This window comes from Phacochoerus africanus, chromosome 4, assembly GCF_016906955.1.
Source record: "Phacochoerus africanus isolate WHEZ1 chromosome 4, ROS_Pafr_v1, whole genome shotgun sequence".
In the NCBI taxonomy this organism is placed as follows: Eukaryota; Metazoa; Chordata; class Mammalia; order Artiodactyla; family Suidae; genus Phacochoerus; species Phacochoerus africanus.
Window position 1 is genome coordinate 29,240,985 of NC_062547.1, and position 144,179 is coordinate 29,385,163.

General features: G+C 39.6%; 2 protein-coding genes across 2 annotated transcripts in view; one reads left to right on the forward strand and one right to left on the reverse strand.

The window, feature by feature from the left end:
• Positions 1-16,075: 16,075 nt before the first annotated feature.
• On the forward strand, positions 16,076-97,760 carry CSTF3 (cleavage stimulation factor subunit 3). The gene is made up of 21 exons (XM_047776044.1): positions 16,076-16,292; positions 37,459-37,560; positions 37,683-37,778; positions 74,367-74,399; positions 74,747-74,844; positions 76,202-76,268; positions 76,354-76,388; positions 76,474-76,600; positions 80,398-80,475; positions 81,263-81,425; positions 83,449-83,558; positions 84,568-84,684; positions 84,939-85,013; positions 86,876-87,019; positions 87,606-87,708; positions 91,104-91,173; positions 92,883-93,078; positions 95,292-95,445; positions 96,296-96,390; positions 96,537-96,597; positions 97,041-97,760. The coding sequence occupies exons 1-21, from the start codon at positions 16,266-16,268 to the stop codon at positions 97,241-97,243; spliced, it is 2,154 nt and encodes a 717-aa protein (XP_047632000.1). The 5' UTR covers positions 16,076-16,265; the 3' UTR covers positions 97,244-97,760.
• A 3,947-nt stretch (positions 97,761-101,707) lies between these two features.
• TCP11L1 (t-complex 11 like 1) overlaps positions 101,708-144,179 on the reverse strand; it is a 48,920-nt gene continuing 6,448 nt past the window's right edge. The window contains exons 3-10 of the mRNA XM_047776045.1: positions 134,676-134,808; positions 133,141-133,261; positions 131,655-131,875; positions 127,751-127,887; positions 124,537-124,733; positions 119,658-119,839; positions 117,704-117,876; positions 101,708-105,674 (exon numbers count right to left, since the gene is read on the reverse strand). Coding sequence (XP_047632001.1) covers positions 105,472-105,674; positions 117,704-117,876; positions 119,658-119,839; positions 124,537-124,733; positions 127,751-127,887; positions 131,655-131,875; positions 133,141-133,261; positions 134,676-134,808 — 1,367 coding nt within the window. The 3' untranslated portion in view covers positions 101,708-105,471. The remainder of the gene's footprint in view (positions 105,675-117,703; positions 117,877-119,657; positions 119,840-124,536; positions 124,734-127,750; positions 127,888-131,654; positions 131,876-133,140; positions 133,262-134,675; positions 134,809-144,179) is intronic.

Consider the following 144,179-nt stretch of genomic DNA (forward strand, 5'->3'; position numbering starts at 1 on the left):
GTATTCATCCGCGGAGTTCCCCTTGTGGCTCAGTGGTTAACGAATCTGACTAGCAACCATGGGGTTGCGGGTTCGATCCCTGGCCTTGCTCAGTGGGTTAAGGATCCAGCATTGCCATGAGCTGTGATGTAGGTTGCAGACAGAGCTCGGATCTGGCGTGCTGTGGCTCTGGTGTAGGCCAGTGGCTACAGCTCCGATTCGACCCCTAGCCTAGGAACGTCCGTATGCGACGGGAGCGGCCCTAGAAAAGGCAAAAAGACAAAAAAAAAAAAAAAGTATTTGTCCGGGAGTTCCCTTCATGGCTTGGCGGTTAACACAACCGAATAGGATCCACGAGGATGTGAGTTCCATCCCTGGCCCCGCTCAGTGGGTTAAGGATGTGGCCTTGCCATGAACTACGGTTTCCTCGCAGAGGCAGCTTGGATCTGGCGTTGCTATGGCTGTGGTGTAGGCCAGGAGCTACAGCTCTGATTCGACCCCTAGCCTGGGAACATCCATATGCCAAGGCCCTAAAAAGACAAAAAAAAAAAAAAAAAGGATTCATCAAGGAGTTCTCATTGTGGCTCAGTGGGTTAAGAAAGCAACATAGTGTCTGTGAGGATGCAGTTTGATCCCTGGCCTCGCTCAGTGGAAGGATCCTGCTTTGCTGTGGTATAGGCCTGCAGCTGCATCTCCAATTCGACCTCTAGCCTGGGAACTTCCATATGCCACAGGTATGGCCATAAAAAGAAAAAAAAAAAAGTTCAGCAAAAGAGCAACAGAGACAAGGAAGATCAAACAAGTTGAAAATTGTCAAAGTTGCCTGGTGAAATTAATTAGCAACTGCTTATTTGGTTTCTGTCTCCATTCGGATAGTTTTTCCTTTTGCAGAATGTCATATGAATGGAATCAACCAGCACAGAGACTTTTGAGTCTGTCAAGAAGACAGACTAAGCTTAATGCATTTTAGATTCACCCATACTATTTCATATATCAATAGTTGTTCCCCTAAATTCTTGAAGAGCACTTCTTTTTTTCACTGCCCTCTCAGCATGCAAAGTTTTCAGGCCAGGGGTCAAACCCGAATCACAGCTGTGACAATGCTGGATCCTCAACCCACTGCACCACAAGAGAACTCCCTGAATATTATTTCTTGACATAGCTCTACCACAGTTCATTATTCAGTACTGAGTCATGGATATTTGGTTTGTTCCCAGTCTCTAGAGATTATGAATAAAGTTTCTATAAACATTCGTATACGATTTTTGTGTGAAAACAATTTTTGTTTATCTTGGGGTAAATACGATTAGAATTGATAGGTCATCCAGTAATTAACATTTATCCTTTTCTTTTTTTTTTTTTTGTCTTTTCTAGGGCAGCACCCGCGGCATATGGAAGTTCCCAAGCTAAGGGTCTAATTGGAGCTGTAGCTGCCAAGCCTATGCCAGAGCCACAGCAATGCGGGATCCGAGCCGGGTCTGCGACCTACACCACAGCTCATGGCCACTGGATTCTTAACCCACTGAGCAAGGCCAGGGATCGAACCCGCAATCTCATGGTTCTTAGTCGGATTTGTTAACCACTGCGCCACGACGGGAACTCCACACATTTATCCTTATTAGAAATTGCCAAACTATTTCAGAAGTGTCTGCACAATTTTGCATTTCCACCACCAGCAGTGTATAAAAGCTCTGGCTGCTTTGCATCAGCAGCACTCAGTGTTGTCAGGTGTTATTGTTTTTCCCTTCTCATAGGTTTGTAGACATATCCTATTATGGTTTCAATTTGCCTTTCCTTAATGACTAATCAAATAGAGCATCTTTTTATGTGCTTATTTGCCATCCATTTATATTCCTTGGTCAAATGGCTGTTTAAATCTTTGGCTGATTTTACAAATTTATTTTTTGCTCATTTTAAAAATTGCATTCTTTCCTTGTTAAGTTTCAAGAGTTCTTTTTTTAAATTTAAAAATTTTTTTAATCTTTTTAGGGCCATACCCACTGGCATATGGAGGTTCCTGGGCTAGGTGTCAAATCGGAGCTGCAGCTGCAGGCCTACAGCACAGCCACAGCAATGAAGGATCTAAGCCACATCTGCAACCTATACCACAGCTCATGGCAACACCGCCCTCGATCATGGCCTTAACCCACTGAGCGAGGCTGTGGATCAAACCCAAGTCTTCATGGATAATAGTTGGATTCATTTACCACTGAGCCATGACGGGAACTCCCTGGATATAACTCTTTTGTCAGATATGTGGTTTGTAAACATTTTCTCCCATTCTTCGGCTTGTCTTTTCATTCTCTTAATAGAGTCTTCCAAAGAACAAAAACTTTTTCTTCTAAGCAAGGCCAGGAATGGAACCTGCCTCCTCATGGATACTAATCAATCAGGTTCTTAACCCACTGAGCCATGACTAGAACTTCCTCCTTTATTTTTTCCTAAAACTTTATAGTTTTACTTAGGTATGTCATCCATTTTGAATTAATTTTTTTTTGTCTTTTTGCCTTTTCTAGGGCCGCACCCAAGGTATATGGAGGTTCCCAGGCTAGGGGTCCAATCAGAGCTATAGCCACCGGCCAGAGCCACAGCAGATCCAAGCCTCGTCTGCGACCTACATCACAGCTCACGGCAATGCCAGATCCTTAACCCACTGAGCAAGGCCAGGGATGGAACCCCCAACCTCATGGTTCGTAGTCAGATTCGTTAGCCACTGAGCCACGATGGGAACTCCAATTTTGAATTAATTTTGTATAAGATATAAGACAGGAGTCAAGATTTAGTTTTTTGCATATGGATGCCCAATTGTTCTAATACCATATACTGAAAAAGCTATCCTTTCTCCATTGGATTACCTTATACTTGGTCATTGTGGCTCAGTGGTAACGAACCCAACTAGTATCCATGAGGACTCAGGTTCCATCCCTGGCCTTGCTCAGTGGGTTAAGGATCCGATGCTGTGGTGAGCTGTGACGCAGGTCACAGATGCAGCTCAGATCTAGTGTTGCTGTGGCTGTGGTGTAGGCCAGCATCTGCAACTCCATTCGACCCCTAAGCCTGGAAACTACCATACGTCACAAGTTCGGCCCTTAAAAAAAAAAAGAAAAGAAGAAGGGGGGGGTGGGTTCCTGCTGTAGCACAGCAAGTTAAGAATCTGGCATTGTCTCTGTGGTATACAGGTTTAATCCCCAGCCCTGCACAGTGGGTTAAGAATCCGGCTTTGCTGCTGTGACTCAGATTCAGTCCCTGCCCTGGGAACCTCCATGTGCTGCCGGTGTGAGGGGAAAAAAAATCAGCCTGCTATACTTGTGTGGGTCTGTTTCTGGATGCTCTATTTTGTTTCATTGGTCTGTGTGTCTATGCTTTTATCAATACCATACTGTCTTAATGAATCTTGATTTCAGGTAGTATAAGGTCTCTAACTTTGTTCTCTTTCCATGCAAATTTTAGAAGCAGCTTATTTCAATATCCTCAAAGAACATTCTTTATTTTGGTTGTAGTTGTTTTGAAACTATAGATCAATCTGGGGACAAGTGATAGCTTCATGTTTAATAAGTCTAACATTGTCAGTGAGCTATTTCATTCCAATGTTTAAATACCTTTATTAAAGTCTGAAGTTTATCTATACTTTTTAAGGGAATATAGTAATTAGGCATTTTAATCTATACTGAGTTTCTGGAAGGCAGAAACTGTATCTACTTATCTTTTCAATGTAGTAAACAGTAGATTCAAAGTACAGAACAGGATCTAAATAAAGGTTCATGGTTTTAAATATGAGACTTTTAAATAATTCTGATATCTTTAGACATATAAGGGATTGAGTATATGTAACATTCATTCAAGAGAAAGAAACGAGTACCTCTCCTTTCTATTTATTTATTTATTTTTTTGCTTTTTAGGGCCACACCTGTGGCTTATGGAAGTTCCCAGGCAAGGGGTCGAATCAGAGCTGCAGCTGTCAGCCTAAGCCGCAGCCACAGCAACACTGGATCCAGTCTGCATCTGCAACCTACACCACAGCTCACAGCAACACCGGATTTTTAATCCACTGAGCAAGGCCTGGGATAGAACCCATATTCTCATGGATACTAGTCAGGCTCTTAACCCTTTGAACCACACAGGAACTCCCTGTCCTTTCTAAAAAGAGCCATAATAACAGTGGTCCCTGATAAAAGTAGAAGGTGAAGATGGTTAAAAGGTACAAACTTCCACCTATAAAATTTAAAAAATAATAAATAGGGAGTTCCCTAGTGGCTCAACTGGTTAAGGATCCAGTGTTGTTACTGCTGTGACTCTGGTTACCACTGTGGTGCTGGTTCCATCCCTAGCCCAGGAACTTCTGCATGCAGTCGGCTCAGAAAATAAATATATAAATAAGCCTCTACCTGTTCATTGATTGGTATACAATGAAACACATTTAGGATATCCCATTTCCATTAAGATGGGTCAGAAATTGTTCACCTAAAATTATTTTGGGGTGTTCCGTCCTGGCGCAGTGGAGACGAATCCGGCAAGGAACCATGAGGTTGCAGGTTCGCTCTCTGGCCTTGCTCAGTGGCCTAAGGATCCGGTGTTGCTGTGAGCTGTGGTGTAGGTCGAAGACGCGGCTTGGATCTGGCGTTGCTGTGGCTGTGGTGTAGGCTGGCAGCTGTAGCTCCGGTTAGACCTCTAGCCTGGGAAGATCTATATGCCGTGGGTGCGGCCCTAAAAAAGACAAAAGACCAAAAAAAAAGAAAATTATTTTGGAATTGTCTAGGTATATATAGGCATCGCCTTTCTGAATAACTGTAATAACTATTGTCTAGATGACAACAATAACTTTATTAATCCACTGTCGATTGGAAAAGCGTTTTAGATTATTTTCCCATTATAGTGGTGGATTTACACCAATTATTTTATTCTCCTTTTGGACACAGTTTGGGTCCAAAAGAGACATTTGTCAAGCAGTTGGCTGGAGCTAGGGATGCACACCATGATTAAGGAAGGTAACAAAGGCATGAGGGCCACATTTACATCAAAATCATGACGTCATTGGAATTCCCATCAAGGCTCAGCAGTAACAAACCCAACTAGTATCCATGAGGGTGTGAGTTTGATTCCTGGCCTCACTCAGTGGGTTAAAGATCCAGCATTGCTGTGGTGTAGGTCACAGAGGTGGCTTGGATCTGGTGTGACTGTGGCTGTGGTGTACACTGGCAGCTGCATCTCCAATTCGACCCCTAGCCTGGGAACTTCCATATGTCTCAGGTGCAGCCCTAAAAAGGCCAAAAAAAAAAAAAAAATTCGTGACCTCATTGACACAGTTCCAACTGACCAGCACAGAGATAATAAATATGAATTTCTTAGAACTTTGTTTTCTCTCTTTTCTCTGTAGTCACTGAAGCATGAAGACATTTTATTCTCTCTAAACTTCCAGCAGAACTCTCCATGCCAGGGATAGCACATTCCATGGTCCTGTGTACTATTATCAGTAACCAATGAAATGACCATCGGAGAGTTTAAGTATTTCTTGCCTCATAAAAGGCATTTAGAAGAGTCTTTGGATGAAAAATAGCCACACAGAGTATAGTGGTAGTATTGTACTACTGTGCAGAATAGGGTATTACACTGAAGATTAGGAAGCATACATATTTCACTGAGAGTCTTCTGTGGGCCAAATTCATTTCCTGAAAATAGACATGGCATTTTAGATAATGTAAATTTATGGATATTGTACATTTTTCTCCTAGAAAATGAATAACATCTTTTATGCCATTTCCAGAATAAAGGATAATGATGAAACCATGGAAGCAAAATGCTAAGATACTCATTTTTATGCAACATCAAGTTGTTTTGGGAGCTGGTAAAATCTGTCCTTTTTTTTGTTTTTTTTTGGTAAAATCTGTTCTTAAAAATTATTTCTATTTCAAATGAATCATTTGGTGACCAAATTCACAGAAAAGGTGAGGGAACAGGAGTTCCCTGGTGGCCTAGTAGTTAAGAATTCAGCATTGTCACAACTGTGACTCAGGTTTGACCCCCTGGTCTGGGAACTCACATGTTGTGAGCATGGCCAAAAAAAAAAAAAAAATGGGAGGGAACAGAAAAATAAGAGGAAAGAGGATACAATTTGTATTTATCCAAATGTGGTTTCATCAAACTTTATGTTGCAAAGAGAAGTTCTGTCTTAAGGACCAAGGAGGTAAAGACATGTATAGTTTAAAATTAAGCCGTTTCAGAGCTCCCATTGTGGCGCAGTGGTTAACGAATCCGACTAGGAACCATGAGGTTGCGGGTTCGATCCCTGCCCTTGCTCAGTGGGTTGACGGTCCTGCGTTGCTGTGCCTCTGGCATAGGCTGGTGGCTACAGCTCCGATTCGACCCCTAGCTCTGGGAACCTCCATATGCCGTGGGAGCTGCCCAAGAAATGCCAAAAAAAAGACAAAAAAATAAAATAAAATAAAATTAAGCCGTTTCATGACCGAGACAACTCTAGGACTGGTGACACCAGTGTCCACATGGTCTTTGTCTCTCTCTCTTCTGGTGTCCCTCTTCTTTTCGCTTCTGCTTTCAAGTACATGGAGTTGAATTGTTTATAATTCATTAGGGTGGAGTCTATCTGGTGGGTAGATTCTGACACAGGTTCCCGTCCCTGACAAAAGCATTTAGCATCTTTTAAGAGGAAATAGGAGACAGTATAAAGTATAAAGTCTGTGTCATAACACTTAGCACAGGCCCCACATTTTATTACTATTATTATTATTATTGTTGTCTTTTTTGTATTTTTAGGGCCACACCCGCAGCATATGGAGGTTTCCAGGCCAGGGCTCCAATAGGAGCTGTTGCTGCCGACCTACGCCACAGCCACAGCAATGCCAGATCTGAGCTATGTCCTCGACCTACACCACAGCTCACGGCAATGCTGGATCCTTAACCCGTCTGAGCAAGGCCAGGGATTGAACCTGCAACCTCATGGTTCCTAGTCAGATTCATTTCCACTGCACCATGAGGGGAACTCCGGTCCCACATTTTGAAAAAACTGAAACACAGGAGTTTCAATTGTAGCGCAGTGGTTAATGAACCCAACTAGTAACCATGAGGTTTCGGGTTCAATCCCTGGCCTCACTCAGTGGGTTAAGGATCCAGTGTTGCCATGAGCTGTGGTGTAGGTTGCAGATGAGGCTAGGATCCCGCGATGCTGTGGCTGCGGTGTAGGCCGGTGGCTACAGCTCTGATTAGACCCCTAGCCTGGGAACCTCCATATGCTGTGGGTGTGGCCCTAAAAAGCAAAAAATTAAAAAATTAAAAATTAAAAAAAAGAAACGTAGCATGCCCCAGAAATAAAACTTGTATAATATATTCAATATTTACTGTAAGGGAAGAAGTTTATACATATTTTTGAATGCAAAAAGGGGCCATGTGAAAATAAAAATTGTTTTTCATAGTTCTCTTGTGGTGCAGCAAGTTAAGGACCTGGCATTTTTGGGGCAGCGGCTTGGGTCACTGCTGTGGCGTGGGTTTGATCACTGGCCTGGGAATTTCTACATGCTGTGGGTGCTGCCAAAAAAATAAAATTAAGTTAAAAACAAAACAAAACATGGAGTTCCTGCTGCGGCTCAGCGGTAACAAACCTGACTAGTATCCATGAGGAAGCAAATAAATACATAAAAACAAAATGAAACTCTTTTTCAAAGTTGTGAGATTATAAATGCCTTTCCCCCCCCTCAGTTTGTGCCAATATTTTTGTTCTAGTGCTTTGACTAATTTAAGAAAGTTTTGTTTTTTGTCTTTTTAGGGCTGCACCCACAGCATATGGAAGTTCTCAAGCTAGGGGTCTAATCCGAGCTGTAGCTACTGGCCTACACCACAGCCATAGCAACGCGGGATCCAGGCCACATCTGCAAACTTCACCACAACTCGTGGCAACACTGGATCCTTAACCCACTGAGTGAGGCCAGGGATTGAACCCACATCCTCATGGATCCTAGTTGGGTTCGTTACTGCTAAGCCATGATGGGAACTCCCTAAAGTTTTAAAAATATTTAGAACAATAAATATAACTTAACAATGTCTAGATTTTTTTTAAACTGATTATCTCTCTTTTTTTACTTTTAAAATCATTTTAAATTCAAGCGGTAGGGTCAGATTAAATCTAGGAAGTGTGTAAAAGGTGCATGTAACATTCTAATTCAAAAGAAGTCGATAGTCATTCTAATCAGTTTCATGATGCACACGAAGAATTCATTACTTGGAAGTGTTATACGTACTTAAAAAAATAAAATCCCAGGAGTTCCCCTGTGGCTCAGAAAGTTAGGGATCCAGCGTTATCACTGCAGTGGCTCAGGTCACTGCTGTGGCACAGGTTTGATCCTTGAGCCAGGAACTTTTGCATGCCACGGGCACAGCTCCCCCCACCCCCAAACAAAAAAAAAATCCCAGATATATTTTTGTCCTTCTCACACAAGCTTTTAAAATATTTGCCCATCCCTCTGCACAGCCTGTTGCCATTAATAGCCTTTTAATAAAATAGATCAAAATATAAAAAGCCAACGGAAATATTTGAGAAACATATCTATGAGGGTGAGGAGCTGGTGTATGCTTAATGGAGTTATAGCCAGTGGGTATATTATGTCAAGTATAACATATGTCCAGCCTTATATGACTGATTTGAACAAATATGAGTTTAAGATTAGAAATACTGTAGAAGTCTCCAAAGAATTACTAAAAATCCAGTCAGCTCGTTAGCAGAACATTTGCTTTATTGTCAATGATGTTCAATTGAGTTTTTCAGATCCCAAAAAAGGGACCAGTATAAGCTTTCATAACCAGTAGATAATTTTTTAAGTGTTTAGGATGATAGATCAGTTGGAATACGTATTTATCAGAGTGCCTGGTTATAATGATCACTCAGGAATTTAACATTTGCCATTAATGCCTCTAATAAATTTTTGTAAAAGTTATGAGAAATTAGTTCCTTAATCACATGGTAGGTGTGCCTGGACTGTAGTCTAGAACGCTGATTAATATTTCTAACTGATTTGTAATAAGGAAGTAATATTCTTACCAAGTATGTTTAATCAAATGGATATTGTATTTGTCTGCCCCCTGGGGGATTCATGGAAACATTGCAAGTGGCAAAATTCATAATAAAATATTACATGTGTGTCATAGTATTATATTTACATAATTGTGGCCAATGAGGTAGTGGCAAAATGAAGAAACTTGTATGCTGAGTGTCAAGAGATGAAAATGTCCAAAAAAGGGGAGTGGTCAGCTTTGTCAAGTATTGCTGATAGACCAAATAAAATGAGTAGGCCTGAAGGCTAACCACTGCATTTGGTAAGTGGAAGGTCATAGGTAACCAGGATGAGAGGTGTTTCTGGATGTTTTATGGTTTTTATTGCTATTATGGATATATATTTTCATTTACAACGTTTTTCTTTCTTTTTCTTTTTTTTCGGTCACCCTACAGCATATGAAAGTTCCTGAACCAGGGATCAGATTCAAGCCACAGCTGAAACCTATGCTATAGCTGCAGCCATGTCAGATCCTTTAACCCACTCTGCCCAGCCAGGGGTTGAACCTGCGTCCTGGAGCTGCTAAGACACCACCGATCCATTTGCGCCACAACAGGAACTCCCTTTATAACATTTTTCTAATCCACTACTGATCGAGTATAGGAAACTATTTTTTTTTTTCAATCTTTTTGGTCAGAGTTGCAGCATGCGGAAGTTCGTGGGCCAAGGATTATTTTTTTTCTTTTTAGGAATGCACCTGTGGCATATGGAAGTTCCCCAGGCTAGGGGTTGGAGGAGCTGCAGCTACAGGCCTATACCACAGCCACGGCAATGCCAGATCCAAGCCGCATCCGCTACCTATGCCTTGCAGCTTGCGGCAACACTGGATCCTTAACCTACCGAGAGAGAGGCCAAGGATTGAATCCACATCCTCATGGATACTAGTCAGGTTCCTAACCCGCTGAGTCACAACAGGAACTCCCCGAACCAGGGATTGAACCCATGCTACAGCAGCAACCCAAGCCACAGCAGTGACAACACTGGATCCTTAACCTGCTGCACAACCTGGGAACTATGAAACTATTAATTTTTATAAATTGATTTTTTTATTGGGCCACCTTACTCAACTTTATTATTATTTCTAATAGTTTATAAATTGTTTTACTTGGTTTTTTTTTAGGTAGAAAATCATCTTGTATGAAAGCATTGACAGATTTGCCTTACTTTCCAACATTTATACTTTATTTGGCATTAAGTGGCAATTATTGTAGATGTAGATTTCTGGGAAATATTCTATATCATAAATGGAAGTTTACTACTAGTTTACTAGAGATTTTCCTTTTCTTAAATCATTAATATGTGTGAAATTTTATCAAATTATTTTAAATAGGAGTTCCTGCTATGGCGCATCAGGATAGGTGGTGTCTTGGAGGCACTGGGACCAGGGTTTGAGAGTTCGATCCCCAACCAGGCACAGTGGGCTAAGGATCCAGTGTTGCTGCAGGTGCCCCTTAGGTTGCAGCTGTGATTCAGATATGATATCTGGCCTGCAAGCTCCATATGTCTCAGGGCAGCCAAAAATGAAAAAACAAAATTATTTTAAACAAATATCAGATGATAGTGATTTTCTGTTTTCAATTGTAAATATGACAATATATTTGTTAATAGATTTGCTAATGCTAATTCATGGTTATGGATAAATCTAGATATCTTGTATTTTACACATTTTCTTTCCCTTTTTCTTTCTTTTTCTTTTTAGGGCCACACCGGTGGCATATGGAGCTTCCCAGGCTAGAGGCTGAATTGCAGCTGTAGCCACTGGCCCAACCACAGCCATAGCAACTTGAAACTGAGCTGGGTCTGCAACCTACACCACAGCTCACAGCAACACCGGATTCTTAACCCACTGAGTGAGGCCAGAGATCTAACCTATGTCCTCATGCATACTAGTCAGATTCATTTCTGCTGAGCCATGACAGGAACCCCCTATTTCATATTTTCTTTTACGCTTGGTGCTGTTGGAGCTCCTGCTGTGGCACAATGGGATTGGAAGTCTTGGGAGCACTGGGACTTGGGTTCAATCCTCAGCCGGGCACAGTGGGCTAAGGATCTGGCATTGCTGCAGCTTCAGCTTGGGTCACGACTACAGCTTGGATCTGATCTCTGGCCTGGGAGCTCCATGTGCTGTGGGGTGGCCAAAAATGATTAAAAAAAAAAAAAAGTTTGGTGCTGTTTTCAATTTGATAATTTTGATTTTAATTTTTCAATTTTCTTGATAAGGAAAATTGGCCTTCCTTAGGATTTTTTTTTCTTTTTTTTGTCTGTTTAGGGCCACACCCTGAGGCATGGGGATGAATCAGACAGGGGTTGAATCAGAGCTGAAGCTGCTGGCCTACACCATAGTCACGGCAAAGCCAGATCCAAGCCGGCATCTCGGGATCCTTAACCCATTGAGTAGGCTTGAGCAAGCGTCCTCATGGATACTACTTGGTTTGTTATATATACTGTTATTACACTACCACGGGAGCTCCAAGAAGAAAATAATAACAGTACAGATGCTGGAATCCAATCATCTCCACCCTAATCCAGTATTAGGTTTCATTTTACTTAAGGAAATCTAATCATGCCATTATAGGAACTTATGACATCATGAGAAAAGGAGAGAAACTCATAAGGCAGAAAACACTCTAAAAGATAACATCTTGTTACCACCTGCCCCCCCAAACCCCATAAGCACAATTAAGAGATAAATGAGAAATAGGGATGAAATATTTGCAACCTATATAATACTCAGTGAGTTAACCCCTATAATATAGAAAGCATTCTTAAAAATCAAGACAATGAGGACCAAAAATACAATAGAAAAATGGGCAAAGGACTTGAATAGGCAGTTCAGAGTAGAAAAAAATGATTCTTATACATATGAAAAGATCATAGCCTCACTTGTAATTAATAGGAATAAGAATAAAATTTTACAGAGATACCACTTCTCACCTATGAAATTGGCAAAAATCCAAGTCTGACAACACATTGTTGAAGGTGCTGTGTTGTGGAAGTTGGGAAAAATGAACACACTGATTTTAGCAGTGCAAAGTGGCACAATTCCCATGGAAGGGAAGATGTCATAAAATTGCTCATCTGTTTACTATTTTATTCAGCAATCCCACTTTTAGGGATGTACCCTGAAAAAATATATATCCATAAATATAAAACAGCATATGTGCAAGATTATTTGCTGAATCCTTGTACAGCCAAGGATTGGAAATAAGACAGATATCCATTCACAGGGTTGGGTAAACTCATGGTACAAAGAGTGGAATCCTATGCAAATGTTTAAAAAAGAATGATGGGAGTTTCCATTGTAACTCAGCAGGTTAAGAACCTGACTAGTATCCATGAGGATTTGGGTTTGATCCATGGCTTGCTCAGTGGGTTAAGGATCTGGTGTTGCTGCATGCTGCAGTGTAGGTTCAAGACATGGATGGGATCCTGCATTGCTGTGGCTGTGGCTATGGCCTAGGCCTGTAGCTACAGCTCTGATTCAACCCCTAGCCTGGGAACTTCTATATGCTGCAGGGGTGGCCCTAAAAAGTATAAACAAATATGTAAACAAACAAATAAAAATGATGAAAAATCTCTATTTTCATCATTTCACTCCCTAGTGGGGAGTGACCTCTATAAGATACTAAGTGAAAAGAGCAAGTGTACTTTTTGTATGAGAAATAAGGTGAAATATATGCATTGCAAACTTTTGCAGAAAGAAATAGTAGAGAAGTTCTCCTGTGGTGCAGAGGGTTAAGGGTCTAGCATTGTCACTGCAGTGGTTTGGGTTGCTGCTATGGTGCAGTTTCGATCCCTGGCCCAGGAACTTCCAACAACAGAGCCTCAGCCAAAAGAAAAAAGAAAAAAAAAAGAAATACTAAAAAGATTAAAGATTAAAAACTAAAATAAAAGTTACCTATAAAAGGTGGGAATGGGATTGGGTGGGTGGAGGGGGTAGAGATTGAAGTGGAACTTCTCTGAGAATAACTCTATAAATTTTGATTCTTGAGCCATGTATTATGCTTTTTTAACATTTTAAAATAAAATTAATCTTTTTTTGGCTGTACCCAGGGCACGTAATACATTGTAGAGATGTCTTGTGATATACAGTGGTTCCCCTGTCCTCTAGCCCCACTTCCCTGTCCACAGTTTTAGTTGCCTGTGATCAATCTCGTTCTGAAAATTAAATGGAAAATTCCAAGAATAAACAATTCATAAAGTTTTTTTGTTTTTTGTTTTGGCTGCATGTGGAAGTTCTTGGGCTGGGGAATCAAACCCACTCCACAGGAGCAACCCAAGCTATTACAGTGACAGTGGCAGATTCCATAACTCCCTTAACCTGCTGCGCCACAAGAGAACTCAAGTTTTAAATTCTGTGTTGATCTGTGTTCTGTGAGATGAAATCTGTTGCCACGTAGCCCTCTTGTTTATTAGATTGACTGTCCAGGTGTCATAGTGCTTGCGTTCAGGTGACCCTTATTTTACTTCATAATGTCCCCCAAAGGCAAAAGTAGTGATGCTAGCAAGTTGAATATGCCAAAGAGAAGCTGTAAAACGCTTTCTTTAAGTGAAAATGTGAAAGTTCTTGCTTTACTAAAAAAAAATCATGTGCAGAGGTTGCTATGATCTGTGGTAAGAACAAATCTTCCAACTATGAAATCGTGAGGGAAAAATAAATTCATGCTGGGAGTTCCCACTGTGGCACAGCAGAACGAACCCGACCAGTAGCCACGAGGATGAGGGTTCCATCCCTGGACTAGAACAGTGGGTTAAGGATCTGGCTTTGCGGTAAGCTCTGCTGTAGGTGGAAGACATGACTTGGATCCTGAGTTGCCATGGCCGCGGTGTAGGCTGGCAGCTGTAGGTCCAATAAGACCCCTAGCCTAGGAACTTCCAACAGGGGTCTGGCCCTAAAAAAGCAAAAAGCAAAAGCAAAATAAAATAAAATAAATTCATGCTACTTTTGCTGTCATGACCTCAAACTGCAAAGGTTATGGCCAGTGTGTGATAAGCGCTTAGTTAAGGTGGAAAAGACACTCAACTTGTACAATGAGATATATATATAGGTATATATAGATATAAATATATCTATATATTTTTTTTTTGGTCTTTTTTGGCCATTTCTTGGGCCGTTCCCACGGCATATGGAGGTTCCCAGGCTAGGGGTCGAATCGGAGCTGTAGCCGCCAGCCTACGCCAGGGCCACAGCAACACGGGATCCGAGATGCGTCTGCAACCTACACCACAGCTCACGGCACTTAACCCACCGAGCAAGGCCAGGGATCGAACCCGCAACCTCATGGTTCCTAGTCGGATTCGTTAACCACTGCGCCATGATGGGAACTCCCTATGAGATATTTTGAGAGAGAGAAAAAGAGCATACACATTCACATAACTTTTCCTCTTTTTTTTAAGGGCCGCTCCCACGCGGAGACTCCTGGAGACTCCCAGGCTAGGGGTCTAATCAGAGCTACAGCTGCCGGCCTATACCACAGCCACAGCAACGCAGGATCGTTAACCCACTGAGGACAGGGATCAAACCCGCAACTTCATGGTTCCTAGTCGGATTTGTTTCAGCTGCCCCACGACGGGAACTCTTTACATTCATGTAACTCTTATAGCAATTTTTTTTTTTTTTTTTTTTTTGCGTTTTAGGGCTGCACCCAAGGCACATGGAGGTTCCCAGGCTAGAGGCTGAATCAGAGCTACATTTGCCGGCCTATGCCACAGGCACAGCAACTCAGGATCTGAGCCATGTCTGTGACATACCACAGCTCACAGCAACACTGGATCTCCCATCCACTAAGTGAGGTGAGGGATCAAACCCTCGTCCTTATGGATACTAGTGGAGATCATTACCAATAAGCCACAGACAGGAATTCCCTACAATCGCTTTTTAATTATTGTTAATCTCTTAGTGTTCAGAATTTATAAATTGCACTTTATCATGGGTATGTATGTACAGGAAAAAACAGTATATATAAGGTTTGATACTATTCCGTTTCAGGCATCCACCAGGAGTCTTGGAACATAGGATAAGGGAACTACAGAGCATGCGGTCAAGGATGGAATTGTCATGTTTATCTAGTCTTCTATTGTTGGATGGTGTAAAAAACATCTCCACTATACATCTTCTGCTCATGTGTCTGATTACTTGGAAGGATAAGAATTTAGGCTGTGAAAAGGGCAGAGGTGGAAATAGGAGCAGAGGCATGAGACACTGAAAAGAGTAGAGTGTAAGGGAAAGGTTTGTTTACTTTGGGCCATAGGCCACTGTAGACAGAGGGTGGAAGAAGTCTTGTGATGATCCTTGATTGGAAAAGAGTTTTGAAACTTAGTTGCACTTGTTTTTGACTATGTCAGGTACTGTGCCAAGTACTTTTCCATGTATAACTTATTTAAACTGCAGGTACTATTGTTATTTCTATTTATAGGCAAAGAATCTGAGGCACAGAGATGTTAAACTGCCCAAGGTTACCCACCTAGAGAGAGATAAGCCAGGATTCAAAAGAATGCAGTCTGGCTCCAGAGCCTGAGTGCTATCATCAAGAACTATGATGGGATGCGGAGCTTAAAACCCATGTCTTACGGACATAAACAAGCCTTAGACACAACAGTAACCAGTGACGGTATAAATATTAATGCTCTCGATCAGTCACTCTCATACTCCCAAAGTGTGAAAAGCATTAGCTGAGACCATAGAAAACTTCATGGATTCCTATTTCCAAAACATAGGAGCCATTTAACACTTAGCTTTGCTCCCTAAAATGGCCAGTTTGCTTGAATTGAATTGATTGGCAATCTTCAAGAGAGGAGAGGCCAGCTCCTCAGCATGATAATTAAATTCCAAAAGGCGCGCGAACTTCCCGGAGAAACAGTTTCCCGCCTCCTAGCCGGTTGCAGCCAGCTCAGCAACAGCCTCTCCAACCCCGGGCCTTGACGTCAGTACACGCATTGGGCCCGCCCCTGGCATCTTCCTGCTTCTGCGCGATTGAGTAACCAGGGAGTTTCGCTCTTAACTCCGCCCACTGCCCCGGAAGTTAATGGGGGAAGCCACACCTCCTTCTTCGGCCGGCAGGGACGCAGCCATTTTAATTCATATCTGAGTGGGCGGTGGCGATTCGTGTTGGCGGTCTGGCTCCGCAGGGCAGGGGGCAACTTTTCTGGCTTGGGGGAGGTTTTTTGTTTAATTTTTCTTTTCTAGCTTGGCATCGCGGGCCAGTTCGCACGTTCTAATCGACTGAGGCCATGTCAGGAGACGGAGCCACGGAGCAGGTGAGGAAGGAGAGTGGTGGGGCCTCGTGGCGACCTCTTCTCTCCACGTCTGTGTTCGTCCGAGTACTCCAGCCATGTTCGCTTGAGGAAGGAATTAGGGGTTTAATGAACCCGCAGGACCGGGTACCGAAGAACGGTGGGAACGGGGAAAGAGCTGAGATTTAAAACTCTTTTGGCTTCTCTGTCTTGGGCGTTAATATGAACAAATATTTGATTCACACAATAGCCGGGCAGCTGCTTCGTCCCGTTTTGGTCCTGGGACTACCCCAGTGAGATTTCTTCTTTTAATACCATTTGGTGTTAAGGGATTAGGGATTGATTATTTTAACGTGTTCTTGCTGTTCTCGAAAAACTTGACAGTGTCTCCTTCACCGCCTTTGTGGTATATCCAGAAGTAAATCGCTATTTTGAGAAATAATTTGAGTTGAAACTCTGGGGAAATAAGATTCTTGGCAGAGCGAATGAAGAAGGAAGTAGTTTAGGGGTAGAGAGCATGGCTGTGTTGAGATTTGGGAATTTTGTGGCTTTCTCCTGCTCCCTTTTCTCTGTTCTATCAACATTTCATTTTGGATTTTCAAACCGCAAAAGTAGTTGTAGAATTTGATAAATCGGAAACGAGAAGTCTGTTTTGGCCACTGTTAAGTAAAAGCATCTGTTTTAGTACTGGGTATGTGACTTTTAAGTATTTTAAGATTCAGGTTTTTAGTTAAATGATTTTTCTTCTTTTGCTCTTTATTCATAGTTTTGTAGGAGAGAATTGCCTTTTTATTTTGAAAGAGGAGACATACTTTATGGAAGATGTCAGTTTATTTTCGATTTAAGTCTGGTATGTTTAGGTAAATAGTTTTAAAATGGAGGGAGGCTAGCTAGCATGCAGAGTCTCAATTTCCTGAAATTTCGCATTGCCATAGCAACAAAATACACTTAAGTTTTCGGTTTTCAAGAGGCCAGCTTATGATGTGGGGGCTGTTTTTGGAGGTTGACAAGATAGCGGCAGAATTGGAGCATTTCTATTCAACATTCTGGATAACTAAATTTTATTATATCGGGAAAGTATGGCTAAACTGAATTTTGTGTTTGCTCGTTGACTAATTTCAGTCCTGAAAATTTCACAGTGTTTACAGTTTACATGCTGTTAGAATTCCCAAGAACACAAGGTCTTAAAAATTATGTCAAATCTTTTTATGTATACTAACCCTTTTTCTGGGTTCATGTTTTGTCATGTGAAAGTCGAGGGGTAATACTGAGGATTTCGTTGTAAGTTACCCGGAATTCATTGTTAATTCTTAAATTTATCTAAAATTGTAAACACTGTGAAATATTGCCATGACTTTTCATTTCAGAACTGTGGTGTTTTAAATGGGAGAGAAAGTAGTAAAAATTTACAGAGAAAAATTTCACCTGTAAGTTTTCTTGTGCAAGGTTTAGGACATAAGGAAAAGTACAGTGAATACCTACAGTGCAGTTTTTCACCTAGGAGTGACAATTGTTGAACGTTTTGCCATTTGCTTTATCTCCTTGTACTTATTTATTTGAAACTAAGTCGACATATATTCAGCCCCTCATTTCAGTATTTTCTTATATAGTATAAGGGTATTAATGCTGTTACGTAACCATTATATGATTTCCCACCTAAGAAGATTAAGTAGCAATACTGTATCATTTCTAAACTTCAGTGGTATTCAGATTTCCCCAGTTGGTCCTAAGAATGTGATTCATAGGTTTTTGTTTTTGTTTTTTAAATTAGACTCTAATCTAGGTTTACATTGTCTCATTTGGTTATGTTTCTTGAATAGTCCCTTCGTTTTTTTTGTCCCTGAAGATTTTTTTTTTTTGTCTTTTTGCCTTTTCCAGCCGCATATGGAGGTTCCCAGGCTAGGGATCAAATCAGAGCTGTACCCCCCGGCCTACACCAGAGCCACAGCAACGCCAGATCCAAGCCGGAGTCTGCAACCTGCACCACAGCTCACGGCAATGCCGGATCCTTAACCCACTGAGCAAGGTCAGGGACTGAACCCAAAACCTCATGGTTCCTAGTCGGATTTGTTAACCACTGCGCCACGACGGGAACTCCTCCCCAAAGATATTTATTTGAAGAATCCAGAACAGTTTTCTTGTAGAGAACTCATTTTTTGAGTTTTTTTGATTTGAGTATGTGTGTGGTGTCATTTAATGTGTCCCCTCATCTTATGTATTTCCTGAAAATTATGGTTATGACTAAACTCAGAGCTTTGTTAGTATTCAGGTTAAATATTTTTGGGTTACAGACTGTATCTCATATTAAGAGGCACTTAATGCTAGGTTGTTCGACTCTTTGTAGTGGTTAAATTTGGTCACTTGGTTAGGGTAGTGACTGCTGTATCTCTTCTTTGTAAAGGATTATTTTTCTCCTTTGCAGTTAGTAATCTGGATTGATAACTGTGTTCCTCAGTAAACGTTTATCTAGTTATTTATCATCAAATGATAGTCCTTGAAAAAGTCAGTTATTTCCTTGGAGGTGGCAAGTGGTGGTTTTAAAAAAAAATCTATTGTGTCTCTACTTAATGGCTCATTTTTCTGCAAAGAAGAAATTCCTTTTTTTTTTTTTTCCCTCCTGTTCTCTTTAAAGATTTGAGTATCTGGATTCATGAGGTGTCTGTCTGTCTCCCTCTCCTTATCGACTCTTAACTTGTCACTCTTAACTTGTCCTGGCCTTTATGATGCCTCCTTTATTTTTTCCATCTGTCTAAAAGACAATACCAAAAAAATAGTCATCTTCATATAAACTTTTAAACTTGTAAAAGATACATTTCAAACATGCAAGAAAAAAGAATAGTATAGGGGTTCCTATGTGGCTCAGTGGGTTAAGTATCCAGCAACATAGATGTGGCCAAAAGAGAAAATAATGTAAGATGTGATGTTCCTGTGTTAGAGTTTCAACTCACAGCTAAATTGTTTTCTCCTTTTTTCTGTACTTTTACTTACTCTTCCCACCCCATTACTTTGAAGCAAATCTCAGATACTATATTATTCATCTTTACTTGAAATGGTAATTAAATAACTTAAACCTTGAAGAGTAACATGATTAAGGAATTCCCATTGTGCCTCAGCTGTTAAGAATCCAGCACTGTCTCTCTAAGGATGCAGGTTCCATCCCTGGCCTTGCTCAGTAGGTTAAGGCCTTGAGTTGCTGAAAGCTGCAGGCATTGGTCACAGAGGAGGCTTAGATGCAGTTTTGCTGTTGCTGTAGCCTGCAGCTGCAGCTCTGATTCAACCCCTAGCTTGTGAACTTCATAGGCCATGGGTGTGGCCTAAAAAAAAGAGTAATGTGATTTAAAAAAAGATAAATCAAGTAGCTTGCTCGATGTATAAGGCAACAGTTAGTGAAACTTTAGAGGAAAAGTGAGTGCTGATGGACGAGGGACAAAAAATTAAACAAAACTGAAGAATAATAAGAAAAAAAATCAGAACTACTCTGAATCATGGATTTGCTTTGGAAAGATGCCAAGGGATGAGACAGACAAAGAATCCTGCAAGATAAGTGTAGATTTCTTTTAGCTGTATACATTTGAAACTCAAAAAAATTTGGTTCGGTAAACCTGATAATATCTTAAATTTGTTATTCAAAAATATAGGTGGTCTTTCTTGGTACTGAATCGCTAGATTTGTGCTTTGTGAAAGAGGGAAATGATTGTAGGCAAGCAAAATCACAGTTAAGATTTATTTATTTATTTAAACTCTTGTCAGAAAGTTCTTGTTTTACTTTGAGAGCACTGTTTAAATTATCTTGCAGTGTTGGTGGGTATTCTTCTGGAACTTGACGTTTACTGTTTTTGCCAGTTTAATGGTGACAAAACTATTTGCATATAGGTTTTCCTCTATAATGAAAGCACATCTGGTTCCTTTGTGTAATCATGGCTATATTTTTATCATGTACATTTTTTACTGCTTGATTCAACTTTTGATCACATTCTTCTGATCCATTTTACCTTGTGCACCACCCCTACAGCATTTAATAGGCTATTGTTTAGTTCCTTCCCGGGGTTTTAAGTTGAATGGGCTACCTTAAAAAACTGAAAAACAGGAGTTCCCTTGTGGGGTAGCGGGTTAAGGATCCAGCATCATTGCAGCGGCCTGGGTTGCCTCTGTGGCACTGGTTGGATGCCTGGGAACTTCCACATGCCTGAGGTGTGACAAAAACAAAACCTAGAAGCACTGTTTTAAATGTGTTCAGTAAATGGATGAATTTTTGCATACAGGCTATATGCTTTATGTTAAAAAATTTTAAGAATTGTATCTCTTAGGAAGGCAGGTACTTAAATGATTAACACAAAGTAAAATACTTTGGGCATAGGAGTGGATATCTCTAAAGTTCTGTTGGTAAGAGAAAGGGAGAGAAATGTATTTGGCTGAGTCAATTCCCATGAACTGTTAAATCCCTAAAATTCTGTTTTTACACTGCTGTCTTTTAGAAAGAAGATTTCAGTTTTCAACAATTAATAGCCCATCCTGAATTAGGAAGGCCTCAAATATAAAAGGAATGATCCTTACTTTGGAAAAATTGCAAGAGTTGAAGGAGCACAAAATAATTGCCAGGAGTTCTTAACAAACGGGAATTCAAGGCGATAAATTCGTGTCTTGCTTTTGGTGAAAAATACAATTAGGAAGACAGAAAATATGAGAAGTGTGTTATGTTATATACTTAACTAATAAGGAAAGACAGATGAAATATTCAATATTGAAACCTGATTTATTTTGTTGGTACTATTAGTATTTAGTAGGGGTTACAAGGGAATAGTGCCTTTCCCCCCACCCCCCACTTTTTAGGGCCGCACCCCAGCATATGGAAGTTCCCAGGGCTAGGGGTCCATTCAGAGCTATAGCTGCTGGCCTATGACACAGCCACACCAGCTCCAAGCTCTGTCTGTGATCCACACCACAGCTCACAGCAATGGAGCTCGGCAACCCGCTGAGCGAGGCTAGGGATCGAACCTGCAACCTCATAGTTCCTAGTCGGATTTGTTTCCACTTCGCCACAACAGGAACTCCTGGATAGCGCCAATTTTAAACCCAAGCGGATGTGTGTGTGTGTATATATTCTCACACCAATACCAAATGTTCAGGGAAAACAAAGACAAATTCACAACATATATATTTATATTAGACAGTGTGTTCTTTGGATTCAGTTATTCTTATCCGTCTTTAACAAAATCTGTTTGTAATAATCTTTCCTATTCCCCCCCCCTTTTTTTTGTCATTTTAGGGCCACACCCGAGGCATGTGGAGGTTCCCAGGCTAGGGGTTAAAATGGAGCGGTAGCTGCTGGCCTATACCACAGCTGCAGCATCGACAGATCCGAGCCATGTCTGCGACCTACACCACAGCTCAAGGCAATGCCACATCCTTAACTCACTGAGTCGAGGCCTGGGACCAAACCCAAAACCTCATGGTTCCTAGTTGGATTCGTTTCCACTGTGTCACAATGGGAACCCCCCCCCTCCCGCCCCGCCATTTTAAGTGCTGTTTAGTATAACAGTTTTGAGCAGGCACATTTGATTTGATCTTTAATATTTCCTGAGAAAACTAACTACACAGAATACTCTTTATGGCAGTGACTGTTCCTAAGATTGATTGATCAGTATTTACAGAAATAGTGGTTTTCCTTAGAGATACAACAGAAAGGTGCTCTTGTTAGAAGAGATTGCATTTCTTCAGCATTAGAAATACAGAAATTTATACCTTAGATCTTTTAGAATGGAAAAATCTATTCAGATGTTTGTACCTATTAAGTAGATGATTGCAGGAAGCAATTCATAGTTTTAAGCTTTTCTGCAATTTTCTGTAAATCTTTATTCCTCATTAGGTAAGACCTAGTTGTGAATTTGTCTTTGTTTTCCCTGAACATTTGGTATTGATGTGAAAATTTGTTTCATTTTATTTTACTTATTTTTTTAGTCCTTTCTTAGGGCTGCACCTGCAGCATATGGACATTCCCAGGCTAGGGGTCAAGTTTGAGCCAGGGCAACTCGGGATCCAAGTCTTGTCTGTGACCTACACCACAGCTCACGGCAACGCTGGATCCCTAATCCACTGAGCAAGGCCAGGGATCGAACCAGCATCCTCATGGATGTTAGTTGGGTTCACTAACTGCTGAGTAATTCTGAACTCCAAGAATTGATTTTAAAAGGGATTTTTTTTGGGGGGGGGCAAAGGTTTAAACTTTATAAATTAATGGATAGTTTATAATAAGCAGTAAATATTGAATAATACCAGAAGGGCAAAACTATGTCCTAATTGTTGTATTTCTCATGTTTCACTTAGTTTATCAAGTGAATTAACTTTTTGGTTACTCTTGGTCTAAAGAAGCTGCATTTTCAAGTTCTAAGAGATTAAGATTTTTATTTGTTTTGTAGCTCTTTCTTTCCTAGGGAATGAATAAAAAACTTAATAAATATAATTATTTGGAGCAATAACTGTTACCCTGTTTTTTTCTCCTTTAAGTTTTTGAAGTGTTTGCATGTTTTTAGATTTTAGTTTTGGAAAGGTTTGAAGAGATTATATATGCAGGATACACATTCAGATTCATTCAGGAAAAGAAAACATCTAGTAGAGTTTCGTTGCACTGGTAGAGGAAACAGGAGTAAGCTGGTGTCTAATATTAATGTCACCTGTCTTTTGCTTTGTTCTATAGGCATATGAATTGGCTCAGTTACTACTTGTAGATGGTCTTGTGGAATGAGACCCCTTTTTTTTTTTTTGCTTTTTAGGGCCGCATCTGTGGCATATGGAGGTTCCCACACTAAGGATCAAATTGGTGCTGCAGCTGCCGGCCTACACCACAGCCACAGCAATGCCAGATCCTAGCCAAATTTGTGACCACAGCTCATGGCAATGCCGGAAGCTTAACCCACTGAGGGGGGCCAGGGATTGAACCCATATCCTCATGGATACGGGTTGGGTTTGTTACTGCTGAGCCACAATGGGAACTCCTACCCTATTCTACTTTTAATTTTGAAAAAAAAGATTGACTACCAAGAGAGACTTAAGACTGTCTCTAGTATTTTCAGTTTTCTTAATGTTTTAACTACAGTAACCAAGGAATGACTTGGGTCAGGTGCCCCCCTGCCCCCTTTTGGAGGAAACATTTGGAAAAAAATTTATTTATAGAACAGATGGATTAGGTTGTGTTTGTCAAAATGGAGTTGATGGTCCATTGCATCATAATCCGTTAGGTGCTTCATAAAAGTAGAGGTGCCTATACCTCAATTTCAGACATGCTGTAACAGATTCTGTAGGTGAGACCGAGTATCTTCATTGGAAATGAGTATCACAGGAGATTTTTATGTAAAAGACATTTTACAAACCACTTAATTAAGTTAGGGATTAAAAATACCTGAACCTTTGAATTTGTTTTTGAATACCTTCTTAATAAAATAGATGGAGAAAAACATTGCAGATCCTTTGAGGATTGTCAGGCCTTTGATAGTATTTTATTGATTTTTCTCCCCCTACTATATTGAGTCATTCATTACCCTTAGTAGTGGAAAATACACATTATAGAACTAGGTTTGAGACTCTTTCCTTGGTTGTTTTGTTGCAAAGATCAGCAAAAATCTTTTTTTTATCTTTAATTTTTTGGCCACACTTGCAGCATATGGAAGTTCCTGGGCCAGGGATTTGCAACACAGGAGTTTAATCACCTATCTCCCTCCATACTTTTAACATTTATCACTTGGTTTAAATTTTCGCTGATATCTGGTATAATTTAATTTCCATATGACCTCCAGCATAACACTTTCTCCATTTACCATAGAAACAGGCTATTTGGAGAAAGAGAACTACATTTGTTTTTTCTATCCAAATTTTACTTCCTTGTGACTTCACCCCCCCCAACAACTCCTTAATATTAATTAGCTATCATATAGAACGTGGCTTGCAGCTTAACTCAGTTAAGCTGAGAGGCTACATGACATCTCCATAGTTAGATGAAAAGCCTATTAAAAATGCTTCTCATGGAGGTCCCGCTGTGGTGCAGTGGGTTAAGGATGCTGTGTAGGTAGTGGCTGAGGCTCAGATTTGATCCCTATCTAAGGAACTTCGATGTGCGACAGGTGTGGCCAAAAAAGAACTTCTCCCTTTTCCAACCACATAACTGTAGTTTTATGGTCTTAAACTTTGATAAACAATATGTTACAGTAGATTATAAGCAAAGCAGATAATGTCTCTATTTAGCCAGACATTAAAGAGCTCACAGAAATGGAAGACAGTGCCATTGTCACTAATTCTTTTTTCTTTTTATGACCACACCTGTAGAATACGGAAGTTACCAGGCTAGGGCTGGAATTAGAGCTGCAGCTGCAACCTATGCTGCAGCTTATGGCAACGCTGAATCCTTAACCCACTGAGCCACAATGGGAATTCCTTCACTATTTTTTGTTTTGTTTTAGAAAATATTTTCTATAAAATTATACGTTTATTTTAAAATGAATTAACAGGAGTTCCCGTCGTGGCGCAGTGGTTAACGAATCCGACTAGGAACCATGAGGTTGCGGGTTGGGTCCCTGCCCTTGCTCAGTGGGTTAACGATCCGGCGTTGCCGTGAGCTGTGGTGTAGGCTGCAGACGCGGCTCGGATCCTTCGTTGCTGTGGCTCTGGCGTAGGTTAGAGACTACAGCTCCGATTCGACCCCTAGCCTGGGAACCTCCATATGCCGCGGGAGCAGCCCAAGAAATAGCAAAAAAAAAAAAAAGTAAATAAATAAAATGAATTAACAAGTTAGAAATTTTACAGTTTAATTCCTAATATGGTAATATTTTTAGATTTAACCCACATTTAAAAAAAAAAATCTCTTTGGTTCCTCAGTTGTATTTCTCTCCTTTTTTTTGGCTGCCCTGTGGCATAAGGAGTTTGGATTTGAGCCACTGCAGTGGTGCCTGGGATCAAACCTGTGTCCCATTGTTGAAAAGACGCCACCAATCCTGATGTGTCACAGTGGGAACCCCTGATTCCTTAGTGTAAGAGTGCAAAGCAGTTTGTTTTTTGTTTGTTTGTTGTTGTTGTTGTTTTTGGCTGTCCCTGTGGCATGGGAAAGTTCCTGGGCCAGGGATTGAACCCATGCAGTAGCAGTGACAGCATTGGATCCTTAACCCATGGCACAACCAGGGAACTCCAATAAAACTGTAGAAAGTTGGAGAACTGTTGAAATAGTGCATGGAGCCTGTGAGGCAGTGTCCATAGTTCTTTTTCTCTGAGTTAGCTCCATATAAGAAAAGGATAAACATAGAAAGTAAAAAACACTGTCAACTGAAGGGGAGAAAATTTTCGTCAATCATATATCCCATAAAGGACTAATATCCATAATAAGTAAAGAACTCTTAACAATTCAGTAACAAAAAGATAACAATTAAAAATGGGCAGGAAGAGAGTTCCCTGGTGGCTCAACTGGTTAAGGATCCAGCATTGTTACTGCTATGGCTCTGGTTGCTGCTGTGGTGTGGGTTCAATCCCTAGCCCAGGAATATTTGCATGCTCTAGGAGTGGCAAAAAAAAAAAAGGAATTTGAAAAGACATTTCTCTAAAGATACACAAATAGCTGCTAAAAACAAGTTGGTGACCTAGTGGAGAAGTTGGAACCCTCATACTGGTGGGACTATAAAATGGTTCAGTCACTTTGGAAAACAGTCTGACAGTTTTTCATTTTAAACATGGAATTGCCTTATGACCTAGCAACTTCTAGGTATATACCTAAGAAAAAGAAAAAACAAAATGAACTCCTCTTAAAAGCTGGAAATAGGAGTTCCTGCTGTGACACAGTTGGTTAGGTATCCGGTGTTGCCATAGCTATGGTAAAGGTCACAGCTGTGGTTGGGATTCTATCCCTAACCAGGGAACTCCCATATGCTGAAGGTGCGGCCAAAAAAAAAAAAATTGTAAATAATCTTTGGAGTTCCTATTGTGGCTCAGCGAGTTAGGGTTAAGATTCTGGCTTGTATCCACGAGTATGCGGGTTCAATCCCTGGCTGCTTCTTCAGTGGGTTAAGGATCTAGTATTTCCGCAAGCTGTGGCATAGGTCACAGATGTGGCTCAGATCTAGTGTTGCTGCGTCTGTTGTGTAGGCAGGCAGCTGTAGCACTAGGCCAGAAACTTCCATGTGCCCCAGGTGTGGCCCTAAAAAGAAAAACAACTAGAAATAATCCAGATGTTCATCAACTGATGAATAAATAAAATGATGAGATATCCATACAATGGAATATTTGGTAATAGAAAACATAATGCTATGTAATAAAACGTGAACTTTGAGAACACGCAAAGTGAAAGTCAGAAACAAAACCAAGTGTATGATATTTCCATGAAATACCCGCATATCTGTGGAAACTAAGTTGGTGGTTGCCTGGGGCTAGAGGAGTTGGGAAATGGGAATGACTTAATCAGTATGGGTTTCTATTTGAGAAGATAAAAAAATTTTTTTAAATCTATTGTTATAATGAACATACTAAATTTAAGCCATTGAATTTTACACTTTAAATAGGTGATTTGTATGGTATGTGATTATGTCTCAGTAAAGCCGTTATTAAAAACAAAAGGTCTGAAGTTCTCTGGAGGTGCAGTCAGTGGGTTTAAGGATCTGACATGGTCATTGCTGTAGCTCAGGTCACTGCTGTGGTATCGGTTTTATCCTTGCCTGAGAACTTCTGCTTGCTGTGGAAGCAGCCAAATTATACAAATACACGTATAATGTATCCTATCTCCATACTTTTAGCCACTTGTACAGAGAGGAAAGTTGTTATTTTAGCTGTGCACTACTATTAGAAAAACAGTTAATAGAGCAGATGCTGGAGATAGTTCCTCAGTAACATTTTCACCTTATTCAAAAATTAGTGGCATCTAGTTCACAATTTCTTTTTTGTCTTTTTAGGACTGCACCTACAGCATATAGAGGTTCCCTGGCTAGGGGTCGAATCGGAGCTGTAGGTGCTGGCCTACACCACAGTGACAGCAATGCCAGATCTGAGCCACGCCTTTGACATACATACACCACAGCTCACAGCAACCCCGGATCCTTAGCCCACTGAGCAAGGCCGGGGATTGAACCTGTGTCCTCATGGATACTCGGGTTTGTTAACCACTGGGCCATGACGGAACTCCCAGTTCACAATTTTTTTCTGATTTTTGAACCCATTCAAAATAGTATATGTTGGTGTATAACTCTATACTCCATGCGGTCGAGTTATTTTTCTGGTTTTTAAAATTGTGCAAATCAAAGAAGTTCCCAATGTCCTACTAATAATAAACGTGCATGCCTTGGGAGCTAGTTCAGCTTTTGTTCTGCTCTTGATTCGGTGCCCATCCTACTCCCCATTAACATCACCATTATCTTCTTCCCGAAGAATGGTAATGGGATTACACTTTATTCTAAAGACAAAAGCTGGATTTTGATAGTTTCTTAGTGTTTGGGGGACATGTAAGGATGACATTGGCTGTTCTTTTGCTGTAACGAAGCAGAGTTCTGACATCATTCCATTACAAGTGGGCACTGGAAACTTGCCGCAAGTTTTCTTCAAGTAGTCTCTTTCTCTGATCTGGCAACAGAGTCAGGAAATAATAATAAAACTCCATTCTGTATGGAAGCTCAGTCTCCTTGTGGATACTAGAATTTTCCTTTGCTCTACAGCAGTTTGGTAACCAGGCCACAAAACAAAAATGAAAACAACAATTTCATGCTTTTGATTACCTAGCTGGTTCATAGCTGTGATGGTGAATGCCTTTTTATCGTGGGAATTAAATGTGACCTTCAACAGAGGATACTCTTGGCCATTTTGGTTTAACCCCCCCCCCCCCATTTTTTTCTCTGCCCTAAGGCATGGAGTTCCCAGGCCAGGGATCAGATCTGAACAGCAATCACAACCTAAGCTGCAGCTGTGGCAACGTTGGATCCCTAACCCACTGTGCTGGGCCGGGGATTGAACCTGCGACCAGCACTCCCGAGATACCACTGATCCCATTGTGCCACGGTGGAAACTTCTACCTTCCTTTTTAATTAATTCAGTTGATTATTATCTATATAGATTGTTTTTGTTTTAAGGCCACACCCTCGGGATATGGAGGTTCTCAGGCTGGGGGTCTAATCAATGCTACAGCTGCTGGCCTACACCACAGCTCACAGCAACACCAGATCCATAACCCACTGAGCGAGGCCAGGGATGGAACCCAAAACCTCATGGATACTAATTGGGTTTGTTAACTGCTGAGCCACTACAAGAACTCCTGTATAGATTGTTTTATGAACATTTAACTATATCCTTGTTGAGAGGAAAACATTTAGGGTAGTAAGACATTCTGAAAAGAGCCAGCTGTGGTTTCTCCTGGATTCTAATTGGACAGTGGGCGGATTTGTGCATTATATTTTTCATTGTGAAGTAGGGTGATCTGTTACTTAACAAGGAATGACACTTAATGAGTAACATAGTAGATGCTCAGATTTGTGTGTGTGTGTGTGTGTGTTTTTTAAGGGTGGCACCTACGACATAGGGAAGTTCCCAGGTGAGGGGTCGAATTGGAGCTGTAGCTGCCAGCCTTCACCACAGCCATGGCAACACGGGATCCAAGCTGTGTCTGACCTGCACCACAGCTTATGGCAACGCCACATCCTTAACCAACTGAGCAAGGCCAGGGATAGAACCCACACCTTCATGGATACTAGTCAGGTTTGTTACTGCTGACCCATGACAGAACAAGCCGCCCCCCCGCGCGCTTTAGCATCTGATCCAGCATCCTTTGCATGGATTCTTTAATTTGTGGTAAACCCCCCAAGTGTCTGTGGATAGAATTTTCGGGGTTCCATGAACTTGGATGGGCAAAAGTATGTTCACTAATCTCTAAGTGAAATTGAGTCTATCCTTCTATTATGAACGTAGGGAAGAAACCACACTAGCAGTATTCAGGAACAACTTTGTTACTAGGACAGAAATATTAATACTGTTGCACTCATCACTAGACTCACCACAAGATTTAGTTATTTCATGTGTTAAATATCTATGACTATATAAAACTTTGTTTAAAATATTTTGATAATTATTTTTCAGTATAATTGATTTCCTTTGAAATCCTGCGTAGTTTGTTTTTTGTATTTAAGAACATTATCCTGAGAAAGGGCCCACAGGCTTCACTAAACTGCAGGAAGATTCAGTGGCACCAAAAGAAAAAAGTTAGGGACTGCTACAGAGCCATAATTTTCAACTTAGGCTGCACGTTAGAACCAGCTGGAGAGTTTTTAAAAATTAGTGACTGGGAGTTACCATTGTGGCTCAGCAGGTTAAGAACCCAACTAAGTATTCATGAGGATGCAGGTTTGATTCCTGGCCTCGCTCAGTGGGTCGAGGATCTGGTGTTGCTGCAGGCTGCGGCGTAGCTGGCAGATGTAGCTGGGATCCTGTGTTGGCTGTGGCTGGGTTGTAAGCCAGCAGCTGCAGCTCTGATTTGACCCCTAGCGCTGGAACATCCTTATGCCATAGGTGTGGCCATTAAAAAAAAATAGTGATGATAAAGCAAGAACTAGTGACAGTCCAGACCTATTCCTAGAGATTCTGATTTAATTGATCCAGAGTGAAGGTAGAGCAACTTTTTAAATTCCCTTTACTGTAGGTGATTCTGTTGTGCTCCAGGGCTGAGAATCGCTAAAGGAATGGCTTATTTATTTCATGAAGAGACATAGTGCAGTTGTCCTGGTCAGATATTAGATGCTATTTTTCGGAGTTTTTCTGTTCTTGTACAGATTATGGTATACTTTATCGAATTTGGTGGGTTAATTGTCAGCAAGTGCATTTGAGTGATTTGGCCTCCCATCAGACTACTGTGAACAGTACTCTTCACTAGCACAAATTCCTAGCATCAATTAACTTAGCTGGTTTTTAGTTCCTGATTTAAAGTTCCTGTATCACATTTCTTTCTTTTTTTATTAACATTTTATAGTTGGTATCTTATGTATCCTAGTTTTTTTTTTGTTTGTTTTGTCAAGAAGTAAACTGTTTCGTAGGTCACAGACGAGGCTCAGATCCCAAGTTGCTGTGGCTATGGCGTAGGCCGGCAGCTACAGCACCGATTTACACCTAGCTTGGGAACCTCCATATGTCTCGGGTGCGGCCTTGAAAAAGAAAAAAAGAAAAGAAAAGAAACCCTAAATATTCTGGAGTTCCCGTAGTGACGCAGAGGTTAACGAATCTGACTAGGAACCGTGAGGTTGCGGGTTTGATCCCTGGCCTTGCTCAGTTGGTTAACGATCCGGCGTTGCTGTGAGCTGTGGTGTAGGTCGGTGGCTACGGCTCTGATTAGACCCCTAGCCTGGGAATCTCCATATGCCAAGGGAGCAGCCCTAGAAAAGGCAAAAAGACAAAAAAAAAAGAGCGAAGTAGTAGTAAACTGTTTGAAGGAAGTCTTTATTTTGTTGTATCCCACATGTCCCTTCAATAATATGTGGCGCGTACTAGGCACTGAACAAGTATTTCTCAGGTGAAGAGTAAAAATTCAAACAGCAGAAGAATGTACATTATAAAAGCACACTTGTGAGAGTTGCTAATGTGGCACAGTGGAAACGAATCCAACTAGTATCCACGAGGATGAGGGTTCAATCCCTGGCCTTGCTCAGTGGGTCAGGGATCCAGCATTGCCGTGAGCTGTGCTGTAGGTCGAATATGCAGCTCACATCTGGAGTTGCTGTGGCTGTGGCGTAGGCTTGCAGCAGTAGTTCCAATTCGATACCTAGACTGGGAACTGCCGTATGCCGCAGTATGGCCCCAAAAAGCAAAAAAGAAAAACGCTTGTATGTAGTTAATACATAGAAGTCTACCCAGCCAGTCTTCCTTTTTTTAATCCAGTATTATGGAAATTGTTCCATGTCGCTGTTTATAGACCTGCCTCACTTTGTTTTCTTTAGTGACTACAAATTTTATAATTTATTTAACTAGTTCTTTTATTTATTTATTTATTTATTTATTTATTTTTGCTATTTTTTGGGCCGCTATTTCTTCAGCAAGCTACGTACAAAGTTCTTCTGTATTAGAACATTATTTATTTGTCTTTTTGCTATTTCTTGGGCTGCTCCCGCGGCATATGGAGGTTCCCAGGCTAGGGGTCGAATCAGAGCTGTAGCCACCGGCCTACGCCAGAGCCACAGCAACGAAGGATCCGAGTCTCGTCTGCAACCTACACCACAGCTCACGGCAACGCCGGATCGTTAACCCACTGAGCAAGGGCAGGGACCGAACCCGCAACCTCATGGTTCCTAGTCGGATTCGTTAACCACTGCGCCATGATGGGAACTCCTAACTAGTTCTTTTATACATGATTATTTAAGTTATTCCTAGTCTTATGCAACAGCAAACAGCTGCATAGCTATTTGTGTGTACCTCTTTGTGTACATGTAGAGTAGGATAAGTTGCCAGAACTGGAATTTAGGATTAGACATTCATATTAAATTTCAGTCAATATTACTGCTTGCTCCTGTCAACAATTTGAGAATGTTTGTTTCTCTGTACCCTTGCCAGTGTAATATGAATTATAAAACACCTTTAATTGCTATCATGGCTTACTACATTTGTATTGCTTTCGAGTGTTTAAAGTTCTTTTTTTTTTTTTTTGCATACGGAGATTCCCAGGCTGGGGGTCTAGTCTGAGGTACAGCTGCCTCCTGTGCTACAGCCACAGCAATGTGTGATTCGAGCTGCGTCTGCCACCTACCCTGCAGCTTGTGGCATCGCCAGATCTTTAACCCACTGAGCAAGGCCAGGGATTGAATCTGCAACCTAATGGTTCCTAGTGGGAACCATTGCTGTGCCACAATGGGAACTCCTATTGTTCTTTTTTTATGAACTATTCAAATACATTGCTTTCTTTTTTTCAGAGTTCTGATCTTTTAGTGACTGGACTTTCTATTAATAAATTTAATACTTTTGTCATATGTGTTGGGATATTTTTGTTTTCACTCTCATTTTGATACTTTTCCCACGCACAAATGTAAACTTGACAAATTGAGTTCATTCTTTTCAAAGGCTTCTAAAGAGCCTTTCCCATGTAAAGATACATTTCAGTGTATTTTCCTCTAGTTCTTGTGTTTTGTTTTGTATTTATTTATTTATTTTGTCTTTTTAGGGCCGCACCTGCAGCACATGGAAGTTCCCAGGCTAGGGGTTGCCAGTCTACACCACAGCCACAGCAACTTGAGATGAGAGCTGTATCTGCGACCTACACCACAGTTCACGGCAACACCGGATTCCCGACCTACTAAGTGAGGCCAGGGATGAAACCCGCATCCTGATGGATACCAGTCAGATTCATTTCTGCTGTGCCACAATGGGAGCTCCCTCTTGTGTTTTGTTTTTAATGTTCAAGTCTGTAATCTATCTGAAATTAATTTGGTAACAAAGGAAAAAAATAGGAATCCAACTTTGATAGTTGACTTTGCAGTTACTCTGACAGATACAGCTATTCTAGCACCATGCATTGAATAACCAACATTATGATTTGTTTGTGGGTTTTTTTGTTGCTGTTGTTGTGTGGTTTTGTTTTTGGCCCACGGCATATGGAAGTTCCAGGGCCAGGGATTGAATCCTAGCCACCGCAGTAACAATAGAATCCTTAACTGCTAGCCAACCAGGGAACTCCCCAACATTCTGATTTGAAATGCCACGTTTATTGGAGTTCCCGTCGTGGTGCAGTGGTTAACGAATCTGACTAGGAACCATGAGGTGTGGGTTCGATCCCTGCCCTTGCTCAGTGGGTTAAGGATCCGGCGTTGCCGTGAGCTGTGGTGTAGGTTGCAGACGCGGCTCGGATCCTTCGTTGCTGTGGCTCTGGCGTAGGCCAGAGACTACAGCTCCGATTCCACCCCTAGCCTGGGAACCTCCATATGCCACGAGAGCGGCCCAAGAAATGGCAAAAGAAAAAAAAAGGAAGAAATGCCACCTTTATTATTTGCTTATTTTCCACATATAGTTATCTTTCTGAACCATCCTGACCCAGGGATTGTTTATCATCATTGCAGAGCTCTTTATTGTGTCATTTGTGTTTTATTGTGTGGGTGGGGCCAGTGGACCCTCTTAAAACTTTTCTAGTTTAAGTTTCTTGAGCAAGCTACGTACAAAGTTCTTCTGTATTAGAACATTATATTTATTTATTTGTCTTTTTGCTATTTCTTGGGCTGCTCCCGCGGCATATGGAGGTTCCCAGGCTAGGGGTCGAATCAGAGCTGTAGCCACCGGCCTACGCCAGGGCCACAGCAACGAAGGATCCGAGCCGAGTCTGCAACCTACACCACAGCTCACGGCAATGCCGGATCCTTAACCCACTGAGCAAGGTCAGGGACTGAACCTGCAACCTCATGGTTCCTAGTCGGATTCATTAACCACTGCGCCACGACGGGAACTCCAGAACATTATAATTTTTTTTTTTTTTTTTAATTTTCCCACTGTACAGCAAGGGGGTCAGGTTATCCTTACATGTATACATTACAATTACATTTTTCCCCCACCCTTTCTTCTGTTGCAACATGAGTATCTAGACAAAGTTCTCAATGCTATTCAGCAGGATCTCCTTGTAAATCTATTCTAAGTTGTGTCTGATAAGCCCAAGCTCCCGATCCCTCCCACTCCTTCCCCCTCCCATCAGGCAGCCACAAGTCTCTTCTCCAAGTCCATGATTTTCTTTTCTAAGGAGATGCAGAACATTATAATTTTGATGAAAATTATATAATAGTCTTTTAGAGCGTGTTTTTCTTTCTAAATAAATGTATACTTATCAGTGGTGGAAAGTGATTTATTGCAAAGAAAGGTATATTTCTCCAAAGTAGTTTTTTTCCCCTGAACAGATGACTTTAAAACTTTTTCCCAATTGGTATTTTGCTAGAATTGCTCAATGAGATTATTAATTGCCACTTAAAAAGTAAGTGAAAGAGGGAAAAGGTTATGGGGCTTCCCTCCCTATCCCGTCTTGAATGTTACTAATGTTTATTGGCATATTATGGATTTCAATAAGTTCTACAAAAAAGGCAAAGCAAAACTTCATACAAATTAATATTTATCTGACTTATTTGAGTGTCATTTTCTTTTTGTGATACACAGTAATATTCCGGACAACTATTTGAGAAGTTATACTTGTATTTATGCCTCAGGTCCTAGATACTTTGTTTTAAGGGATGCACCTGTGGCATATGGAAGTTCCCAGGCTAGGGGTTTAATCACAGCTTCAGCTGCTGGCCTGCACCACAGCCCCAGCAACATGGGATCCCAGCCTCGTCCGAGACTTACACCGCAGCTCATGGCAACACTGGATCCTTAACCCACTGGGCGAGGCCAGGGATCGAACACTCATCCTCATGGATAGTAGTTGGGTTCGTTAACCATTGAGCCACGAAGGGAACTCCCCTAAATACTTTTTTTCTTCTTTTTTGTCTTTTTTTGTTTTTTGTCTTTTTAGGGCTGTACCCACGGCATATGGAGGTTCCCAGGCTAGAGGTCGAATCAGAGCTGATGCTGCTGGCCTATGCCAGAACCACAGCAATGCCAGATCCGAGCTGCATCGCAACCTACACCACAGCTAATGGAACACCAGATCCTTAACCCACTGAGTGAGGCCAGGGATCAAACCCACAACCTCATGGTTCCTAGTTGGATTCGTTTCCACTGCGCCACCATGGGAACTCCTAGATACTTTTTATGTATTTTTTCCCTTTTTTTTTATTGATTTTTTAAGATTTTATTTCTATAGTGAAAATACAACTGCCTTATTAAAGAGTTTAGAAAATATTGAAAGATTGGTATTCCCGTTTTGGCTCACCGAACCCCATTAGTTATCCATGAGGATGCAGGTTTGATCCCTGGCCTCGATCAATGGGTTGAGGATCCAGTGTTGCCATGGGCTGAGGTGTAGGTCGCAGACAGGGCTCAGATCTAGTGTTGCTGTGACTGTGCTGTTCATAAAAAGGAAAGAAAATAAAGCGGGAGGAGTTTGTGCTATGTCACAGTGGGATCTGCAGCGTCTTGGGATTGCTGGGACACAGGTTCCATCTGCGGCCTGGCACAGTGGGTTAAGGATTTGGCATTGCTATATCTGTGGCTCAGGTCCCAACAGTGGCTTGGATCTGATCCCCGGCCCAGAAATTTCATATGCCATGAGGTGGCCAAAAAAGAAGAAAAAAGGAAAAAGTCACCTGTACTTCTGCCACCCTTAATAGTTTGTTTATTGCAAATTTCTTTTAGTTACCACTCTGTTGTATATACGATTTGTAAATCATGCTTTTAAAACGTTTACATCAAAATAGAATGTCATTTCATGCCTTTTCTTTGTGGCTGAGGATGAATTCTCTATAGCAATGTTTCTCAAAAGCTGTTTCAGGGACCCTGGGGGTTCCTAAGACTTTCAGAGGGTCTGTGAGTTGCATACTGTTTTGTAAGACATTATTTGCTTTTTTCAGTGATAATCTCTTATGAGTGTAAGTGGAATCTTTACATGATTTGATATTGCAGTAGGTAGATTGCAGAAGCAGATACGAAAATCCAACTACCTTTTTTTGAGGTTAGTGTTTTCTCTTTTTTCATTTTTTAATTTATTTTTTCCGACCCCATCCATGGCATAGGGACATTCCTGGGCAAGGGATTGAATTTGAGTCACAGCTGCAACAGTGCTGGATACTAAACCCACTGCACCAGCTCAGGGATCAAACCTGTAGCACTGCAGAGAAAATGCCCAGATCCTTAACCTACTGTACCACAGTGGGAACTCCTTTTTAAATTTTTTTAAATTAAAGTTTAGTTGATTTACAGTGTTGTGCCAATTTCTGTTGTATAGCAAAGTGACTCAGTTATACACATATGTACTTTTTTTAATCCCAAGAGATTGGATATAGTTGCCTGTGCTATGCAGTAGGACCTTGTTGTTTATCCATTCTAAATGTAATAGTTTACATCTATTAACCCCAGACTCCGAGTTCGGGCACTCCCTTCTAGGCAACCACAAGTCTGTTCTCTGCGTCTGTGAGTCTGCTTTGTAGCTAGGTTCACTTGTGCTGTATTTTAGATCCACATAAAAGTGATATTTTATGCTATTTGTCTCTCTGACTTCACTTAGTTGATAGGCTCTGGTTGCATTCATGTTGCTGCAAAGGGCATTATTTCTTTTTATGGCTGAGTAGTATTCCATTATATACACATACCACATCTTAATTCAGTCATCTGTCAGTGGACTTGTGGCTGTTTCCATATATTGGCTATTGTGAATATAGTGCTTCTTGAACATAGCGGTACATGTGTCTTTGAATTATAGTTTTGCCCAGGCATGGGATTGTTTAATCATATGGTAATTCTATTTTTTTCTGAGGAACTACATTTTAAAGTCTGACATTAAACAGATTTATTTAAGTGTATGTAATAAGGATATTCTTAGTGAATTTTTAAAGTTATTTTTCATAAAAATGTTATTTGTGTTAACATGTAAATAATTTTATTGTTATTGTACCTGGGTGAATTTTTTTTTTCTCAGTTTTAATATCTAAAGTAGTAAATACTGGAGTTCCTGTTGTGGTGCAGCAGAAATCCGCCTAGGAACTGTGTGGTTGTGGGTTCAATCCCTGGCCTCACTCAGTGGGCTAAGGATCTAGTGTTGCCATGAGCTGTGTGTAGGTTGCAGATGCAGCTCAGATCTGGCGTGGCTGTGGTGTAAGCTGGTAGCTGTAACTTCGATTAGATCCCTAGCCTGGGAACCTCCATATGCTGCAGGTATAGCCCTAAAAAGCAAAAAGAAAAGAAAAGAAAAGAAAAGTGGTAAATACTGAGATAACCCACAATAAACAAAAATTCTTTGGTGTACTCAGTAATTTTTAAAGGTATAAAAGGGATCCTGAGACCACAACGTTTGAGAACTGCTACTTCGTATTATTTTATATAAAAGATGGATTTATTTAAATCTAAAAATGTTTTCTAAAAATATGTTTTCACTTGATTTTGTTATGCAGGGAATTTATAGTAAGATAGTATATGTGTGTGTATATAATAAAAAATGCAGGCCTCTTTTATAAGAGGACATTTTTATGGTTTGTATTAAGATACTACATCTGGAGGTTGAAATGTTGTGCTGGAATTAAATTAGGCATGAAATCTTTAAAACAGTAACTTCAGTTCATTATTTTCTTTTCCCTCCCAGGCAGCTGAGTATGTCCCAGAGAAGGTGAAGAAAGCCGAAAAGAAATTAGAAGAGAATCCCTATGACCTTGACGCTTGGAGCATTCTCATTCGAGAGGCACAGGTTTAGTGATATAGGATTACATTTCCTTCTCTATGGGTCCAATCACACTACTTGGTTCTGCAGTAAATAATATTTTCATAATCCTAACATTGTAAATGCTGTTTATTGGTTTTCAATTTTAGAATCAACCTATAGACAAAGCACGGAAGACTTATGAACGCCTTGTTGCCCAGTTCCCCAGTTCTGGCAGATTCTGGAAACTGTACATTGAAGCAGAGGTTAATATTTTATTTTACTTTTTCTTATATAGTATTTGATGGGAATTGCAGCATACACTATAGTGTTAGAAAACAAATTAGGAACATAGATAGCAAAACTAGGACAAGGAGGATTTAAATGTCTCTTGCCTTTATTTTGTAAAATAGGTATGAAGGAGTAATTAAAATGAATTTTTGAAATATGGGTCTTTACAAGCTGATGATTGTTGCATTTTGGAGTTGCAACAACATTAAAACAGTTTCAATGGTATTGGAGTGCTTTAGCCTTTTATTTACTTGTCATGTGTCAATTTATTGCCTCCTGTGTCATTTATTTAGAACTCATTTTTCTTTTTATTCCTACTTACAAACTAATATGAATGGTATAAGAAAATACAGAAATGTTAACTTAGTTTTATAGGGTATTTTGAGTGTCTCTGGTGAAATGAAACCTTTAGGTGAAAAATTATTTTGGATTTTGTGAAAATGCATGGTTTGTCAACAAATGTAAGCACTTCAATAATTTAAAAGTTTTTCTATAGGATAACATTTACATTATACAGGAATAAGCTAATATGAACTCAAACCTATGTAATCATAATTTACCCAATGATACTTTGATTTTGTTTTTCTAATTTTCTTGAAATTTAAAGTCAGGTATGTTTTATTTTAAAGTGTAAAGGCCCCATTCTTGATTATGATTAGAAGGGAAATGTTTATTTTTGAAGACTGGGATTAGCGATCAATACGGTAATAAACTGTTAATGTGTCAGTAACAGTTGGCACCAAGTAATCATTTTTCAGGTGATGTGTTAATGAGAAGGAAGAGGTGAGATGGGAATAGTTGATATCCACATTAAGCTGAAAATGATATCCATTTCTTTTTTAAAACTTACGAAGTATTATTTTTCGTAATCAGTTTTGTAATATAAATTCTCAACATTATCAAGTACACTGCAGCCTCGTCATAAATTTTCCACAATAGCTGAAATTTGAGTCTGTTTTGGACCTGTCAAAGGGCTTTAGTCTTCAGCAGTACTGAACAGACTTTCACATAACACAGTGTCACCTGTGATGTGTCCTTTAGACTGGACCCAACCAACAGCAGATTTAAATTGAGGCTACAGTGTACTCACTGTATTTGTGCTATAGTTTATATTGTATTACTTTGGAAGGGGGGATTACTGGACAATAGTAGGAACATTGTGTGTGTGAAGTTTTTTTTGTGTGGTTGTGTATGTGGTTTGTGTGTTTGTGTGTTTGTATGTGTGAGAGAGATTGTACCTTCTGTTGAGTCTGGTTGTGATTTTGGACCAAGATCATGTTCTTAAGGTTTCATCACTTATCCTTTGGGACCATTTCTTTCCTTAGTATATTTAATCATCAGAGTAGACATTCATGAAATTCACCAGGTGAGTGCATAGGCCTGTCTAAAGTATGCCGAAGCCAGTGCTGCTTTGTAATACTCTTAAAGCAGGGAACCTGGATCAACTAGGTCTGCATTCCAGTTTGACTTTACCAACATGTTAGCTTATATGCAAACTCGTCAGAAATTGACATAATTGGTACATAATTTTTTGTATAATGAAGTAGTACTTTCTGAGTTTTAGATATTTCTTTCCCTTTCTCAAATACTCAGGCATTATTCATGCATTTTATTCTAACATAAGCTAAATCGAATGAAATTGGCTGTTAGGTACTCTATTCTGTATTGGCGCAGTGAGTCTGTTTTCCCATTTCCTAGCAAAAAATACAAGCTGCGTTCCTAGAAAGAGTTCTAAGACCAGATGCTATTTGAAGGGGATGGAAGTTATCTGAATAACAAGCTCATTCCTCGTAATATTTCAGAGCTATTAGCAGTTGCCCAATTCATTTAGTTGGTAATGTTTGCAGTTTTACACTCATACACACACAAATATGAATGTTTGTGTACAACATCTTTTGATAAAAATGGTAAAGAAGATATATGTGTATTTTATAAAGTTTATATTTCTGGTTTAGGAATTAAGATATTAAATTGAATGCAAATTTCAGAATGCATATCCTGAGCTGTGTTTTTCTCTTTCCTATTTTGCTCTTTATTTTTTATTTTCTCATTTGTACTTTGTTTAGGCTGTGAGGGGCTAAAGTTTTCTTTGGCCGTATCACCCAGTATGGCCTTTACTATTTCTGGAGAAGACACATAACCTATTTATAATAAATTAAAATCTGAAATAATAATGTCTTTACATTAAAGATAATACTAACAGTGTTTACATAACATCCTGTATGCACTCTCAAGAAAATAAAGTTTTCTTAATACATTTGTTGTAACTCAGTACTTCATGATGGAAAATTGTACTGTTTCTTTTGTTTATGTTCAGTTAAACCAGTGTGTGTGAATCCAAATACATTTAATTCTTTTCTAATAGAAGGCACATACATCTTTAAAAATGAGATAATTTGCTTCCCCAGAGAAATTTCTTATAAATCCTACATGAGAACAAAGTGACAGAGGGGGAGGAATGTTTTGGAGGAGGGTTGTTTTTAAACTTGAAACATGAGTTACAAATGGGAGCATATTATAAATAATTTTTAGTACAGAAGTTACTGACACCAGTCTGATTTTAATATTTGCCAGTATATCAGTGTTTCTCAGCAATGAGCATTTAGCAATATTTACCTGCTTGTGTAAACTTGAACTTTAAAATGTCATCCTTAATTCATTACCTATCTGCTTTTATTATTTTTGCTTATTGGAGGTAAAATTCTCTTGCTTTAATGAAAGGACATTTAGGACCAAATCTATGTGTTTATAATATGTGCATAATTTCAAAATTAGGCCAAATTATTTTAGTGTTATATCCTATAGAGATCACATTTTGCCTCAAGTGCATGGAATGAATTGCTTTACTTCTGAATTCCAAAATATTACTTGATTTACCTATATCATAAGAGCAAACAATTGTATGACAATTCTCAAAGTGATATACTTACCAAGTGTAGAATCTAAATTGTTATATGAAAATAGTTTTCCTGCTGCTTGGTTTTAGTAAAGGAAACATTTTCATCTGGCTTTATGGTTTATATTCAGGATGTCTTAAATCTACAGTGCATTGTATTTTTGGGTTTAAGAAATGTTTTTAAATGCTAGGATTAAATGAAATACCTTTAGAACCTAAGTGCTTTTTAAAGAACCACTATTTAGAGTGATTAAAAGGGTCACTAAGTATTAACAAAATTAAGAAAATTTATAGTTTTGCCATATTTTTAAAGTTGTTCTTCCCCCTTGTGGTTTCTGTAGCTTTTCATGTAGCTAGGTAATGTGACAGCATGTAAGCTACAAAATCTAATTTGTTTTGAATTGGGCCACATTCATAAGAAATTTTCCTGTGAAAAGGATGATTTTTATTGTTAGCTGAAGGAGAAATGAAGAAGGTATTGCTGCTGGCAATAGCAACAATGTATCTTGCTGTCTGTGAAAGCTGTAATTCTTTTAATAAAAGTATATAGAGAGTTGATTGCCTTTCATTAAAAATTTTTTTAACGTGAATCCTTTCCTTATAAATAATGAGTTGTGAAGTACATATTTCAGTTTTTCAAAATAACCTTTCTACCTGGGAAAAAAATGACTTTTAAAAATACCTTTCTTCTTGGAAAATGGAAGTGAACTCAGGATGGAACATGGGTGACCTAAATTGAAGTAAACTTCTCCACTGTCGATTCTGTTTTAATTCCTCTAACTAGCAGTTTAAATTATTGTATTATAATGTTTTTGTAAATATTGAGCAATGTGATTTTTTAAATGCAGATGAAGTTTGAATTATATAGATTATGATTTCTATACCTTAGCTTGCAATCTTTTTTTAAAAAAATCTGTACTCTTTTTCTTATAGATCTGCTCTTTTCCTGTTTGTAATAAATGTTGGTCTATGTCTGTGTGATTATTCAGATTGTTCTCTAAAATGCAATATGCTTTTTTTAACCTGTATAGTTTCTTAAATGCATGTATAAATGTAGTGTAGGGGTATAAAAGAAAACACATTATTTGCAAACACTGAGCTGAGTGATCAAATATCTGGAAATGATATGAATAATTACATATTTTTAAAACAAAGGAAACATTTAATTTTAGAGTAGTAAACTTCTATTTTAGGTCTTACTGAAATATCTTATTCCATTCATTTTCCTTTCCATTATCGTAGCATAGATGTTTAGGTGTTGTCAGTTCTACTAACTGGATCTATTCATTTTTTTAACCTTGGCACCTCTTCTTTTCACTCCAGGCATTGTGTAATAAAACTGTTTGCAAAAGGTATAATTAATTTAGATAAATTTTCTTTTAAAAAATCTTTTTTCTATTCTTTATGTCCTCTGCATAGTTTATCATTCTTTGTGAAATGTAGCTATTTATTTTCAAGCCATACGCTGTACTAATTACTCTGATCATATTTATATTTCTTTTTTTTCTGGCCACACCCATGGCATATGGAAGTTCCCGTGCCAGGGATTGAATCCAGGCATTAGCTGTGGCAACACAAGATTGTTTAACCTACTGCACCAGGCTTGGGTTCAAACTCACAACCTCCCCAGTGACCTGAGCTGCTGCAGTTCGTTTCTTTACCCACTGAGCCACAGCACAACTCCCACATTTATATTTCTTTTTTTTTCTCCTCTTTTCAAATGGCCACACCTCTAGCATATAGAAGTTTTCAGGGCCAGGGGTCAAATTGGAGCTGTGGCTGCAGTCTGTGCCACAGCCATAGCCAAATAGGCTCTGAGCCACATCTGCAGCCTACACTGCAGCAGCAATGCCAGATCCTTAATCCACTGAGCCAGGCCAGGGATTGAACCCACATCCTCACAGAGAGGGTTCTTAACTCCCTGAGCCACACGTGGTGGGAACTCCCCATATTTATATTTCTTAACTTCATAAAGCAAATTTGTGATCGTTGGGCTCACCAAAAAAAAAAAAAAAAATAGTAGGAAAAAAGGGGTCATTTTTTCTCCCCCTTCAAAGTTGTCTTAAATTTTTAACCCAGCTTTTTTATATTCTTTTTGTATACCTAATAAGAATTATGGTATGTTCTGAAAATCTGGAAAAGATCTCTAACCAGGTTTTTTTTTGTTTGAATGCGTACCTTATAAAATTTGTTGTGAAACATCAAGAGCTGTTGGATCATGCAATTTGAGATTTCCCTGAGGGTAGTGGTTTAGCCTCATTTACTTGGGCATTTATGGAATAACAATTCTTAACGTTACAATACCTAATATTTTCTAAAAAAAATTATTAGATACTGTCAGTAAGATCTTAGGAGATTAACTTGGTATACAACTCCTACCCCATCCCAGGAGATATTAATTAAAAATATGCTCCAACATGTGGCATCTGAATAAATAAGCCTTTTAGAATATTACACAGTTAGAGACCTCTATATTTGGAAACAGAACTAATCCTAACACAGAAAAGCCCCTTTAGGGTGCTCTGCATTTTTGGTTCTGCCTTGAACATAAGGGAACCTGGTGGCAGTTAATTGACTTTCTCTTAAAAGACAAAAAGACCTCTGCTGAGGTGTTTTCTAATGGGTTCATTGTCTTTATTTTGTACAGTGTGTGCTTTAAACCTACAGCAGTTCCTTTTGAATGAGTGAGTCTGGTTCAAGGCGTTTCCGAGAAATGGAGATGTTGAAACTGGTACTATTGATGTCTATTAAGACCTGAACTTCTAGATGTTGGCAGGAATGCATTTATTTGCTTGTAAATAACTTACTTTTTAAACTTTTATTACTGAACAGTTTTGCTCTTAGGAACTTTGGAACAGAGAACAAATAGTCGGTTAGTATAACGGCATAATAAATTGAATTCTATATGAAGTTTTCCCCCATATATTCAGAATCCACAGCAACTTCAACAAAGTTGTGGACATTTGCTTTGACTACAACCTGTTGAGAAACTAAATGGCTTTTCTAAAGCTCTGGGAAGCGTAATCTGGGGTAAGTTTTACCATTTTGTATGTTAGGAGACCTCCAAAGAAAATTTTTCTATTTGGAAATGTTAAGTGATAGTTCTGAAAATAGAAGTTCTAAGGTCAAAGGCAGTATTGAGATGTAGTTTTGGAATAATATATGTAACAAGGTCCAAAGATGAAAAAGTCCCAAAATCTTTCTAATGCTTTTATTTATGTTATGAACATGTTCAGTTACAGGCTTTTTTTTTTTTAATACAAATTTGTAGCTCTAGCATATTCATGTAGCTAAATTACTATGTCTTGTGCTAAAGATTCCAATATATGGAAAATGGGGTTTTTTTCCTCCAGTTTTATTGAGATCTAATTGATGTAAGTTTAAGATATACATCATAATGATTTGTTTTATGAAATGATTATCACAGTGTTTAGTTAACATACATCACCTCACATAGTAACAAGGGAAATGGTGGGGGGTTTTTTTTGTTTTTTTTTTTGTTTGTCTTTTATCGTCTGAGGGCTGCACCTGTGGCATATAGAGGTTCCCAGGTTAGGGGTCTAATTGGAGATACAGCTGCTGGCCTACACCACAGCCATAGCAACACCAGATCCCAGCTGTGTCTGTGACCTACACCACAGCTCATGGCAACACCAGATCCTTAACCCACTGAGCGAGGCCAGGGATTGAACCCGCAACCTCATGGTTCCTTGTCGATTCATTTGTGCTATGCCACGATGGGAACTCTGGGAAATGGTTTTAAATGGTGATATTTTCTGTAACTTTTTCGTATTGAATTTGAGGAAAAAAGTGTTAACTTTCATAGTGATGGCTTTCTTGAAATTTTTTTAAGTTCAACAAACTATGACTGTATGTGTATTAAATATTTAAAGCCAGAATACTAAGTGTAAATCAGGTTTAGAGCTGGAAGGTGAAATGAATTAGCATCACCTCCTTTTTATACTTGAGCAAAATAAATCAAGAGATTGTTATCCCTTAGAGCCAAAGTTTACAAACAAAACTTTAAGATCACCTGGGAATCTTTTAAAACAAACAAGTTTTACAGTTATCATGGAAGTATTGTTGACTCATACCTGGCAGAATACCTCTGTAGCTGTCTGGAGTATAAAGTGATTGTTCTTTTGATTGTACAATCAGTATATAATGAAGAAGTAATCTTAGAGGCATCTACTATTTGCATGGTAGTATTTTTGACAGTGTGATAGCTATTAAATTTGCAGTCAGGTTTAGTGTTGTGTTTGTCGGTTTATTTTTAAACTTAACTTTATTCCTAGATTTTAAGCCTGATTTTCTGACTCCATAAACTTTTTTAATCACCTAAGTGCCAAACCCTAAGAATCATGTGAAGAGGTCTCGTGTTAAGAAAGGGCCACTTAACCTGGATAATGTGGCTTAAAAGAATTATTGCAGCTTTTTTTGGATAACTAACTCTTACTCTGGAGAATTTTTAAAGGTAAGAATACCAGGAGTGTCCGTCGTAGCTCAGCGGGCTATGAACCAACCCGACTAGTATCCATGAGGACTCTGGTATCATCCCTGACCTCACTCAGTGGGTTAGGGATCCGGTGTTGCTGTGAGTTGTGTAGGTCGCAGTCTAGGCTTGTATCCTGCCTTGCTGTGGCTGTGGTGCAGGCTTGCAGCTGCGGCTGGAACTCTGATTCCCCCCGCCAGCTTTGGAACTTTCATATGCTGCAGGTACGGCCTTAGAGAAAGAAATACGAGTACCACATCTTCATATTCAGGTTATAACACCCATTTATTTAGTTAGTACTTGAGTCTTTATATTAGTACTTCTCTTTAATGGGGTGGGAAATGGAGTGTTGTCACAAAGAACCATTCATTATTTCTAGCTATTCCTGTAGTTCAGTTTTGATTCATTTCTAAATTTTTTGTTACACAGATGAGTGCAATGTTTCAGCCATTTTTAAACTGATGTCCCTTTATTAAAAAAATTTTTTTTCCCTTAGTGGCTTTTGATAGTTTTTTTAATCATACGATTTTTAAAATGGTAATTTTAGTATTTCCAGTTAAGGTCTGTCTGTAAAAGAATTGGCTCTCTCCAGCTATAATTGAGAATTTTGCTACCAGTGATATTTGTAGAAGTACTCATTATATACCCAGATTTCATAAAACTGAAATGTCAAAAATAACATTACCTCATCAAAATAGGGGAAATGTAGACTGTTGCAAGAGAGCTTGAAAGTATTTGGGGAATTTTGCCAACAAACTTGAACTCTGTCATCCACCATTTCCTTTGATTATCAGTTTCAATTAGGCTATAATAAGTAAATAAGGTTTTTTGATTCTCTTAATTAGAATATGTTGGTAGGTGAGAAAATGCTCAAAACATTCATTACTTCTGTCTTTCTCTTGCTTGCTTGGTTGCTTTCTACTTTTTGGCTGCACCTGTGGCAAGTGAAAGTTCCTGGGCCAGGGATCAAACTCTTTGTTGCAGCAGCAAGTGAAGCTGCAGCAGCTGTAAGCAACGCCAGATGCTTAACTTTCTGTGCCACAGAGGGAATTCTTACTATCCTTCAAAGATTCAAATTGTATGCTACCTGCTTTACTTGATTGACTAGTTTTTAACATTTGACACTATCAATTCTATTTTTCCTGGACCATGGGAGAATGGGTTACATACACCATGACCTTTAATACTTAAGTATAACTTATTTCCTAATAACAAAGATATTCTCATTTGTAAACACACACTTAGGAAATTTAACATTAATAGAATTTTAATCTGCATTCCATTTTCTACTTGAATTACTGTTCTAGTAATGACTTTTATAGCAATTTTCTGTTTTTGCTTTTTAGGGCCACGCCTTGAGGCATGTGGAGGTTCCCAGGCTAGGGCTCAAATTGGAGCAATTTTCTTTGAAATCAGAATCTAATCCAAGATCATTGTGTACAGTTGTCATTTCCTCTCCAGTCTCCTTGGATGTTGAATAGTTCAGCAGTCTTAATTTAGAATTGTTATTTCCTTGTTAGATTAAGGTTATGTACACTATAAATGAAAAGCTAGAAATGGTGGTGTGTCCTCATCAGAGGTACATGATCAATTTACTCCTTATTGGTTATGTCAGGGTTGAGTGTTTTCTCTACTGTGTCGTTACTGTTTTTATTTGTATAACTAATGAAATAATGAGATACTTTGAGACTCTAAAAATCCAATTTCTCATCTTAACAACTGCACACTCCATTTTGAGTCTCTTAATGATTTTTGCCTGACTCAATTTTTTTCTGACATTATGTAGTGTTTTTCAGTATATTTTTTGTTGAGTATAAACATACAGTGTCTCAGAGTTCAAGCTTATTTGTCTTTGAGAATTGTTGGAAAGTACAAACTTCTTGCCCTCATTTTTTTTCTTTTGTACAACTTATATTTGTAGTTAGAAAAGATGATTTACAAGATTTGTGCACTTTATATTGACGTTTTCTACGTATAAAATCATATACTCAGTAATGTTTTTAAATTCTGTCACAAATTGCTTGGGGAAGATAAATTTTGCTCCCCCACTCCTTTGGTTATATAGAAGCTCACAGACATTGTAGGCTATGGGAAATAAATATCTTTATTGATTTACTTAGTTGACCAGATGGCACATTATTTCAAATAAGAATTCATAGTATTTTAAAAGTCATGAGATACTTGTCTTCAAAACAGGTTAAAAAGTGAATCCAAAAGATTATCTAGATAAATATTTGTGTTTCCAAATGCTGTATTTTTGAAGTACTTATTTCAATTCGTGGTTATTTGAGATAAAATTAGAAAGTTAACACCTTAAAGGAAGTAATTTCTCTACTAGTAACTAAAGGTTGCTTAAAGCATGAAAGTGGTATTTTCCAAATAGTAAGCTGTTTGATTGTAAATTTGAGTTTCCCTGGAATAATTTGGAGAGTTACACTTAGAGAACAGACTTATTTATAAAAAATAAAGTCGAAAGAACTTATTTGTATATGTGCCTGTTACTTAATCTTTTATAGTTAGGGTAGTCATTTGCCATGTGTCTTAAATTCAGGGTCAGGATTCTCCCCTGTTATTACTAAGACAATGGCCTGATCATTTTTGCTAGTGTGGAAAGAGCTTTAAATAATTTATTTAAATAAATGGCAAGGGATTTGCAAGTTTTACTCTACAAAGGATAGGAGGATAGGAATGACACAATTTAGAATCTGGTGACCCATGCTTTTCTGCTTTTAGCTCCTCTGTTGAATTGGTGTGACCTTAGGCAAGCCATTAATCTTTCCTTTTTTCCCTTCTCAGTTTATAATTTTGAAAATTTTGAAACAAAGTTGAAATAATAGTGTATTATAGTAAATACCTATACATCTGCCTTAACTCTGTTACGTTTTGCCATACATGTTTTATCTTCATATAAAGAATGTTGGGAGTTCCTGTCAGGCAGTGGTTAATGAACCCGACTAGTATTCATGAGGATACGGGCTCAGATCTGGCATTGTTGTGGCTATGGCTGTAGTGTAGGCTGGTAGCTACAGCTCCGATTCAACCTCTAGTCTAGGAACCTCCATATGCCGAGGGTTCGGCCCTAAAAAGACAAAAAATATCTTTTTTTCTGCTGTACCTTCTATTTTAAGTATCAGTTTAACATAGATTTCACATTATTTCTCATTTTTGTCCCTTTCCCATCCCATTAGGAAAACTAATGTGAATTCAAGTGTTGTTTCAAAAAATCTTTAAATTACTTAAATGGGAACAGTTGCATTAGCTATTGTAGACAAGAGTTGTGTTTAAAATTACTTTAATATTAGTGGGGTGGGAATTTTTTGTACTTTTACTAAGGCAACTTATTTTGAATTTAAGTGTTTGCAGTAAGTTATCTTATGCAAAATATTAGGATTGTGCTTAAGTTCTTCAAAGTAATCAGGTGTTTTTCAGTTATGGTACATGTTTAGAGAGACCCATGAAACTCCTAAATTTCATGGAAAAGTACTCTGTGGACATTATTTAAGGAAAAGTGTGTAAGAATGATATTTTTTGGAGGTGAAACTTTTTCTAGAACAGATTTTTAGAAGTAAAAAGTCTATATTTTAAAAATCCATTGTTCATTTTCAGTTATATCTTACTGATACTGATTTTTCTCTTTATTCTGATCACTTGCCTCAGTAGTAATAGTTAAAATTTACTAGGCCTTTAATGTATTTCAGGCACTGTGTTTAGTAGTTTATATGGGTTATTTGATGAACTACAGTTTACCTTTTGAGGTAGTTAAGTATTCCCCTGTTTTTTTCCAGCTATTCAGCTTTTCTGAGTTTAGAGTTCTTAAATAGCTTTCCTAAGATCAACAGTATTAAAGTTTAAGCCTTTGGAAAACTAGGGGCATTGTATTTATACTCAGGTAATCTTAACTCCTGGGTCTGGCTTCTACTCACTAGCCACTGTACTAACTTAATCTACTAAAGGACAGTTGTGGAAATATCTAAATAGTAGGTTCATAACTGACTCCTGTTTACTTTGCTCAAATGTTTCTTGCATTCTTATTTAGCTATTAGGATTTGGGGTACATATGAAAAAATAATGTGTAACTACTCAAAAACACATAGAATGCTTCACTTATTTTGGAAGTTGGTATAGTCCAGTAACTAGCATGCAACCACAGTTTATGCTTTTTATAATATCTTAACTCTAAAATTCTCCTTTTACCCATCACAGTTTTAAATTTTTTCTCACAATTTACTTGGTTCTAATTTTAACTAGTAGAAAGGAATTCTGAACACAAAAGCAGTAAGTCTCAGCAATTCTGAACTTTTAAGGAATTTATAAGAACATTGAGCATTAATATGAGAACATGCTTTTCTTGCTAAATATGTTTTAAATATGTTTTATAGTAGGATAGACTTATGTTGTGATTTTGTGTGTGTGTGAAGGAGAGGTTTTTTAAATGTTTGAAGTTAGGAAGCAAAACTTCATGAAAAAAATAAAAATGAAAGATTGAAGGCAGAGAGGTATAATATCTAGCTTTAAAAAAAGTTGTGAGGAGTTCCCGTCGTGGTGCAGTGGTTAACGAATCCGACTAGGAACCATGAGGTTGCAGGTTCGGTCCCTGCCCTTGCTCAGTGGGTTAAGGATCTGGCGTTTCCGTGAGCTGTGGTGTAGGTTGCAGACGCAGCTCAGATCCCTCCATGCTGTGGCTCTGGCGTAGGCCCCGTGGCTACAGCTCTGATTCGACCCCTAGCCTGGGAACCTCCATATGCCGCAGGAGCGGCCCAAGAAATAGCAAAAAGACAAAAAAAATAAATAAAAAAAGTTGTGAAAGAGGGTACTAATTCCTGTGGGAAAATCACATTGAAGACTAGCACCTCCAGGTATTTGTAACTTGTGGTTTATTAGACTTATAAATTCAAGGAATATTTTTTGAGTACCTCTCTAGACTGTGTCACTGAAAACAAATATCTTCTTGTATCTTTCTGATACAGTTCAACTGATTCTTAATAAACCATTATGTTAGGTCAGGATTTAAATTATTTACTTAAGAAAGAATTTAGCAGTTCTAAGTTTCTCACAGAACTATAGAAATTTAGTATATTTAGTGATACTTATTCTAAGATACTTTTTGAATAGGAAGAAAAGTATAACTGTAGTTTAACTTTTAGAATTATTTGCAGATTAAAATATGCAGAATTCACTTAGCAAGCCCTTTTGGCAAGTAATTTTACACATAGAGTCCTTAAAGTATCCTAAAACAGTAGGCAGAACAAAGACTTAGAGATGCCTATTGATATATTTGCCTGGATTATATTCAGATAAAACTGCCCACAGCATTATACATTTTCATACTCCACACCATCTGTATATTTACTGTATATTTCTATAGATTTTTATCTGGCTGTGGGCAGAAAGGTAAATGAAACTATCTTTTGAGTTCCTTTTGTTTTTGTTTTTGTTTTTTGCTTTTTAGGGACACACTCACAGCATATAGAAGTTCCCAGGCTAGGGGTTGAATTGGAGCTGTAGCTGCTGACCTGTGCCACGGCCACAGTAACATGGGATCCAAGCCTCATCTGTGACCTACAAGGCTGGAGTCTTAATCCACTGAGCAAGGCCAGGGATGGAACCTGCATCCTCATGGATACTAGTTGAGTTCATTACCACTGAACCACAACAGGAACTCCTCTGTCCAGTTCTTGCTTTTACTTTATATTAATCAGGGGAAGATGGGAGATATTTTCAAGTAACTATTGAGTCAATACATGCCAGACATTTGGAGGCTATGGACACCTTAGTGAACAAATTTACAGTTTGGGGTAGGAGACAATTATAATACTGGGTGATAGGTGCTTTAATAGAGAAAACATGGGGAAAGTGTGAGGGTGGGTCAAGGAAATCCTCTAGAGGAATAAAACTAAATGGAAGTCTGAAATTAATCACAGAATCCCTGACAAAGAGAAGCACTAGTGTTGAGGTCTCAACAAATGGGAGAACTTAGATACTCTATTTGAGGAGTTGAAACAATTTGATAGTTTTTAAGTTGAATTTTGCTTCTAGTCCTTCCTAATATTTTAAAAATAAATGATGTGATTATTTCATGAAACTAAACATAGCTCAGTAGTTAATCTAGAATTGCAGCTAAGAAAGAGACCTGGCCGAAAAGTACAAACATCTGAACTTTCACTGTAGCTAAAATAATGTGAATGTGACTTTGCTTTAGGAAAACTTTTAAGTTGAAATATTGTAAGTTTGGGTCTTTTTTTCTTTTAAACTCTAATGCCTACATAAATTTAGAACTGAGTGGATGGTTCCTTTTCAATTTTCAGAGAAAATTGCATGTTGATTAAAAATTCTCTTGGTTTCACTAATTTTTTACTTTGTATTTGAGTATTAAGGAAGTAATAGAGTTCAGCTATGAGACCTTTACTTCTCTATAATAGTCTAAGTATAGTTTGAGGAAAATGTGACAGTTGACCAGAGTATTCATTTGGGGGCAGGGAAAAAGCCTTTTCAATGGGAGAAAATTAGTTACTTTCTTGTAGTAGGTAAAACTTGAGTAGTTTCTTTGAACAATTTGGTTCCTAGAAAAATTTCTGCCATGAGTAAAATTTTCTTTTCTTTTTTTTCTTTTTTACTAAATGCCACTCCTAGGATATCACATTGGCAGTATGTCTAGTTGATCCAATAACATAGTTTCCAGATTGAGTTTTGCAAGAAAAAGACTTATCAGTCACCTGTTACATGAATTTTGCTAATGAAAAAATGCAGGATACTTTAACTGATTCTTATATTGAAGATTGAAACTTGGCTTTGAATAAAACCCTAGAGCTAATGTTCTGTTACCTTGTGAATGTTTTGGAATACTTGAAAAAGACTAGCTGAAATTTAATGAAAGCATAAGATCTGGGTTTCAAACTTCTTTGACAAAAACTTGGTAAATTTGTGTCATTTTCTAAATTTTTTTTTTTTTGTCTTTCTTTTTAGGGCTCCCCGTGCAGCATATGGAGGTTCCCAGGCTAGGGGTCCAATCAGATGTAGCCACCAGCCTATGCCAGGGCCACAGCAATGCGGGATCCAAGCTGAGTCTGCAATCTATACCACGGTTTATGGCAACGCCGGATCCTTAACCCACTGAGCAAGGCCAGGGATTGAACCTGTGTCTTCATGGATGCCAGTCAGGTTCGTTAACCACTGAGCCACTACAGGAACTCCTCATTTTCTAAATTTTCTTTTCAAATATTTATAAAGTCCAGGGATCTATTAGGGAAGGTAGATTATCTATGGCAGTTTGTTAAATTATTGAGGAAGGAAATACTAAGAATTGTTTTGATGTAGTAATGATAATACTGCATATTTTAGACATTTGTATTACATGAAATACATTTTTTATAGCAGTTATGTAGTTGAGAATTATAATGGAACTTTGATCACTGAATTATTGAGTTCTGTTTCTTGATTGGGCTTGGCTACTTTTGGAATTTGCAAAAACCATTAGAATCACTAGGGTTCTTTCTCAAGTAGAAATTGGATATAGTTTTTGTTTGTTTGTTTGTTTGCTTTAATGATGCATTTGGAGTTCTCTGGCTGCTCAGTGGGCTAAGGATTGAGCATTGTCACTGCAATGGCTCAGGTTTGATTCCTGTCCCTGGAACTTGTGCATACCATATGTGCATCCAAAAACAAAATGGTGTGTTTTTAATGAATTTGTAACTGTGAAGTCTTAACATCTTTATATATTTAAGAATCAGTTATTAATCATAAATTCAGATAGGTTGATTAAATAATTGAGAAAAGTATAAAATTTTGTGCTTGATATTTGTATAATAGATAATTCACATAGTAAAATCTCTTCCTCAGTGATTCTGGCCTACTTACACACTCTAGATATATTCCTACCTCAAGGCTATTCTTTACAGTAGCTATTTTATCTGCTCTAAAGATATCTATCCAGATAGCTGCTTAACAAAATCCTTTGCTTTCTTCAAATTTTTGCAAAAATGTTATCTTCTCAGTGAGATGCTATGGCCACCGTATTTTAAATTGCAGTCCCCATTCCCAACACCTCAAACTCATCCTTTCCATTATTTTTTTCAGCTATAGTGCTTATCTCCTAATATACTGAACAGTTTACTTTGTACATTGATATGTTTCAGAATCTAGAACAGTGCTTGGCACTCTAAATGTTTGTTGAGTGAAAAATCCACAGTGGGAAATTCAAATTGGGTTCATCATATTATTTTACAACTTGAATTTTAATTTCTAAGAATTGGAGTATGATAGCAATTTATAAGAGTATTGTTTTTCACCAAATTAAGAGGGCCAATATTGTTACTGCTAACATAAGGTTTTAAAATGTCTTTATAATTTTTCTAAAAATACAAAGTATCCTTTTGAATTGTCTAATACCCTCAGTTTTTTAAGTGTTTTAGAATAAGGTCTTAGACATTTAGAATTATTCCATCATGATGTACAACATGAAGGGTTTTTAAAGTATTACCCAATTTTAAAGAGTTACCAAATGGGCAGTACTAAGTTACCTAGCATTTGGAAGTACGTTAAAAAAAAAAATTGCTTACTTGTAATTCTGAAATGCTTTCAGATAAAACTTTAAAACCTAATACAGAAAATAAATGCTTGACTGGTTACAAGAAAGTTTTAGGTGTACATATTGAAGTAAAATTTCTGAGACATTTGTGTGTGCATGTTTGATATAAAAACGAGTTTTCACAAGTCGATTTATCATGTTTCACAGGTTTGTCAAATTAGTAAAGTATAAACATTCTAATTCTTCCCCATCTGTTTTCATAGCTTTGACTAATGTATATGTGTGCACAATGCCAAAACCTGATTGAGCAGAGGTTCATTAAGATATGGTATTTAGAAATAAATATATATATAAAGTTCCTGTTTTAATTTATAAACTTTAGATTTATTTTTAAAAACAAATATAAAAGATGAATCACTTCAGCTTTTGTCTTTAAAAATAGTAGAATTCTGGAGTTCCCGTCGTGGCGCAGTGGTAAACGAATCTGACTAGGAACCATGAGGTTGTGGGTTCGATCCCTGCCCTTGCTCAGTGGGTTAACGATCCGGCGTTGCCGTGAGCTGTGGTGTAGGTTGCAGACGCGGCTCGGATCCTGCGTTGCTGTGTCTCTGGCATAGGCTGGCAGCTACAGCTCCGATTAGACCCCTAGCCTAGGAAACGCCATATGCCGTGGGAGCGGCCCAAGAAATGGCAAAAAGACAAAAAAAAAAGTAGAATTCTGTGTTAAATATTATTTACCATTTTACTTTTTGTAACTTTTATCCAAACTTCACTTACTTAGGCATAGCAAACATTAAAAGTAAACTCAAATTGCTGTTGTAAAGTGTTTTGGAGAACTGGATTACTTACTTGGAGACTCTCTAATACATTAAATGAAATATATTTGGTTTAATCGAATTCTATAACTTTTTAACCTTTGGAATTCAGTGCTTCAGAGAAAATTGATTTTAAAACTTTGTTTTTCAAGATAGTTTACATACAAATTTTATTCCTAATCTTTTTGAATCTAGATAATAATAAAATATATTGAGGAAGATTTAGGTAATACAGTGAACTCCGTTACTCAGTTAAGTGCTCTCACTGAAAACAAAGGCTGCTGGGTGGAATTTTTTAAAATATCTTGAAGAACTGAGAGGATAGTAAAGAATTACTAGGCCAAGACCTAATTAGAAAACACACACACACACACACATACACACACACAAACAAAAATAGGAATACTGGGGGATAAGTAGAGTCCCTGAACTGTTTTTACCCTGAGAGCTTTTGCTAAAGTGAGAGTTTGAGGTTTCAGTTTTGAAGTCTTCTACGGACTTAATACAGCAAAAGTCAAAGGCCAAAGCTTGCCTGACAGGACATCCTTTTCCTCTAAAACTGTGCAGGTAATACGCAGAATGACAGTGAACCAGAAGTTAGTCTCTGCTACCTTATTAACCTCAGGAGACTGAAGAAAGTTACTGTAATACTGAGCAGAGCAGAATGGGGAAGTCCTGAGATGGACTTGCATGACCCTTGCATGGATTTGGTCACTTGGGGGTTCAAAATCTTTTGAACCATGAATGTAAGGTGGACTCAACCTGAATTGTGCTATAGGTTCCTGATAATCTTACTCAGACTTTTCCTGGAAGAGTGCACCTTCATCTTAAGGCACAAAAGAATATCCATGAATATTTTTCCAAGGAAAAGGAATTCACTTGTTAAAAAGTAACCATGTAAAGAAACCACACACAGCAGAAACATCTTCAAAAACTAGAATTAAGGTGGAATTAGTTTAATAGTGGATTAGACACAGGTGAAGAGAGAATTGAAGAAATCCAGATTGGAGTTTAAAGAAATAATGTTACAGAAATATGAAAGGATTAATGCCACAAAGGATGAGTGAAAACGTGTGTAACTGAAGTTCCTGAAGTGGAGAGATTGGACAGAAGGATAATTTGAAGAGATAATTAAACGTTTTCAGGGTGATTAAAGAAATCAGATTCAGGATGCTTAATGAATCCCAAACAAGTTTTTTTTAAAAAAAAGAAGACTCCCCACGTAGACATGAAACTACAGAGAACAACTACAGCAAAAACACCCAAAAATACCAATGATCACAGAAGCGACTGGAAACAAAAAGGCCTTCAAAGGAAGGACAGTTATATTGACAGCTTAACAGCAACAGTGGAAGCCAAAAGACAATGGAATTGCCTCTTTTTTGGTTTTCTTGTGATGAGAACTTTTAAGATTTATACTCAGCAACTTTCAAATACTCATACATTTCAGTATTAACTGTAGTCGCCGTGTTGTACATTACATACCAATGACATTTTAGATTTTTTTTAATGAAGTATAATTAATATACAGCATTATATTAGTATACAGTGTAATGGTTTGGTATTTGTATATATTGCAAAATAAGCATCACAGTAAGTCTAATTAACATTCATCACTGTACGTGGTGACAGAATTCTTCTGGTGATGAGAACTTTTAAGATTGTCTTTCTTAGCAACTTCCAATTTACAATACAGTTATTAACTGTACTTTTCATGCTGTACATCACATCCCCCATGACATTTATTTTGTAACTGGAAGTTTATACCTCTTGACTCCCTTCTCACATTTTGCCTACCCCCTCTGATATCCTTCTACCTCTTTTCTCTTTATCTATGAGCCTGGTGGTGGTGGTGGTGGTGAATAGAGTTTACATATAAATGAGATGATTTGGTATTTGTCTTTCTCTGTCAGATTTATTTCACTTAGCATAAGTCCATCCATGTTTTTGCAAGTGGCAAGATTTCTTTTTTAATGGCTGAATATTCCATTTTGTTTGTGTATGCTTGCACACACACCCACCCACCACAATTTCTTTATCAGTATATCTATGGGTGACGCTTGGGTGACTTCCCTATCCTTGTAAGCCATGCTGCAGTGAACAGGAGGCTATATGTATTGTTTTTAGCCACTGTTTTTTTTTTCTTCAGATAAATACCCAGAAGTGGACTTGCTGGATCATATGGTAGTTCTACTTTTATTTTTGTAATTACAAAATATGCCTGTTAAAGTTCTATACCCAGGAGAACAATCTTTGTGGGAGTGAAAAAAGACATTCTAGGCAAGGTTAATAAAATAACATCATCAGTTATATACATATTTTTTGACATTTCCCATTATAGTATGTAACTTCCTCAAACTAAACGAAATTATAGATATATGTTTAAAGAATATTCTTAGTATCCATCAGATTACTCTTAATTTTTTTCTTAAGTTTTCATCAGTCACTCTGTACTAATGAAAGTTCTTAAATGAAAGGATTTGCATTAGAATTATAATTCATATTTTTTAATTTGTAAATAAATTTGATAAATCTTATTTGATGGGTTTAGTGCCAGAAGTTTAAAAAGTTCGTGGCATTCAACAGTTTGTTAAAGTAAATGTTGACCCACGTTTTTACCCATCTGTATCACTTCATGAATCTTATTGTTAAACTTTGTAAAATACTTCGAGTGACACCAATGTTTTGTTCTATTAGTTAGAATCCATTTTTTGGTTTGAAGATTATTTCTCTCTCTCTCCCTCTCTCTCTCTCTCTATATATATATTTGGTCTTTTTTCAGGCTGCACTGACAGCATATGGACGTTCCCAGGCTAGGCGTTGAATTGCAGCTGTAGCTGCCAGCCACAGCCACAGCCCCAGCAACTCGGGATCAAAGCCATATCTTTGACTTAAACCACAGCTTGTGGCAACGCCAGATCCTTAACCCACTGAGTGATGCCAGAGATCAAACCCGAGTCCTCAAGGATACTAGTCGAGTTCATTACTGCTGAGCCACAGTGGGAGCTCCTTATATTTTTATGGTAGTACTCTGTACTTTTTTTTTTTTAGTCAGTTTTGTGTTAAGGTTGACTATTTCCTTTTTTAAAAAGTGTTTAAATTCTAATAGGTATTTAGAAGTTGCAAAAATTCCTTGCCTTAAAAGATATTGTGGAGTTCCCATTGTAGCTGAGTGGGTTAATAACCTGGCTAGTGTCCATGAGGATGAGGGTTCATTCCCTGCCTTTGCTCAGTGGATTAAGAATTGATCCAGCATTGCAGCATGCTGTGGTATGGGTCACAGATGTACTCGGATCCAGCATTGCTGTGGCTGTTGTGTAGGCCAGCACATGCAGCTCCTATTCTACCCCTACCCTGGCAACTTCCATATGCTGCAGGTGTGGCCCTAAAAAGGAAAAAATGTGAGTTAAATAGTTTAACAATATTATGCATCTGGTTTCTGTATTCAAAGTACATACTCTGTTTCCTTTATTTTGAGAATTGATGGTGAAGTACAGAAAGGTATTAAAACATGAGAGAAGCCCTAAAAGGTTTTGTATTAAATAACGTTTTTAAGTACATATTTTTATGCTTTTGCATTGAATATTTGTGTACACGTCTTTTCCATCTGTGTAAATGTATCTAAATATATAAAATATATCTGTATTTATCTGTGTAAATATATGTATAGATTATTCCTAGATGAGGAATTGCTGGATCAAAGAATATGAGGGATTTTATTTTTCCCGTGTCCAGATTGCCTTCCACAGAGGTTATAATTTGAAATCCCGTTAATAATCCTAAAAGTTCACTTCTTGCACCTTCTTAATGTGATGTTATTGTACTTTTAAATTTTTGCTGGAATTCATAGGCAAACAATTACAATCTCAGTGTGGCTTTGATTTTCATTTATATATGAGATTGAACCTATGTTCATAAATTTAAAGACCTTTGTGTTTCTTTCTCTGAGACTTTATATCCTTGTTCCACTTTTCTGTTTTTCTTACTTGCAGGAATATTATACATTAGGGGACTTATATAAAACTTGAGCATAATTTGTTATAAATTCAAGTAATTTTGCCATAACATTTAAATAGTATGTTACATTTAGTGCTGATGTTTTTCTCAATGTCAGGTTGGAAGGAATGATAAATATGCTTTGAGGTGAAACACCAGTATTTTCATTCATTATTTCAGTGTTCATGACTTGCTTTAAATAATTTTCTTTCAAATGCATGTTTTGTATTTTCATTTAGTTGATCAAATCTATAATTTCTCATTTAAATCTTACACTTGGAAATTATTTTTCTAATACATGCCTTGAACGTTTTATACCCTTACAACATAGTATTAGCAAGACATGAAGAGCCTTGAATTCCCATAGGTAATGATAATAGCTTTAAGTAGATTTTATAAATGTGTGTTTCTGTTGCTAGTTATATATTTTTTTCCCTTAGATTGATTTGTGTATAAAGTATTTTTGAAGGAAAATCTTGATTTACAGTACAGATTTTCTTGAGCTATTCAATAAGATCTCTGAAAATCCTAGGCATGAAGTTCTCTTGTGGCACACTGGGTTAAAGTTTCAGCAGTGTCACTATATCAGCTTGGGTTGCTGCTCTCGTGGGGGTTCAATTCCTGGCATGGGAGCTTCCACATGCCTCAAGGGCGGCCAAATAAAAGAAAATTAGGTATGAAAATCATGAAGCCATCTTTTTTAGAATCATAGAGCTCCTTTGAAGTGAGTTGTATGTGTAAGGATTATATTTGTACTGCTTATTTAACATTAAATATTTTAAAACTAGCTTTCTCTTGTGGTAAGATAAACACTTCACAAAATCTGGTTTTTCACCATGCGTGCCCTCCTGTCCCACAATGTATCTCCACTGTCACAATTTGAAAGTTCATTCTAGATTGTGTACATATTGTGCAATGATGAGGAAATTGGGGGAGGAGGATAAAACAATGGCCTTGTCCCTGCCCTCTGTACTTACTTTAGGGTTTAGGGAGTGGCTGGGAAAGGGATATTAGGAGCTCAGCATCTTTGAGAAATGGCATTAGGGAATTTTTTATTTTCCTATTTTTTACATGTCACAGCTTTTGATGATCTGACATCTCCACTAACTTGTTACATAAAGTCTGGACAAGATTAGACTTGTATTTTAGGATCCATTAGAAAGAATGGCCATGTGTTATTAGATTACAGAAGGCTTTTGTCAGAGTTCATTTACAGTCTAAAGTAACATTATCTTGATCCAGAGCTTGCTATTCAGGTTTTTTCCCCTTCAGCTTTCTTTACATTTCTGTCATAGCCCAGAGAGGGAATTCCAGTATAATCTTTATTTCTTATTAAAACCTTAATGGCAGTATTCCACATGGAATTTCAGCTTAATTCTTTACTATAGGTTGTATCACTTAGGAAGTGTGTATTTGGAGGAGATAAAATGTAGAATAAGTTCCAGAGAAAACTGTTCTTTTTTGTTGTTGTTGGCTGCACCCACACACAGCATGTAGAAGTTCTTGGGCCAGGGATCAAATCCAGACAACAGTTGCAACAACACTGGTTAACCCACTGTACCACAAGGGAACTTCCAATGCATGCCCTTTTTTTTTTTTTTTTTTGGTTTTTAGGGCTGCATTGCAGCATATGGAGGTACCCAGGCTAGGTGTCCAATTGGAACTGTAGATGCCGGCCTAAGCCACAGCCACAGCAACAGGAACGCGGGATCTGAACCGTGTCTGCAATCTACACCACTCTTCACAGCAACGCCAGATCCTTAGCCCACTGAGTGAGCCCAGGGATCAAACCCGAGTCCTCATGGATGCTAGTCAGGTTCATTAACCACTGGGCCACGATGGGAACTCCTGATAAGGCTTTAAATATGGACTTGTTTGGAGAAATGCATTTAGGAATTAAAGTAAGGAAAAAAATTTTTTAATTTAAGTATCAGATTATTTACTAAACATTTTGGAGATAGTTCCTGACATTTCAAAGTAAGAGCCCAGTAAAATAAAGCCAAATTTTCAGTTTTGGAGTATGTCTGACATAGGAAGAAGGATCATGTCTCAAGCATATTGATTCTTCTGGAATTTACTATTTTTACCTGAATTTTTCTTTGCCTTTCATGAAGATAATTTGTTAGCTAGTTTTCTTATTTAAGCCTCCACTTTCAAAATTCCAACTTCTCATCTTTTAGGTAGATATTTAAAGCAATGTTACTTGGGAAGTGTTCTTTCATTCAAAAGAATTAATGAAAAATAAAATTGATTTGGGTGTTTGCATTGAATTATCTCAACCATGTGAAAATCTATTTTCAAAATTCATATTAGAGTTTTAATCAGTCCCTATCCATTTTGTAAAATTATTTTATTCTGGATTGTCTTGACAGTATAATCCTTCATATTTTTTAAACCTTTTTATTGAAGTGAGGTTTTTATAGTCAGTTTTAACAAGAATTATAGAATTTATAATGAGCTTTCTATGAAAGTTATAAATTTTACATTTCCATTGATATTTAAGATAGTATAATATTAATTCCACAAACTAACTTTGAATAAGCCATTCAGTGATAGATTATTATCCAAATTCATTTAGCAACTATTGAATGTCTGCAGTTATGTTAGGCACTATTGAAGGTGCTATGAAGTATACTGATAAGAGTCCATGCATTTGTGGGGTTTTCCCAAAGGATTTTGACTTGTTTCCAAATGAGTCAGTGAAATTATACCTACGTGAAGTACTTAAAAAATATAATTATATTAGGCTTTCATAGATAATTGTCACTGAAGCTAAATATGTGGTTGAATAAAACTTTTGGAATTAAATGGTTCAGTTTTAAAAGGCAAGCATAATGAACAGTATTAAATAAATGAAAGTTGAAAGAGAGAAAGGAAGAGCAGGACTTAAGCTTGTTTAAAAAGGAAAATAAAACTGTATTTTTCTTAATTAAAAGTAAAATTGATTTATTGCAGAAAAATTATAAAGATGTAAGCATAATGGGAAGAAACATCCATATTCCCAATGTCTTTTACCACTTCGCCTTTCTAGATGTAGCTATTTATAAAATTGTGAGTTTTTGATACTTCTTTTTACATGATAGTGTATTTTTGTGTTAATTATTATGCAGAATCACTTTTGAATATGCCAGAGTAGTCCATTTTAGATATATGCTATTTAACATCCCTTTATTTTTGTGTATTCATATTGTTTCCAGTTTTTTGTTTTATAAGAAACTAACAAATTTCACTTAAATATCTTTACACATTTATAATTTCTCTAGACTTATCCTTTAGAATTGATATTTCACTCAAAGATTGATGACATGATCTTTCAAAAATTGAGCCAGGTCATGATATTTTTTTAATTGCTTCAGAATTTCAGTAAAAATGGCCAATGTTTGCCCAGGAATAGAAAGAAAAGGATTAAATAAATGTACAGTTTTGATGAAGAAGATGATTAGGAGATTATTTAATAAACATTTTTAAAAGGAACATGAAATTCAATTATTTCATTAATATAGAAATAAACTATTTGTACAGGGTTGCAAAACCTGGAATTGGATCATAAAATACAAATGTTGATTTTAATTTGGATAAGATGATAAAAAGTATCAAAGGCAGAGTTTCAGAATAATTATAATTTCTGGTCTAAAATTAGGAGCATTTGAATAGCTGCATTGATTAAAAACAATATTTTAGTCTGAGGAATGCCCTGAAAGGTTCATAGAATGAGGAAATGGATTTAAATCATTCATGAATCAATTTTGATAGGGAAACACTGGAAGAGTAGGCAAGTTGCTCAAAAAGTAGAGAGATGTAATCCATTGGATTTATATCCACTTCATTTTAGAAGCTTTATCTTGTTTTTGAAAAATGATTTTAAGAAAATCTAGGTAAAGAGTTATTCATATTAGGTATCCACTATAAATGCTGGTTCAGCAGTGTGGAAGTTTGTATAGAATTAGTAACAGGGAAATGGATAGAGAAACTTAGGGTGCCATTTGATGCCACTGAAAATTAGGAGGTGGATTGATACTCTGATGGAATTTATCAAAATGGGAAGGAAGTTACCTTGATTTATGGAACTAGAATGATCAGAGGAGTGACAAAATTAAGGCTTTTGTCCAATGATAATTGTTAATTTTTTTAAAATAGTAATTCTCAATTTGTGTGCAGTGAAAAGTATGCCGAGAGATGAAAGAATTTTAGAGTTTTAAGTAAATCGTTTTCTACTCTAAAAATTTTCTCCAGATGTTAAGAAGTTGTGTGATTATGCTAATGGGAGATTAACTCACAATTGAGAGTGGAGTGAGATATTTTCTAAGCATTGTGTAAAGTTCATGTAATAATCTTAGATTATACTCTTGAACAATATTTTAAAATTTGCCTGGAAGTGTTTTTATTAAGAGAACAATTCACAAAGCTGAAAATTAAGGTAGCAGGTTAGAAGAGACTATAACTTGATGTGAAAGAAATAACCTTATGATAGGTTTTTGAGAGAAGTAAATCAGCATACCTCTTTGAGCCCTTCCCTAGTTGTGCAGTATGGAATTGAGTCCATTTTTGAGGTCAATGTTTATAAACTTGGTTCTCATTTGTAGTAGCTCAAAGATCTTAAATGATTGTAAACATTTCTCATTCTCAATTTTAATTTACCATATAGAAAAAAGTTTATGTCATATATCAATATTGGAGTGATGGGAAAGCTGCTATAGTGGGGCTAGAGTAGCAAAACCAATGGATCCATGAAGGTTAACTAGTAATTTTTGATACTTTAGACCAAATTACTCACTTTCTCAAAAGTGAAACGTCATGCTCTTTTTTTCTTACTCAGAATTTGCAGATATTTTTGAAAAATAATGACTTGGCATGAAGTTTACAAAGCGTTACTGGGAGCAGGGAGTTTAGACATTAAATGAAATAGGCTAAGTCTATAAATGTCAAGTGAGGATTGTTGACAGATGCCCTTTAAATTGGGGCAAAATCAAATTACGGTCAGTCTTACCTTTGACAGTCTTGGTTGAAAATAATTTTGCCTAGTTTGCTAGCAGTTACTTAATAACTTTTTTAGCTTTGTAGGCTTGGCTGAGAATTGGAGAGCATTTCAAAATGAATTTAGGCATTCTCGTGGCACAGCGGGTTAAGGATCCTGCGTTGCCACTGCAGGGTGTTGGGTCGCTGCTGTGGCGCAGGTTCAATCTCTGGCCTGGTAACTTGTGTGCCTCAGGCGTGGCCAAAAAAAAAAAAATGTATATATATGTATATAAAACATGGAGGGAGTTCCTGTTGTGGCTCAGTGGTTAACAAACCCAGGTAGCATCCATGAGGATGTGAATTTGATCCCTGGCTCAGTGGGTTAAGGATCCAGTGTTGCCACAAGCTGTGGTGTAGGTCACAGATGTGCCTCGTATCCTTCGTTGCTGTGGCTGTGGTGTAGGCCAGTGGCTACAGCACCAATTGGACTCCTAGCCTGGGAACCTCCGTCTGCTGCGGGTGTGACCCTAAAAAGACGAAACACACACACACAAGAATATAAAATGGAGATGATTATAAAGAGAAAAATACCAGTGAATTTCTTAGAAGAGGAATTTATTGCCCCAAGTCAGCTATGATTTTCTTTTCTTCTGAAAAACAAAAGCCCTACTCTACTGCTGTGAAACTGTTATAGAAATAAAATCTGTCACCGAAATAACTGAGACAGAAAGATATTCTGTTCTTCCAGTAATAGCAGCTTTGGCTTACAGTTTTGTGTGCATTTCTCTTGAGTTTTTCTCTTGCACTCTAGAGAGACACAGAGGAGATGGGATGGGGAGGCTAAGTAGATAGATATGTATCTGTTTTTAAAACTCCACTTATTTTTTTAAAAATAATATATCGTGAGCATATTTCTGTTCAGTATTATAAGTATGCATCATTGCTATTAAAGATTTATGTATACATGCATAATTCATTTCATTGTTTAGACAAAACTATTTATTTAGTCATTCTTCCTTTAATCACTTGTTTCCAGATTTTTGCTATCATGCTAAAGAGCAGTGGAGTATAACGGCTAAGAGCTCAGTTCAGTTGTACAATCTCAGCAACTTACTAAACCTTCGTGTCCCTCAGTTTCCTCATCTCTAAGGAGTAAATAGTAATAGTACTTGAGTGTTGTAAGGATTGAATGAGTTAATACATATAAACTCAGAGTAGTGCTTGCATACATGCTGCTAATATTAGCAGTATTTTGTCATTGATTTCAACTTGTTGAAAATTCGTTCAGCTTTTAAATTTAAATTTATAATGGATGAACAATAACCATGTTGTTATCAGAGTCACTGATCTTTTCTATACTCAAATTTCCTTTTCACCTGTGGCATAGCCCACCATTTACCACAGCTTTTTCTTAGAATGCACTCCTTTCACTTCTCAGACATGATTTTATCCTTTTTCTCTTATTTCAAGTACTCTTTAGAGTTCCTTTTCTCTGTCTGATAATGGATATTTTTTGAGAAATTAATCTTTGGTTGTCTGTAAATCCTCCTCTTCAGAGAATATACTTAATGCCGTAGTGGTATATATAAAATTTTTTAAGCAAGCTACTCAGATATACATCTTTAATCCCACTGTCTCATTTGAAAACTAATACCTTGTCTCCTAACAATTTCTACCCGAGTTATTTATGATCATCTCATATCTAACAAAAAGTAAACTTTATTGTACAGTGACTACCATGATGCTTTTTGTTTTTGCTCCCATGGAAAAATAACTATATTATAAGACATGGCACAAATGAAAAATAATTTAAATTTAATCCTATGTTTTTTACAATAATTTTATGTTTCTAACTAGATTATAAACTCTTTGGTAGAGTTCAGGTCCATATTCTCATATCCACTTGGTAAATCCTAAAATGCTTCAGATACTTTTTAGTTGGTTTAGAAAAGTGTAAAATTAATTAATACCTAATTTGGTTAGTACAAAGAATCAAAATGAACATAAATTTAATCCAGAACTGAAAATAATATTTTTGTTTAGCACATTTTAGTATCATTCATACTGAGACTCTATAAGTGGTCTATACTTTCCATGCATATTTAGCAAATGTTGTCTCTGCACATTTTAAGTGCCTAGAGGAACTGAAAATTTATGGGACAACAGGATTTTGACCAAACTGTTAAATGCAAATATGTGTATGTGTATGTAGGCATACATTTGTAACTACTTTTAATGGGAAAATCATAAAAATAATACAATATATTGTAGGAAAAAAGGAAGTACAGTTTAGCAAAACCTAAACTATTTAGTTTATCTGACTCCCTCTCTAAAATACAACTCCGAGAATTATAAAATGTAGTTTAATCCACCACTGTATCTCTAAAGCTAGAAAAGAGCCTGCCACATAGACACAATTATTTGTTAAATAAAAATGGATTTACTATCAGATACTCCTTTCCTGATATCTTTACTTTTAAAATTGGGACTGGGTGGTGGAAAGGTTCTGCAGCTCCTCTGGCAGTTTTATCTGTTGTTTGATCTTCAGTGTTTCCCAAATTTGTTAAAACCTCTTACATTCTTCTAAGACATAATTCTCAGAGTATAAGGGATTGAATAGCAGCAGAAAAGAGTAGTGAAAGAGTAAATTAATGGAAGATGGTGTATTTTTTAGGATTCCATTGGCCTTCAGATTTCAGGCTTGGGTATTAAGACAAGCAGAATCAGGCAACTTCTGCAGCTCAGACTTAATTTAAATTGATTGTCCTAAATTCTACAAATGTGCACGTGCTACGCTTGAGTAGAAAGGATGTAGAGAACAAATTAGAAGTGTGGGTTTACAATTAGTTCAGTCGTTCATCGCATTTATCCTAGGCAACTGCCACTTAAACTCACTTGAGATGGTGTCTTGCCCTGCCTCTGCTATGTGGATCAGCAATATCGTAAAACACAAGTGTCTGGGTTTTTTGTTTGTTTTTTGGCCGCACCTGAGGCATACAGAAGTTCTTAGGCCAGGGACTGAACTCAGGCCAAACAGTGACAACACCAGATCCTTAACCCACTGAGCCACTAGGGGACTCCTGAAAACACAAGTATTGACTTGCCCCAAATGGTTATTATATGAAAACTTTAGGGATTTACTCTTTTCTTTAGATTGTTCTGCATGGTTACTTTCCTCTATCTTGCCAGTTGTGTTCACTTGTCACATGTTTTTGAACCATTCAGAATTAATTTTAGTTACTTATTAATGATTCTTATAATTGATTTTAAAATTAACATTAAGAAATTCTGATGTTATGGGATTTGGTGGGAGTTTTTTTCCTCCAAGCTATATTATGAGGGGGGAAAAAAAGAATTTGAGGAAATCAGCTAAAATGCTGTTGATATGTAGAGGTTTATTTCTCTGATAAGAAAAATGTTAGTTTTATAGGAACTTAGACCAACATTTTATAAAATATTTAATGAAATATGATAAACGTTCTTAACATCAGTTATGAAAAACTATTTTTGTATAGTTAAATAAATATTATGGCTTCTTTAGATCTTCATATAAAAATATTCCAGATAAAAGTCATAGCTAATCAATTCAAATGATTTGTCAAAAAAGTAATCTTGCAATTTTATGACATTGTTATAATAAATAGTATATATATCAAAGGAAAACTATTGAAATTATCCTTAATTTTTTCCTGTGATGATTTTTTAAATTACAAAAATAATATAACCACATTATTAGCTTTAAAAAAATCATTTCATCACACTAACATGTAAATTGTTCATTTTTTGGTATATTTCCAACCATTTAACATTTTTTTTGCATTAGAACAGAATTCTTGTTAAAAAATGGAAATCTACACTTCAAACACTTCAGATGATTGATTGTAAGTTAGAGAACTGAAGACTGAAGATAATTTTTTAAAATCCCCTGTTATTGGAGTTCCCGTCGTAGCCTAGTGGTTAACAAATCTGACTAGGAACCATGAGGTTGCAGGTTCGATCTCTGGCCTTGCGCAGTGGGTTAAGGATCCAGCGTTGCCATGAGCTGTGGTGTAGGTTACTGATGTGGCTCAGATCCCTTGTTAATGGCTCTGGTATAGGCTAGTGGCTACAGCTCCAATTAGACCCCTGGCCTAGGAACATCCATGTGCCACGGGAACAGCCCTAGAACTGGCAAAAAGACAAATAAATAAATGAATAAGTAAATAAAGTCCCCTGTTATTTCAACTTATGTAACATTACTTTCAATATGATAAGATGTGGGCAAGTTCTAGTAGGCTTGCAAAATTGTGTGTATGTATATAATGCACTTTAATAGAGGCATTTATTGTTATTGAAGTACAGTTGCTGTAAGTTACAGATCTACAATATAGTGATTCACAATCTTTGGGGTTATTCTCCATTTTTAATTATTATAAAATATTGGCTATATTCCCCATGTTGTACAGTATATCCTTGTAGCTTATTTTATACCTAATAGTTTGTACCTGTTAATCCCCTATGACTATATTGCCCCTTCCAACTAGTAACCACTAGTTTGTTCTCTATATCTGTAAGTCTGCTTTTTTTGGTTATATTCACTAGTTTGTTGTATTTTTTTAGGTTTCATATATAAATGACAACATATGGTATTAGTCTTCATCTGTCTGCCTTATTTCATTTAGCATAATGTCCTCCAAGACTATGTTGCTGCAAATGGCAAAATTTTGTTATTTTTCATGACTGAGTAGTATTCTATTGTGTATATTTACCATATCTTTATCCAGTCATCTGTTGATGGACACTTAGGTTGCTTCCGTATCTTGGCAGTTGCAGATAATGCTACTATGAGCATTGGTGTATATATCTTTTCGAATTAGTCTTTTCTTTTATTTTGTTATATACCCAGGAGTGGAATTGGTATGTCATGTGGTAGTTCTATTTTTAGTTATTTGAGAAACCTCCATACTGTTTTTCACGGTGGTTGCACCAATTTACATTCCTACTAATAGTATATGAGGGTTTCCTTTCCTCCACATCCTCACCAACATTTGCCATTTGTATTCTTTTTATAATAGCTATTCTAATACGTGTAAGGTGAAATCTCATTGTGGTTTGGATTTGTCTTTCCCTTATCAGTGATGTCGAGCAACTTTTCATGTGCCTGTTGGTCATCATCTGCATCTCCTCTTTGGAAAAGATTCTATTCAGTTCTTCTGCCCTAAATGGAGGCATTTTTCTATTGGTTAATGACAGAAAGATCTGAGAATTTTTCTTTATTTTGAAAACTTAAGGGGAGTTCCCGTCGTGGCTCAGGGGTTAACGAATCCGACTAGGAACCATGAGGTTGCAGGTTCGATCCCTGGCCTTGCTCCGTGGGTTAAGGATCCAGCGTTGCCGTGAGCTGTGGTGTAGGTCGCAGACACGGCTCAGATCCCAAGTTGCTGTGGCTCTGGTGTAGACCAGTGGCTACAGCTCCAATTCAACCCCTAGCGTGGGAACCTCCATATGCCCAAGAAATGGCAGAAAGACAAAAAATAAATAAAATAAAAACTTAAGGAGTTCCCTCATGGTTAGGGATCCAGCATTGTCACTGCAGTGGCTCTGGTTGCTGCTATGACAACAGTTCAGTCCCTGGCCCAGGAACTTCCACATGCTGTCAGTGTGGCCAAAAAAAAATTTTTGTTTGTTTACATTTTTTACACTTGCATATATAGACAGTTTTTACTAAAATGCATAAATTCAGTTGTGTGTCTGAAGTAGTCTTTTTTTTTTTGTCTATTCCTTGCTCCACCAATAGATCTCTGCAACACCATAATTAAATTTGTTTTACAAAAATGAATTATATTAAACACATTTTAATCTTTTTTCATTCAATAAAATCTTAGGGAAAATTCCTCTAATTACTAGTTATAGCCCTGATTTGTTTTATATGGGCATTTAAAATTCCATGATGTGAAGGCATCATAATTTATTAGACTATTTCCAAGTTGGTGGATGTTTACTTTGTTAACTGATATTTTTTGTCTGTGCCCATGGCATTTGGAACTTCCCAGGCCAAAAATTGAACCTGCATCACAGCAGTAACCTGAGCCATAGAAGTGACAATGCCATATCCTTCACCTGCTGAGCCCCCAGGGAACTCCTGTTAACTGACTTTTCTTTTTTTTAATTTTTTATGGCTGTCCCTGTGACCTGTGGCACATAGAAGTTCCCAGGCCAGGGGTTGAATGGGAGCTGCAGCTGCGGTCTACGCCACAGCCACAGCCACAGCCACACTGAGAAGCATCTGTGACCTATGCCACAGCTTGTGGCAATGCTGGATCCTTAACCCCCTGAGCAAGGCCAGGGATCTAACCTGTATCCTTACAGAGACAAGGTAGGGTCCTTAACCCGCTGAGCCACAGTGGAAACTCCTCCTGTTAACTGATTTTGATGCTGCAAAGTTTGTGTAGTAAATAACTTTGTAAATCAACTTTATATCCAGGTACTTTTATTTCAGTGGGGGTAGGTCCCAGGAGTGGAATTGCTGTGTTAAAAGATGTGTAATCTTTGGAGTTGCCTGTTGTGGCTTTGCGGGTTAAGAACCTGAGGAGTACCCATGAGGATGTCGGTTTGAATCCTGGCTTCTCTGAGTAGGTGAAGTATCTGGCGTTGCCTTCAGCTGTGATGTAGGTCACAGACATGGCTCTAGTCCCAGCGTTGCTGTGGCTGTGGTGTAGGCTGCAGCTCCAGTTTGATCCCTAGCCCCCAGTAACTTGATATGCTGCAGATGTGGCTCTAAAAAGAAAAAAAGAAAAGATGTGTAGGAGTTCCCGTCGTGGCTCAGTAGTTAACAAATCCAACTAGGAACCGTGAAGTTGCAGGTTCGATCCCTGGCTTTGCTCAGTGGGTTAAGGATCTGGCATTGCCGTGAGCTGTGGTGTAGGTTGCAGATGTGGCTTGGATCCCACAGTGGCTCTGGCATAGGCTGGCGGCTACAGCTCCATTAGATTCCTAGCCTGGGAACCTCCATATGCTGTGGGTGTGGCCCTAGAAAAGACAGGGAAAAAAGAAAAAGATATGTAATCTTTGAGTAGCTTTTGCCAGTGGCTTTCTTTAAAGGCCATAACAATTCATGTTTCTTCTAGCAATGGATGAAGTCACTTTTTCTCATCACTTTAGTAGTGTTAATACCCTCTGAGGCTTCTACCATACTGATTTGTATAAAAAGATAGCTATTATTTTAATTTGTATTTCCCATTTTGGAAATTTATACTGTGTGTGTGTGTGTGTGTGTGTCTTTTTGCCTTTTCTAGGGCCGCTTCCTGCGTCATATAGAGGTTCCCAGGCTAGGGGTGGAATTGGAGCTGTAGACACCGGCCTACACCACAGCCACAGCAATGCGGGATCCAAGCCGCATCTGCTACCTACACCACAGCTCACGGCAACGCCGGATCCTTAACCTACTGAGCAAGGCCGGGGATCAAACCCGCAACCTCATGGTTCCTAGTCGGATTCGTTAACCACTGCACCATGATGGGAACTCCCAATGAGATATTTTGAGAGAGAGAAAAGGAGCATACACATTCACATAACTTTTCCTTTTTTTTTTTTTAAGGGTGCCATATTATTTTTAACCCTTTACATTTTCTCTCCTGGGAATTGCCTATTCATACTCTTTGCCAGTTTTCCCAATGTGTAAACTTGGTTTTTCTGGTCAATTGTGAGAACTGTGTATAATCTGTAATCTATATTTGGGAAGCTGGTGACTTGAATTCATCTAACTTCACTCCCACTTTCAACTCAGCCTATTTACCTATACTGAGCCAAGCAGCTGGATATAAGGAAACCTTAGATTCTATGACTGTCTGATAGAGGAGTCCTGATGAAGAGTCCAGGACAAGGAATAAGAAACTCAGAAATATTTGGCATCCTTCCACTGCCTTTCTGCCCAGAGGAATGTTGACATCATCAGATTGGCCTCCAGGAAACCAAAAAGGACTTGAATTGGCAGGCCTAGTCCTCCCTGCTCTTGAGCAAAGATTTCTCTTTGTTTTTTTGTCAGAAGACTACCAAGAGCCAGCTTGCTGTCTACACCTGCTACTCAGCTGTCGTGCTAGAAAAGGTCACCTGCTACACGAGGACTACCAACTCGGAGCTCAGGGAATAGATAGAAAAAATAATAATAATTGCATATCTAAGGATCCAGCAACAAGAAAGGATTATAGACTGTGGGGATAGGCCCCCGACAAAATAGAGCTGCTGAAGGAGCTCTATTTTGTTCAATCACTTGAACAAAATAATGGGAACACAGTGAGATTGAAAGTGCAGTGTTAAATGCACTTTTTAAAAGCCATTTTTGAACCAACTACAGCAATTAGGTCAAATGGAGGAAAATGGTAACATGGAGACTCTAGTGGAAGAAATATTTTTAAACCTAGAGAAAAAAGGCAAAGAATGTGTAAAAACAACAGATTTTGAGGATGGAACAAGGAGACCTAATGTGTATAATTGAAGTTCTAAAAGAAAAGAAACATTGAAGAGAGGCCATGGTTTTTAAAAGATGAAAAATCTCGAGCTGAAAAAGGTGTGAGTCTGTAGCTTCAAAGGACATGCTGAGTTCTAGGCAGAACTTGTGTTAATGATAACAAAAGTCAATTACTAAGTACTCACTCAGCTGGACAGTGTTCTAAGGGCTTAAATTTATTAACTCATTGAGTCCTTACAATAGCCCTACAAAATAGGTACTGTTATCCCCACTAATTCAGATGAAGAGAAAAGTTATGTAGAGAGTCAGAAAGTGGGTCCAAGAGATCTGACTGCAGAACTTTAACTAAACTGTCTCAAAGAGCAAAGACCTATATTTAAGCAAACCCTGTTAAAATTTATGAACTCTGAAGATCAAGGGTGAAATCTTACAAGTTCCGGAGAGAAAGAGCAAGTAATCAGCGAAAGAAAAATAGCCTGTCACCAGAGTTCTGATTTGCAATACCTTACCCAGAAAGCAGTGGGAAAATATATGTACAACTGATAGAAAAGGACCACAAGCCAAGAGTTCTCTAACCAGTTGAATTATGTACCTATGAGACTGATAGATTTGCTGATACATCACAGTTGAATGATCTAACTCTTCCTACCATCTGATAAAAATACTGAAAGAATGGGAAATCTAATATTTACCTTTGTCTTCTCACATACCAATTCTCCTACCTGGAATAACTCCTCTTTTTCTTTACCAGTCTAACACCTCATCCTTTTTTTTTTTTAATTAAACTGTAGTTGATTTATAATATTGTGTTAGTTTCAAGTGTATACCAAAGTGATTCAGTTACATGTATATATATATTTTTGGATTCTTTTCCATTATAGGTTAATACAAGATACTGAATATAATTCCCTGTGCTATACAGTAAATTCTTATTGTTTATCTATTTTATGTATGGTAGTTCCTATCTGTTAATCTCATACTCCTGATTTATCCCTCCCTCCAACCCTTTTCCCTTTGGTAACCAGCCATAAGTTTGTTTTCTATGTCTGTGTGTCTCTTTTTTTATATAGATTCATTTGTATTAGTTTTTAGCTTCCACATATAAGTGAGATCATAAAATATCTGTCTTTCCCTGTCTGACTTACTTCACTTAGTATAATATTCTCTAGGTCCATCCATGTTGCTACAAAGGGCATCAAAGGGCATGTAGTTTCATTTTAAGCCAGCTGATGGTGGATAGACACTTGGGTTTCTTCCATGTCTTTGTTACTGTAAATAGTGCTTCTGTGAACATTATAGTACATGTATCTGTTTTTGAATTAGAGTTTCTGTCTTTATGGGATATGTGCCCAAGAGTGGTATTGCTGGATCATATGAACTACTTTTTAGTTTTTTTTGAGGAACCTCCAAACTGTTTCCCATAATGGCTACACAAGTTTATATGCTCACCAACAGTGAAGGAGGTGCCTTTCTCCACACCAACATTTATTTTTCTTAGGCTTTTTGATGATAGCCATTCTGTCCTAACACCTCCTTTTTTTTTTTTTTTTTGTCTTTTCTAGGGCCACTCCCGCAGCACATGGAAGTCCCCAGGCTAGGGGTCTAATCAGAGCTGTAGCTGCCAGCTGCCAGCCTACACCAGAGCCACAGCAACACGGAATCCAATCTGCGTCTGCGACCTACACCACAGCTCACAGCAACGCCTAATCCTTAACCCACTGAGCAAGGCCAGGGATCCAACCCGCAGTCCCATGGTTGCTAATCGGATTCATTAGCCACTGAGCCATGACGGGAACTCCAAACGCCTCATTCTTAACATCTTAACTGCTTCCAGGAGTTTTTACAACCTCCCACGTCTGGATTTTATGCATCTCCTAAATGCTCCCATAGCACCCTTTACTTCCCCCTGTACAATTGTAAATTGTCAGCTCTGTGAGGATATAGGCAAGCTATGTATGCTTTGTTCACTGTGGTAGCCACAGTGCCTAGAGTATAATATATAATAGGTTGACTGAATGATTAAAATTTATGTGTAGTCAAAATTAGCAAATCTTATTTGCTGCTCTACTCAGATTGTAGCTATTCAGGGAAAATAAAGCTTTAAATTTGTCTTTAGTAGATGCTTAAAGCCATATTCAAGTATGCCTTGTTTATATTTCTGTATTCATCTTGAGACTGTTGTACAAAATTTTAAATTCACAAAATTCCAACATCAATGAATGTATAAAAATTTATCCATATAGAATCAATTATGTGTATGGAATATTTGCAATGAGTATTATCTCTGTTGGGTTCCAGACTTCTATTATTTGTTATTTTTGAAAGGCAGAATTAATAGGAAAATGTAGAAGTGAATTTGTAAGATTAATCAAAACACTCAGTATTTTAATACTCTAAAAAGAATGATGTTAATCCTATATTTTTCTTTTTCTCTGCAGATTAAAGCTAAAAATTATGATAAGGTTGAAAAAGTGAGTTCTCTTAAATAAACTTTTAATTTTGTGCTGAAGTTTAATTTAGGGCTTAAAATATGTAAGGTAAATATAGTAAAATGTTAACAATTATTGAATCTGGTTATTGATTATATTATTATATAATAGATTGATTATAAGTTCATTGTACTTAGTCTGCTGACCAAAATTATGAGAATGATTGTGATTATCTAAACAAAATACAGGGAACTGTTAGTCACAATTTATTTGTGAGAAGATAAATTTATGAAAAGAGATGAATTTATTTCTTTAATGTTTCATTTCAACTATATACATGTGAAATTTATTTAACTACGAATTCTGATAATATTTTATTATATTTACAGCTGTTTCAGAGATGCCTTATGAAGGTTTTGCACATTGATTTATGGAAGTGTTACCTTTCATATGTCCGGGAAACCAAGGGTAAACTACCAAGTTATAAGTAAGTTAAATCAGGATCTTAATACAAGATATCTGCAGGCACAGTCAATACAATAGAAACACACCTTCTTTTAATTCCAGAGGGTGAAGCAGCTTTCAAGTTTGAAAAGTCAGGGTTCTCTGATAAGCCAGTAAACCACGGAAAAAATACTTCAAAGAAAAACGCTGGCATTAGACTTACTCTGGAGAACCGAATCATCCCAGCCCTTCTTCTGTATTGAAACATTGTATATTGACAACACCAGATCACTTTGTTGACAGGCTTGTTGTCATACTTAATAAAAAACATCTAATTACTTGTCATGGCATGACTCTTGGCAGGTTATGATGTGATATGCTAAGTATTCCAAGTCATCTATGACAATGGTATTGTTGTGTAGTTGACCTCCTCACTAGGACTTACCCCCACCTAACCATCTTTGCTGAATCTAAATAATGTACCTTCTCAAGTGCTATTTTTGTGTATAACAAACAGGTAAATTATTTCTGTAACCAGAATTCTGTCTTTATTTTATTTTCCTCATTATCATTTATTGTCATACATTGAAGTTCTTTCTCTGTATGTTTTACCTCAGAGCAAATAGATCTTCAGGCATAACTTGCCTTCTTTTTTTTAAATTTTATAGCATTTTTTATTATTCAGTTTGCATTTATAGTTGTACAATGACCATCACAACCAAATTTTATAGCATTTCCATCCCAAAGCCCCAGCACATCCCACCATCTCCCAATCTGTCTTCTTTGGAAACCATACGTTTTTGGAAGTCTGTGAGTCAGTATTTGTTCTGTGAAGAAGTTCATTGTGTCCTTTTTTTAGATTCCCCATGTAAGCGATAGCAGTTGATGTTGGTGTCTCACTGTCTGACTGACTTAGCATGACAGTTTCTAGATCCATCCACATTGCTGCAAATGCTATTATCTCTTTCCTTTTAATGGCTGAGTAATATTCCATTGTGTGTATGTACCACATCTTCTTTATCCAGTCCTCTGTCAATGAACATGTAAGTTGTTTCCATGATAGCTTAACTTCTAAATGATAGAACCAGATATTTCCATGTGTGAATCTTCTACTTATAAGTAAGATTTGGCAAGTTAAATGATATAAAGAAAACATTACCCGTATCTTTGATAAGCTCACAAACGGTAAGGTCAAAGAAACAAAATATATAAATTAATGATATCGACACGCTAAACACAAAAGAAGTACTTTATGTATTTGCAAAGATGTCTTTACATTTTTTATATAAAAGAGTTACATGTGATTATATGATCAGAAGTTAGGATTATGTTTTAGTTATAGATGCATTTTAATAACTGTACCATTTACTTTAAAAATATGTTTTTTACATTTATTTCAGAGAAAAAATGGCTCAAGCATATGATTTTGCACTGGATAAAATTGGAATGGAAATTATGTCTTATCAGGTAGAGTTAAATTTCTTTTTAATACATACAGTAATACATTTGAAGCTACTAAGGAAGATTACTGACATTTTATTTTATTTCTTAGATTTGGGTGGATTACATCAATTTCTTAAAAGGCGTGTAAGTATTTTTACAGTTTTTGATTTTCCATGTCAATAGTTGATTACTTATAATATAACTGATGGCATTTCTTATCCAATATCAGGGAAGCTGTTGGATCTTATGCAGAAAATCAGAGAATAACAGCTGTTCGAAGAGTTTATCAACGAGGTTGTGTTAATCCAATGATCAACATTGAACAACTGTGGCGAGACTATAACAAGTATGAAGAGGTAAATTAGGGCAGAGTAGTTTATTATTATAACCAAGCCATTTTTATTTTTATGCTTTGTGGATTTATGGATTCTAGTCTTTCTAATATCAGGTACCTGGATATCAGTGTTTGTTTTTATATTAATTGTAATGAAAGAACCACTCCTAATGTTTTTGAGAGTCTTATGTTACTGTTGAGTTACTCTGGGAGAACTATAATTCTTACAAAATCATTTTTACTCAGTGCTAAACGATATCCACACAATCGTACAGACATGCATTGCTACTGATCTCTGATGAAACAGTTCCCTTTTAGAATTATTTCTCCAGTAGTAATGCTGAGTCGCAATGCACCTCTTTTATATAGTTATAATGATATGATATGATTATTGCTTTACAACCAAGATGTGGGGCTGTGGTCTGGGATCTTTGTCTCAGAATTTGCTTTAGCCAGCTGAACTAATTACCCAAATATTGTAAACATACATGCCAAATCAAGTGTCTTTATTTATTTATTTATTTATTTATTTATGTCTTTTGTTTTTTTAGGGCTGCATCTGTGGCATATGGAGATTCCCAGGATAGGGGTCTAATTGGAGCTGTAGCCGCCAGATCCAAGCCACATCTCTGACCTACACCACAGCTCATAGCAACACTGGATCCTTAACCCACTGAGGGAGGCCAGGGATCAAACCCGTAACCTCATGGTTAATATTTGGATTCGTTTCCCCTGCGCCACAATGGGAACTCCATCTGCTTTTATTTTTAACATTATGCGGTCCTAGTTAGGAAAAGGCTTTTATTTTTATATATATTTTTTGTCTTTTTCAGGCTGCACCTGTGGCATATAGAGGTCAGGCTAGAGGTTGAATAGGAGCTATAGCCACTGGCCTACACCAGAGCCACAGCAACACAGGATCCAAGCCGTGTCTGCCACCTACACCACAGCTCAATGGCAACACTGGATCCTTAACCCACTGAGCGAGGCCAGGGATTGAACCCTCATCTTCATGGATGCTAGTTGGGTTTGTTAACTGCTGAGCCATGATGGGAACTTCAGAAAAAGGCTTTTAGAACTAAGCTATTGCTATTCACCCAAATAAAGCTGTACATCATTCTTTATTAATAGAATTTTATATGAAATAATTGACCCTTTCCAAATCATTTCCTATCTTTAGAAATTCCTGGCAGATGGAAACTTACTGCAAGCTCATAAACATAGCAGATCCTCTGTGATCTGTTTTTTAAAAAGTTTTATTGAAGTATAGTTGATTTCTGCTAGACAGTAGAGTGACTCAGTTATAATATATATATTTTTTCATATTATTTTCTATTATGGCTTATTACAGGATATTGAATATAGGTCCCTGTGCTGTACAGTAGGACCTTGTTATTTATCCATCCCATATATAATTGCCTCTACTAATTCAAAACTCCCAATTCTTCCCTCCCATACCCCTCTTCCTCTTTGGCTGCCAAAAGTCTGTCCTCTGTATCTATGAGTCTGTTTTTATTTCATAGGTTGATTTTTGTCACATTTTAGATTCCACATATAAGTGATATCATATGGTATTTGTCTTTCTCTCTTTTTTGTCTTTTGTCTTTTGTTGTTGTTGTTGTTGTTATTGTTGTTGTTGTTGCTATTTCTTGGGCTGCTCCTGCGGCATATGGAGGTTCCCAGGCTAGGGGTCGAATCGGAGCTGTAGCCACCGGCCTACGCCAGAGCCACAGCAACGTGGGATCCGAGCCGCGTCTGCAACCTACACCACAGCTCACGGCAACACCGGATCGTCAACCCACTGAGCAAGGGCAGGGACCGAACCCGCAACCTCATGGTTCCTAGTCGGATTCGTTAACCACTGCGCCACGACGGGAACTTCTCTCTTTCTAACTTAGTATGATAATCTCTAGGTTCGTCCATGTTGCTGCAAATGGCATTATTCTTTTTAATGGCTGAGTGATATTCCATTGTGTATACATGACATCTCTTTTTGGGGGGGTCATGACTGTGGTATGTGGAAATTTCCAGGCCAGGGATCAAACCTGTGCCACAGAAGCAGCCCAAGTCACAGCAGTGTCAGTGCTGGATCTTTAACCCATTGAGCCACCAGGGAACTCCTGTCTCACATCTTTATCCATTTATCTGCCAAAGGACCTTTATGTAGCTTCTATGTCTTGGCTATTATAAATAATGCTGCTATTATCAAAGGGGTGCATGTATTCAAATTATAGTTTTGTTCAGATATATGTCCAGGAGTAGGATTGCTGGATCATATGGTAACTCTATATTTAGTTTTTTGAGGAACCTCAGTACTGTTTTCCATGGTGGCTGCACTAATTTACATTCCTACCAACAATGTAATAGGGTTGCTTTTTCTCCACACCCTCTATAGCATTTATTATTTATAGACTTTTTAATGATGGCCATTCTGACCAGTGTGAAGTAGTACTTCATTGTAGTTTTAATTTTCATTTCTGTAATAATTAGCAATGATGAGCATCTTTTTGTGTTTCTATTGGCCATCTCTGTATGTCTTCTTTGGAGAAATGTCTATTTAGGTCTTCTGCCCATTTTTTGATTGGGTTTTTTTTTTTGTTATTGAATTGTATGAGCTGTTTTTATATTTTGGAAATTAAGCCTTTGTTGGTCGCATCATTTGCAAGTATTTTCTTCTAATCTGTAGGCTGTCTTTTTGTTTTGTTTATGGTTTCCTTTGCTGTGTAAAAGCTTATAAGTTTGATTAGGCCAGCAGCTACATTCCCCTAGCCTGGGAACCTCCATTTGCCCTGGGTGTGGCCCTAAAAAGACCAATAAAAAAAGTTTGATTAGATCCTATTTGTTTATTTTTGCTTTTATATCTATGGCCCTGTTTTTATTTTCATTTTATTTTTTTATTTTTTTGTCCTTTTAGGGCCTCACCCATGGCATATGGAGGTTCCCAGGCTAGGGGTCTTATTGGATCTACAGCTGCCCGCCTACACCACAGCCACAGCAACGAGGGATCTGAGCTGCGTCTGTGACCTACACCACAGCTCATGGCAATGCTGGATCCTTTGACCCACTGAGCAAGGCCAGGGATCGAACCCGCAACCTTATGGTTCCTAGTCGGATTCGTTAACCACTAAGCCACGACGGGAACTCCTGCCCTGTTTTTATATTTTGGAAATTCAGCCCTTTGTTGGTCACATCATTTACAAATATTTTCTCCTAATCTGTAGGTTGTCTTTTTGTTTTGTTTATGGTTTCCTTTGCTGTGGAAAAGCTTATGTTTGATTAGTTCCCATTTATTTTTGTTTTTATATCTATTGCCTTAAAACCTTGATATAGTTTTTGTCAGAGAATGTTTTGCCTATATTTTCTTCTAAGATCCTCTTCCATGATCTTTTAAGCATATAATGTGAATGAGCCTCTATTTTACCAGCCAAAAAAAGAGCCTCTTTTAAACAATTCATAGTGGAGTTCCCATAGTGGCTCAGACATTAACTAACCCAACTAGCATCCATGAAGATGTGGGTTCCATCCCTGGCCTCGCTCAGTGGGTTAAGGACCTGGTGTTGCCGTGACCTGTGGTGTAGGTCACAGACGTGACTCATATTCCGAGTGCTATGGCTCTGGTGTAGGCTGGTGGCTACAGCTCCAATTTGACCCCTAGCCTGGGAACCTCCATATGCTGCCAGTGCGGCCCTAAAAGACAAAAAGACAAAATAAATAAACAATTCAAAGTAATGTAGAAAATGAATAAATTAACTATATTATGCTAACGTTAAATTATACTTAATTTAAAAATAATACACATTTTCTTTTGTTTTTCCTTAGGGTATCAATATTCATTTAGCTAAAAAAATGATTGAAGATCGGAGCAGAGATTACATGAATGCTAGGCGTGTAGCAAAGGTATGGAATTCCATCAGGCACTTACTTTAATGTTTATTATGAGTATGTTACTTACACAGGAGCCTTCCCTATCCAGTATTAGTCTTAATATTTTCAATCATTAGCTATCTTAACTAAAGACAGTTAATTCCAATGTCTGAGCAGATGATATATTTGAAATGAAATACCTCTTTACAGACATTTTAAAGGACAAATAGAATAAATCAAGTTTAGAAGATAGTATTTATTTTAAAAAGAGATAGAGGTCATTGAGATTAAGTTCTGCCTAAAGTTGATCAAGTAGTTGTTATCTGTGCCCCCTGTCTGCTCATACATACCTGAATACTCTACTACCCTGTGGTCTAAAGACATAACTGTCAAGACAGAGTTTTGTCTTGTGTACATATCTTTCCATTTATTGACACTTTTAGACATTAGGGAAAATAGCCTAATACTACAAACTATTGAAATTTTAAAAGACATATTTCTCCAGAGATGGTAGTAATACTGCCACCAGATCATCAGTCATGTTGATCTGTCAATGACTCTGTCCTAGAGAGTGACTTCCTACATCACCTGCAGAAGGGGCCCAGGGTGTTCTGTTTACCTAGTCATGGGAACCTGTTCTTAGATACATATCTACATAGCTCTTATTTTTCTCTGTGCTATTCACTTTTAGGTTATATTAATAAAGTAGTATTTGGAAAAAATAGTCATTTGGAATAAAGTATTCCAAACTGATCAACTCCATTCCATGTATCTTAGTTGTTCCTGGACTACCACTGAATTCTAAATGCTTATTGTCTAGGAGTATGAGACAGTAATGAAAGGTTTGGATCGAAATGCTCCTTCAGTACCTCCTCAGAATACCCCTCAAGAAGCTCAGCAGGTGGATATGTGGAAGAAATACATACAATGGGAAAAGAGCAACCCTCTTCGTACAGAAGATCAGACCCTTATAACTAAAAGAGGTAACAAGATTAACCCTCCTGGGACCCCAACTGTATGTATATTAGGCCGCTTGATATTAACCTATAGGTTACTGAGGCGGTTTTTTTAACCCCCAGTCATTTTTTCTCATATTCTTCAGAGTCAGTAATTTCTATAGATCTGTTTCCATGCTCACTGACCTTTGTTTTATCATATCCAATATGCAGGTGAGGCCATCTAATGAATTCTTCATTGCAAATATTTTACTTTTTAAAAAGTTCTATATATTTTTATTCTAGGAATTTCTGTACTTTCTATAGTTTCTTTTTATAGTTTTTCTTTTCCTGTTGAGATTCCATGGTCATTACCATCTTTTTCTTTACATCCTTGAACATATATATATAACAACATAAAATCCTCACCTGTTAAACTTCAACATCTGGGCCATTATGGTGTTGGTTTCTTTTCCTCTTGATTGTGGATCCCATTTTTTTGTATTGTCACAAGCCTAGACATTTAAATTTTTTTTTGAATTTTTGCACATTATACAGATATGTTAATGATACATAGTAAAAACTGGATTCTGTTATCCTCCAAAGAATATTGAGTTTTATTTTAGCAGGGAGTTAAATTACTGGCAAATCACCTGGACCTTGTGGAGGCTTGAGTTTACATTGTTACGGTGAATCTGTGTTAGTGGCCTTTATCTCATGATAAAACTCTTAGTCCTGGGATATATAGTCATTACTCCCAAGACATGATGGAAAGTTCATGGCGTTCAAACCCTCTTAACTTGATGGGACTCAGGTTCCAAACTTGGTCTCTATTACGGTGAGTGGCGGGTGAGATATCTATTCAGCTCCTTTGGCTTTGCTTTCTGCTTGGGTTCTTTGGTAATCTTTCCTGTGTATGTCTATCTTAGAGTCAGTTAAAGATTTATGGGCATTTATGTCCAGATTTTCAGGCTCCACCCTCTGTGGCTTTCTTTTGGTGTTTTCCTCCCTTAATTCGCAGCTGCCCTTGTAACCCAGAACTACCTGTTACTTAAGCCAAACCAATATGACTTAAGCATTTAACTTGAGTTCTAGCTATTCCAGAATATACACACACAGCTGTGCACTTGAGAAGAAAAGCCATCTTAAATGTGGATCTCACCTAGTGTGATTCTTATTTTTTACGGGCTCATTCCTTTCCAGTTTCTTTTTCTTTTGGTCATTCTCTGGTGCCTTTAAATAATTGCCTTTTGTGTTTTTCAGTTTATGATTTTTATTTTCAGGAGAGTTAGTTTGATACAGACTATTCTGCCACTGTCAGAACTAGAATTTGGAACTTTAAAAAATTTCTCAGTCTTGCCTTGTTCTCTCTTACCTGGAGGCCTTTGCAAATACCATTTTCTTTGCTGACATCATTTTTGTATCTACTCCTGTCCTTCCTGCCTCTATTTACTCTCTCATCTGACCAGATTCTATCCCTTCTTCAGATTTTGCTTAGATGTCAGTTCCTTAGTGAAGCCTTTCTTGAGTCCCTAAACTAAGTCCTACTGCTATAAGTTTTAAGAATACCCTGTACTTTCTTCATCATCATATTTATTACTTTTCATAACTACTTTCTTAATATCAGTCTGCCCAACATACTGTGACTTCTTGAGTATAGGAAGTCTTATTTACTGTTGTATTCACAATGTCTATCCCATTCCTTAGCATATAGTTGTGTTCAATAAATATTAATTTAATAAGTAATGGATGGATGGGGTTTGGGTAGATGATAATGCTTGGAATCACTAAAGCTTTTTATTTCTAATTATTATTATTATTGAGGGCCATGTCTTAGCCTAAAAATTTTAGTTGTGGAGCTCCCCTGCAGTACAGTGGGTTAAGGATCCACCATTGTCACTGTAGTGTCTTGAGTCACTGCTGTGAGGCAGGTTCAATCCTTGGCCCAGGAACTTCCACATGCTGCAAGCATGGCCAAAAAAAAAAAAAAAGGTTGTAGTTGTGGTGCTCGTATTGATAGTTTTAGAAATAATTGTTTATTCTAATTGAATGTTATGATGTCTTCCCCTAGTTATGTTTGCTTATGAACAGTGCCTCCTTGTGCTGGGCCATCACCCTGATATTTGGTATGAAGCTGCCCAGTATCTTGAGCAGTCAAGTAAACTGTTAGCAGAGAAGGGGGTGAGTATTCACTTGTTTTCCCCTTTGGGTCTTTTTATTGTTTTGGTATAGCAATAATTGGCTGAAAGTATAACACTGAATTTTGGTAATAAAGTGTAAGTGTTGAAAATTTTAATCTTATGTCACTATGATTCTTGGTGATGCTCTTTATATGATAAGACTGTCTTAGTCAGAATTAAAGGATAGTGGCTCTTTGCAGTTCCCTTGTGGCTCAGCAGGTTAAAGATCCGGCATTGTCACTGCTGTGGCTCATTACCACAGTGGTGCAGGTTCGATCCCTGGCCCAGGGAACTTCCACATGCTGCAACTGCAGCCAAAAACATAGTGTTTCTTTTTTAATGTATTAAAGTGATGAATCACATAGAATACCGTATGATTCTTCTTTATGTTAAAATAATGGAAGAAGAGGAGTTTCTATTGTGTCTCAGCAGGTTGAGAACTGAGTAGTATCCTTGAGGATGTGGGTTCAATCCCTAGCCTCACTCACTGGGTTAAAGATCCAATGTTCCTGTGGTTGTGGCATAGGCCAGCAGCTCCGATTTAACCCCTAGCCTAGGAATTTCCATATGCCACAGGTGCGGCCCTAATGAAATAAAATATAAAATAAAACAAGAAATCTTTGGATTTTTTTTTTTTTTTTTTTGGTCTTTTTAGGGCCGCACTTGCAGCATATGGAGGTTCCAGGCTAGGGGTCTAATCGGAGCTGTTGCCGCTGGCCTACGCCCAAGCCATAGCAACGCCAGATTGGAGCCGCGTCTGTGACCTACACCACAGCTCACGGCAACACCAGATCCTTAATCCACTGAGCAAGGCCAGGGATCAAACCACAACCTCATGGTTCCTAGTCGGATTCCTTTCTGCTGTGCCACGATGGGAACTCCCGAAATCTTTGGAGTTTTTTAAGAATTCAGAAATACGTATGTGTCCATAGGTACATACATAGGAGTGTGTGTTTTATTCTTTCAGTTATATTAAAATTTTGTAAGTGGGCTTTCTTTTTTTATCCTAGGATATGAATAATGCCAAATTATTTAGCGATGAAGCTGCTAATATATATGAAAGAGCCATAAGCACTTTATTAAAGAAGAATATGCTTCTTTATTTTGCATATGCAGATTATGAAGAGGTGAGTTAAAATATTTAGAACTTTCTTGTAATTAAATGTTTTTACTGCAGCCGTGAATTTTTTTTTCTGACTGCTTCTTTGCCAGACATATTACTTTTGGAAGACAGACAATGCAAAATGAATAGTTACTAGTCCTTAGCCCATTATATATTTATGCTCATAGCAGGTGCCACTGTGGGTACAGCCTCTGGATTCCTCAGAGCTCAAATGTTTATGAGTATATGTTTACATCCACTTCTTCTCTATCACCTTAGAGTCGCATGAAGTATGAGAAAGTTCACAGTATATATAATAGACTTCTGGCAATTGAGGATATTGACCCCACCTTGGTGAGTAACTACAAATCTCTTTCTCACTTTTGTTGTCTACTTTAATATAAAGTTTTTTTATTTACATAAAATTCACTGTTTTTGTTGTATAGGGAGTTCTCATGAACATGAGTCATGGGACCACCTTCACAATTAAGACACAAAACACTTCAGTCATCCTACAAAAATTCCCTCATGTGACCCCTTTGTAGTCAAACCTTCCCTGTCTCCCAAGTCCTGGCAAAAAGTGATCTGTTTTCTGCTTTTTTTGGTTTAAGTGCAGCAGTATGAAACAGCCACAGTGGGGCTTTCTGTAACACCTTCCATGTGAGCATGGTTTGAATACCACATAATTGTTGTTTAACAAATATTTCTTTTTAGATAAATGGAGGCAGGGGAAACCGATATTCTTAGAAGCAATTGGACAGGGAGTCACCTGAGTTACTGCAGAAGTGCAGTGGAGCCCTTTCAATGGGAGAGGAAGGGAACAGGCCAGTGTGTTGGGGCCCTAGACCCTTCTGCCTCAAGTCAGCTACAGCTGTACTCCGTTTTTGTTTATCTTGGGATTCCATTGCTCTAATTATTTGCATTTAGTCCTCATTTTAAAATTGAAACTGATCTGTGCTATGCACTGTGCTAGATTCTAGCATTATATGACAAATAAAATAAAATTCCTTTCCTCAAGGAACTCCTATCTCATTAGCCAGCCTATCCATCTGTCAAAACTAGGCAACATAGTTTGACATCATCAAAACTGGGCATTTTAGGACCCTGCTCATAGTCATCCTGCCTATAGTCCAGAGATATTTGTTCATTGAACAGGTATTGCATACTCATCATGTGTTGGGTACTTGGTAGCTGCTAAGTATAAAATGGCTCATAAACAGTTTATTGATAAAGTTATATATATATTTCTTTTTCTTTCCTGCTTTTTAGGGCCACACGCATAGCATATGGAAATTCCCAAGCTGGGGGTCTAATCCAAGCTATAGATGCTGGCCTACGCCACAGCCACAGCAACACACCCCAGGATCCGAGCCGAGTCTGTGACCTACACCACAGCTCACAGCAGTGCCGGATCCTTAACCCACCAAGCGAAGGCCAGGGATTGAATCCGTATCCTCATGGACACTAAGTCAGATTCATCTCCGCTGCCGCACAACGGGAACTCCTAACGTGGTCTTTAGATACTATAGTAAATCAAGAAAGGAGTTCCTGCTGGTCCAGTGGGTTGGGGATAAGGCGTTGCTGCCACAGTGGCGTGGGTTGCAGATACGGTTTGGATTTGATACCTGGCCCAAGAACTTGTATATGCCATGAGTGCAGCCAAAAATGAGGAGGGAAAAGAAAGAGGGAGGGAGGGAAGGAAGGAAGGAAGGAAGGAAGGAAGGAAGGAAGGAGGGAGAGAGAGAAAAAGAAAGAAAGAAAGAATTAAATATATACTGTTAAACATACTTGTATTAGATCAAACCTTGAATTTTCTGGGTGTTGGCTTTCCTTAGTGGAGTGTTTTCTCATATTTTCACTTTTATTCCTTCCTTAAGATTTAATATGCATGTTCTGGAATTAGATCATTAATGATGATTGCAAAACCTTGTGAATATACTAAAAACCATTGAATTATACATTTAAAGGGTGAATTTTGTGCTATGGGAATTATATCTCAATTTAAAAAATTAATTTGTATAAATCTTCAGTACTAGAAAAATTTTGCTTGTGGATTTAAATGGTGCACTATCTGTAATCTTACTTTTTGATTTCTTGGGTAATCACGATTGCTTTCTTATATAGCAAACATGTTAGTATAGAATAAAGTGAGCCTAAACTGGATGCTACAGGATCACATTCTGCCTAATGTGTAGAAAACATACTTTTTTGCATAGGTATATATCCAATATATGAAATTTGCAAGAAGAGCAGAAGGTATCAAATCTGGAAGAATGATATTTAAAAAAGCAAGAGAAGATACCAGAACCCGCCACCATGTCTATGTTACTGCAGCACTCATGGAGTATTATTGTAGTAAGGTAGGTGCTGAAAATATAAAGGTGAAATAATTTCCTGCATTTGAGATACACTAATTAAAAGAAAGGCAGGCAACTGTTACTATTTTCCATCATTAATCTTTTTAGTTTTTTTGTTATTCTTTTAGCACCACAACTGCAGCATATGGAAGTTCTCAGGCTAGGGGTCAAGTTGGAGCCACAGCCATAGCCACAGCTCATGGTAATGCCGGACCCTTAACCCACTGAGGCCAGGGATTGAACCTCTGTCCTCACGGATACTCCTCAGGCTTGTTACTGCTGAGCCACGATGGGAACTCCCTGTCGTTAATCTTTAATTGCTCCATATCATAAAGGAGGCCTAGTGTATCTGTGTAAAATTATTACATGGAGCATCATTCATATCCCCACTGGCTGCTAAGAGATACCTTTTTAAACTCCACATTTCTGAATCTAAATCCCCTTGAATAGTTTTTAGCTCTGAAATTTTTATTTAACATGATTTTAATCTCCATTTTAATTCTTAATGTATTTTGTCATATTTAGGCATTGTAGTTTTAATTCTTTGAGAATCTTGTTTGAGGGAAATCAGTACTTTCTTTATTTCTAGGACAAGTCTGTTGCCTTTAAGATTTTTGAGCTGGGCTTAAAGAAATATGGAGACATTCCAGAGTATGTCCTGGCCTATATTGACTATCTTTCTCATCTCAATGGTAAGTAGATCCTCATCTGTAATGGTTACTCAGTATTAAACCATCAATGTCATTCTCTGTAATTGTTGCTGGGCTTTTTTCCTTCTCACATGTTTTATAATTCTGTCATTACACTAGAACCAGGCACTTGATAGGCACTCAAGAAATATCTGTGGGCCAACTATGAATTTATACTTATTGAGTAAAAAAAGTTGATGCCTTTTCACTCTGAAAACTGGTCTTTAATTCAGCATCAAAGTCCCAACAGTAGTTGGATAAAGCCACAAATCTCTAGCTACCAAAACTCAAAGATGCTCAAGTAGCAAAGTAAAATGTTTCGAGGCTACTGGGGAAGAAATTTCAGAAATATTATGTTTATGAGCTTCTTTATTTTTCTATTTTGTTATTATAATAATGGCCATCCTTTGTTGAGTTCCTACCCGATACGAGGCGTTGAGCTAAAGAAGTCATATGCATATATCTCATGTAACCACAGTCCAGAATGTGGTTGACTAAGATGATCTGGTATAAAAATTGATTTAAGAAGGAAATATAAAGTTATATGTGATGTTAAGTGAGGATAAAATCTGATGCCAGCATTACTGTCTTCTAAAATTGGTGTCTTTGTTATCCATCCACCCATCTATCCATCATTTATTCATTACCTTTTGATAAGTAAGGTCTGGAAATACAAAGGTGAATAGAATTCCATTCTTACCCTCAGAGCATTCTCCTGGAGGAATCAAATGGGTAAACATAATTGCACCATCATTTGGTTCTTAAGTGTGGCGTAGATCCTGGGGTTAGGTGTATAATCTTGTTTCAGATTTCTCATCTGCAGAATGGTCATAATAAGAGTACCTTATATAGGGTTGTTGAAAGAATTAAATGAATTTTTGCATGTGTTTGGCTTAATATGGAAAGTGGTAAGCACACAATAAATGCAAACTGTTTAAGGTGATGGTAGCAATCATGAAAAAAATGCTAAATTCCATAATAAAGCCCTGAATGAATTACTTTGAAAGCAGAGAGTATAATCTAAGTTCTAGAGTTGTGTTTTACAATTATGGTAGCCTCTGGGTGACTAAGTTTTGAGCATTTGAAGCATGGGTAGGCCAAAATGAGATGTAGTGTAAGCATAAAATACGTAACCAGATATTAAAGAGTTTGTAGGAAAAAAAAACAATAATTTTTAATATTGATTGCCTGTTGAAATGATAATTTAGATACATTGGGGTAAGTAAAATACATTAAAAATAATTTTCACTTGTTTTTATTCTTTTTTTTTTTTTTTTGTCTTTGTTGTTGTTGCTATTTCTTGGGCCGCTCCTGCGGCATATGGAGGTTCCCAGGCTAGGGGTTGAATCGGAGCTGTAGCCACCGGCCTACGCCAGAGACACAGCCGGCCTACGCCAGAGCCACAGCAACGTGGGATCCGAGCCGCGTCTGCAACCTACACCACAGCTCACGGCAACGCCGGATCGTTAACCCACTGAGCAAGGGCAGGGACCGAACCCGCAACCTCATGGTTCCTAGTCGGATTCGTTAACCACTGCGCCACAACGGGAACTCCTGTTTTTATTCTTTTAAATGTGGCCAGCAGAAAATTTCAATTATTGGACAGTGTTGTTCTAGAGAGTGAGAGCAGGGAACATGAGATGGGTCTTGAAGGATAAGCAATAGTTATGCAGGTAAAGATACAGGGAAATGCATTATTCCAAGCAGAGAACACAGCACATAATAAACAGTGGAAAGTTATGTGGAATGGCAAAAAGTGTTGGAAGCCAAGTTTGGAATAAAGCTAAAAGAATAAAATGCAAGATTTACGCATTTTTTAAGTACAGTATGTTAAAGATGAAAGCTATGAATATGGTGCCATTTTCTTTGATACATGTAATCTCTTTGTTTTACTTTGCGTATATGAGATGTAGTAAAACTGAACACCCACAGAGGCAGTAAAAAGACAAAACTTTTTTGTCTTTTTGCCTTTTCTAGGGCCGCTCCCGCGGCATATGGAGGTTCCCCAGGCTAGGGGTCCAGTCGGAGCTGTAGCCGCCGGCCTATGCCAGGGCCACAGCGACACAGGATCTGAGCCGTGTCTGCGACCTACACCACAGCTCACGGCAACACCGCATCCTTAACCCACTGAGCAAGGCCAGGGATCGAACCTGCAACCTCATGGTTCCTAGTCAGATTCGTTAACCACTGCACCACAACGGGAACTCCTCTGCTAGATTTTTTAAAAACAATTTTATTGAGTAATAATTTATATACCGTAAGTGCACCCATTTAAGATATACAGTTCAAAGAGTGTTAGTAAATTTACCACTGGATTTCTAAATTTTAATAGATCCCTAAAAGCTTAGCAAGAAATGTCATTTTCTAACTTCTAGCTACAGAGGACCTCCTGAGACTCTTAAATTTTAATCCACTTCTTTTCCATTTACATATTTATCTACCAATCTAGATATGGTACCTATACAAGAATTTATAGTGGAGTCCCCATTGTGGCGCAGCAGAAACAAATCCGACTAGGAACCATGAGGTTGCGGGTTCAATCCCTGCCCTCTCTCAGTGGGTTAATGATTTGGCGTTGCCATGAGCTGTGGTATAGGTCACAGACGTAGCTTAGATCTGGCGTGGCTGTGGCTGGCAGCTGTAGCTCCAATTCGACCCCTAGCCTGGGAACCTCCATATGCTCAGGTGTGATGCTAAAAAGCAAAAAAAAAAAAACAAAAAACAAAAAGAATTTAAAGTAGTTAAATATAGAGTAGCCCTGATGCTGCAAAAAAAAAGAATGTCAAATACCTAATTTTGAGTTCGCCTTTCTTCACATTCAGTATATTTAAAAACATCAATAATCTGATGCTTACAATGTCAACAGATATATAATTTTCATTATTTAAAAAAATGAGATAACCTGATTCAGATAGCACGTTATAAATTATTTGACATTACAACTACACTGTACTATAGGAGGGCTGAATTAGAGGTGAAGAGACCTGGCCTTTATTTATGGCTCTTATTACTCAGTAACAGTGAGCCAGATCCTTTTTTTTTTTTTTTTTTTTGGCCATCCTGTGGCACATGGAGTTCCTTGGCCAGGGGTCAGATCTGAGCCGCAGATGCAACCTATTGCCACAGTCGTGGCAACACCAGAATCTTTAACCCACTGTATGGGGTGGTGATCGAACCTGCATCCTGGCACTGCAGAGGTGATGCTGATCCCAGTGTGCCACAGAGGGATCTCCTCACGTTATCTTTTTGAACCTCAAGTTTCCTCATCTATAAATATTGGGTGTGATAATAGTTAACCTTTCTGCATAGGGTTTTTGTGAGGATTTAAGGAGATAATGCACTGTTTAATTGTAAAACTGAATTTTAAAAAATATTTAAAATATTTTTTAACATTCTAGAGGACAATAATACCCGAGTTTTGTTTGAACGAGTTTTAACATCTGGGAGTCTTCCTCCTGAGAAGTCTGGGTAAGCCATTGCAAAAGTTGTTGGTTGTGTTCTAATGGCAGTTTTAATCCTTGAATTGTGGTCTATGGAATGAATGTTTGCTTGTTCAGTATAAGTTTCATGAAAAATTTCCCTTTTCTCTTCAAGTTTAATATGCAAATACCTGTGTGCAGTATTTTCACACCTGTTTATTAAGATTTGTTTTAAAAAAACCCTGCATACTGAGTTTCTCTTGTGGCTCAGCAGTAACTGGACCAGTATCCATGAGGACTTAGGTTCAATCCCTGGCCTCACTCAGTGGGTTAAGGATCTGGCATTGCTGTGAGCTGTGGTGTAGGTCGCAGATGCAACTCAGGTCTGGCATAGCTGGCAGCTACAGCTCTGATTTGACTCCTAGCCTGGGAACCTCCATGTGCCACAGGTGCAGCATTAAAAAAAAGACAAAAAACTTGCCATACTGATTATTTTGAGAGATGCCTTAGCAAGTGATTATTAAATATTTGAATATATCTTTCTATATATCCCTAGAAATTTATATGAACAAATTAGTGTTTTGAAATTTTTACTTCCTTACCTGAGAGCAAAGACTCTTAATGTATTGAAAATTTGACACATAATGTCCTTGGTTCATGCTTTTGACTCTGTCAGTTTTATCAAACACAGGAACAATGGTATAGTGGTACAGTGAAAGTAGTAAGACTTTGGAGTCTTGAATTCAAATTCCAGCTCAGGAATTCCTGTCGTGGTGCAGTGGTGAACGAATCCGACTAGGAACCATGAGGTTGAGGGTTCAATCCCTGGCCTCACTCAGTGAGTTAAGGATCTGGTGTTGCCGTGAGCTGTGGTGTAGGTCACAGATGTGGCTCGGATCCCGTGTTTCTGTGGCTGTGGTGTAGGCTGGCGGCTACAGCTCCGATTTGACCCCTAGCCTGGGAACCTCCGTGTACCTCAGGTGCAGCCTTAGAAAAGACAAAAAGAAGCAAAAACAAAAACAAATTCCAGCTCAGCCAATTATACCGTGGGCAGATTTCTTAACCTTACCAACCTTTACTTTTTGTTGAGTAGTAATAATGTCTACCAATATAGAGATTTTGCAATAGTCCTACACCTAGTATATAATAGGAAATCAATGTATTACTTAAGTACAAAGGTACTTAAGAGACATTTGAGTCTCAAGAGGTTTATTTTTGGCTGTTAGAACAGTGGTGAGGCTCAGATTGGTCCCCAGTGATCCATATTAATGGGAAAAAAAAAAAGAGCAGTCATGTTAAATTTTGAAATGTGTTTTTATTCATATGCGGCACCAAGAATGTATTCTACATTTTAATTCATGCCACTAAACAAAATAATACAGCCACGTCAATTCCAAAGAAATTGGAAATCTGTCTTGGTTCCTTTTTCAGTTCTTCTACCTAGAATTTACCATCTCTAGGATAAATATCTTTCTTATTGACCAGAAAGGATAGGAAAGTATGCTAAGTAAGAGTAAAAACTAAAAAAAAGAAAAGCCTTAAATATGGAAGTATTTAGAGTGAATGGTTATATGACTATAATTTACTTTCAAATACTTAAGGAGAAACAAGATGAAGCAAATACTACTTATTTTTCTATAGTTTGGAAATCTTTAATAAAGAGATTTTTATAATTTTTAAAAAGGGGGGAGGGAACTTGGGCTGTTTTATAAGCTCCAAGCCCAGAATAGTTAATTGATTATATTTATTTTCTTACAGAGAAATCTGGGCCCGATTTCTAGCTTTTGAAAGTAATATTGGTGATCTAGCTAGTATACTCAAAGTGGAGAAGAGACGGTTTACAGCATTCAAAGAAGAGTATGAAGGCAAAGAAACGGCCTTACTGGTAGACAGATACAAGTTCATGGATTTATATCCTTGCTCTGCAAGTGAACTAAAAGCTCTTGGGTATAAGGTATGTACTTGGGCTTATGAAATATTTAGTATCAGAAGCACTGAACAAAGTGCGAATCAGAATGAGAGTTAACAAACTTTCATTCTTTCCCTGAAATTGTCAGTTCTCTCTTATATCTTGAGGGAAGATGGAGGAAGTGGGGGGAGGGAAGAAAAACAAAAGAAAATCTGTGAATGTCGTTTGGGTTAGCTTTTTCTTCTAATAGTTCTTAAAACTGATGAGTATGTTTTGACAGGGGCTCTTAAACCAAATATAATTCCTGCTACATATTTTGTAGATATAATGAAGAAGCATTATAGCTTGTTAAATGCATAAAGTTCATTGAAGGATTTGTATCTTCAGCACCGCTTCAGTGGGGCCCTTTAAGAAATTAGCTTATCTAGGAATGGAACCCCTCTGTGGACCACTGAGTCATAAGAAAACGATTCTGGTACCTGAACTCATTCAGGCCAAGAGGAAAGATTGATGTTTATGCAGCCCCAGAAATAGCCCTTGCTAAGAAAAGGACTGTTCAGTCGTTTCTTGATTTTTCTATGACATGTGAACAAAGACCAAGATGGAAATCCAAAAGGAAGCTATATGCACAACAGTCCTTCCCCCCCGTCCCAAACCAGAGCTCTTTTTTCTTATTGAGAAACCCTTTTTCTTACAGAAGGCAGCAGTACAGAATAACTAACACGGGTGATGGTGTGAGGTACCGGGAGACGTGAGCCAGAAGGGGTTTGCCGTTCAAAAGAGACCAAAATAATAATAATAATAATAATAATAATAACCACCCCCACAACAGTCCTTTTAAGCCAACCAGCATTAGGATGTTCCTCGCCATCATTCTCCATTTCCTCACTGCCCTCCTTTAGCTCAGGTCTCACTGGTCTGGTGTCTGAGCCAGATTAAAATGGACTTTAGGCCTTTTCATTCATGGAAGCGCCAGTGTGCCAGCCCTGTATTCCTATCCTGAAGTAATGGGTTATTGCTCAGGGATGAAAAGATTCTGCTTCTGGAAAAGCCAAAGACGTTTTAAGGCTCCTTTGTGGAATTGGTAGGAAAGGCTATGACTTTGCTAAAATGAAAATGGAAATTAAGGAAGTTAATTAAAATATCTTACTACTTCTAAGTAGAACTACTTAAATATGAATTTTCCATCTTTTATTTCTGTTTCTACTCTTTTGTTTATTTGGGAATTATTATGCTTCTGTGTGCACATAAGTGAGAGAGAAAAAGGACCAAAAAAAAAAAATAAAATAAAGGCAATTCCCAATGGGCCTACTCATTTAGATATGCCATCAACTGCATATGAGCAAGTTTTGAGAACATGAAATTCTCTTATGTCTCTTGATGGTTGCAAAGAGGCTCTTTTGGTTCTAGGCAGGCATACTGACACCAGTTACCTGTAGCAGAGGAAGCTCCCTGGGAGAAGGCCTCTCTAATAGGTAGCATGTTGCTCCCTTGACATCTCTCTCAGCCCTAGTAGGCACTGCTGGAATGCTGAAAAGAAAGACTGGATGGGTAAGGAAGCCAGAGAGGCCTGTGCTCTCAGCTCCTCTACTTTTTAGCCATATACCTCGGAGACAGCAGACCCTCTTTGAGTGTCCGTCTCATCTATAAAATGGAGATGTTACTATTTCCCTCCGCAGAGAGGGAAAAAATGGCAAATATTGTCTGACAAATAGTGGCTGCTTCAACAAACACCTCTCCCCTGTAACAGTATGTTGGGAGTAACTTTTCATTTCATTAGCAAAATCCTATTAGTGTAAGTGACAAGCTTTATGTTTGCTTTTATGAAATAGCACCTCACTTAATCCAGTATCTTCACTTAAAGAATCTGCTAGATGATGTTCAATTTTAGTGGAAGGGAAAGATCAGAAAAATACCTAATAAGACTGCAGATTTTCTTCCAAATTACCCCACCTATACCTGGTCTCTATTTACCTACAAAAACTTGTATCTATCCTACAAATGTCCTACCTGTCGACACTTAGTCTAATGATTCTTATTGAGGGTTGGGGTAAGCTTATGAAATGCCAAGTCTTTAGAGCTTTTTGGCTTTCCTTGTTGAGTATTTAACCATCATGGACGTTCTCACTTATCTCTCTCCATACTCTCTGTGGTTTTAACCTGGTTATTCACAGCGTATCCTCAAGATTGTAAAGCTGCACAGTTATACTCTATAAGTCCCTTTTTAGGTTTAGGATTCTTCTGTTCTGCATTTTCAGGATGTCTCCCGTGCTAAGCTAGCAGCTATAATTCCAGACCCAGTTGTAGCTCCTTCTATAGTGCCTGTTCTGAAAGATGAAGTGGATAGAAAACCAGAATACCCTAAACCAGACACTCAGCAGATGATTCCATTTCAGCCACGACATTTAGCACGTAAGCCATGACTTCAGATCCAGTACTGAGATCTCAGTTGGTTGGTTGGTTTAAATCCAGAGGTGTGGGGGGCAAAATAATGTGACCTTTCCATTGTAGGTTAATTATTAGACCAGGGTCATTATGTATGATAAGTGGTTTGGCTATAGTCTTTGAACCAAGATGAGTTCAAAATGTCTTGGAGTTCCCTGGTTGCCTAGTGGTTAAGGACTTGGTGTTGTCACTGCTGTGACTCGGGTCACTCCTGTGCGTGAGTTGACTCCCAGGCCTAGGAACTTCTGTGTGCTGTGTGCATGGCCAAAAAGAAAGAAGAAAAAAAACCAAAACACCTCATTGATCCAGACTGCAGTAATCCATTTTGGCAGTGATACTTAAGACAGTTTTCAGAAATGCTGCTACATACAGACTATCTGCACAACTGGAAACTTACTTTGGTGATGTTATTTTGTATTGTTTATACTTACTAATTGGTAGTAGCCCCTATGGATTCTTTTGGAACAAGTCCATTATGATTAAATATGTTACTATAGAACTGATTTTAATGGGATTGCTGAAAAAATGACTTGTGAGGCTGAGGCATGATCTTTGACAAAAACTGACTAGCTCAGCCCCTGGACTGTCTTACGCAGAGTCACTTGTTTACTTTTCTGCTTCCCAGGGCCATGGGGTTGAGACTGCTTTCACTGTCTCACCCGCCTGAGTTTGGTCAAACATGCAAGAGCACTAAACACATTTTAAAGTGTCCAGAACAAAGCAAGATAAAGACCATATTTATGTACAAATTACTTATTTTAGTTCTTGTATGTATAGAAATTCTTCGATCACACTAGATTCCTACTTTCTCTTACAGCTCCAGGTTTACACCCTGTCCCTGGTGGAGTGTTCCCAGTACCACCTGCAGCAGTTGTTTTAATGAAACTTCTCCCTCCTCCTATTTGTTTCCAGGTTTGTTCACTATTTTCATGATAGATATTTGCTCTACGGGTAATTATAGTAATTGTGTGCTGTTTTTCTTGGATCGTGGGAAATATAAAGTAGAGCTATTAACTTGTCACATTATTGGGGATTAAATTTTCTTTGTATCAAAATAGGGTCCTTTTGTACAAGTGGATGAATTGATGGAAATTTTCCGAAGATGCAAGATACCAAATAGTAAGTGATGAGGCTCATTTTTTGAGGGAAATTCACATTGTTTTTTAGAGTGGAATTCACATTGTTGTCTCCTAGGCAGGAGAGATTATCGTTCTTTGCCACTGAAGTTTCCAGAACCACCTGGCCATCTTGCAGAAGTACACTGAAACCTAGGAGGGACTCAAACCCTCTTTGGCACAGAGAGGCTTGTTCATATTCTAATTCTACTATGAAAAATGTCATTAAAAGCTTATCTTTTCTATTCATGTGAACATGCACTATCAGATATGGCTTATGAAAATAATTTTATTAATTTAACAGCAGCTCTTTTAACTATGTAGTATCCCATGCTTTGCTCCTAGCAGGCTATAAATTATTATACTAAGCATAAGCTACCCAAAGTAGTACCCAGTCCCAGTCTTCTGAACGTCCTCCAATAGTCCTTTTTTGTTCTGCTTCAACAGCAGTTGAAGAGGCTGTGAGGATCATTACTGGAGGAGCCCCCGAGCTGGCTGTGGAAGGCAATGGCCCGGTGGAAAGTAATGCAGTGCTCACCAAGGCTGTCAAAAGGCCCAACGAGGATTCAGATGAAGATGAGGAGAAGGGGGCTGTCGTCCCTCCCGTTCATGACATTTACAGAGCGAGGCAGCAGAAGCGGATTCGGTGAAGCAGGCACAGAACGTGCCTCTGAAGGAAAACTCTTTATCCAGGATTCCTTTTGCCTCTTAAGTCATATGTTTCAAAGAGACAATGCTTTGTTACAAGGTTCTTGGAAACAAAGTTGTATTGTCATTGGTGCCTCTGTCATATGGTTCTTGAGAAAAACCAACCAACCAACCTATGTGAATTTTAGGACTGGGAACAGACCTATGCTCTAAGCAAAATTAGGTTTTCAAGAATGTGAGAACAGTGCAAAATAACCACCACATTTTGTTCCCTCTTCAAGGGTGTCTTGTATGTACCACTTGAAGACTTGAGGGTTTTCAACAGTTTTATTTTAAAAACTGGATGGCTTATGATTGTAGAGCATTTTATCACATTTTCTGAAAACAGCTGTTCTTGGTTTGCTTATGTAGAGTCCTGCCTTATTGTTTGTTTTATTTATGGCAGAATGTATGAAATCGGTTTTGTAGTTTAAAATTTTAAAACAATCCTTTAAAACAATAAAAGGATCTCAAAAAAAGTCGTATCTCCTGCTGCTGCTTTCATTTAGGTTTTATTTAAAATAGCTACTTAGGTTATGCAGCCAATACCATTTAAAAAAAAAGTGTCAACAGGACTTCCTGTTGTGGCGCAGTGGGTTAAGAACCTAAGTATCCATGATAATGTGGGTTTGATCCCTGGCCTTGCTCAGTGGGTTAAAGGATCCAGAGTTGCTGCAAGCTGTGATGTAGGCTGTGTATGTGGCTCAGATCTGGTGTGGCTGTGGCGTAGGCCAGCAGCTGCAGCTCCAATACAACCCCTAGCCTGGGAACTCTGCAAGTTCACCCCTAAAAAGCAAAAATAAAAGTGTCAACAATATAAGGAAAAATTACCTTATGTTTACTGTGCACACATTTAGCTGTTGTCCTGCTGGTCTTTTCTGCTACTATTTGAAAACATAAAGGATCCATTTTCAAGAGGCAAATTAAACATTTTAGAAATCCTCAAGTATGTGAGTGCATTTTCCCCAAATTAAATCTGAGAAAGACTGAGATATTTTATCCTTCTTTTAAAGCAACAAAAGTTTGGTAATTCCTTTAATTACTGTCTTACTCTCCCATAAATATATTTCAAAAGGTGCTTAGCATTCAGGAACATTTTTCTTCATCAGCTAAACAAAAATAGCATTAAAGAAAACTACAGCCAAGTAACTATAACTAAAATCTACTAACTACAGTGAGCAAAAGCTTACCATGCAAATTAAGTCAAAGAACTAAGTTTTGTTCTTTGTTAGCAACATTACCTCCTAAAGACTCATTTATAGAAAACTTGACCAAAAACTAGTTGAGCCTAAGGATTGTGATACAGAATAAAAGCTGAAAATAAGGAAGAAAAAAAGAGGGAAGAAAAGTATCAAGGCTATAAAGAGACAATCTTACCTATTGGGCACAACAATTTAGAATACGAATTCAAGTATGATTAAATATCAGCTTCAAATATTTCTATTAGACACTTAGAATGGAAAAAAGGTTATCTTGATATGATTTTTGGGCCATGCCTATGGCATGTGGAAGTTCCTGGACCAGGGATCAAATCTGTGCCACAACCCAAACCCAAGCCGCTGCAGTAACACCACCAGATCCTTAACCTACTTGCCACAAGGGAACTCCTTATTTATATGTAGCAAGGTTATTCTTTTTTTTTTGTCTTTTTTTTTTTGTTGTTGTTGTTGCTATTTCTTGGGCCGCTCCCGTGGCATATGGAGGTTCCCAGGCTAGGGGTTGAATCGGAGCAGTAGCCACCGGCCTACGCCAGAGCCACAGCAATGCGGGATCCGAGCCGCGTCTGCAACCTACACCACAGCTCACGGCAACGCCGGATCGTTAACCCACTGAGGAAGGGCAGGGACCGAACCCGCAACCTCATGGTTCCTAGTCGGATTCGTTAACCACTGCACCATGACGGGAACTCCAGGTTATTCTTACTTAAGTTGATCACAAGCTTGTCTTTCCAGTATTTTCCTAGTTGAATAGTTTCCTCAAAACAAAGTCAGCTGTCTCTAACCCAAATTTTGTTATCTTCTCAAGTATCATTTCTAAGCCATGTGGTTGTTTTTTTAAATATGGTTACTAATAAAACAATCTGAAAGGCACAAGTAGTACCATATAGCAGAGACGTTAAAATACAGAAACATGGGCGTTCCCATCATGGTGCAGTGGTTAACGAATCCGACTAAGAACTATGAGGTTGGGGGTTCGGTCCCTGGCCTGGCTCAGTGGATTAAGGATCCGGCATTACCGTGAGCTGTGGTGTAGGTCGCAGTCGAGGCTCGGATCCCGTGTTGCTGTGGCTCTGGTGTAGGCCGGTGGCTACAGCTCGGATTGGACCCCTAGCCTGGGAATCTCCATATGCTGCAGAAGTGGCCCTAGAAAAGGCAAAAAGACAAAAAAAACCCAAAAAACAAAAACATAAAATACAGAAATATGGAATCTTTTCTGAAGTGCTACCTTTGGGTGGTGGTTTGAAGACGACAGATGATTATTATAATTACTCTTCCTACACTTATTTCTAAGACTTTTAACATGATTATTGTCCAAATGTTTGATGATTCTCTTTGTAAACATAGTTGAGTAAGTAGCGTAATATCAGAAACCCGAACCTACTTTTGGAACTCTATGTGCAGCTTCTCGGGGTATACAGAGCCAGTCCTACATATCCTAGGACTCTCATATATCTGTACTGGACCCTTTACAAAAACAGTTAACATCTCCTCACAATTCTAGAACTGGATAAAATGTAAGAACTATAAACCCTTCCTAAACCCAAAATCAAAACTTTGTTTAGCCTTTAGCACTAAATTTCAAACGAGAGGTTTTATCTATCTTGCCACACACGTAAAGCAAAAGGTTATAGCTACCTAGTAAATGTAAAACTGATCACTGGAAAAAAATGAAAAAATATACCACTTTTGTCAGCATATTGGCCTTAGGCAACAATTATGAATTTATTTGGTAATAATAGTCCTCTGTCGGCATTATACCTAATATGTAAAGCTAAGAGTTCATTCACATGATAGTGAAATTATAATTACCATGCTCATAAATTTTGGTTGTTACTTTTTTTTTTTAAAAGCCACACTCACAGCATATGGAGGTTCTCAGGCTGGGGGGTCTAATTGGGAGCTGCAGCTGCGGGCCTACACCACAGCCACAGCCATTCGGGATCCGAGCCGCATCTGTGACCCACACCACAGTCCACGGCAACACCGGATCCTTAACCCACTGAGCGAGGCCAGGTCAAATTCCTAGTCGGATTCATTTCTGCTGTGCCACGACGGGAATTCCGGTTTTTACATTTCAACTCCCAAGGCAAACCTCATTAAAGTTGGTAGTTCTTACTTAATTATGACATTCGGCAAGTGAAGTTAGATTTTACTTCATAAAAACTTCAGAAGTCTTGAAAGGTAACTCATACCAAGTAACACAATTCTAGGACTCTATTACTGATTTAAGTAAAATCTTAAATATTTAACAAAAGTCAGCTTACCAGGCTCTGGGAATAAAATTCCAAAAAACCAATTCAGTTTATGAAATTTTCTACCTCACCTGAGCCCGGACCAAAGTTCTGCTTTGAGCTTATAGAAGACAGTGCTTTAAAAAGCAGAGGCAGAGTTCCCGTTGTGGCTCAGTGGTTGACAAACCCAACTAGTATCCATGAGGACTAGGGTTCAATCCCTGGCCTTGCTCAATGGGTTAAGGATCTGGCATTGCTGTGAGCTGTGGTGTAGGTCATAGATGCGGCTCAGATCTGGTGTGGCTGTGGCGTAGGCCGGCAGCTACAGTTCCGATTCTACCCCTAGCCTGGGAACCTCCACATGCCACAAGTGCCACCCTAAAGAGACAAAAAGCAGCGGCAACGAAACTGAGAAAGAAAAAAAAAAAAGGAGTGTTACTTTGATTATAAGGTTGTTTTTAAGTTAGAAGTTAAAACTTCAAGGTTCTCAATGTTTAGTTCAGATAAAACAAATATAAACATAGTGAAAACTATTGCTACTAATTCCAGACACACCTGATTTCTACATTAAGCATTATTCCATCAAGCCAGGCCTACAGATTAGTTCAGAAGGTAACATAAGTATGACGGAAACCCACACTAGGGGCAGTTTTAAGTAGAATTCTGCTTGTTTAGATTTCTGACACTTATTTCTAGGACTCTAGCTTTTTTCTCAGATTATCAGTGAACATTTGCTACCTTAATAGAGGTTTTTAGGCATAAAGGTTTTCCCCTCCCCCATCCCGTGACTTTGCTGTGAATACTGTGAATAAAAGGGCTATGCATCAAAATAGGTATATAATACAAAACCCAATATCAATACACAATTGCAGGCCACGCTTCCTTCTGAGATGGACCACGTTCTGTCTATCTCTAAGTAAACCTGTGTATCTCTCTAAATAAACCTGCTTTCACTTTAAAAAAAGCCACAATTGCAAACATTTTTGTAATTCTTTATTTAGATTATGTTTTCAGTGAGACAATGCCTTTGAATATGAGTCTGAGAGCCCATCATCCACTACCATTCAGTCCTCCACTCATTTGTTCATTCATGCACTCAGTTCAAACAATAAAGAGGTAGAAATGGGGAGAAGTCACCGGCGTGGAGGTGAATGGTGGCAGACAAGATAAGATTGCAGCTCTAGTACAGAAGAGATGATAAAATAACAGTCTTGGGACAGGACAGGAGGAAAATCTTTGCTATAGGCCTGAAAAATGCGCTTGACACTGACAGTCGAATCTATGGTGAGCACAGATGTGCACCCACTGGCAGAGGGTTATATGTGCTCCTTTGTTGCTAATAAAGCAGTTTATAGTCCTTTTTCATGTATAAGCATTATCAAATTTTATCCTTACAAGAAGTGTGAGTTAGGAGTATTCCTGTTTTACAGATGAGAATGTGGAGCCCAAGAAAGAATGGCTGGCGCCATATCACAATCTGAAAGAAGGCAACAGAGGAAAGACTCAACCCAGATTTTTCCTCTAAATCAGGAACTTTCTGGACAAGCCTGCTGAGTCTATTTAAGCTATTTCAGTCATTTTTAGCACAGAATGTCAGAACTGGAAAGGCGTTTACAGATCAAATCTAGTCTGTTCATTTCATCAGTACTGGAAATGGGTCCTGATTTGCCCCAGCTAATCACATAACAGAAATAGGACCCAAACTCTGGTTTCCTGACACTCCCAGTCTTTCCACTCTACTACCCTCCCTCAAAATTAAAATACAAATGAGATACATATAAATCAGGATATGCCAAAAGGTCACTGGAAATCAAACAGCAAACACCTATTTGCTCTCTTTGAAACTCACCAGAAAAGTAGTTGCTTTATTCCCAGGAATCTTTGGGCTTTGGAGAAATTAAAATAAACACGGCCACAAAAACAGAGCTGCTGAATAACCCATTCAAAACTGTCAGTATGTGCATATTATATGCCTACAATGTCAAACTTTTTTTTTTTTTTTGCTTTTTGCTTTTTAGGGCCGGACCCGCAGTATACGGAAGTTTCCAGGCTAGGGGTCAAATGGCAGCTGCAGATGCCAGCCTACACCACAGCCACAGCAACAGGGGATCCAAGCTGCATCTGTGACCTACACTGCAGCTCATGGCAATGCCACATCCTTAACCACTGAGCGAGGTCAGGGATGGAACCTGCATCCTAATGGATACTTGTCAGGTTCGTAACCCTTGTGGCAAGTATCCAAGCCACAACAGGAATTCTCATGTCAAATTCTTTAATAGCTTTTCTTCATAGAGAAAAAAGTTTCTACACACCTGTCCACTGCATTAACCAAGAAGATATCAGTGTGATTCTTCCCTGAAGTCTATCTAGAGTTGGGTTATATGGTTACATAAACACATTTTACTGCTTGCTTTAGAAGTAATGAGATTTAAAAAACAACACTTAGAACCCACCCACCATCTTCCCAATCAACTGAGAGACAACTTTAAACAAGGTTCTAAACAGTCATTCATTCACTCAGGAGACCATTCACTGTAAGTGACCTACTGATATTGACCCAACTCTCAAAGGCGCTCAGGTCTACCTACTTGGAGTCAAGTACTACTACTGCCAAATAAACTTCGCACTTTCACAAAAGATTCTTGTTTTCCATAAACCTGTTAGGCAGGAAATCATGTCAAATCCAATCAGTACGCAGCACATAAAACCAATTCAATCCTGAAGGATAGTTTGCCAAAAGGTATTTTGTCTTAGAGGGAGAGCTGTAGCGGGGGAGTTACAAGCTTAGCAAACATTTCCTGAGTGACTATATGAACTTCTGTCCTTAGTGATAATCCAATGACATCCCAGGAAAAAACAAAAACAAAACCAAAACTAGCTCACTTATCTTCAAAGAGCAACAACAAAACCATTCAATATGAATATCGTGATTCTGAACTCTGCCCTTCATTCTGGCTCTTGGAGAATTCCACCAGTGGACACTGAGGTAGTGGGGACCACGGGAGTCTGGGACGCTCCCTGTTACATATGCATCTAGATTTCAAGCTGTCCAAACTTCACTTTGTGCATGTAGGAACCCATGGAGGGGGAAAAAAAAAAATCTACTGAGAGTTAACTTTTACACAAGAAATCAGAAAGAACTTTTGAGGATAATTGCTGTAGGAGCGGGTGACCCCCCCCCCCCCCCCCCGCATCAGTGAGGGTAAAGCTCCTCTCCCCCTCATCCCTGTTGCTGGTGGGGTGGGGGACCACCCTCCACCCCCCTGCACCCGACGCTGAGGCAAAAAAAAGAGCGCTGCACCCGGAAGCCCATTCTCTACGAGCCCGGAGCACAGCTGCCAGGGCTCCTTATCTCCAGAAACTGTTCCAGAGGTGGCCTCACTGAATACGAGATGTGAAGCTGTTCTTTAAAAGTTCTACTTATTGAACTTTCATCCCCTCCCAGAGAAATCAGGGAAGGTTTGTTGTCCTTGAGCCTAAAACTTGGATCATATGACCTCCGACCATGTCGTCTACATTTCTGACCGCAGGTAAAAACACTACAGCACGATCTGGAGCAAATATCTGGAGAAATCACATTCCCCCCACATGACCGCTCACTGCTCTGGACGGTCTACGGGGAGGATGTCTCTCAACCTCCAAGCCGCCCCAGCCCTCATCAGCTTCAGTGAAGGGATTCCTTGTGTGATTTCACCCCTTGCTGTCCTGGCAGTTGGAGCGATGGCCCCACAACTTAGGTCACGGCTCTGTTTCTATCCTGACGGCCCTGTCTAAAATGCACACAGGCATGTGCACACATTTTATTTTTTAGCAGAACAGGTCATTTGCGAGACCTAAGCGACCTTTTCAGTCACAGGATCTGCCAGGAATTATTGTCACCCAAGTTCCTCAGTAAATACGGTTCAAAAACCCAGGGATTTTCTATGACTTCCTTATCCAACAAATGCGTAGGCTTAGGCTATTTTATCTGAAAAAAACTTAAATCCAATTCTGGAATTCACATCTAATCAATATACCTATGTATTCTAACAGAGTGAGTTTTTCAGTGACAACTTCAGGCGTCTTCTTTTATATTACACCAATATATATTTTAAAAAAATAATCTTCCTTACTTTCAAGGCATAAAAGTCACAGAATTTTCCTTTCTCTAGGTCCCCAAGCTGCTACCCAGGCTCAGGAGTAATTCTGTATAAAAGAATGAGCTTTTTAAAATCAAATCACTCTCCTCTGGGGCTCCGGCTGGGCCAGGCGGGGAGAAAGCACTAAGTGGGGAGGAGGAGTGAGACTGCAAAGGCCTAAGGTTGAGGCGAGGGGTGGGGGCTGAGGGGCGGGAACCTAAACACAGTCATGGCTTGGTTTCGCTTACTCTGGAGTGGCTGTCAGATACTCTTGGGTGTCTGAAAGAGAAACGACCCAGAAGGGAGGTCCCGGGCTCCTGGGAGGGACAAGGCAGCCGCAATCACAATAGAGCCGGGGTGGAGAAATACAGCAGCCCAGCGTTTAAAAGCTGCGGCTTCCTTTATCACTCAAGGTAACAGCTTCTCTGATATGTAAACTTGCACTCATAAATACAAACCCTCAAAAGAGAATTCAGTGCATTTTTCAAGTCTTTTCAACAGTGATACACAATATTTCCTTTTGGGGTCTGGGCTGTTAAATACAACTGGACTAAATATCCATTTTCCAAAGCAACATTACAGCTGAGAACAGGTATTCTGAGTCAAGGGGGTAATACCGGCCTTAGGACGTGGCCAGGATCTTACTGAGGATGGCATCATAGTAGGGGCTGAAGACCATCTTGTTATAGTTGACCAGGCGAACGAATTTAACGGCGACTTCCTCCAGCTCCTTCTGAACCGGACCCAACCCCCCAGGGGCTGTGGGCAACGGCTTCTGATGACTTGAGGCAAGGTGGGTTTCTAAGAAAGTCAAGATTCGGGAATCTGCAACAGAAAAGAAAGCAGTCGTTTGGGGGTTTTGTTTTTTTTTTCTTGGTCAGGGTGACACAACAAACGTCTGTGTTTTGATGCTACAGTTTTTAGCTTAATCATCCCTCTCAGCAAAGTCTGCCCTGACCTCTCCCAGGCCAGGTCCCCACAGGACCTCCCATTTCTGAACATTCATCCCATTTGTAGTGCTTCCTCTCTGTCCAGCTGCTTTGCTTCATGGGGGTGGGGGGAACCACACTCACCTTATTCATCGCTGTCTCCCCGGCACACAGCACAGTGCCGGCCATGAGACCTGGCTGCCAGTCACAGCCTGAAATACACTTGGAAAGCAAGGATAAACTATGAACACAAAAGGAGAGACTGGCACGTGGGCAGGTTCTGCTCTCAGGAGACCAGCACACACTGAGACCAGCATTAGACACTGCTGAGTAGCCAGAAAAAGTGGGGTGGGGTGGGGGGATAAAGCAGGAAATCTAAGTTCAAAAAAGAAGAGAAAAGAGGAGGACTAAGATTAAGAAGGCCTCATGTTCTCTCACAAAAGCAACAAAATGATAACCAAGTGCTGAACCTTCAACCAAATAGACTGCAAACTACCAAAAAAAGATATCCTACTCCAGAAGACAAAGAGGAGGCCACATCAAGACGGCAGGAGGGGTGATTAGGCAATCCAAGCAACCCCATACCTGCTGGGTAGGTGGCCCACATGCTGGAAAGCAACGGTATCGCAAAGGCTCACTGACGGGAGTGAGAGTTCTGGGCCCCATGTCAGGTTCCCACGCCTGGGGATTTGGCATTGGGAGGAAGAGCCCCAGAGCATTTGGTGCTATAGGCCAGCAGGACTTGTGTGCAGGAGCTCTACAGGAATGGGGGAAACAGAGCCCCATTCTTGAAAGGCATACAGAGGCTTTCATGTGCACTGGGTCCCAGGGCAAAGCAGAGACTCCATAGGAATCTGGGTCAGACCTGCCTGCAGTTCTTGGAGGATCTCCTGGGAAAACAGGGGGTGACTGTGGCTCGTTGTTGGGGAAGGACAGTGGAGCCAAAGGCCTCGGAAATAATCACCAGCGTGTGCTCCTCTAGAAGTGGCCATTTGGGAAAAATCTGGCTCCACCCATCAGTGCTCAGAAGCCCCAGGCCAAACAATAATCCAGCTGGGAACACAGCCCCACCCGTCAGCAAACTGGCTGCCTACAGATCACCCCCCAGGCATACAACTGCCTCTAATCTCACCCAGAGACACAGCCCCACCCACCAGAGGGATAAGAATCAGCTCCACCTACCAGTGGGCAGCCACCAGTCCTTCCCATCAGGAAGTCTGCAGCAAGCCCCCTGTACCAACTTCAGCCACAAGAGTGGCAGACAGACATCAGAAGCAAGAGAGGCTACAACCCTATTGTCTGCAAAAAGGAGACCACGTCAAAAATCTATATAAAATGAAAAGGCAGAGAATTATGACACAGATAAAGGAATAAGAAAAAAACCCAGAAAAATAGATAAGTGATCTGGAGATTATCAGCCTCAATGAAAAAGACTTTAGACTGATGATAGCAAAGATAATTCAAGATCTTAGAAACAGACTGGAGGCAAAGCTTGATACATTACAAGAAACACTGAGCAAAGAAATAGAAGATTTAAGGATTAAACAAGCAGAGATGCAAAATACAATAACTGAAATAAAAAATTCACTAGAAGCAACCAACAGCAGAAAACAGGAGGCAGAAGAAAGAATAAGCAAGGTGGAGGGCAGACTAGTGGAAATAACTGATGCAGAACAGAAAAGAGAAAAAAGACAAAAGAAATGATGACAGTCTAAGAGAACTCTGGGACGTCAAATGCACCAACATCCATATTTATACAGGTGCCAGAAGGAGAAGAGAGAAAGGGTCAGAGAATATATTTGAAGAGATAATAGCTGAAAACTCCTCACAAGAGAAAAGAATCACTCATTCAAATCCAGGAAGCACGACAAGTACTATATAAAGTAAACTAAAGGAGGAACACCCAGAGACACATATTAACCAAACTGACCAAAATCAAAGGGGGTTTAGGATAGAAATGCTCTAAAATTGGGTTGTGATGATTGTTGTATACCTATAAATGTAATAAAATTGAGTAATAAAAAAAATTAAAGACAAGGGGAGGGATCGGGAGCTTGGGCTTATCAGACACAACTTAGAATAGATTTACAAGGAGATCCTGCTGAATAGCATTGAGAACTTTGTCTAGATACTCATGCTGCAACAGAAGAAAGGCTGGGGGAAAAATGTAATTGTAACGTATACATGTAAGGATAACCTGACCCCCTTGCTGTACAGTGGGAAAAAAAAAAAATTAAAGACAAGGAGAAAATATTGAAAGCAGCTACAAAAAGGAAACAAATAACATACAAGGGAATGCTGATAAGGTTATTGACAGATTTTTCAGCAGAAACTCTGCAGTACAGAAGGGAGTGGCATGATATACTTAAAGTGGTGAAAGGAAAAAACCTCCAACCAAGACTGCTCTACCCACAAGCTCTCATTCAGATTTGAAGCAGAAATCAGAAGCTTTACAGACAAGGAAGAGCTAAAAGAATTCCGGAGTTCCCGTCGTGGCGCAGTGGTTAACGAATCTGACTAGGAACCATGAGGTTGCGGGTTCGGTCCCTGCCCTTGCTCAGTGGGTTAATGATCCGGCGTTGCCATGAGCTGTGGTGTAGGTTGCAGACGCGGCTCGGATCCCGCGTTGCTGTGGCTCTGGCGTAGGCCGATGGCTACAGCTCCGATTCAACCCCTAGCCTGGGAACCTCCACATGCCGCGGGAGCAGCCCAAGAAATAGCAACAACAACAACAAAAAGACAAAAGACAAAAGACAAAAAAAAAAAGAGCTAAAAGAATTCAGTACCACTAAACCAGCTTTACAACAAATACTAAAGGAACTTCTCTAGGTGGAAAAGAAAAGGTCACAACTAGAAACAAAAATATGACAAATGACAAGGCTCACCAGTAAAGGCATACATTTAGTAAAGGTGGGAAATCATCCACACGCAAATACGCTACCAAAACCAGAAATCGTGAGAACAGGAGGGGACAAATGTTGGACACTGGAGATGCACTAGCATTAAGAGACCAGCAACTTAAAACAATCTGTGTGTGTGTGTTTGTGTGTGTAGACTCCTATACCAAAACTTCATGGTAACTACACGCCAAAAATCTGCAATAGATACACGCACTAATAAGAAAAGGCAACCCAAATACAATACTAAAGATAGTCATCAAACCACAAGAGAAAAGAGAAGTAGGGAAGAAAAAAAGACCAACAAAAATAAATCCAAAACAGTTAATAAAATGTCAATAAGAACATACATATCAATAATTATCTTAAATGTAAATGGACTAAATGCCCCAACCAAAAGACACAGACTGGCTGAATGGAAAAAGAAACTAGACCCATATATTTGCTGTCTTCAAGAGACCCACTTCACTTCTGGGGACACATACAAACTGAAAGTGAGAAGATGGAAGAAAATATTCCATGCAGATGGGAATCAGAAGAAAGCTGGAGTAGCAATATTGATATCAGACAAAACAAACCTTAAAATAAAGAATATTACAAGAGACAAAGAAGGATATTATATAATGATCAAAGGATCAATCCAAGAAAAAGATAGAACAATTGTACATATATATGCACCCAACATAGGATCACCTCAATACATAAGGCAGCTGCAAACAACCTTAGAAGTAAAAACTGACAATAACACAATAGCAGAGGACTTTAACACTCCACTTACATCAATGGAGAGATCATCCAGATAGAAAATCAACAAGAAAATACAGGCCTTATATGATGCATTAGACCAGATGGACTTAATAGATATTTATAGAACATTCCATCCAAAAGCAGCAGAACAGGAGTTCCCGTTGTGGTACAACAGAAATGAATCTGACTAATATCCATGAGGATGCAGGTTTGATCCCTGGCCTTGCTCAGTGGGTCAGGGATCTGGTGTTGCCATGAGCTGTGGTATATGGAGGCCTCAGATGTGGCTCAGATTCCATGTTGCTGTGGCTGTAGCTTCAATTTGACCCCTAGCCTGGGAACCTCCATATGCCACAGGTGTGGCCATAAAAAGCAAAACCAACCAACCAACCAAAAAAGCAGCAAAATACACATGCTTCTAAGTGCATGCAGGACATTCTCTAGGATTGATCACATTCTGGGCCACAAATGAAGTCATAGCAAATTTAAGGAAACTGAAATCATACCAAGGATCTTTTCCAACTGCAACACTATACAACTGGAAATCAACAGCAAGAAAAAAATGGCAGGAGTTCCCATTTTGGCATAATGGAAACGAATCCGACTAGGAGCCATGAAGTTGCAGGTTCGATCCCTGGCCTTGCTCAGTGGGTTAAGGATCTGGTGTTGCCGTGAGCTGTGGTGTAGGTCACAGACATGGCTCAGATCTGGCGTTGCTGTGGTGTACGCCGGCAGCAACAGCTCCAATTCGACCCCTAGCCTGGGAACCTCCTTATGCCACAGGTGCAGTCCTAAAAACAAAAACAAAAAAAGAAAGAAAGAAAGAAAGACAGAGTTCCCATCATGGTGCAATGGTTAACGAACACGACTACGAACCATGAGGTTGTAGGTTCGATCCCTGGCCTCGCTCAGTGGGTTAAGGATCTGGCGTTGCTATGAGCTGTGGTGTAGGTCGCAGATGCAGCTCGGATCCCTCATTGCTGTGGCTCTGGAATAGGCCGGTGGCTACAGCTCCGATTAGACCCCTAGCCTGGGAACCTCCATATGCTGCAAGTGCGGCCCTAGAAAAGACCAAAAAAAAAAAAAGAAAAAGAAGAAAAAAACTGCAAAAAACACAAACACATGGAGATAAACAACATGCTACTAAACAATCAATGGATCACTGAGGAAATCAAAGAGAAAATTTAAAAATACCGAGAAGCAAATGACAACAAAGATACAACACTCCAAAACCTACATGATGCAGCAAAAGCAGTTCTAAGAGGGAAGTTTATGAGCAATACAAGCCTACCTCAGGAAACAAGAAAAAGCTCAAATAAACACCCTAACTTTACACCTTAAGCAACTAGAGAGAGAAGAACAGACAAAACCCAAAATTAGCAGAAGGAAAGAAATCATAAAAATCAGAGCAGAAACAAATGAAATAGAAACAACAACAACAAAAAGAAAAGATCAATGAAAGTAAAAGCTGGTTCTTTGAAAAGATCAACAAAATTGATAAATCCTTAGCTGTATTCACCAAGAAAAAAAGAGAGAGGACACAAATCAATAAAATTAGAAATGGGGGAATTCCCACTGTGGCACAGTGGAAATGAATCTAATAACCACGAGGTTGTGGGTTCGATCCCTGGCTTCGATCAGTGGGTTAAGGATCTGGCATTGCTGTAAGCTGTGGTGTAGGTGGCAGACGTGGCTGGGATCCTGCATTGCTGTGGCTGTGGTATGGTATAGGCCAGCAGCTGTAGCTCCCATTGGACCCCTTGCCTGGGAACTTCCATTCGGCTGAAGTTAGAACAGGGAGTTCCTGTTGTGGCTCAGTGGTTAACAAACCTGGTTAGTATCCATGAGGATGTGGGTTCGATCCCTGGCCTTGCTCAGTGGGTTAAGGATCCAGCATTGTCATGAGCTGTGGTGTTGCTGACGGACACAGCTCAGATCTAGCATTGCTGTGGCTGTGGTGTAGGCCGGAAGCTACAGCTCCAATTAGGCTCCTGGCCTGGAAACTTCAATATTCCGGAAAAAAAAAAAAAAAAAAAAGGAAATTACAACGGACATCACAGAAACACAAATGATCAAAAGAGACTACTACAAGCAACTATATGACAAGTAAAATGGACAACCTAGAAGAAATGGACAAATTCTTAGAGAAGTACAATTTTCAAAGACTAAACCAAGATGAAATAGAAAAGATGAATGGATCAATCACAAGTACTGAAATTGAAACTGTGATTAAAAAACTTCCTGCCATGGCACAGTGGTTAACAAATCCGACTAGGAACCATGAAGTTGCAAAGGGTTCGATCCCTGGCCTTGCTCAGTGGGTTAAGGACCTGGCATTGCCGTGAGCTGTGGTGTAGGTGGCAGACGCAGCTCGGATCCCGCGTTGCTGTGGCTCTGGCATAGGCCGGTGGCTATAGCTCCGATTCGACCCCTAGCCTGGGAACCTCCATACGCTTCGGGAGCGGCCCTAGAAAAGGCAACAAAAAACAAACAAACGAAAAAAAACCTTCCAACAAACAGAAGTCCAGGACCATATGGCTTCACAGGTGAATTCTACCAAACATTTAGAGAAGAGCTAACACCTATTCTTCTGAAACTATTCCAAAAATTTGTAGGAACATTCCCAAATGCATTCTACAAGGCTATCATCAGCCTGATAGCAAAACCAGACAAAGATACCACAAAAAAATTACAGGCCAATATCACAGATGAAATACATGCAAAAACTCTCAACAAAATACTAGCAAACCAAATCCAGCAAGGTCAAGAGGGATTTATCCCAGTGATACAAGGGTTTTCCAATATCCAAAAATCAGTCAGTGTGATACACCACATTAACAAACTAAAGAACAAAAACTATATGATCCTTTCAATAGCTATACAGAAAAAGATTTTGACAAAATCCAGCACCCATTTCTGATAAAAACCCTCCAGAAAGTGGGCATAGAGGGACAATACCTCAACATAACAAACGCCATATATGACAAACCCACAGCTAACATCATTCTTAATGGTGAAAAGCTGAAAGAATTCCTTCTAAGATCACAGACAAGACAAGGAGGTCCACTCTTGCCACTACCATTCAACATAGTTTTGGAAGTCCTACCCACGGCAATCAGAGAAGAAAAAGAAATAAAAGGAATCTAAACAGGAAAAGAAGAAGTAAAATCATCACTGTTTGCAGATGTTATGATACTATACTTAAAAAATCCTAAAGATGCTACCAGAAAACTGTTAGAGCTCATCAATGAATCTGCAAAGTTGCAGGATACAAAATTAATACACAGAAATTGACTGCATTTCTATATACCAACAGTGAAAGATCAGAAATAGAAATTAGGGAAACAATCCCATTTACCATCAAATCAAAAAGAATAAAATGCCTAGAATAAACCTGCCTAAAGAGACAAAAGACCTGTACTCTGAAAACTAAGATGCTGCTCAAAGAAATCAAAGATGACACAACAGATGGAAAGATATACCATGCTCTTGGATTGAAAGAATCAATACTGTCAAAATGACTATATTGCCCAAGGCAATCTACAGATTCAATGCACTCCCTATCAAATCACCAATGGCATTTTTCACAGAACTAGAACAAAATATTTTAAAGTTTGTTTGGAAGCACTAGAGACCCAGAATAGACAAAGCCATCCTGAGAATGAAAAATGTAGCTGGAGGAATCAGGCTCCCTGACTTCAGACTATACTACAAAGCTACAGTCATCAAGACAGTATGGTACTAGCACAAAAACAGAAATATAGATCCATGGAACAGCATAGAAAGCCCAGAATTAAACCTATGCATCTATAGTCAACTAATCTATGACAAAGGAGGCAAGAATATACAGTGGATAAAAGACAGTCCCTTCAACATGTGGTGCTGGGAAAACTGGACAGCTACATGTAAAAGAATGAAATTGGATCACTTCCTAACACCATACACAAAAATAAACTTAAAATGGATTAAAGACCATTTAAAGACCTAAATATAAGACTGGATACTATAAAACTCTTAGAGGAAAACAGGTGGAACACTCTGTCATAAACCAGAGAAATATCTTTTCAGACCCACCTCCTAGAGTGATGACAATAAAAACAAAAATAAACAAATGGGATCTGATTAAACTTAAAATTTTTTGTACAACAAAGGAAAGCCTAAATGAAATGAAAAGACAACCCACAGAATGGGAGAAAATATTTGCAAATGAAGCAACTGACAAGGGATTAATCTCCAAAATATACAAATACCTTCTGAAGCTCAACACCAAAAAACAAATAAACGAACACACACACACATCAAAAAATGGGCAGACGTAAACAGACAATTCTCCAAAGACGACATACAGATGGCCAAAAAACACATGAAAAGATGTTCTACATCACTAATTATCAGAAAAATGCAAATCAAAACCACTATGAGGTTCCACCTTACACCAGCCAGAATGGCCATCATCAAAAAGTCTACAAACAATAAATGCAGGAGAGGGTGTGGAGAAAAGGGAACCCTCTTACACTGTTGGTGGGAATGTAAATTGGTACAACCACTATGGAAAACAGTATGGAGGTTCCTCAAAAAACTAAAAATAGGAGTTCCCGTCGTGGCTCAGTGGTTAACGAATCCAACTAGGAACCATGAGGTTGTGGGTTTGATCCCTGGCCTTGCTCAGTGGGCTAAGGATCTGGCGTTGCCGTGAGCTGTTGTGTAGGTCGCAGATGAGGCTCAGATCCTGCGTTGCTGTGGCTCTGGTGTAGGCCAGCAGCTACACCTCCAATTAGACCCCTAGCCTGGGATCCTCCACTCCATATGCCATGGGAGCAGCCCCAGAAGAAAAAGACAAAACAAAACAAAACAAAACTAAAAATAGGATTACCATTTGATCCAGCAATCCCACTCTGGGCATCTATCCACAGAAAACCATAATTCAAAAAGATATATTACTCTGGAGTTCCCGTCGTGGCACAGTGGTTAATGAATCCGACTAGGAACCATGAGGTTGCAGGTTCGACCCCTGCCCTTGCTCAGTGGGTCAAGGTTCTGGCGTTGCCGTGAGCTGTGGTGTAGGTCGCAGACGTGGCTCAGATCCTGCGTTGCTGTGGCTCTGGCGTAGGCCAGTGGCTACAGCTCTGATTCGACCCCTAGCCTGGGAACCTCCATATGCTGCAGGAGCAGCCCAAGAAATGGCAAAAAGACAAAAAAAAAAGATACATTACTCTAATGTTCATTGCAGCACTATATACAATAGCCAAGACATGGAAACAACCTAAATGTCCATCAACAGAGAAGCGGATCAAGAAGATATGGTACACATACACAATGGAATATTACTCAGCCCTAAAAAGGAATGAAATAATGGCATTTGTGGCAACATGGATGGACCCAGAAACTATCATACTAAGTAAAGTTACTCAGTGAGACACAAACGTCACATGCTATCACTTATATGTGGAATAAAAAAAAAAGAATACAAAGATCTTCTTTGCAAAACAGATACTGACTCACAAACTTTGAAAAACTTACGGTTACCAAAAGAGACAGGTTATGAGGGAGGGGTGGACTGGGGGTTTGGGATGGATATGCTGCAAAACTGGGTTGTGATGATCATCATGTAACTATAAATATAATAAAATTCATTGAAAAAAAGAGAAAAAAAGATCCCAGCACTGTTAGCTTGTGATCTAGATGTTCCCACTAAGCCCATGTAAAAGAAGCATGAGCGTCCTTCTCTAACGTCTACAACGAAGGGAGCTGTGGGCAAACTGTCCTACTAAGGAATCATTTAGTTTGAGGCCTTTTTAGCCCATCCCCCTTATGGTACTTTTGCACTCTTCTGTGTATCCTCTTCTGCCACAAATGAATGTGTGCAAGTCATACTTTGCAGGTTTCATTAATAAAGCAATAGGGACATTTATAATGAATAAACTTTTTCAAAATTCACGCCCCCTCATGCCTGAGGGAACCCTCTTGCGTGAACTGACTTACACCTTTTGGAACCCAGTGACCCCCTCTAATTGGCTGTGACTAAACCACCAAGATGGCAGGACGGGAGCAGCCTGTTGCCAATGGTCTTTTCACGGCACTTTCCAGTCTCTGACCAGGGTCAACGACGTCGATCTGGATGGCCCGAGGGACCTGCAACATCGCAGGCTCCCCTTGAGGGACCTGTTTCTGAAACTGTAACTAATGCAAGTCTGGGAGGAAATAATTTAATTCTTTTTTTGGCCATGCCCAAGGCATGAAGAAATTCCTGGGCCAGGGAGTTCCCTTTGTGATGCAGCAGAAACGAATTCCAATAGGAATCATGAGGTTGCGGGTTCAATCCCTGGGCTCGCTCAGTGGGTTAAGGATCCAGCGTTGCCATGAGCTGTGGTGTAGGTCGCAGATGCAGCTTGGATCTGGTGTTGCTTCAGCTGTGGTGTAGGCTGGCAGCAGTAGCTTCAATTAGACCCCTAGCCGGGGAACCTCCCTATGCCGTGGGTGTGGCCCTACAATGCAAAAAAGAAAAAAAAAAGATTCCTGGGCCAGGGACTGAACCTCAGCCACAGTAGTGAGTGACCTGTGCCACGGCAGTGACCGAATCTTTAACCACTAGGCCATCAGGGAACTCCCGAAACCATTTAAAACAAAAACAAAAACAAAAACAAAAAAAAGCCTCACTGGTCTATGCAATCCTTTTTTTTTTTTTTTCATAAAATATTATCTGAGAGTAGGAAAAGTCATAGCATTAGAAATAAACTCCTGTCACTGGTTCAGCCTCTACTCCAACCTGAAATCTGATAACCATGGATCATTCTGCTCTTGCCAGAGGCCTGCTAACTTTTCATTATTTCTAAGTTGAACATCTATCTGATTTCATAAAGAAGTTGAGGAAAGACTTCAAAATGAATTCCATTACAGGAATTAAAAATTAAATAATACATGTATTCCTTGATCAACCAGTGAACAGAGTTTTTCCGCATGCCATGGCTGTGATGACAGACAATAATGCTCATATGTCAGAGTAATAGTTTTAATAATTGTGACTCATCTCTGAGTCCTCACTATGTGCTGCCAGTACTGTGGTAATAAGCACTTACACGTCTTACTACCCACAGTCCTCTCAGCAACCTGCAGGTTGTTGGTATCGCCCCCTTTCAGACGTGATGCTCAGCTGTCTTGTCACTTGCTCGAGCTACACAGCATGTGCTTGTAAAGAAAACGACCCGAGTCCTGTACTAAAGCCACGCTTTTCCCTGACTCTCCACAACCACCATGTTCAAAACGTTTCTGACTCCAGATCTGGGAGAAGAGGGTTTCTATACCAAGCAATCCTCTGTGACACCAGCTGTGTGTCCTAGAATTTTACTCAGTTCTGACACTACCTGGAGACAGTGTCATAACCCACGGATTAAGGGTTCGGGCCCCTAACTGCTCCACTGCAGATGCCAGGTCACCCACAACTTCTGTCTGACTTGACTACAAATTGGAGGTTCCCAGGACGTCCTCTCCCTTGGATTTTGATGATTTGCTACAACAGCTCACAGACCTCAGGAAAACACTTTGGCTTACCAGCTTATTACACGAGACAAAACAGTCAGAAGGCGACATACAAAGGGTGAGGCTGGGGAGAGCACCAAGGTGCTGGGGCTCACCTCCCTCCCATCACATGGATGTGTTCACTAACCCAGAAGCTCTCTAACCTTGGCCTTTGAGGATCTTTGCGAAGGCTTTATCACAAGGCATCTCTAGCCCCTCTCATCTCTCTAGAGAATATAAAGGGTAGGGCTGAAAAGTCCCAAGCTTCTAATCATGCTTGGTCTTTCTGGTGACTGGCCCCCATCCAGGAGCCCATCGAGAGCTTCAGAATGAAAGACTCCTATCACCCAGGAAATTCCAAAGGATTTAGGGCCTCTGGGCCAGGAACTGGGGTCAAAGACCAAATATCAGAACAAAAGATTCTCCTAGTGCTCTTATCTCGAAGGAAACTACCAGAGTTTTAGGAGCTCTGTGCCTAGAACCAGGGTCAGAGACCAGGACATATATTTCCCATTACCTCCCAGTGCTGGAGAAGGGCTTTGCACCGAGGCCTGTGATTCCAAAGCCAGAGGCCTCAGGACAGTGGCGGCTGCCTGGTCACTGGTCCAAGCCTCTGGGTCACCCCACTGCGCTGCAGTAATTCATCACTCTCTCCTCACTCATCAGCACTCATAATCCATCAAAACCCTTCTGGATTTCCTCAGAGGGGCCTGTCTGCCAGCCCACCGGCAGGCACATCCCTGGTCCTGCCTTCCCCCAGACGTACCCATGATCCTGCGGATGGGGTTGTCAGGACTGGCCACAGCCTGGATCTGGCCCTTGAGCACGGCCTCCTTGTCCGGGGTGAGGGGACTGAACCCACACTGGGAAAGGCAGCTGCTCACCTCCAGGCAGACCTTCTCCCCAACGGCAGTGAGGGCATCCTCCAGATGGAAGGAGCTTGAGAAGAGAAGGAGAAGCCAGAGAGAAGGGACCCATGAACAAAATGCACATGCTCCCGCTCCCCAGCCCCAACCTCTAAGACTGTGACCACGCAAATCAAGGGACTTCCTCTCCTCTCGACCTCTCGACTACAAAGAATAGTGGGAAAGGGAGGGCTCAGATCATACCAGGAGCTACGACCCCGCTCCTTGCTAGCATCTGTGAGGGGAAATAAGCCTGCAATGAGGTAGGACTATCCTGAATAGCTCTGGAGCAATACACAGGAAACCAGAAATTTGGTAGCCTTGGGAAAGAGTGGCAGAGTTACTTTTCATTGGATACCCCTTTGTCCCTTTTGGCTTTTGAAACTACTTTCAAAAGATAAATAAAATTGAAATCTAGGAGTTCCCATTGTGGCTCAGTGGTAACGAACCCAACTAGTATCCATAAGGACATGAGTTTGATCCCTGGCCTCACTCAGTGGGTTAAGGATCCAGTGTTGCCATGAGCTACAGTACAGGTCACAGACATGGCTCAGATCTGGAGCTGCTGTGGCTGTGGTGTAGGCCAGTAGCTGTAGCTCTGATTTGATGCCTAGACTGTGAACTTCCATATGCTACAGGTACGGCCCTAAAAAGGAAAAAAAAAAAAAAATCTAGTAAGTTAAAATTAGCATCTTAATTTCTGGGGCTCCTAGGCTCTCCTAGAATCTCTGTGGGGAGCCCTCATGCTAGTGAGTGTTCTATGATGAAGGCAATTGGCTTTGTCCTGATCTAGAGCTCAGTACAGTAGGATGAGTGGGAGCAAAAGTGCGTGCAAACGTGCGAGCCCCAGACTCACTGCAGGAGCCAGGGTGGACATGGCAAGGATGGCCAGGGAAGCATTGGACAGGGCCCCCCTCCTCAGTCCTATTGGAGGGGGGCCTGGGTGACAGCTCAAGGCTACACCTGTGCCAGGGCCTCAGGCCAGGCCTTGCCTCAGCTAACATCCTGCAGGCCTGAGTCAAGACTGCTAAACCCCAGGTCACAACACACGCCCCTTGTGGCACTGAACACACTCACACTTTGCGCAAACTTGGCACTCAATTCCTCCACTTTGTAAGGAGGAGAATGTTTGAGAATCTTCTGAGTTGGACTTTGTCAGATACAAGTTTACTTAGAACCATTCAAAAATATTCTATATGCTGGAAACCACATAAATCACCCAATCTGATTTCACTGCAGGAGGAGGCAGAGCAGCTGTCCTCACTCAAGTGTGGATTAGTGCTGGTTGATAAATAATCCATTTATACCCAGCACAGAATGTCCAGGAGGAATGTGCAAAGGGCAGAAACTTTCATCACATTCACGTAACTCTGGGAGGAACATAGCTTGTTTCTTATTTGACCTTTCTTTAGGGCTGCATTGACCACACTGTTGGTTGTTTGTGAAAGTAATTCACTGGGTTGCAACAAGCAGTTGAGCAAGTTTCGCTTTGTGAAGTTTTTATTTTGATTACCTGTGTGTCCAAGTAGGCACTAAGTCACCATGGAAGATGAATTTCTTACTATGCGTCCTGGTCACAAACACTTGAAAGTCACTGTCCTAGAGCCCTGCCAATCAACCCGAGTCTAACTATGACCCCACGGCCCTGAATAAATTCTGCAGGGGTGAAGAGCGCTAGACAACCAAGTTTCCTCAGTCTCAGGAGAGTGGCCCGGGTCCTGCCTTACACTGGAGACCCCTGTTCCAGTCTGTTCCTTGCCACCTTCTGCCTCCCACCACCCACTGAAGGTCCAGCCACAGCTCTTGGTCACTTACGGCTGATGCATATCCGTGAGCAGAATCTTCACAATCATCTTAAGTTTCTCAGCAAAGTCAGCCCGGCTGGAAATTCCTGGGGCTGCCATGCTGAACGTGACCAGCAACACGGCCCCCAGGACAGTCAGCTGTTCCAGCTGAAGCTGCAGCTCTTGAAAGCGAGAACGATCCATCAAAACTGTCTGCAATGATCCAAAGGAGACATACAGATGGCCAAACAACGCATGAAAAGGAGTTCCTGTCGTGGCGCAGTGGTTAACGAATCCGACTAGGAACCATGAGGTTGCAGGTTTGATCCCTGGCCTTGCTCAGTGGGTTAAGGATCTGGCGTTGCCATGAGCTGTGGTGTAGGTTGCAGACGAGGCTTGGATCTGGCATTGCTGTGGCTCTGGCATAGGCTGTCAGCTACAGCTCCGATTCGACCCCTAGCCTGGGAACCTCCATATGCTGCCGGAGTGGCCCAAGAAATAGCAAAAAAAAAAAAAAAAAAAAAAGGCGCATGAAAAGATGCTCAATGTCACTAATTACTAGAGAAATGCAAATCAAAACTACTGTGAAGTACCACCTTACACTAGCTAGAATAGCTATCATGAAAAAGTCTACAAACAATAAATGCTGAGAGGGTGTGGAGAAAAGGGAACCCTATTACACTGTTGGTGGGAATGTAATTGGTGCAACCACTGTGGAGAACAGTACGGAGATTCCTCAAAAAACTTAAAACAGAACTACCATATGATCTAGCGATCCCACTCCTGGGCATCTATCCAGAGACAACCATATTTTGAAAAGACACGTGTACTCCAATGTTCATTGCAGCACTATATACAATAGCCAAGACGTGGAAGCAACCTAAATGTCCACTGACAGAGGAATGGATAAAGAAGGTGTGTGTTTGTGTGTGTGGAGCTCTTGAAGTATCACGTGCATGATAGAATATCACTCAGCCATAAAAAAGAATGAAATAATGCTATCTGCAGCAACAAGGATGAACCTAGGAATTATTATATTAAGTGACGTTAGACAATGAAAGACAACCATATCACTTATATGCAGAATCTTAAAAAAAAAAAAAAAGGATACAAGTGAACTTATTTGCAAAACAGAAACAGACTCACAGACTTTGAAAAACTTATGGTTACCAAAGGGGACAGGCAGCAGGCAGGGATGGGGGATGGACTTGGGGTTTGGGATTAGCATATGCACACTGAGGTATATAGAATGACTGGCCAACGGGGATCTGCTGTGTAGCACAGGGATCTCTCCCCAATAGATACTTGTGATAATCTATGTGGGAAAAAAGTCTGAATGAGAATGAATATGTGTCTATGTGTAACTGAATCACTCTGCTGTACAGCAGAAATTATCACAACCTTTTAGATCAACTATACTTCAATAAAACTTTTAAAAAATGGGGCAAAAACTGTTTGCAAAGAATAAAAGAGAAGTCATCCTGGAGTTCCTGCTGTGGCACAGTAGATCAAGAATTCACTGCAGCATCTTGGGTCGCTGTGGAGGCAAGGATTAAAGGATCTGGCGTTGCCACAGGTGCGATGTAGGCTGTAGCTTTGGCTCAGATTCAATCCCTATGGCCATGGTGTGGTCATAACATTAAAAAAAAAAACAAAAAAAAAAAAACAAAAAAAAAAAAACAAGTCAGACCAAGAGCGAGGTCATCTCTGAGCTGTAGTTCAAGCTGTGGCCAGCAGAGGGCAGTGGGGCCACAGCTCCCACACAGACCTGTGAAGTTCCCCTCTGGAGTTTCTGGTCCTTTCCCAGCCAGCCATAAGGGAGTCATGTGTGAATTCTCCTTTCATCATAGAGCCCCTCCTCCCTTAGAATGGCTTCAGGAAAACATGAGACAGACTGGGTTTAAGTGCAGACTCTGTCATTTAATAACAGCATAACCTCATGCATGTTTTTTTCAATTCTCTGAGCCCTATGCCAAAGGGGGTTCCTATTTCATAGGGCTGTTTTAAAGATGAAAAAACGACAATGTATATTAAGTAGCTGGCTGAGCCAGCACTCAATAAATATGAGTTACATCATTAGACAGGAAAAGAATAATGACGTACAGAGTGAGGATGCGACCCATCCCAGTTTTCCCAGGAGTGTCCTGGTTTAAAAACTGAAACTCCAAGTCCTGTGTTTACCACCCCTTTCCCACTCCTGGGCAAACCAGACAGCCAGCCACACTTTCCAGGGCATGGGAAAAAAGGAGGGGAGAAATGCACTTATTCACCTCAGTATCCCCCTCAGTATCCAGCACAAAGGAGGCTCTTAAGAACTGGTGAGTAAAGAAAGAGAAAAACAAACATTTAAGTAGGAAATATAGGAATGACAGATAATGACCCAGAAGCACCTGCAAAGCAGTCAGTGAATGAATTGCCATGATGGTGTCTCTGTGTTATAGACAGCCCTGGTCCTGCCAGGCCAAAGTCCCCCGTGTGGGGTGAGGAAAAGGGCATTGAAAAGGCTGAAGAGGTATGACTTCTCATCAGTTTTTACAGGTTAATCAACTTTAAGGACCAGTCTTGCTATAAGAAACTGATACAGAGTGCCCATCATGGATCAGCAGTAATGAACCCAACTAGTATCCATGAGGATGTGGGTTTGATCCCTGGCCTCATTTGGTGGATTAAGAATCCCATGTTGCTATGAGCTGTGGTGTAGGTCACAGACACGGCTTGGATCTGGGGCTGCTGTGGCGTAGGAAGGCAGCTGCAGCTCTGACTAGACCCCTAGCCTGGGGAATTCCATATGCCACAAGTGCGGCCCTAAGACAAGACAAAAAAAAAAAAGAGAGAGAAGAAAAAAGAAACGAATACACCAAATCAAGACATTAACAATGTGGGGCCTTAGCCCAGGATTCTCCCCAAGAAGTACAAACTACCTTTGAAGGCTGAGATTCCTCTATTGTTAAACAGACAGGCTTCACCAGTCTCTCTCCTAACTCCACTGTGTTACATGCCAAGATCCTTGCTTTGCGACCTCCCAGTACCGGGTAGTACTTGGGTTTAGGATGCAAAAGATTTCCAAGGATCATTCTGACAGTAGACATCTGTCCCCAGTGAAGACACCATGTATCCCAGAGCTATTTTTTAAGAGAAATGTCAGGCTGACATGTCACTATTCAGGAAGAAGTCTCCTCACCCCCACTTCCACACCCTCTTTAGAGCCTCCTCTGGCACAAAACAGGGAAGTCAGAGGCAAGAGGTGAAACCTTAGGCTCACGTATTGAAAGGAAAAATAAGGAACTTAGATGAGAAAGAAATTTAGAGAAGTAATAGGATCTGAGGCTAGAAATAAGAAATCCCAGTGTCCTCAAAAAAGAAGGGGGAGTCTAGACGCCAAACCAGCTATTTGCTGGGGAAACCCCTTGTTAGTCACTTCCTGCTGTGAGAAGTATTTATGTGAAAAGCATACTAAGGAAAAAATATTGCTCCGCATGGAAGGGAAAGACGTTCCTCTGGATAAAGCTGAAAAGCAACATCACTGTTCAAGTTTTCATCAAGACGAGTAAGAACAGGACAGAAGTTCAGCAGCAGAAACTGGAAGCCCCATTCACTGCTGGTGGACGGTCAAATAAGGCAGCCACTTTGGAAAACAGGCTGGCAGCTCCTCAGAGTGTTACACTTAATAGTTAACCCATGACCTGGCAATTCTAATCCTAGGTACATACCCAAAAGAACTGGGAACACAGGGCCACACAAAACCTTGTACACAAATATTCAGAGCAGCGCAATTCACAATAGTCCTCAAGTGTCCATCAACTGATGAATGGATAAAGCACAATGTGGTAGAGCCATACAACAGAGTGTTATTCAGCCTTAAAAAGAAACATCAACAACAACAGGGATGAACCTTGAAGAGATTACAGGAAGTGAAATAAGGAAGACAAAAGGACACAAGTACTGACTGATTTCATTCTTATGAGGTGCCCAGAGGCATCAAACTCAGAAACACAGGGAACAGAGGTTGCCACGAGCTGGGGGGGGGGGGGAGGGAGGAACGAGGAGTTAAGTGTTTAAAGGATAGGGTTTCAATTTGTGAAGATAGAAAAGTTCTGTACATGGGTGGTGGGGATGGCTGCACAGCAATGTCAGTGTACTTAATGCCACTGCAACTGTACATTTAAAAATGGTAAGTTCTGAGTTCCTGTTGTGGCTCAGTGGTAAGGAACCCACCTAGTATCTATGAGGACATGGGTTCAATTCCTGGCTCAGGGGGTTAAGGATCAAGGGTTGCCATGAGCTGGGGTGAAGGTTGCGGTCGAGGCTCTGATTTGGCGTTGCTGTGGCTGTGGGGTAGGCCAACAGCTAGAGCTCTGATTTGACCCCTAGCCTGGAAACCTCCAATATCCCTTGGGTGTGGCCCTAAAAAGACAATAAAATAAATAAATAAATAAATAAAATAAAAATGGTTTTATGTTACATATATTTCATCACAATTAAAACAACACTTTAAAAAAAGGGAATGAAGTACTGATACATGCTACAACAGATGAACTTTATGCTTAGAAGAAGCCAGACACAAAAGGCCAATATTCCATGATTCCGTTTACACGAAAAGTCCAGAACAGGACAAATGCACAGAGACAGAAAGTAGATGAATGGCTGCCAAGGTGTGGTGGGGGGGGTCGGGGGTGCGGGGAGAGGCGGTGACTGCTAATGGGTACAGGGTTTCTTTTTGGGATGAAGAAAACATTCTGATATCAAATACAGTTCATGGCCACACAATTCTGTGAATATACTCAAAACCAATGAATTGTACAACTTAAAAAAGAAAAATTTTCTGGTATGTGAACTGTGACAAAGCTTACTTTTTAAAGGTTCAGCAGCGCAAAAAGAAAGGAGCAGTCAAACTGCTCTGGAGCACCTACTTCAGGGAAAAGTCTGTGCAGGTGGTCCCACTTCAGAAGCTTCAGGTACGCATAATTCTGGACCGCAGCAGGGTCTGGCCTGGGACTGGCCTCAGAGCCAGCCGCCCCTCCCCCAGCTGGCAGGGCATTTCTATACCTCTGATTCATGAGGTCATCTGCGGCTTCTTCCAGCCACTGGGTGACAAAGTCCAGGGAATCTGTGAAAAGGAAGGCTTTGAACATTACTGGAAAGCTCCCAGAGGGACGCTTCCCAGGGTAACTTCAGGGAAGTTCTTCCTGGAAATGTGGTCAAGTATAGAGCATGGACTTTGGAATCAAACAGACCTTGGTTCAAATCACAGACTGCCAATTACTAGTTGGGTGACCTTAGATTTCTGTCTGACTATCGAGATCCTTTATTTTTTTTTAGGGCTGCACCCACAGCATATGGAAGTTCCCAGGCTAGGGGTTGAATCGGAGCTACAACTGCCGGCCTACACCACAGCCACAGCAACTCGGGATCTGAGCTGTGTCTTCAACCTACACCACAGCTTGAGACAACGCCAGATCCTTAACCTACTTAGCAAGGCCAGGGATCAAACCCACATCCTCATGGATACTAGTCAAGTTTGTTATTGCTGAGCCATGATGGGAACTCCAAGATTCTTTTGTTTTTTAAATTACTCAATGAATTTTATTACACTTATAGTTGTACAATGATCATCACAACCAAATTTTATAGCATTTCCATCCCAAACCCTCTGTGCATCTCCCCACCAGATCCTTCAAGATTCTTAATATAGGAGTTCCTGCTGTGGTACAGCGGAAACAAATCCAACTAATAACCAAGAGGTTGCGGTTTTGATCCCTGGCCTCGATCAGTAGGTTAAGGATCTGGTACTGCCGTGAGCTGTGGTGTAGGTCGCAGATGCAGCTCGGATCTGGCATTGCTATGGCTCTGGTGTAGGCTGGCAGCTGTAGCTTCGATTAGACCCCTAGCCTGGGAACCTCCGTATGCTGTGGGTGTGGCCCTAAAAAGCAAATAAATAAATAAATAAATAAATAAAATAAAGATTCTTAATATAAAGAAATGTCCACCACCGCCTCACGGGCTGTGGTGAGGATTAACCATGGCGGATGTGGAGCACGTGGCCGGGCTCTACCACCTTGGATGTTCAACAGACTTTCACACTCCTCTCTCGCACCCTAACCTCTCATGCATGACATGTGGCTGGAAGTTGGGATAACTCCGGCTCACTGAGATGCAAAAACTCTTGCCCAGAGACAGATGGGGTTAAGACACTGGCTAGAGTTTCCCAGTGTAAACCATCTTCCTCACTGAAGATGAGGTGTACCCATCTAGATCTTACTTTTGCCTCAATTTGTTTTAATTCAGCCTTGTGGGGGCTAAGTTCTATCATGTGTCTGACATGGACTGTGCAGCATTTGCAGCACCATGGAGGGAATCTCAGCTGTCTTTCATCCTCCATCCTTTCTCTACTCTTCTTTTTTTCTTTTCTTTTTTCCCTTTAATTATAGTTGATTTACAATGTTGTGATCCCTACTCTTTTAAGCTGAGTAATACACTGGGGATTCTGAGGGACACGAGAGAAGATGATGAGGTTTTTGTACACATTGTCTGAGCAAAAACTCCCTGACAGGACATGGAGTGACCTGCAGCCCTGCCAATAGAAGCCACCTTACAACCAAGCGGATAGCCAAGGGCATGGCTGGGGCCTTCACTGCTGCTGCAGGACACACCTCTGGCTCTGCCCACATGCTGATCATGCTGAGCTCTTGGTTCTGAGCTTCGCTCTCCCTTTAGCCTCTGCTGACAGCATTCTGTAGGCCATCAGCTCAGCAGCCTTGGCTTTCAGGTTCCGAGTGATGTGCACTAGCCTCTGTTCAGCTCAGGGACTGGGCTCCACTGCCGGCACCTGGCGCTCCCACTCCAGCTTGTCAGCCTATAAAACTGCAACCCTGATGTCTCCTGAGGGGTAGTAGCATGCTTGTGGGAAAGGGAGCTAGAGTGGTCATTAATTCTGATCAGAAATATCTCAAAACCCATTCCCAAATCTGTAAATGGGGTTAAAATATAGTGCCTACCTCATAGGCTTCCTGTGAGGTCATATATGGCAAGAGCCTGGTACGTAGTAACACTAACCAATCATCTGCTAGTTCTGCTCCTTCTACTCTGCTCCTCGACTCTCCCTGGCCCTCAGGGCCATCTCGACTTCTCTGCTTGGGCTGGATAAACAACTGCTCAGGGCACTGAACTGACTATTTTGGTCAGGCTACACAATCTACCCGGAGACTGCCATTTACATCTAGTAACCCGCAAAATTAGAGGCTAAACGGAACACATAATAAATTGGAAGAGAGCAATGCACTCAGAACATCAGCTGCAAATGCAGAGAGCAAAAAAAGCACCCTAGAAATGCAACACAGTTTGGATTTTAAGTTCTCTCTTTCCTGCAGTCATCTGAGAGGTTCATAAAACTAAGACTTTTTCTGGGTCTGAAACCAGAAGATTTATGTACACAGAACAGAAGCAAAGTGAAATTTCTTGATGTACCTCATTGGGAGGAGTTTGAAAAGTGAGTTACACAGTGGTGAGAAACTTGTCATGTTTTTAAAATCAAGACCAAGTATACAATTTACCTCAAACTGGTGATTTCATTAAAAACCCACTTAATTTAAGACTTCCTCATTCTTGGAGCTCCTGTCATGGTTCAGTGGTCAGAGAATCTGACTAGGAACCACGTGGTTCGTGGTCAGAGAATCTGACTAGGAACCACGTGGTTCCTAGTGATCCCTGGCCTTGCTCAGTGGGTTAAGGATCCGGCGTTGCCGTGAGCTGTGGTATAGGTCGCAGACGTGGCTCGGATCCCGTGTTGCTGTGGCTCTGGCATAGGCTGGTGGCTACAGCTCTGATTGGACCCCTAGCCTGGGAACCTCCATATGCCACGGGAGAGGCCCAAGAAAATGTCAAAAAGACAAAAAAAAAAAAAGACTTCCTCGTTCTTTTAAATTCCTGTCTTGTCTCCCATTTACAGTTCTCTTGCTTGTCAACTAAGTTTTCAAGGCCTGACATTCTGTGCTTCTGTCTTCAAATTAAGACTATTCTCATACTAAATTTTCATTTTGTTTTGAAACTATCGTTAGGCAACAAGCTACAGCAGCTAAAATGAAAAAGCACAGACAACAAACAAGCACCACAAAATCTGAAACATACTTGGCTGCTTCTCCAAAAGCTCTTGAAACTGCTTCCTTTCATATTCAACTGACTGCTGCATGAGATGCGGCCTAATGCTACTGACAGCGAAGTTTGCCATGTCCACTTTCATCATGTCCAACACGGAAAAAATGGCCCTGAAAGAGACAAAAGGACTTAGCACTGGGCACTTGTAAACACTGGTATAGAAAAAAATGATGTGAGCTAATTTAAGATAGTTTTTTCATCTCAGAAAGTGTGGCAAGAAAAGCTGGAGAAACCGTGAGAAAGCAGATTAAGAAAAACAAATGCAGAAGAAAGGACTGCAAATTTTTTTTCTTTCTTTTTTTTTTGAATTTATTTATTTTTTATTTATTTATTTTTTGTCTTTTTGCTATTTCTTTGGGCTGCTCCCTCGGCATATGGAGGTTCCCAGGCTAGGGGTTAAATCAGAGCTGTAGCCACTGGCCTACGCCAGAACCACAGCAACTCGGGATCCGAGCCACGTCTGTGACCTACACCACAGCTCACGGCAACGCTGGATCGTTAACCCAATGAGCAAGGGTAGGGACCGAACCCGCAACCTCATGGTTCCTAGTCGGATTCGTTAACCACTGCGCCACGACGGGAACTCCAGGACTGCAAATTTTTAAACTGCTCTCTGTCCCCACTCTCTCCCCTAAGCAAACGTCACTTTCCCCACTGACTGCCTGTGTGGCCCATTGCTTGGCTCCAAGTTAGCCCTCAGACCCTAATGGCAGCCACAGAGGAAGGACGGCCCCAGACCTCAGGTTAAGAGCAGAGAGCTCACCACCTGATCTCCACACTCACACTGGTTCATTCCCCTTCCCAGGAAAATCAAGAAAGGTAATTCTCTTTTCCTCTCCTCTAATCCCAGTCTCTGAGTTTCAGGATAGGTTTTATGCTCTGGTGCTCGTGGCATAAATGCTCGTTTGCACTCTGAATGCACCCACTGGGCAGACCTGGCCTGATGCCAAGGGTGCCTTTCATCTGCCTGTCACATACCTGAACCACTCTTGCTAGAGATCGGGAGCTGCTAAGTGACCTATCTGCAAGGTGGTTCAGAACTGAAGATGCAGGCTTAGGTGTAGCCCTACACGGAGGTGGGAACAGAATTGAATGTTGTCCTCCAAGTCTCCTGGTGCCCTTTGGGACTGACTGAACATCAAAGAATAAACTCATCGGAATTCCCATTGTGGTGCAGTGGAAACAAATCTGACTAGGAACCATGAGATTTTGGGTTTGATCTCTGGCCTCACTCAGTGGGTTAAGGATCCGGCGTTGCCATGAGCTGTGGTGTAGGTCACAGACGAGGCTCAGATGCTGCGTTGCTGTGGCTCTGGTGTAGGCTGGCTACACCTCCGATTAGATCCCTAGTCTGGGAACCTCCATATGCCGCAAATGCAGCCCTAACAAGCCAAAAAAAAAAAAAAAGAATAAACTCATCCACACATAAGGTGATTGTGTATGGGAAAGGGCACACAGTCAGGGCCCCTCCCCCTGCCATTCTGTCCCTCTCCCAAATACACGGGGCAGTCCACTTTCTGGAGAGCATTCTGCTTCTCCTCTGAGCATTTCCTCTAAATCCATCTACAGGAAACCAGAATGTTGGAAACTGCCAACCGACAGACCACTGACTGGAAGTAACCTACAAAAATGTTTTGTGCGCACACAGTGTTTTTGAAAGCCGAGACTCCTAGCTTCTCTTAAAAAAATCAAAAGATCTGGCAACATGGGCCCATGTTCCATCACGGCCACCATTAGCTGGCACTAAGAGTCCAGTGTGGCTTCCTTCACAGTTGATATGGATTCCCAGTTTCTAAGTTTCCCTAGTTCCTTCTCTCCAGTAGGAATCTAAGTTAGGTTGAGTTTGCTACAAGCTCTTTCCCCAGAGGACTTTCAAGGAATTCCTCATTTAACTTGGCTAGATTGTAAGCTCTTAATGACTATATTATTTCCACGGTCTAGCAACGTCTAGCACCACCTAGCACATAAGAGGTGCTCAGTAAGAGCCTGTTGAATGAATGAATAAATAAATAACTATTTTTTAGGCAGTCTTTCTAACATGCTCTTTCTAAACTCTGTCTTAACCTTACAATGCAGGGTTTTTTTCTATGTACTGAATATTGATATCAAATGATTACGAAAGCTAGAAAGGAAAGAAAACTTTTTTGCTTCTAAAACTTTTGGAAAGCAACTTGATAACATGTAATGGGTCTTATAACTGTTCATATCTTCTGACACAGTAATCCCATTTTAAGAAACTATCTTTAGGAAATAACCTAAAACACAGAAAAAAGTTTTGTGCAGAGATATTCATTGTAGGGTAAATAGTAAATAACTATACATAATCTAATTATTCATCCTAACGGAGAAATAGTTAATCATATTTATGCAAATGAATATTTTGCAGGCACTGAAAATGCTTATGAGAAGTTTAAAAAAGCAATATAAGTTGGTTATAAAAGGACGATGCAAGAGATCCTTGCGGTGTTAGAACTATTCAGTATCTTGAATGCAGTGATGGATATGCAGGCAGTGAAATTGTATACAAATTACTATATGTAAACACACATGTATAAACAGTAAATCTAAATGAGATCAGTGGATTGTATCAACATCAACATCCTGGTCATGATAAACTATTTTTGCAAAAATATCCACTAGTTTTGCTTTTTAGGGCCGCACCTTCTGGCATATGGAGGTTCCCAGGCTAGGGGTCCAACTGGGGCTACAGCTGCCGGCCTACACCACAGCCACAGCAAATGCAGGATCTGAGCCGCATCTGTGACCTACACCACAGCTCATGGCAGCGCCAGATAGGCAACACCAGATCCTTAACCGACAGAGTGTGGCCAGGGATCAAACCCGCAAACTCACGGTTCCTAGTGGATTCATTTTGCTGTGCCACGACGGGAACTCCGATGAAGTCTAACTTTAAAAATAGGCTCTGTAAGCTTGCTAGCTATTATTGTTATAACACCATGCCAATCCCATCTATCACCTCATTTAACTTCCATACAATCCTATGAGGCAGGCAATAAAATCTTACTTTATAGATAGGATAAATTAATTTCAGAGAGGCTAAAGATACCTTGTACAAGGTCATAAAAATCAGAAAATTTGGAGAATGATATCTGAACTTAGGACTACCTGGATCATAGGCAACTACTTGAAAAAGTCTTTTACCAAAATATTTTGCCACATTAAACAAAATAATTATTTTTGGTCAATAATGTGAAGAATAGAAGAATATTTTATATACAAGGAAAGCTAGCATTTATTTTTAAGTCTCCACTTATATTAGGACAAGAGAAAAATATTTATATTGTAATATGAAATTATTAACTAAAATATAAAGGGGTTTTGTTAATGTAAGGATTTTTTTATGTTAGAACGGGCTGTAGAGAAAAATATGGACTCTTTATAGAAGGATTGGTAGGACATTTGATTTTATTTAGATTAGTTTAATATTGATACTGTTGGATGGTTAAAAGCATGGTCTCTTCCTCTAGAAAGGCTTAGGTTCAAATCACAATGCTGTCACTTTAAAGCTCTTTGTCGTTGGGCTGTTCATGTGACCTCTGAACTTCATCTTCTCATTGAGAAATTGTGTATGATGATACACGACTTCATTGGGGTGAGTAAAAGAATTAAGTCCCTCAGCAATGTGCCTATCGGAGGATAAATACTTCAAAAATATTAGTTTATTATCATGAAGAAGGAGGCAAAGAAAGAGAATCTCCATAATCTCTTCTAATTCTGTAATGATGTGATGTGGTTTTGAGAAAACTCAATGTGTTTGTGTTTAGGGGGCTGGCTAAATAAATACACATTCTTAAAAAAAAAAAAAAAAGTCTCTGTAATTTAGGTGCACTGAAGGTGATTAACACAATTTCCATACCTGAAAAGGGGTACAATTTCCTTAATGTCCTTTAGTTTCTTAACTTCCTCATCTCGAACAGGTGCACACAGTGTCCCCATCATGCCGATAATGAATTCCGCCAGCTTGGAAATGTCCAAGGCCCCATTCTCTGCCTCCTGCTTTATCAGATCCAGATCCAAGACTTCTGTTATCTGGTTTCTCAGTCTAGTGTGACCAGGCAGCAAGAAAGATAAGAGAGTCTACAAGAAAGAACAGCCAAGTTTAACCAAAGTGTCCTAGTCAGACACCATTTTTGATTACATGTATAGGAATAAGGGCTTACCATGTGTGCATATAATGCTGCACACATTTAACCTCTTATTCAACAAATCCACAGAAAAACATGTTTACAAATCACTTAGACTAGTTATTTAAGCTTCTACTTAAGCTCCAGGTAGCAATAAACTGGACACAGGAAGGCAAAACTGTTAAAAGTGAGGGAAAAAACACATTAATTAAAGTTAGCCTGTAAGCCAATGACAAATGCCATTTTCCACAGGTTAATACTTTGAAAAACTGTGACTGGGAGTTCCCACTGTGGCGCAGCAGAAACGAATCCAACTAGGAACCATGAGGTTGCAGGTTCAATCTCTGCCCCGTTCAGTGGGTTAAGGATCCGGTGTTGCCATGAGCTATGGTGTAGGTCGCAGACGTGGTTTGGATTCTGCGTTGCTGTGGCTGTGGCAGAGGCCAGCAGCTGTAGCTCTGATTCAGCCCCTAGTGTTGGAAACTCCATATGCCACTGGTGCAGCCCTAAAAAGCAACAAAACAAAACAAAACAAAACAACTATTACTGAAGGTCCTAGAAAAACAGTCCTACTTTCCACTTAATGCCTTCTCTATCCCACAGATGGAATCACTCTTTTGGTTGTTACAAATTAAAGGTGTCCATACCTGTCAAAAATTTTATAAGTCGTCTATATTTTATACAATTACTTGTTTCCTTTAAATAATTCTATTTTTTTTTAATGTGAACCTTTTTCATTTATAAGAGTAGTGCCCTCAGACTATCACAGCTTATTTGAAGTTTTTTAAAGGGCATTAAGCCAAAAACACTACAAACTGGAGTTCACATTGTGCCTCAGCCCAACAAACCCAACTAGTATCCATGAGGATGCAGGTTCGATCCCTGGCCTTCCTCAGTGGGTTAAAGGATCCATTGTTGGTGTGAGCTGTGGTGTAGGTCGCAGACAAGGCTCAGATCCTGTGTTGCTGTGGCTGTGGTGTAGCCAGGCAGCTACAGCTCCGATTCAACTCCTATACTGGAAACCTCCACATGCTGCATGTGCGGCCCTAAAAAGACAAAACAAAACAAACAAAAAAACCCCCTCCAAACCTCCATTTTGGCAAGCAATTTAAAATCTTGATCCTTTCATTTCTTTAAAGCTTTCTGACACAGTAACACCGAGAGGATGAGTAAATACTCCTAACACCGGAAAACCACCACAACTGCGCTCTGCCTCACCTCTTTGATCTCACCAACAAGTTTGATGGCCCGGTCATATGTTGGGGGGTCTTCACTTAGCTGGACGCTCAAGCAATCCCAGAAAGCTTTATGTACAATGTCCTTTACTCTCTTCTCCAAGCTGGAGGCAGATGGAAAAACGAGCAAAAGCAAATAAAATGTTATAGTTTCAAATCACTTTCAAAAGCAGGTTCTATGGGTTTAGGTTCCAAATGCTTTAAAAAATAATTTGGATGAAAGAAAAGATTTCCCAGATATACCTACGCCAATCATATACCTTATTTTTAATGTGTGACTTATTTCAGTAAGTACCTCAATGGAAAGAATAACTTTCAATTAATCTGACAGATGGCATTAATCCAATTAATAGCATAGAACAGTGCTATATGATAAAAAGAATATTGGAGATTTCTGATCTGAATTTTTAGTTCCCTAATACCAGCAAGTTTCCTAAGGTATTTATGGCTGAGTTGTTTAAAACTTTAAACCTTGTTTGTTCCCTAAAATTATCCTAGTCCCATGTGACATATGGGACTATTTAATTAGGTACCAAATTATAACATATATAACATTTAATGAAAATTAGGTTTTGTCATGAGAGCAAAACACCTACTTCTTCATTATTAACGTGAAAAAGTACTGCCCTTGCAGATCATATAAGAAATGTTTGTAAAGTCCTATTCAGAAGCCTCATAGAGGAGACACTAGGGCTTGCTGACTCAGCTCCTTTGTCAACAGAACCCCAATCTTTTCATGGTACTTTTACAACTATAATGGGCAATGTTTTCTTCTTTCTTGTGACAATCCATCTTTAAAAGGTGCACCTTACACTCAACAGTGTTTCACATTCAATAGGGTATGTGCCAGGCCCCAGGCAGGAACAGAGAATGACACAGAGGTCTTGTCTCGGTAGAGTTTACAACCTGGTGAGGAATTCGACCAACAACTCCAGTACAACGTAACTGGAGAGAAGAAGAAAATGAAGGAAACAGCATAATGAAAACACAGGATGAGGCAGGTAAATCCTATGGAGCAGGGAGAAGCTAATGTGAAGGATTTCCACAAGAGATTTCCAGAACTTTTATTTACATTTTGAAGGATAAGTGGTCCTGAGATCCACTTTCAAACTAGAAATTCCTAGGATAAGGAATATATTTTTTTTTAGCAACATACAAAAGGAAAAATCTATTAGAATATATTGACATCTTGGAGTTCCTGTCGTGGTGCAGTGGTTAACGAATCTGACTAGGAACCATGAGGTTGCGGGTTCGATCCCTGGCCTTGCTCAGTGGGTTAAGGATCTGGCATTGCTGTGAGCTGTGGTGTAGGCTGCAGATGCGGCTCAGATCCCGAGTTGCTGTGGCTGTGGTGTAGGCCAGCGGCTACAGTTCCGATTCGAACCTCCATATGCTGCGGGAGCAGCCCAAGAAATGGCAAAAAAAAAAAAAGAATATATTGACATCTTGAAGAAAACATTTCCAGAACTAGGAAATGGCAGTGTTCTACTAGACAAGATAACTCAGTAGCCACCTTACCTGTCCTCAGGTAATTCGACTGGTTTAATCCGAAAATCTCCATTCACAACAATTTCATGGGCGAGGGCCATGTTAGTGACTCCTTTAGCTGTCTCTAGAAGTTCTTCAACTGTCACGAATCGAGGAGGACTGGCTGTAACAAAAATCCAGTGCAAGAGGTTTGCTTCTCTAGATTAGGACTTCTAGGAGTTCTTGCCATGGCTTAGCAGAAACGAATCTAAGATCCATGAGGACACAGGTTCAATCCCTGGCCTCACTCAGCGGGTTAAGGATCTGGCATTGCTATGAGCTGTGGCGTAGGCCAGCGGCTACAGCTCCGATTTGACCCCTAGCCTGGGAAGCTCCATATGCCTCGGGTTTGGCCCTAAAAAGACAAAAAAACGACGACAACAACAACAACAACAACAAAAGATTAGGATTTCTATTAAATTACAGAAAAGGCAGAGGTTCTGGCACCAGCCAATAACTAGTTACGTCACTACTCAGAAAATATTTTGACAATTTCAAACAATAAAATGTCACCTATTTCATATTTTCTTCTTTTAACCTAGAATCCTAAAAGCAGAGATCATTTACAATACTCAAAACATCTGCTTTTTTGCCAAAGCCAGTCAATGGAAAATGATTAAACTGAAGCTTAGAAAAACTTTTTAAAGTTACTGACTACCACTTTCCCAACAAGCTGAGGGTTTATTTTCTAACCCCTATGCCCCCTGTTAACCCTAAATGGAAAAAAAAAACACCAGATTTAAGATCTCCTCTCTTTTCCCACCAGCAGTTTACATCTTCATCCGTCACTAACACTGTGTCAGGAATGAATCTCCCCAAATCAAAATAGCATGGAGTACTTCAGGGTGTCAGGTGCTGTTTAAACAATGTTAAACCTACCACCTTATATAGGACACTAGGACAATATGAGAATTCTTACAATGACCAATGAACAAATGAGAGGGTGTGTGACACAAGAATCTATAGAACACAGGCCCAGTGAATCAAAAACATCAGTCATCTCTGATTTCTCCCTTTCCACTATGCTGTTATCCATGTCCTGTAAATTTTACTTCTGTATCAACTGCCGCAATAGCCTCATAACTGGTCTCTGTTCTTCTCTTCCTTTTAATAAAGCTTGAGATTTATCTTCCAGAAAAAAAATTCTTATGTATTTCTCCAGGTGTTCTGAGACAAGGAACAAAGGGTAAGTCCTACTCTTAAAAAGTCTACCATTAAAAACTTGCATTTGGGGAGTTCCCATGGTGGCTCAGTGGTTAATGAATCCAACTAGGAACCATAAGGTTGCGAGTTCAATCCCTGGCCTTGCTCAGCAGGTTAAGGATCTGGCGTTGCTGTGAGCTGTGGTGTAGGTTGCAGACGCAGCTCAGGTCCCGAGTTGCTGTGGTTGTGGTGTAGGCCGGTGGCTACAGCTCCAATTCAACCCCTAGCCTGGGAATCTCCACATGCTGTGGGAACGGCCCAAGAAATGGCAAAAAGACCAAAAAAAAAAACTTGCATTTGGGAGTTTCCATGGTGGTGAAGCAGAAACTAATCAGACTAGAAACTATGAGGTTTTGGGTTCAAACCTTGGCCTCACTCAGTGGGTTAAGGATCCGACGTTGCTGTGGCTGTGGCATAGGCCGGCGGCAATAGCTCGGATTAGCCCCCTACCGTGGGAATCTCTACATGCTGAGGGTGAGAGGCCCTAAAAAAAGGAGAAAAATTTCTGACAAAAAACAAAAACAAAAAAAAACCTTGCATTTGGAGTTCCCGTCGTGGCTCAGTGATTAACGAACCCAACAGGGATCCATGAGGATGTGGGTTCACTCTCTGGCCTTGCTGAGTGGGTTAGGGATCTGGTGTTGCCTTGAGCTGTGGTGTTGGTCGCAGACGCAGCTTGGATCCCTCATTGCTGTGGCTCTGGTGTAGGCCAGCTGGTAGCTACAGCTCCAATTCCACCCCTAGCCTGGGAACCTCAATATGCTGCTATAGGTGTGGCCCTAAAAAGACAAAAGACAAAAGAAAAAACTCGCATTTTTTTTGGAGTTCTCTTGTGGTGCAATGGGTTAAGGATCTGGTGTTGTCACTGCAGTGGCTTAGGTTGCTGCTGTGGTGCGGGAACTTACATATGCCACAGGTGTGGCAAAAAAAAAAAAAAAAAAAAGCATTTCTTCATATATCACTTACACCTCAAAAAAGCTGTTTTTAAAAAAAAGTCCACGGGTAGTTCCCATTGTGGCATAGTGGAAATTAATCCAACTAGGGACCATGAGGTTGAGGGTTCGATCCTTGGCCTCACTCAGTGGGTTAAGGATCCAGCGTTGCTGTGAGCTGTGGTGTAGGTCGAAGATGTGGCTGGGATCTGGTGTTGCTGTGGCTCTGGTCTAGGTCAGCAGCTGTCGCTCCAATTGGACATCTAGCCTGGGAACCTCCATATGCCACAGGTGTGGCCCTATAAAGACAAAAGACAAAAAAAAAAAAAAAAGTCCATGAAAGCAAGTCTTTAGCCTATTTCAGAATTGGAGGGCTTGTAAAGACAGATTGCTGGGCCCCCTCTCAGAGTTTCTGATTTAGCCTGTCTGGGGTGGGGCTGGAGAAATGTGTTTCTCACAGGACTCCAGCTGATGGTGATAGTCCCAGAAATCATACTTTGAAAAGCACTGGCTTACAAGATGATTATAATCATTTTATGTAGTGGTGATAAGATCTGGGCTTGAAATGAGATATATAACGTCATTAGTTTACACAGGGTTTAATAGTTATAAAGATCTTCCTAGGCTAGTGAAGTTATTTCCTTTTTTTTACTTTTTTCTGTCTTTTTTTTTTTGTCTTTTTGCTATTTCTTTGGGCCGCTCCCACGGCATATGGAGGTTCCCAGGCCAGGGGTCGAATCGGAGCCGTAGCCCCCGGCCTATGCCAGAGCCACAGCAACTCGGGATCCGAGCAACGTCTGCAACCTACACCACAGCTCACGGAAACGCCGGATCGTTAACCCACTGAGCAAGGGCAGGGACCGAACCCGCAACCTCATGGTTCCTAGTCGGATTCGTTAACCACTGTGCCACGACGGGAACTCCTTTTTACTTTTTTTCTTTTGCTCACCTGAAAAAGGAATGAAATCTTTGACAAGGTCAAATCCTGTGTGGTAAAAATCTTTATTTAGTCACCTAAGGGGAAGTTGAGAAAATTCACAAAATTCTTTTCAGCATTTCTAGAGAATATTACTATAAAGGTATATTAATCAAGATAGTGTGTCTGGGGAGTTCCCGTCGTGGCTCAGTGGTTAATGAATCCACCTAGGAACCATGAGGTTGCGGGTTCGATCTCTGCCCTTGCTCAGTGGGTTAAGGATCCGGCATTGCCGTGAGCTGTGGTGTAGGTCGCAGACGCAGCTTGTATTTGGATCCCACGTTGCTGTGGCTGTGGCGTGGGCCGACAGCTACGGCTCCAATTAGACCCCTAGCCTGGGAACCTCCATATGCCGCAGGAGCGGCCCTAGAAAAGGCAAAAAGACAAAAAAAAAAAAAAAAAGATAGTGTGTCTGGCATGAGGAGAGATATATAGCTGAACTGACAGAGGGTCCAAAAACAGACTGAGGCACACACATTCATATGTATATTTGTGGTCAACAGGCAAGATCAGTTTTTTCATCAAATAGTGCTGGAATAATTAGACATCTATACATAAAGACATTTGACCCTTATCTCATATGATAAATAAAAACTAACTCAAAATGAATTGTAGACCTAAATATAAAAAGCTACATGATTTCTAGGAGAAAAGATAGGGAAAAATCTTTGCAACTTACATAGGATACAAAAAGCTCAAGAGGTAAGAGAAAATACTGATAAATTAAACTTTATCAAGAGTTAATTGGGGAAATAACAATAAAAAAAATTTTAGAAGAGTTAAAAACTTTTGCTCTGTGATTCTACTAAGAAAATGAAAAGGTATGCTACAATGGGAGAAAATACTTGCAAAACATTTATCTGATAAAGGACTTGTATCCAGAATATATAAAGCATACTTACAGTTCAACAATAGAGGACAACCAGTACAAAATGGGCAAATATTTCTCCAAAGTTATTAAAACAAATGGCCAGTCAGTTCATGAAAAGATGATTAACACCATTAATCATGAGGGAAATGGAAATTAAAACCACAAAAAATACCACTATACACCTACTAGAAGGGCCAAAATTAAAGAGACTGATCATACCCAGTGCTGCCATTGACGTGGAGCACCTGGAACTCTCATACACAAGTGGTAGGAATGCAAAAAGGTACAGTCACTCTGGAAAACAGTCTCTTGGTTTCTAAATACAAAGTAAAACTTACCACATGACTCAGCAACCCCACTTTTAGGTCTTTACCCAAGAAAAGTGAAAACATGGCCATGTAAAGACTTGTACCCAAATGTTCATGGCAGCCTTGTTCAAAAACAGTCAAAACCTGGAACTAATCCAAGCATCTATAAATGGCAAAATGGATAAACAACAGTAGCACAACCATACAATGGACCACTACTCAGAATTAAAAAAGGAACAAACTTTTGACACACGCCAAAATATAGGAGGTTCCCAGGCTAGGGGTCGAATCGGAGCTGTAGCCGCAGGCCTATGCCAGAGCTGCAGCAATGCGGGATCCGAGCCAAATCTGCAACCTACACCACAGCTCACAGCAACACCGGATCCTTAACCCACTGAACAAGGGCAGGGACCGAACCCGCAACCTCATGGTTCCTAGTTGGATTCATTAACCACTGCACCACGACGGGAACTCCAGAAAATACAGACGAATCTTAAAGGTATTATCTAGCCTAGTGAAAGAGTCAGATACAGAAGACTATGTACAGTGGAGTTTATCTACATGAAATTATAAAAATGGCAAAATTATAGTGACAGAAAGCAGATCAGTGGTTGCCAAAGGCTGGGGGTGGGGTGGGGTGGCAGATTCACTGCCAACGTGCATAAGAGAATTTGGGGAAACATTCTAGCAGTTCATGATTGTGGTGGCAGTGACACAACTGTAAATGTATTTGTCAAAACCCATCAAATTGCACACTTAAAACTGGTGAATTCTGGAATTTCCTGGAGGGTCAGTGGGTTAAAAATCCAGCAATGTCACTGCTATGGTATGGGTTCAATCCCTGGCCTGGGAATTTCCACATGCTGCGGGTGTGGCCAAAAAAAATTGGTAAATTTTATTGTATATAAATTATATAGACCTTAATAAAGTCAATCAAAAGATTTTAAGGCACTCAATAAAGACTTGCTATAGATATATTTCTTGTTAAATTTCTGAGATTTTCTGTTATTACTTCTCAGAAAATGGAGCTTCCACTGTGATATATTAAGCACCAGGAGTTATTAAACTCCACTGAGTTCTTAACTTTTATGAAGAAATTCAGAGAATACTGTCACCAGGGATTCCAAGTTTTGTTTTAACCTTGGTTTTGCAAAAATACTCAAACGTCTGGCCTTCTTAAATGTATGAAAATAACAGAAAATCACCAAGTTCTCTCAGTAAATTTACTATTTTTTCAACAATTTCTGGAGTTCCCGTAGTGGCTCAGTGGTTAACGAATCCGACTAGGAACCATGAGGTTGCAGGTTCGATCCCTGGCCTTGCTCAGTGGGTTAAGGATCCAGCGTTGCCGTGAGCTGTGGTGTAGCTTGCAGACGCAGCTTGGATCCCGAGTGGCTGTGGCTGGCAGCTACAGCTGATTAGACCCCTAGCCGGGAACTTCCATATGCCACGGGGGTGGCCCTAGAAAAGGCAAAAAGACAAAAAAAAAAAAACCAATTTCATGCATTTGCATAATTGATAAATAAGGCAATTTATATGCTGCCTCGTCAGGAAATGCAGTGAACAGAGCAAATCAGAAAGAAATTCAGCTTCCTCTAGACTCTGTAGAGTGTGACCCTTGAACAAATCACTTAAATCTTTAAGGCCATTGTTTCTTAATATGGAAAAAGAATATAACAAGACTGAAGAATGTTCTAAGAAAAATGAGACTCTTCCAAACCATAGGCGAATGAGTTTTCACTGTTCTGGGTCTATATGGGACAAAACAGCTTGTACCAAGGATAACGAGAAAGAAGAAAGTTTTCAGGAACTGTGCAAGTTAGAGACTACATAAAATCAGACTTACTGGAGTTCCCACTGCGGTGCAAACGGTTAAGGACCTGGTGTTGTCTCTGCAGCAGCTGCTGCAGTGGTGGTATAGGTCAGAGCTGTGGCTTGGATTCGATCCCTGGCCCAGGAACTTCCATATGCCCTGGGTTCAGCAAAAATATAAAATAAATTCACACTTATTAATGGAGGATACCTGATCAAGAAAGATAAAAGTTCTAAGATAAAAGTTCTTAGATAAAAATTCTAAGATATGATCAGGATACATTACCGATCTACACGCACAGGAATTCATCCATTACATGCTAATTACAGGGTTGTGGGGTAGGTTTGTTGGGTTTTTGTTTTTTTGAGAGTTCTCAAATCTACCAATTGCTTAATAAGATGCAATCTGGTAGACAATGTGGCTTCACCTCAATTTGTGAAGAAAACTTGAGTTGTAGTAAAAGCTATGAAAAATGGCAAGGTTATGGGAGTTCCGGTAGTGGCTCAGTGGTTAACGAACCCAACTAGTATCCATAAGGACTCGGGATCAATCCCTGGCCTCGTTCAGTGGGTTAAGGATGCAGCGTTGCCGTGAGCTTATCCACAGAGCATGTTACAAGGTGCAGAAGTTGTTTGTGGCAATATCTTCCTCACCAGACTGCAAGCGACATGAGGACGAGAACATGCACCCCTGGTTCACTGCTGGATTCCTGCCACAGTGTACACTTGATAAACATTGCTTAACTGAATACAGACACACTGTAATTCAGTCTGGTCATGCATTTTAGAAATATAAGAACTTGTAAATCAACTATATTTTAATAAAAAAATTTTTAAGATTAAAAAAAGTAAGAAATGCCGGAGTTTCCCGTTGTGGCTCAGCGGTTAACGAACCCGACTAGTATCCACGAGGATGCGGGTTGGATCCTTGGCCTCGCTCAGTGGGTTTAGGACCCAGTGAGGATGCAAGATGTGGTCGAGGTCACAGATGCGGTTTGGATCTGGTGTGGCTGTGTGGTGTAGGCCGGCAGCTGCAGATCCAATTTGACTTCCAGCCTTGGAGCTTCCATGTGCTGCAGGCTCGCCCTCAAAAGAAAAATGCAAAACACACAAAAAACACTAGAGCAGAAAGTGCTTTGTGAGCAGAGAATTGAAGTATATTAAAAAAAAAAAAAAAAACTCAAGAAAATAACATAAGTAATAATACAAATGAATCTGTGTGCAAAACAGAAACAGACTCAGAAGCACAGAAAAACAAGCATGGTAATCAAAGGGGAATGGGGTTACCATGGTTAGAAGTATGGGATTAACAGATACAAACGACTATATATAAAATAGATAAGCAATGAGGATTTACTGTATAACTATATTCATTATCTTGTAATAACCTATAATGGAAAATAATCTGAAAAAAAAACCTGAATCACATTGCTGTACACCTGAAACTAACACAATATTATAAATCAACTATACTTCAATTTTTAAAAATCACCATTACAATAAAAGAGTAATATTGGTGCCATCAAGATCCATGGTAAAGGCTAAAATTAGTGGGCTGAAGTTCAAGCAGAAACAAGACATCTGCATAGTCCCAGAGTGTTGTAGGCAGACAGGGTAGGGGTGGCTCTGTACATATAAGAGAAGCTGTTTTTGACCTAAACCACTTTGTCATCTAAGCCTGGCCACAATGCTTGCCATTGAACAGGTCTCAGTAATTAATCTTTACAGAAGCAAGGGGATGCAGGAACAAAGGGAAAGCAGTCAAGAAACAGTACTTCAGCGATAAAACAGTCCTAGCTCCTCTCAAGGGACGTACAGAACAACCTGATACATAGCTTTGAGCTCTGGAGGAACGAAGCCCCCACCCAGGCAGAGGATGGTAGCTACATGCTGAGTCTCCAGACTGGTCAGAACCTAAGGAATGATGATGTTGACCTTTTGCTGACCCTCCTGACTTCAATCAGCCAGAGCTTAGGCTCTGGCAACATTTGCCCCAATTCTATGCTGAATTTTCTGCTCAGGCCCCTTCATGACAACCTATGCATGTACCCTTAGCTTAAAACTTTTCCACTTTTGCTGTTCAGAGTGACACTGCTTTGGCAAAGGTCCCCTGTGTTTTCCTTACTTGCTGCCAAGTGATAAATCCTTCCTCCTCCCACAAAATAAATTTTAAAAGCATATGGAAGTAGAGAAACTTAAAGGAAACATTAAGTTATAGCTGACTGATCCTTACTCTAAGGAACTCTATGTTTTAAGACCAGATCATCTTTTAGAATCAAATCAGGACCTCAGATTAATGCCAACCAATTCTTACACGCCAGCCACTTTTACCTTTTCTTTCTTTCTTTTTTTTTTTTTTGTCTTTTTGCCATTTTCTTGGGCCGCTCCAGCAGCATATGGAGGTTTCCAGGCTAGGGGTTGAATCGGAGCTGTAGCCACCAGCCTACACCACAGCCACAGCAACGCCGGATCCTTAACCCACTGGGCAAGGCCAGGGATTGAACCCGCAACCTCATGGTTCCTAGTCAGATTCGTTAACCACTGAGCCACGATGGGAACTCCTACCTTTTCTTTTTTTAATATTTATTTTTTATTTAGCTTTTTAGGGCCACACCCTTGGCATATGGAGGTTCCCAGGCAAGAGGTCTAATCGAAGCTACAGCTGCCGGCCTACACCACAGCCAGAGCAACGCAGGATCCAAGCCACATCTGCAACCTACACCAGAGCTCACAGCAATGCCAGATCCTTAACCCACTGAGCAAGGCCAGGGATTGAACCCGCAACCTCATGATTACTAGTCAGGTTTGTTTTGCTGCGCCACAATGGGAACTCCTCCTTTTTCTACATTTTGTAAGTTAATAGAAGTTCTGCACCCAAATTCCATTATGCACAGGGGAGTTGGGGCAAAGGTTTTTTCCCCACACCACAAAGCAAATCTCAGACACCATCAAGGTGTCCTACAATTCAACTCAGTTCTGACACTATCACCTGGAGATAGCATCCAATTCCACAGGTTAAGGGCTCAGTCCTGTCCCCTCTTTCCCCTTCAGATAACAGTTCCAAGTCCAGGTTGTCACCTCTGCTTCCGACAGACCAGCTATGGGTAGCAAGTTGCAACAACCTCCTCCTTGCATTCGATTAATTTGCTAGAACAGCTTACAGAACTCAGAGAAACACTTTACTTGCTAGATTACTGGTTTATGATAAAAGGATATAACTGAGGAACAGCCAAAAGGAAGAGATGCATAGGGTAGGGCATGGGGAAGCAGCGTGCTTCATGTGTTCACCAACCCAGCAGCTTCTAGGATTTTATGGAGGCCTCACTGTATAGGCAAACTTGATTAAATAACTGGCCAATGGCAACTGATAAAACCTCTAGCCCCAGAGGTGGG

What these genes read in the sequence shown, in the direction of transcription:
- CSTF3 (XM_047776044.1), top strand. Translation starts at nt 16,266, where the DNA reads ATGTCAGGAGACGGAGCCACGGAGCAG. An exon ending in AGGATATTGACCCCACCTTG is followed by an intron (nt 85,014 to 86,875) that starts GTGAGTAACTAC and finishes TTTTTTGCATAG; the next exon opens with GTATATATCCAATATATGAA. An exon ending in TAAAAGCTCTTGGGTATAAG is followed by an intron (nt 93,079 to 95,291) that starts GTATGTACTTGG and finishes CTGCATTTTCAG; the next exon opens with GATGTCTCCCGTGCTAAGCT.